The 144,179-nt window shown below is 36.3% G+C and overlaps 3 protein-coding genes across 4 annotated transcripts in view; 1 reads left to right on the top strand and 2 right to left on the bottom strand.

Annotated features, from left to right (window-relative positions):
• Positions 1-19,339, top strand: part of LOC112042890 (location of vulva defective 1) — a 24,445-nt gene extending 5,106 nt beyond the window's left edge. The window contains exons 2-7 of the mRNA XM_024078077.2: positions 767-1,104; positions 1,604-1,665; positions 2,664-2,753; positions 3,639-3,777; positions 13,580-13,733; positions 14,461-19,339. Coding sequence (XP_023933845.2) covers positions 767-1,104; positions 1,604-1,665; positions 2,664-2,753; positions 3,639-3,777; positions 13,580-13,733; positions 14,461-15,119 — 1,442 coding nt within the window. The 3' untranslated portion in view covers positions 15,120-19,339. The remainder of the gene's footprint in view (positions 1-766; positions 1,105-1,603; positions 1,666-2,663; positions 2,754-3,638; positions 3,778-13,579; positions 13,734-14,460) is intronic.
• Positions 19,340-40,744: 21,405 nt separating this feature from the next.
• Positions 40,745-134,007, bottom strand: LOC112042889 (DNA-binding protein D-ETS-3). Of its 2 annotated transcripts, none has more exons than XM_024078075.2 (9): positions 133,644-134,007; positions 130,822-131,192; positions 125,527-125,613; positions 89,037-89,105; positions 78,717-78,788; positions 50,817-50,864; positions 44,508-44,697; positions 43,953-44,161; positions 40,745-41,060 (listed from the first exon to the last, which is right to left on the bottom strand). In XM_024078075.2, the coding sequence occupies exons 1-9, from the start codon at positions 133,646-133,648 to the stop codon at positions 40,936-40,938; spliced, it is 1,176 nt and encodes a 391-aa protein (XP_023933843.1). In that variant the 5' UTR covers positions 133,649-134,007; the 3' UTR covers positions 40,745-40,935. The 2 variants fall into 2 exon arrangements, with proteins under 2 accessions (XP_023933843.1, XP_023933844.1); XM_024078076.2 differs by having other exon boundaries at positions 89,037-89,099.
• LOC112042888 (dynein regulatory complex protein 11-like) lies at positions 114,312-117,008 on the bottom strand. Its single transcript, XM_024078074.1, has one exon. The coding sequence runs from the start codon at positions 117,006-117,008 to the stop codon at positions 114,312-114,314; it is 2,697 nt and encodes an 898-aa protein (XP_023933842.1).
• Positions 134,008-144,179: the final 10,172 nt, after the last annotated feature.

Raw genomic sequence — 144,179 nt, 5'->3', positions numbered from 1 at the left:
TCAACCAAATCGGTGTGGCTGTTCTTGAGTTATAAATGAATAACTAACTAAACATTCTTTTATATATATATTATATATAAAATTAATTGTTCACAAATCCCTCAGAAACCATGAGATTTTTCTGGGGTGAAGAGTAGTAGTAACCTATTTCCATTCCAAATTTTAGCCAAATCGCTTCAGTGGCCGCAGCTTAAAGAAGGAACACACATACATACACACAAACTTTCGCCTTTAAAATATTAGTGTGATAGCGCACCCGGTCAAAGTTCGCTTTTACTTATCTGCACATCTTCCCTACCCCTACCTTACCCTACTTCCTACCTAAACTCAACCAACCCTACCGTACCCCTACTTTTCCCCTACCCTACCGCTAACCCTAACCCTAGCCTACCCCCTACCTTACCTCTACCTTACCCTAACCTACTCATACCCTATTCTACCCTACACCTACCCTACCTTATCCCTACCCTATCCATACCCTTAGTAAACCTGTGATAACTCTGCTAATATATGTGATACCAATATAAAATATAATAGCCTATAGCACTCCTCGATAACTTAGCATTCTACTGGTGAAAGAATTTTGAAATCGGATCAGTAGTTCCGAAGATTACCCCTTTCAAAGAATGTTACAAATTTACAAACTTTACCTCTTTATAATATTAGTATAGATTAGTATAGATATGGTTACCAGTACATAGTAAAATCTTTTTCTAGTTTTTAAAGGTTGTTAATCTTTTCAATATTTTTTTCTATTCATTTACAGAAGATGAAGGGCCTACATCGCAAGAAGTTGCTGCTGAAGTTTTAGTGCAGCAGCCTATTGTAGACAACTTTATGTCTTCCGTATCTTCTTCTAAAGATGAAGAAGAATTGGGGATTACAATTCAAGTCGCTGAGGATGTTATGGCCCAGCAGTCTCTTTCCGATTATTACATATCTCCTCTATCTACTGAAGATGAAGAAGATTTGGCAAGTTCATCCATAAAACCTGATGGGGTGATCGAACTGCCTATTTACGAAGAACGTGAGATTCACCCAGAACATGCTGAAGTCTCCTTGGAACCAATTATTGTATTGCCTTCAAACAATTCCAGTTCTGAGGTACCAAGAGATCTTTTTTCTTCCATTTTTTTATTCTTTACAAGTTAGCCCTTGATTACAATCTCAATATAATGAGAAGTTATAAGATGAATTATTATAGAAGTGGTACATTTTGTTTAGGTTTAGGTATTGCTTGTTAGCTTTCTTTTCAACTTTAGCAATGATTTTTCAAAAATTAACGAAAAGCAGTTTGCTTATGGCACTGCACAGTAAACAAATTCATTTACTAAAATTTTCTTAAATACATGTATGTTTTATCTCTTTAATCTAATCTAATTTTTAATCAATTTAATATTAGATTTAATTTTATTAGCTTAAACAAAATTCAAGTAGAAAACCTTTCAATTTGGTTGTCTCCCTTTAAGTTACAGATACAGAGGTTCTACTGATGTATCCATGTTTACATACAATTTTGTTTTTGATTTTAATAATTTACTTAATTTTCTTAAAAGCACAAAGTTAGTATATAGTATATACTATATGTTATTTATATTTTTAGGACAGTGAAGGCGTGTTGGTTGTGGAAACATGTTCTGATGACAGTACACATTACTCACACAGGTAATATATATTTCTCATTATATTAGAACTATGGCTTAGAACTATGGCTTAAAATACTCACATTTAAGGTTATTAAAAGTGATTGTTGTGACTCCAAAGTTTTGTCACACATGTTTTGATACCTCCTATTATGCAAGTATAGTAAATAGAGTTAGGGATCCGTAGATAATTTTTTACTAACAAGTTAATTATTCGTGAGTAGCTAGTAGCAGAGTAAAAAAAGCAGCTGGTTAGTAACAACTTTCAATAACCTCGTCATTGATATTTAAAAAGTTATCTGTTTGTTTTTTTTTTACTGATGATAATTTAATAGTTATACAACTTAACATCTACAATGTCCTACAAATTGCGTGGTTTAATATCTCGTTCCGACGCTCAGAAAAATTAATTGTCCGGTTGGAATAACTCATTTAGCTACCAGAATCGAGAATTTTCATAATAATATGCTCCTGACCGAATGTTTCAACCATGGGTGCTAATGTCATGCTATACATAATGAAACCTAACAGCAGCCTGCAGTTTCAGTCAACTAAAATTGTTACCTATATAAGTCTTAAAGCCTTCCTCATTTTGCAGCAGTTCCAGTTAAATATAATAGAGCCGTGATAGCCCAGTGGATATGATATCTGCCTGCGATTCCGGAGGGTGTGCATTCGAATCCGGTCCGGGGCATGCACCTCCAACTTCTCAGTTGTGTGCATTTTAAGAAATTAAATATCACGTGTCCCAAATGGTGAAGAAAAACATTGTGACAAAAACTGCATACCAGAGAATTTTCTTAATTCTCTGTGTGTGTGAAGTCTGCCAATCCGCATTGGCCCAGCGTGGTGGATTATTGGCCTAACCCCACTCATTCTGAGAGGAGACTCGAGCTCAGCAGTGAACCGAATATGGGTTGATAATGACGAAATAGGGCATACTTGTGTATTTTCTGTTTGTCTCTAGCAGTCTCTAAAATTGATTTTCTGCATACATTCAATTCTTCTTTGTTTGAACAGGTTTGATCAACAAGAGTCAAACAAGGTCAAGCAAGTCACATACGCCATGTGTGACTCCATCTACTATGACCCCACTTCAAATGTAGTAATGCAAGTATCAAATTTTGTAAGGTTTAGGGCTGGTTTGACTTAAAAAGTTAATATTTTACAAACTGATCCCTAAATAGAAAAGTATTAGTAGAAGACCCGTCATATCTTTCAATCCTTCCAACGATACCTCACACTTCATCCCCACTTTAAATGTAGGGGAGGTACCCTAAAAAAATTTTTTTTCAAGTTTTTATTCTACATTCACATTTTTAATCTACATATTCATGCCGATTTACAGCTTTCTAGTAGTAATAGTCTCTGCGCTAAACCGCGAACGGATGGACAGACAGACAGACATGGCGAAACTATAAGGGTTCCTTGTGGACTACAGAACCCGAAAAATGAAGGACTTTCCATATACATACATTTCCATAATTCAAATGAAACTTGGCTCAACTTGAGATCATAATGTCGCGGAAATAAAATCAAAAGGGGGTGAAATAGGGGTAGAATCCATCTAAAATAATTTGTAGATAAGAATTTTTTGTTTTGTCTGGAAATAGAGGTTGTGTAGGGTAGGAGTAGTGCAGAGGTAGGTGTATGGTAGAAGTATCGTAGGGGTATGTTAGTATTATGGAAGGGGTAGGTTATTGCTAGAGTAGGGGTATTGCGGGGTTTGGGTAGGAATAGATTACAGTATGGGGAGATTGGTGTAGGTGTATGGTAATGTTTACCGTAAATTTAGATCTTTCAGTCTTCAATCACGATTTTTTAATAACAATAAGGCATAACAATGTTTGCCAGGTCAGTTTTATTACAATAAATTTAATGTTAAATTAAATAAAATAAAAAGAAAACATATTTTTAATATCCAAACTCTGATTCAAGTTTAGCATAGTTACAATAAAAAAAGAATACCCATTTACAAAAATTGTTTTTATTTAGGATGAATGAAGAAGTGGCAGAGGAGGTAACTCTAACACAATATAATGCAGTGACACAATTTGAAGAATCAGCACCACCAGATTCAACTCAAGTAGAGTGTGATGATGAAGAAAAAGTGGTCCACGATGAAGATTCTCAGGTAAGCTATGTTGTTTTATCTAAATCCTTCTAAGTTTTGCAAAGAAATAAAGTGAAAAATTAAATTCATCCAAACACTGAGAACTCAAATCGATAAAAGTTTTTTAAAGGAAATAAAGCGCCCAATAATGATTGAGGTGATGAGTAATAATAATAAAAAATAATTATTCAGACAATTTAAAAAAATAAAATTATTATTTACTACTTTTTAGCGTTCCAAACATACATACTACAAAAACGGAACCCTTATAATATCACTCGCGTACATTTTAATGTCTGTCTGTTTTTTCTGTCTGTAATGCCCATTTTATCAATAATAATATATACTAATATTTTGATATACTAAGCGTTTCTTTGTTATTATGGTTATACGCACGAATCTCAGGAATTGGTAGTTTGGTTAGAAAAAATATTTTTGGGTAATCTGACATTAACCACACAAGGCTGCTTACTTGATGTGTACTGTTTACCAACGAACAAATTAAACATGAGGGTATAAATCGCTAGTTATTTCACACCTAATAATAATATTAACAAATACCTTCTTCTTAAATTAATAAAAAATAATTTTATTTATAAGTTTAGAACAATTAGATTAAAATATTTTGAATAACATTTTATAAGACAAGAATAATAAAGATAATTTAAAATAAATAAGTTATGAAATGACATGCGTTTTCTACCGTCATTTCTAATTTGTTTGTTCGTACACAGTGCATATAGAGTAGGGCTGCAGTATAGGTATATAATGACGCTACGCTTCAAATTCAAAATTCATTTATTTCAATTAGGCTCAGTTTACAAGCACTTTTTAAAGGTTAGGTTTATGTCATAATTTAATTTAATCTAATGGTGGTAATAATAGTCGAAAACTTAAAATTAAAGTTACGAGGGTTCCAAAAGCGCCGTGGTCCGAGAGGAGTCCACAACAAGCTCAGCCAAGGTTTATTTTTTTGTTTACCACCATTTTACAAACTTATTTAAAACTAAGCACACAGTCGTGTAATACAGTTTAACACCAAGCCTTTTTATCATTTATATAATCATTAACACATTAACACTATAATAAGACTTTCCTAAAAGCTTGCGTTTAATAAACACTTTGAACTTTTTGAGAGACATTCCAGTGGCTTCATGTGGTAGCTTATTATAAAAACGTATGCAATTGCCCTTAAAAGATTTACTATTTTTTTGTAATCTAGTGTGGTGTGCAACAATTTTATTTTTATTTCTGACATTAATGTTATTACAATCACACCTTCTTTTAAAATTGCGTATGTTTTTATGTACATATACTTAATTCTCATATATATGTATATTGACTATGCATTACTTTAATTTCTTAAATTTTACTCTTAACGATGAAAAATAATGGAAAAATCAGGAAAAAATATTACTTTTGTGCCTTTCCGTTGCTTAAAATCATCACTTATCATCAGATGAGATTGTAGTCAAGGGCAAACTTGCAAAAGAAAATAAAAAGTTTTAGTTAATAAAAAGCAACACTTTTATAATATGTGTAAATTTTAATTCAATTATCATTTTCAAAGGGATTTTTTTAAAAATTGATTTTACTAACGATTACGAACCGATAATGCTTGTATCGGCTGTCATACGTACAGATAGCAACACACACTATGTTTTTGTTTAATTTTTATTTCACAAAATTTCTTTATTCTAATTATAATAAGACGTTTGACGTTTTTGTCAATAGAGAAGTCAATACATAAACGTCACACCGACGTTGTCCCTCGCAGATCTTTTTAAAATCTTCCCAGGATAAGGGCTAATACAGTATGTAATTTTTATAACTTTTTGAGTTACAAACAAATAAACAAAAAATTAGAATCTTATCTCTTTGTAATGTTACTAGGAGACGCCATGCAGTTTTTTCCCGAATAATTTTCGTTCCCGTGGGAATACAGTAAAAGTCGCGAAGAAACTCGATGTAAACATTCAAATACCCCTACCCTACCCTACCCCGAATCTACCTCTACCCTACCCCTATCCCTTACCTACCCCTACCCCTATCCCTAACCTACCGCTAGCCTACCTCTACCCTATCCCTACCGTACCCCTAACCTACACTTACCCTACCCCACCCTAAACCTGCCTTACCCCTACCCTACCTTTACCCTACCCTATGTGATAATTCTCAAAATTTCATTTGGTGGCCTATTAAACAACGAATGTTAATTAAGCATTATAATACCTAAATATTGTCTACAATGTCGAGTTGTGTGTTTAGGAAGTGTAAAAACTATGTATACATAAATATATAATGGAAGTAAACACAAAATTGTGCATGTGTGCGCTTAGTGGAGTCACTAAATTCAGATCACTTATTGCGGTAATCTTGAAGGCACGTAATATATCTGTAGTACAAAATTTACATTTCCTTTAGAGGAAATTGGGACATTGAGAAATGCCATCTACCTACTGTATGATATCCACCAGTAGGCACCGGTGGTATTTATTACATAACATAGAATCTCAATTTTGTATATGTCAACTAGCATATGTCAAAGATAGTGAATTAGCCTGGTGGCTAAGTGAAAAGCGATCTATAAACTAGTCAACACTTCACAGGACATGCAAGAAACCTCAGACCAATTATTGTACAGGACCTGCCTCGCTAGACGTTACTTTTCTGTCAAAGTATATGATCAACGATCTAATGGGATTATAAAAACTGTCTCTATAGAACCGATGTTAAATAGTTGTAATCGTGATCGTCGGTTAAAGAGCTCCGTAAAAATACCTTTTTGTGTAATTGAATTGTGTAAAAAACGGACAAAAACTTCTAGTTTATTATAAGATATATACCAAATCTACGCTAGTTTTCCTCAGAAAATGACAGACAATTTTGTTCGTGACTATGAGTGCGATACAGGTCCTTCTATAATTGGTCTGAGCAAGAAACACATCCTAAAAAGCGCCGCCATGTGAGCAGGTAGTAGGCCTCGTGTGCCTACTGCCTGGCTACACTGGCTACCACTCCCTTCAGACCGGAACACATCGCTGCTTAGCAGAGTTAAGAATGGCGGTAATAATTCCCCTGACAAGCTCTGCTAACAATATCTCCTTGTTAGTGGAGTATAATAATACATACAACAATCATATTCAGCAAGTCCTCAAAAACAGCTCCGATTTTAATGTTTTTTTTTATGTTATTTAAAATCAGAAACGTTTTGGTGCGGCGACGAAATGATTTATATTGTTAAAAATTTGTTTGTTGTTTGTTTGATTGAACGCGCTAATCTCAGGAACTACTTGTCCGATTCAGTGATAGATAGCCTATTTATCGAGGAAGCTATAGACTATATTATATTTTCAACTTAATAAAAAAAAATACAACCGACTTCAAAACCTAAAAACGTACCCACTAAACTAAAAAGCGAAAAATAACATCATAATATGTTCTATCTGCTGATCAGTATGAAGGCGGTGCTAAGCCGGTGATGTATTAATTCAAGCCATGTGAGAATATCTTATCTATACTAATATTATAAAGCGGAAGAGTTTGTTTGTTTGTTTGTTTGATTGAACGCGCTAATCTCAGGAACTACTGGTCCGATTTGAAAAATACTTTCAGTGATAGGTAGCCCATTTATCGAGGAAGGCTATAGGCTATATTTTATTTTCAAAAAATTAAGGATCCTTCCTGAAACTCCAATAATGTAACCCAAGGTGTACATGGCGTGTGTTCGCGCCTTCCCAAAAGTCTGCTAATTCCCTCAAGCATTGTCATTGAAATTGTTTTTCCAAATAAGGGTCTATTTTAGGAATATACCCTTTCCATTAAAATAGAATTATCAAATTCGAACCACTCAATAAAAAGTTATGCTTGGTTTTACATTAAAATGAATAAGAAAACAATCAATATTATCCTGTTTTTCTACATTTAGGATTGGAATTGTTTTTCCATATATATATGGGACCTACTTCAAAATATACCCTTTACAAACTATAAAGAATTATTGAAATCGGACCACATCGTAATAAGTTACGCTTAGTTTTACAATACAATGGGAAAACAATCAGTCATCTTCTGTTTTTCTGCCCTTAGGATTGAAATTTTTTTTTTAATTTATATGGGACCATTGTTGGAATATACCCTTTATATTTAATACAGAGTTATTAAAATCGGACAACTTAATAAAAAGTTATGTTTGGTTTAACACTAAAATTAGTGGGTAAACAATCAACCATACCTTGTTTTCTTACGCTTAGAGTTGAAATTGATTTTTTTTATATGTATATAGGACCATGTACAAAATGTACGCTTTGTAATAAAAAAGAATTATCAAAATCGGACAACTTAATAAAAAGTTATGCTTGGTTTTACATTACGAAAACAGGGGACGATTGATTGTTTACCTATTAATTTTAGTGTAAAACAAAGTATAACTTTTTATTGAGTAGTCCGATTTTGATAATTCTTATTTTATTATAAAGGGTATATCCCGAAGATAGTTTCATATAAATATGAAAAAACAATTCGAAACCTAAAGCTAGGAAAACGGTAGATGACTGATTGTCGGCCCAGTAATTAGACCATTGGCACTGCCTTGACAGCGATTTATAGATAGAAAATATTATAATATTTTCTTTTGCTTATTAGTAGTTATCTGCATACGTTTGTATTTTTGAAGTGGGTAGTATTTTTAAATATTTTTTTTATATAAATAGCATAGATACTTTTTAACAATATAAATAATTTCGTCCCCTCACCAAAATATTTCTGATTTTAAATATCATAAAAACATGACTTTAAAAAAAAACATCAAAATCGGAGCTGTTTCTAAGCACTTCCTGAAAACGCTTACTTTATTTATTTGACTCCATTAAGTAGATAACTTGCACTTGTATCGCGAGCGCGCCACGGTGGGGCCTGACTTTACTTCAAAGCCAGGATTTTTTCCACAAAATAGGCAGAAAGTAAGTACTCATAGTGTTATCTTCGGTACCGCCTTTACCTATGGATATGTTAGGTCAATAACTATTAATATTAATATCAAAAAATATTAATTTTTGATTTATACTAATTTGCTCTTTAATTTGTAAATACATTTATAAATACCACTAGCGGACGCCCGCGACTTCATCCGCGTTGAATTAAGTTTTTCACAAATCCCGCGGGAACCATGGATTTTTCCGGGGTAAAAAGTGGCATATATGCTAATCCAGAGTAAAATTCATCCCCAAGGAGGTAAAATAAGGGATGATCAAAATGATCATAATTGATCAAAATCCTTTCTCAGCGGATGCCTACGTCATAACATGCCAAATTTCAGTCCGATCCGTCCAGTAGTTTGAGCTGTGCGTTGATAGATCACTATGTCAGTCAGTCTTCTTTTTAATGGAATCAATAGAGCATATTTCCTCGACCTGCTCAGAAAAATCTCCGATTTTGATATTTTTTTTTGTTCTGTTTGTTTTTATTTGTAATCAGAAACCTTTTGGAGTGGGGACGGAATGATTTATGTTATTTAAACAATACTATTTATGTAATAAATAATTAAAAAACAAAACACAACCGACTTCAAAAATACAAACTTATGCAGGAAACTAATAAGCAGAAGAAAACATCAATATATTTTCTATCTACTGTTTACTATGAAGCCGGTGCCAATGGTACAATTAATGGGTAGACAATCAATCGTACTGTCTTTTTCTACCTTTATGCCCTTTACAATCGATAAAGAATTATCACAATCGGATCACTTCGTAACAAGTTACGCATAGTTTAACAATACAATTAATGGGAAAACAATCAATCATCTTTTGTTTTCCTACCCTTAGGGTCGAATTTAAAATTTATTATGGGATCATTGTCGGAGTATACCCTTTCTATTTAAAACAGAATTATCGAAATCGGACAACTCAATAAAAAGTTATGCTTAGTTTTACATTACGAAAACAGGGGATGATTGATTGTTTACCCATTAATTTTAGAGTAAAACGAAGTATTATTTTTTATTAAATGGTCCGATTTTGATAATTCTTTTTTTTATTATAAAGGGTATATTCCGAAGATACTGTCATATAATCATGAAAATACAATTCGAATCCTAAAGCTAGAAAAACGGTAGATGACTGATTGTCGGCCCATTAATTGGACCATTGTCACAGCCATCAAAGTGATCAATAGATAGAAAGATTATAATATTTTCTTTCGCTTATAAGTTCTCTGCATACGTTTGTATTTTTGAAGTCGGTAGTATTTTTAAATTATTTATTATATAAATAGCATAGATATTTTTTAACAATATAAATCATTTCGTTCCCGCACCAATTTTAAATAACACTAGCGGACGCCCGCAACTTCGTTCGCGTGAACTTCGATGTAAACTTTCACTACCCCTATCCTACCCGCCTATATTTAATTTCGCCATGATTTCAAAACCAAACGTCCAATTTTATTCATTCAAAGACCAAATATTATCTACATAAACTGTAATTAGTGATTAAATAATTTATTTTGATAAGGATTAATAGCATGAGTAAAATAAATGCGTTTAAATATAGTCCAAAAAATCTCCATTTTTAAATTTAAAAATTGTTCCTACCCCTACCCTACCTACCCCACCCTACCCCTACCCTACCCTACCCTTGCCCTAGTCTACCCTACGCCTACCCTACGCCTACCGTACCCCTACCCTACATAGGCTATGTTTGATCCCCATATTCAAACGGGAACGGGAACTACGTAATTGAAAGAGCGGGGCGTTATAATGTAACGGAATTTCTGCGTTTTTTACTAAATAACATACTGTAAATCCATAATATCCTTGTCATTATTAAATAATTTATTTTGATAAGGATTTAAGTTTAGTAGTATAAATAATGACGTAAACCTATAATATTAATATTTTTTAAAACACTAGGGGTACTATATCTGCTAAAATATAGAAGATTATAAACTTACAAACTTTATAATCTTAATTTTAGATAAAAAAACATGACATTAAAAAAAATAGTCGAAATCGGAGCTGTTTCTGACTTCCTGCATAAGCTTGTTTTATGTATTCTTTGACTCGGGTTTTTAGTTTTATTTATTTAGATTAACTTATTTTTGCAAAATGTTTAGCGGACTAGCGGACGCCCTCGACTTCGTCCGCGTGAAATCGCTGTAAACAACCCCTACTTCAACCCCTATTTCACACCATTCTATTTATATTTTTGCAAGCTTTTTAAATTTATAATAAATAGTTCAATGATTAATTTAAAATGATTAATTTTACATTTACAAATAAACCTTGAATTCCATACAAACTTTATGCCCCTAGTTTACTCATTTCTTATTTTATTTTCGCGACAAAAAGTATCCTTATTATTGTTACTTATTCCTTCGTATTATGGTCACAAATCGTGGCAAGTTTCATTTGATTTCATTCAGTAGTTTCAGCGTGATGCCCGGTAATAAAAAAAGACGGACGGATAGACAGACAGACAAAAAATAATAAATAAGAGTTTATGACTTCAGTATCGATCATATTAATTATAATGCCCTCCAACAAAAATGTTCAAAATATATTCAATAGCGGACCCGGTCAAATTTCGCTTTTACTTATGTGCACTTCTTCCCTACCCCTACCCCTACCCCTACCCTACCCTACCCTAACCCAACCTTACCTTACCCTAAAAAAATCCTATCCTTCCCCTATCCTAACCCTACTTTACCGATACCCTACCCTACCTCAACCTTACCTTACCCTACCCTGCCCTACCGCTATCCCTAAATCTACCATTACCCTAACCCTACCTTACCCTTACCCTACCTCTACCCCTACCCTTAATCTTCCTCTACCGTTACCGATACCCTACCCTACCCCACCCTACCCCTACCATAACGTCACTCAAATGTTTTGCCTTCACGAAACCTCTTCACTAACACTTGAACTTTATGGTATGGTATTAAAGTTCAAATTGACTTTTAATTACTTATTATTACGAATCGTTTATATAGGAGTATAGAAAAGTGTTGTTATTAGACTTCTTTTTTATTTTATTTTTTAATTAGCATTATTTAAAAAAAAACCCTGTTAGCCCAGTGGATATGACCCCTGTTTCTGATTCCGTAGCATATGATTTAACTATACTACTACTACTATATCTGCTAAAATATAAAAGATAGACATATACTAAAGCTCATATACAGAAGCTCTCTCAATAGGATAAAATCCCCGATTTTGAAACATTATTCATTGGTGCTCCTCTCCTATTAGTCTTAGCGTAATAATATATAGCCTATAGCCTTTTTAAATCGGACCAGTAGTTCCTGAGATTAGCGCGTTCAATCAAACAAACAAAAATTCTCTTCAGCTTTATAATATTAGTATACATAGACATATACTGTCGCCGACTTTTTTTTAGAACTTTTAAAGGGGAACAATACTGTCATACATGATTTTTACGAAACTTTAACCTTTTACGTAGTGCACGCAACGAAAGATCTCTCAATAGAATAAAATCCCCGATTTTAAAACATTCTTCATTGGTGCTCCGCTCCTACTAGTCTTAGCGTAATAATATATAGCCTATAGCCTTCCTCGATAAATGGGTTATCTAACACTGAAAGAATTTTTCAAATCAGACCAGTAGTTCCTAAGATAAGCGCGTCCAATCAAACAAACAAACAAACTCTTCAGCTTAATAATATTCGTATAGATTAGTATATATTATGTATTCATATCATACTCACAGCAATATTCTTTTAACAATCGAGTGATATTTATAAATTTTAGTTGTTATTAATTTTATGTGAAATTCAATATACTCCTTCCGTTCCGTTCAAAATGTGTTATCACCTTAGTTATATTGTTGCTAGGCGAGACTAGGTGAAAAATAGTTATACCAACTAAGAGGTAGATATATATTATACCCAAATATAGATGTGTTGATTTAACACACAAATTAACAATGTTTTGTAAATATGACTTCATTATCATCATTATCAGCCCATATTTGGCTCACTGCTGAGTTCGAGTCTCCTCTCAGGATGAGAGGGTTAGGCCAATAGTCGATCACGATGGCCCAATGAGGATTGGCAGACTTCACACACGCAGGGAGTTCAGAAAATTCTCTGGTATGCAGGTTTCCTCACGATGTTTTCCTTCATTGTTTGAGACACGTGATATTTAATTTCTTAAAATGCACGCAACTGAAAAAGTTGGAAGTACACGCCCCGGACCGGATTAAAACCGGACAGGCTATCACAGCACAGGTGATATGACTTGATGTAAAAATAATTGGTATAATTATATAAACCCTGCACCCAGAATTAAATTATTATTTACATTATTCAGCTTCGACACAGCATAATAATAATAATAAGCCCTTTATTCTGGCATAAGAAATTAAATTGTTTTTATACATTACATTTTGTTTTTATTTTTTAAAGAATTTCTCTTAACACAGTGTGCCTTTCGGCATAGGCCTCCAGAGACTTCCACTGCTCTCTGTCTATTGCAACCCTCCTTCAGTTTTGTCCCGCTGTGAGCTTTAAGTCGTCTTTCCATGTAAGGAACTGTTTGCCCTTATTTCTTCTGCCGTCTCTAGGGTACCATTTCGTCACCAATCTGCTCCACTTCCCCATTGTGTCCCTTACCATGTGGCTTTTCTCTTCTGGCCGGCCATGCTCCTTTCCATGGATTCATAAAACATTCTCATTCTTGTATACAAAATTAATAATTTTTGGAAACATTTTTGTTACATAAACAATACACCCTGCAATACACCACCCCGCTACGGAGCCAGCTGTCTGTCTAAACATCTTCTCTAATTTTTTTTTGTTACAGCTCAAAACGGAGGAAAACGACGAGGCATCAGGTACAGCCAAACTTTCGACCACAGATGATACAAATGAGTGTCCTACAGAAAGCACTTCGGCTACCAATGATCGTTTTAGAAATTTTGAATCTAACCTCAGAGTGACAGCACAACAGAGGTCAAGTGAGTAACATTTTTTTTATTTTATACCGTACATGCAAACCTTCTTCTGTAATTAATATATCATTACAAATAGACACTTTTGGAGTTTACTCCTTAAGAATCGGTTTTTCATATATAGCGCCCGGTATGAAAAATATTAAATTCGATGAATGAATGACAGCGTTACGTTTTTGTTCGCAACCTATTGTGCGCACCTTTCAGCGTGCTCCTCGGATGCGCACCTTTCACTTTTCAGGCGTAGGTATTGAGAGGTGCATAGTGTATGCTGCGGGGCAACATACACTATTTAAACAGTCGATCCAACATACACTATTAGACACTATTTAGACAGTGCAGTGGTATGCGCGGTGGATTTACAAGACGGAGGTCCTGGGTTCGATCCCCGGCTGGGCAGATTAAGATTTTCTTAATTTGTCCAGGTCTGGCTGGTGGGAGGCTTCGGCCGTGGCTAGTTACCACCCTACCGGCAAAGACGTTCCGCCAAGCGATTTAGCGTTCCGGTACGATGCCGAGTAGAAACCGAAAGGGGTAAGGATTTTCATCCTCCTCCTAACAAGTTAGCCCGCTTCCGTCTTAGACTGCATCATCACTTACCATCAGGTGACATTGTAGTCAAGGGCTAACTTGTAAAGAATAATAAAAAAAAAATCTGAAAAAGTAAACTCCATTCGTGCGTCGGAGCTGACACACGCTTTATTTATATAGATTTTCTTGTTTTCTTCAACAGATCGTGCAGCCAAAGCGAAAGCACGTAAACAAAAACGAAAATCAAACAATTATGCCACCATTGCTGAAATAATAGTGATGCATCAACAAAGAACGAGGCGGGGACAAGAAACATCAGTTACGACTCCGCAGTTGTCCACAATGGCAAGTGCTTCTGTTATCGCGACGAATCCTTACGGAGAACCAAATACAACGTCTCGTCAGTTATCCACAGCAACCGTTACTTCTACCATAACATTAAATCCTTACAGAGAACCAAATACAACGTCTCTTCGGTTTCCCACAATGGCTACAACATCCACTATTACTACGAATCCTTACAGAGAACCAAATACAACGTCTCCCCAATTTCCCACACTTACAATAACAAGAAATCCTTACGGAGAACCAAATACAACGTCTCCCCAGTTTCCCACAATGGCTACAGCTTCTGCTATTAACAATAGGCCGATGATAGCAGAAGCTGAACCTTCAATTGATGTATCATCACCTTTGGATATATTGAGCGACGTTTGCTGCATGTTGCTTCACAAAGACGATTCCTGCCCAGCCGATGCCGAAGACAGTGATGATTCAGAAGACAATAATGAGAGTGCCAGGAGACGTGTGAAGCCAGCTAAGAGGCAACGGCTTATGTCCGTCTTCAGTACACATCAGTAATATGTTCCTTTTTTTTTTTTTAAAAAAAAAAAGAATATTTGTCATATTTTTTTTAATATGACCAATATCCCCATTCCGCTCCAATAGACCATGGGATGAGGATTGAACCATCACCCCTCGGTGATGAGTCCAACCGCTCTTACCATTGAGCTATTGAGGCTTTACATACATACAATGTAGCGTCCTTCTGGCAGATGTAAAAATGGAAAAATGAACTATAATATATATATATATATATATATATATATATATATATTTTTAACAGGCATATTGTACAATATGTTTGTTGAAACTTTAGAGGTATATATATCCTAATGTGTACATAGTCTTTTATTACAAGTTATATGTTGGAATAAACGGCTTAAAAATGCAAATATTTCGAGAAAGCTAAATTTTTGAATGATGTGGGGTGAGCCTATAATAGTACATTATGATAGAAGTGCGGTAAGTTGAAAATTACAGACGAGGCGGTAAGTAAGCAGAGCCTGTAATTATCAAAGCGCACGTATGTCATACGACGATTTATAACACATTTGCGAGGAAACACACTTTCTGAAAATGAATTTGCATCTTTGCCTGATGTCCTTATGATTACATTTTGATACGCTTGTCATTTTTGCAAAGATAACTAAGAGCACACAGCAGCGTTTGTTTTTATTTTTAGACAAATGTACCAAAAACAGCCAGTATTACTAAGTAAAATAATATTTTTGTGTTTCTGATACAGATAAATAGTTGACTTTTTAACCGACTTCCAAAAAGGAGGAGGTTCTACGTTCGACTGTATGTATGTTTTTTTTTTTTTTTTTTATTTTTTTTTTTTTATGTATGTCCAGCGATAATTCCGTCATTTATCGACCGATTTTGAAAATTCTTTTTTTGTTTTGAAGGGTTTGATTCCAGGGTGGTCCCATTTTTTTCATGTCAGGATCTGATGATGGAATCCTGGAGAAATCGAGGGCAACTTTCGAAAATCGTAAAGACGGCTAGTACGTTTGTTAGTGTTTCCATAAGGTAATTTAAACCACTACAATTTTATGAAGGTCTAGAGTTGGCCTGATGATGGAGCCGAAACACAGACGATGGAACTCGTCAATGATTTACAGCAGATACCTTATGTTTGGGCTTAATTAATTTGTATTGATGAGAACTTTCCACCTAGATGAGTTGTGACTGTATTAAGGGTCTGGTGATGGAGACGAACGACAGTTAAGGGAACTCCTCGACGGTACACAGTAGATACCTTGTGTTTGGACTTGATAAATTTGTATTGATGAGAACTTAGCACCTAGATGGGTTGTGACTGCATAGGGGGTCTGGTAATGAAGACAGTTAAGAACACTTCTCATTAGTTATGATACCTTTCACGTTTTTCTGGATATTCATATTACGTGTGGATAAAGGGGGAGTGAAATTTTTTATATGAGTTAAGGTAGTATTTTTATTTAAAATTGGTATTGTATCATAAGAAAATAACGTTTTAGCTAATTGCTTATTAATTTTTATTCACACTCAATAGGTATGCTAACACTAAAAATGAAAAAATGAAAATTTTAATAAAAAAAATTCAACCGACTTCCAACTCTAAAATTAACCTAAACTAAAAAGCAAAAAATAACATCTTACCTATGTACTACCTTCTGATCAGTTTGAAGGCGGTGCCAATCCAGTGTCATGTTTTAATTAAAGCCGTTTTTGAAAGAACCACAGAAATCTTGTAATTTAAACGACTTTAATTAAAACATGGCACTGGATTGGCACCGCCTTCGAACTGTACAGAAGGTAGCACATAGGTAAGATGTTATTTTTTGCTTTTTAGTTTAGGTTAATTTTAGAGTTGGAAGTCGGTTGAATTTTTTTTATTAAAATTTTTATTTTATTGTCAAAATTATTAAAATTAAAGAGTTAAATGGCTTTTTATTTTATTTTATCTCACAAAGTTAATTTTATTCATAAAATGTTGAACACTTTTCTGACATAAAAAAACTCTTTGCTAAGATTTAAAAAAGTACCGTTCGTTTTTAGACGGATGACAAAGGTAAAGGTCTTATATTACATTACGGCACATGTGCATTTTACTTTACATTACGGCACATGTACGTAATGAGATACATTACGATATTGAAAAGCAAATGTGTTATAAAAGCTTAAAAGTCGAATTATCGAAGTTTATCCGTCATATTTAAAATATACACCTTTCTCGATAAATTTCTAAATTTATGTCGTTCATTAAAAATAATTGAGTCAGGTAATTCCCAGTAATATTAATAAAATGAACATCAACAACAAACCAACAACTGAGATACTCTCAAGACGACTCAAGGTAAAAGAAATTTCATTTTCGATTTCTGCAAAATGGGTATCAATTGAACATTAACCACTTATTTTTAAAATAAAATAAAATAACGTTATATTATTATAATTAATTAATATCTATACAAATACACGAGACATTCGACTCAGTTTTCAGTTTTGTAAAGTGAAGTTATAAGTTATACCAAAAATAGAGTTAATAAATATTGATACTAGATTATAAAAACCAAAAACCGGATGAGTGCGAGTCGGATTTGCCCACCGGTGATTGGACGTACTTTATAAAGACGATATATTTTATGATGTAAACTGTGTCTATATTATCAATTTCTTAAAGAATGTAATATAGAATTTTTGTTCAAAAATATATTAAATTAAAAATACGAAACTATAAATAATACTAAAAATTGTGAAATAAAAAAAATAAAAAAAAAACCGACTGTATGAAATGTAAAATCTAAAAATAAATAAAGCAAGTTCTTTATAAAATAATATAATTTGGACTAAACTCATTGCATCCAATATCGGTTCAGCTTTTTACACTTCCGTTTGGAACTTGTTTAATTTATTTTCAATAAATAGTTCTAAACAGAAGGGACTTTTATATTTTATGCAGTCGGGTTCTTTTATTTTTTTTTCTATTGGTAATTTTAAGATTTTAGTGTTAAAAATATACCTATGTAATTGATCTCAGTGTAAAGTTGGTTGAGGTGAGTTAGGGTCCCGCCGCATGCCACGCCACTAAGCCCGGATACAGCGTTATACTACAATCCTACTCGTGTACTGTTTACCAACAAGCTTTCATCTACGCCTACCCTACCCTATCCTACCCTACCATACCCTATCCTACCCTACCCTACCCTACCCCTACCCTTTTTTTTTTTCGTAGCTGCCGGTCAGTACGAACCGCAGAGCATTTCTTCGTACTGACTTTCTATTTTTCATTTCTCTTTCTACCCCTACCCTACCCCTACCCTACCCTATCCTACCCTTAACATACCTCTACCCCATACACATAAAAAAAAATAGTAAAATCGGTCCAGCCTTTCACGCGCGATGGCGTGACCAAGGGATATATGGATTCATTTTTATATATAATGAATGTATTGTTTTAGTGTATAAAATGTTATTCAAAATATGTGGACTAGGTATATGTTATTGTTCTAATTATTATAAATTATAATTATTATTAGTTGTGAAATGACTAGAGATTTATACCCTCGTTTTTAATTTGTTGGTAAACAGTATACAACAAGTGAGGCTGTAGAATAATCCCGCTGGTTCGTGCGATAGATCTATACTTTAGTCCAACTAGCTATCTTGGATCAAAAGTTTTTTTTTTTTTTGTGATAACTACGAGTACCACATTTCTAGCAGTTTTTATAGTTTATGTTATTTTGCATGTCTGAATGGGACTGTGATACTTTTTTTTCTTGCAAAGTTTAATAGGTTAAGTTTTTGTATACTTATACAGTATATAACTTATATACAAATGATGTGTACAAATAATGTATACATACATACCAGTATGTATTATATACATAGTAGTCTTTAAGTGCATTTTGTTATTTTCAACGCTACGATGCAATTTTTTGACGTTTCGGAACATCGTTGCTATAAAGCTGTGCAGTGCACAATTTTGGGTATCATTGGCAACGTAGCGACGCAGCGTGCAGGGCATCACCCCGCAGTCGCCTCGCGAGTCTTGATTTTAACGTACTCTTTAAGTACTACCTGCACGTACTCTTAGTACTACCTCGTGCAGCTAATTTCCGTGACGTCATAACATTTGCATCGGCCATTACGCAATTTTAGTTTTTTATTTTGAAAAAAAAATATTTTGCTTGGCTTTTTTTTCGTTTCATTATAGTCTAAGATTAACTTGAATATAAAACTTACTCTATCTACCCTGTCGCAAAATGTTAAACCCTGCCCCCCCTCGTAAGGTGGTAGGCCTGACCCTTTAGTGGGAGATTGAATGATAAATGTAAGTATGTTATTGCATTCCGCCGAACGCTGTTAAAGCGCATCCTGGTTGTTTTATCTAATGACTAGAACTAAGGTTGACAAAATAAAAAATACCTCTTGGTTAGAAAACAAGGCATTCCCAAAAGAGCAAATGGTCATCAGTGTTAGTTGTGGTACCAGACCTCACTCTAGTATATTTGCGGACATTCAGTTTTTTCCCCACTTTGAACTTTCACCCCCCACAATTTAGACACGTTAGAACGTTCGAAATGACTACGTTAAGTCTCCTTTAATAAAAAAAAAATAACGCATACAGCCGACCGTATAACCTCCTTTTTGGAAGTAAAAAAACTAAAATTGAAACTGCTTCATCCGTTCAAACTTATAACACCCCTCTTGCGCCCGGACTTAAAAACTGGTAGTTATTAAAAATATACATATATATATATATATTTACATTATTCCAAAACCTCTTCCTATTACGAATATGAACATATGAATTGAATGATCCGAGATACATATGTTTAAAGATGTGCCATCGATTACAGTAATTTTTTTATTCTGTGGAATTCTGATGTTTCTATTTCCGTTTCCATTTGTCTGTTTGAGTTATTTATCACAAACATTTTATTAACCGAATTCAAAAAAGGAGGAGATTCTTAATTCGAGTCAATGTTTTTTTTGTATACATGTTTCTCTCGATTACTCGAAGACTGCTGCACCGATTTAATTTTTTTTTTGTTTAATAGGGTATACTCCTAAGGTGGTCCCATTGTCATGTGAGGAAGTGATGGTGGGATCTTGTGGAAATCGAGGGGTGACTATAGCGTTTGTTAATATTTCCATTCAGCCCTTTAAATCACAACAACTTCAATAAAGGTCTGGAGTCGATCTAGTGATGAAGACGAAGGACAGGTAATGGAACTCCTCAAAGGCTTACAGTAGCTATATTGTGATTGGGCTTGATTAGTTTTTATTAATGAGAACTTTCCACCCAGATTAGTTGAGACTGTCATTTGTCTTGAAACTTCTCATCGGCAACGACAAGACAATGATATTCCATCCCAGGTTTTAATACGACTCTCAGCAATTTAGTTTTGGCGAAATTTTTCTTGGCTAGATTTATGTATGATATTAGGTACATTAAAAATGTAAAAGTGAAAAAAAAAAAAAATATTAACTGACTTCAAAAATATCAACCGTATAACAAAACAAAAATTAGCTCTTCTAACGTTAATATCATACTGTGAAGTATTCACAAGTACCGATCATAGAAAAAAAATACCGCTACACAATAGCATAATAATGGAACTGCAAAAAATCAAAATCACTCTTTATCTATATTGTAAAATTGGTACCAATGATTGTTGTAACCTTAGAGTTATTAATGGTCTAAGGTTGTAACCTATGCCTAAATTTCTAATTTTCAAATTAAATAATATTTTAACTTCTACTCACGAGATTTAAGGTCGGTTTTATTATTTCGACCTGAAATTTTAATGCAAACAAGATACAAAATGGGGAATTTTCGTAAAAAAATATGTGTGACGGTGTAGCTACCTACTTTTTCTAAAAATTAAAAAATTGTTGTGTTATGAATTTTTGTATTTCTTAATTTAATCAAACAATATAAAAGGCCAATATATCTTAAGATGTTTTGTGATAAAATCACTTTTTATTTATACTTACTAAGTATAAATAAAAAGTGAGTGAAGTAAGTTTATATAAAAAGTTCTACGATTTACCTACATGACGCTCGGGCGCCCGCGCCGTAAGCAAGACAATACCGACAGACAAGCCCGCGTTTTCGCCTACGTAGTTTTCTTTTCCTTGGGAATACCTTACCTTTCTTGGTAATAGAATTTTTAAAATCGGTTCATCGATACGCAATTAAAAAACAAATATAAACATTATAATTATATAACTTTAATGGATTCGAAAGTTTTCACCTGAAAAACATTATGACGTCAGTTGAGGACGGAATCATAGCAGAACTCCTGAAAGCGGTTGGAAAACCAGTAGGTACCTACTTGGATTCCTTCAGCGATTGTTCAATTTCGTCATTCACGAGGGTACGAGGAATGATACAGGAGCGTGGTGATTCTGTTCTTCAAAAAGGCTGACAACCCCTTGCTGAAAAATTACAGGATTACCAATCCCGCTGTTGAGCGATGACTTAAAAATAAATAATAATAATTGGCGGTTAAAAAGATTCATTTGTTGTATAACATACCTACATTTATTTAATGAAAAAAAAAACACATCAATAATCTAACGTTAACTTACTCGCAATTAAGTAAATCCGTTTTGGAAGTTAAGAGGTAATAAGTAATACCTATTACATACATACAAACATACAGGATACGCGATTTAGATTTAGATGCGGTTTTCACAAATAGATTAAGCAAAGTCCTTGTTTATAGTAAGCAAGTTTTTTGTTATTTCAAGTAATAACTACTGAATGGATTTACCGTTTGCATGTAGATAGATTGTATGCTGAAATAACACATAGGTTACTTTTTACTTCGGAAAAAGCGATTTGTTTATGATGTACTCTTTTACGCAAAACTACTGAATGGATTTAGTTGATATTTGGAATGGAGGTAGATTATACCCTGAATTAACCGATAGGCTACTTTTTATTTCTGAAAAAATCCATGAAACCTGTGTGATTTGTTTATTATGGACTGTATGATTACACTTTCATGCTAAAACTACTGAATGGATTTGAATGATATTTACATTAAAGATAGTTTTAATACCCTGTATTATGTACACATCGGCTACTTTTATCCCGGAAAAATCAATGATTTATTTAGTATTACTAGTACTCACTGAAAAATATAGGCTGTATTTTATCTCTGAAAAATTATTGGTTCCTGGGGGATTTTTTATTGACTTGTTACGTAAAATGTACTGTGTGCCTAGTGGCAGTTTGATACTGTGTCTGTGACGATATCCTAATCTTATACGCGAATTTCTAAGGAATGGAAACAGCGCCATCTAGTGGCACTACTGCACAACTGTTCCAATTCCCTAAAAATTCGCGTTTACATTGACAACTCCCACTCTGAATGGGTTTAGCTGAAATTGAGAATGGAGATAGATTAAAAATAAACTTTTTTGATCACGTGGCGCAGTGGGTAGTGACCCTGCTTTCTGCAGCCGCGATAGTGGGTTCGATTCCCACAACTGGAAAATATTTGTGTAATGAGCGTGGGTATTTTCCAGTGTCTGGATGTATTTATACATTATATAAGTGTTTATATGTTGTGTATTAAATTATAATTGATGTATACCGCTTTCTGTGTACCCATAACACTAAAAAGTCAAGTGTCTATTGATAAACTTTCGTAGGATCTTCAAAGTTTCTGGTGTTAACGGGTCAAATTTGACCCAGTAATCTATGTATTTTTAGAATTGATGTGTTTAATAATTATAATTATCTAAATGTTTTCAATTTAATGAAACAAAATGTATATTTATTACAATATTTTGTGTCAATAGTATCAAGTATCAAATACTGTTAGATGTTTTACTAGCGCATGAAAAATATGGCGCTCAAAAGATTAAATTTATAATCAATTCAATGTTAGATGTTGTCACAACGAATGTTATTTAAACAAATAATAGCTAAATGTCGTCTAGAATGTCGAATTGTGTGTTCAGGAAGTGTGAAAACTATATATACATAAATATATAACGCATTAAAGACAAAATTGCGCATGTGTGCGCTCAGTGTTGTAGCCTATTATTCGGATCACTTTTTGCGGTGATTTTGTATTGACGTAACCTATCTATAGTATAAAATTATCATTGTAATTTTGTAACTTCTACATTTGTGATTCTAAAAGATGCATAACATGTCAATCCTGACATGAAGGTTTATTTAAATCTGTTATTTGACTATTTTATGGATTTTTTTTTACAGTAAATGCTGGAACAGATATAGTTTCATCCTCAGTATAGTCTGGCAAGTTCGTTGATAACACTTCCATGATATGCGGGCGACAGGGGAATGTTTTTCATTCATCGCTACACGCCCCCCGGCCCGCGCGCATCAGGAGTGTTACGAACGAAGTTGCCAAGCTATAGAGCTACTGTCTCCGATGAATCAGCTCTCACAATCTTCTTTGATCTTTCAGAACACAATTTCTTCTCATCTGATACATTCTTCGAATTCTAATTCACTATTTTATGTGTATCTTCTTAGGAAATAATTCATAGATTTAAGAGTAGGTACAGAGTACCATAATATACCTAATTAGTGTAATGTTAAATCATTAAATGTAATAGTCGTTTCGTTTAATTAATGTCTATTATCTATTATTATTAAGACTATAACAGTGCATTGAGAATTACAATGTATCTAATGATATAATACTGTAGTGAAAAACTGGATGTAAGCTATGTGTAATAAAAAAAATAAATAAACGAATATTCGTGCTACGGAGTTTCATTGATTCTATATTCAACTTCACAGTTACATTGTTTCATTCATAGATAGAATACTTGTACCGAATCATAAATCTATGGTCCCTCCTTGTAGACAGCGATCTAAGGACCACGGGGGGAATAAAGGTCCGTTTATATCTACAGACACTGCGTCACAGACAAGTAGCGTGGCAGACACCCACAGACACCGTCTATTCACTCACCGCCCAGCAGGTAGCTAGAGACACTTAAAGTTCTTTTCATGAAAGAAGTCCCCCCAGACGCTCTCTTGGCGCTCATTGTAATTGGTAATGGCGGTCTTATTATCATTTGTGTAAGGCGCTATCAATTTTAGTTCAGGGTTAATGAAAAGGAGTCTACAGACATGAAACGCACAGACAAAATATTCTTCGCAGCCCGTGTCTGTCAACGTCTACGCGGTCGCGTTACGATCATAGAAATCTATGATTGGGACAAACCCATAGAATTATTGTACCGACTCGTAAATCTATGGACAAACCAGACAGTTGCAGAGACGTAAAAAACTCATAAAAAATATAAAAAAAATAAAAAAATATAAAGACCTAGCGGACGCCCGCGACTTCATCCGCGTGAAACTCGAAGTAAACTTTCACCTACCCCTACACAACTCTACCCCTACCCTACCCCCTACCCTACCCTACCCCTACCCTACCCCTACCCTACCCCTACCCTACCCTACCCTACCCCTACCTTTTCCTGAATTTTCTTTGCTATAAACCTCACGGAGCTCGAGACCTTTCTAACGAATGCAAAACCGTGGAAATCGGTTCGTGCGTTATAGCGTCAGGAAGGAAAACCCGACTTATTTTTATATAGTAGACTAGCGGACCCCCGCGACTTCGTCCGTGTAAAAATCGACGTCAACTTTCAAACCATATTTCACATTCTATTTTGCAAGTTTTATAACTTATACCTAATAGATAGTCCACTAATAATATAATAATAATAATAATAATTGTACATTTACAAATGTACCTAGAAAAATCAAGGACTTTCCGTACAAACTTTCTACCCCTACTTCACTCTTTTCTGATTTTGTTTTCGCGACAAAAAGTATCCTATTATCCTTCTCCGTATTATGGTCTCAAATCGTCTTAAGTATCATTTGAATTCATTCTGTAGTTTCAGTGTGATGCCCAGTCAAAAAAAGGCTGACGGACAGACAAAAAATAGAAAATAGGCTTCTGTATCGGTCCCCTACCTCTACCCTGCCTAATTTTTGAAATCGGATCAGTAGTTCCGAAGATTATTATTCCATTTAAAGAATGTGACAAACTTACAAACTTTACCTCTTTATAATTTTAGTATAGATAAAAATTTTGATAAAAAAAATTCAACCGACTTCCAACTCTAAAAATACCTTTAAAGCAAAAAATAACATCCTAATTGCTACCTTCTGATCAGTTTTAAGGCGGTGCCAAGCCAGTGATGTTTTAATTAAACACGTTTAAACTACAAAATTTATGTGGTTCTTTCAGAAACAGCTTTAATTAAAACACGACACTGGCTTAGCACCGCCTTCAAACTGATCAGAAGGTAGCACATAGGATGTTATTTTTTGCTTTTTATTTAAAGTTATTTTTAGAGTTGGAAGTCGGTTGAATTTTTTTTATTAAAATTTTTATTTTTTTATTTTTAGTGTTAGCATACCTACTGTGTGTATACAGTCACAACCTATCTAAGTGGAAAGTTCTTAATAATACAAAATTATCAAGTCCAAACACAAGGTAGCTACTGTGAGCCGTCGAGGAGTTCTCTTCACTGTACTTCGTCTTCAGCACCAGACCCTTAATACAGTCACAATCCATCTAGGTGGAAAGTTCTCATCAATACAAATGTATCAAGTCCAAACAGAAGGTAGTTACTGTGAACCGTCGAGGAGTTCTCTTCACTGTCCCTCGTCTTCATCACCAGACCCTTAATACAGTCACAATCCATCTAGGTGGAAAGTTCTCATGAATACAAATTTATCAAGTCCAAACACAAGGTAGCTACTGTGAACCGTCGAGGAGTTCTCTTCACTGTCCTTCGTCTTCATCACCAGACCCTTAATACAGTCACAACACATATAGGTGCAAAGTACTCATCAATACAAATTAATCAAGCCCAAACAAAAGGTGACTGCTGTAAATCCTTGACGAGTTCCATCGTCTGTGTTTCGGCTCCATCATCAGACCAACTCCAAACCTTCATAAAATTGTAGTGGTTTAAAATACCTTATGGAAACACTAACAAACGCACTAGACGTCGCTACATTTTTCGAAAGTTCCCCTCAACTTCTCCAGGATGCCATCATCAGATCCTGACATGAAAAAAATGGGACCACCCTGGAAGTAAACCCTTCAAAACAAAAAAAGAATTTTCAAAATCGGTCCATAATTGACGGAAATATCGCTGGACATACATAAAAAAAAAAAAAAAAAAAACATACATACAGCCGAACGTAGAACCTCCTCCTTTTTGGAAGTCGGTTAATAAACTCATATCAACGCGGCCGAGCAAATCAATGTCTTTTCCGTACAAGCATATGCTCGTACACTGCTCTCTTCAATCACACTCTATTTTACCGATTTACTACAGGGCTAGGCCTCTTTCCTGATAAGAGAGGGGATATGGAGCTTAGACCCACCACATTACACCAATGTGGGTTGGGGGCTTAGAAACTTCTTAAGTATATAGTACTAGCGGAACCGGTGAAGCTTCGTTTTTACCCATTCCCTACCCCTTTTCTATTCTATTCCCACCTTACAACTACCTTACTCTACCCCTACCCTACCCCAAGATTTAGGGGTTAGAAAAATAGATAGTAGCCAACTCTCAGGCTTACTGAATAGGTATGCATAAAAATGTTTATAAGAATCGGTCAAGTGGTTTCGGAGGAGAGAGGGAACAAAGATTGTGACATGAAAATTTTATATATTAGATATTCGTTTATTATACAACCATCATTTATGTTCAACAAACGAAATTTTTCACAAAGTTTTATGAAACAAGCCCACTATCGATAAATATGAATGAGGGGAGAGGATGGGAGATATGGAGCTTAAGACGCTGCTCCAATACGGGTCGCCGGGCTTAGGGTTAGGTTGGGCTTTTTATTTACAAGTAAAACCGTACAGCGTACATTACAAGTACAGCGCGTAACCGTTCTTCGGCCGTGACTTCACCTGTCCGGGCTTCGGTCGGGTACTTTACCTAAGTACATATGTACGGCTTCTGGCTGCACGCGGCCTCCAGCCGTGATTTTTCCTGCCCGGTCTTCAGTTAAATGCATATGCGCGACCTTCGGCCGCGCGCTTATTTACCTACTCTCCATTCAAGGGTCAACGTACTTCGGCCTTCGGCCGGGAGTTTATGGTCTGGCCTCTGGTCTTGGCTTCGCCCGGCTATTTTACCCGAGTAAATATGCGAGGCCTCCGGCCGCACACGTGACCACTCAACGGCTGTGACTTAGCGTAATCAGCGGCCGCAACTTTACCTACACGGGCTTCGGTCGGGTATTTTAACTAAATACAAATGCGTGGCCTACGGCCGCGCGCATGACCGCTCTCCGGCCGTGACTTTGCCTGCCCGGGCTTTGTTTAGGTCCTAGACAAAGCCGTAGTTGGTACAATGCCTATACTTACATAAGTGAAATCGCTAGACTCATTAGGGATTTCACTTATGCAAGTATAGGTATTGTACCAACTACGTGTTCACGTACAACAATTCGGCAAAACAAAACAAACAAAAACAAAATAAAATAATTATTTTATTGAAATATATAATATTACATTGTTCTTTTGGCCATGGAGTACCATACAAGACCAAAGGGTGTCCATAGGCCCACACCAAAGAGAAATGCGAACACAAATGTCAAAGCATATCTGAAAAACAAGAAAAATAAATTTATTGAAATTTTGTATATATTTTTATGTATAGGGGTCACACTTTGAGTATTACGAGTAGGTAACCATGCCGTCTTGAAATTAAATATATACCACTAGATGCCTTATTCGATTTAAATCTCGTATCATATCTTCAGCATCAATAGAGTACTCACCTATAAATAATATTATGATACCATGCAAGTGCGGAACCACCATTATGGGCACAACTGTCGTACCCAACTGTCCGGCACTGTCTGAGTCTGAGACTATTTGGTCGTGTCGACCAAGTTGTCTGAGACAGTGCCGGATTAGCCATACGGCGGTAGGTGGCATTTGCCACAGGCTCTGCGTTCAGATAGGGGCACCGCGTCCGAGAAAAAATATTAAGGTCAATTTTGGTCGGCAATATGGACAAATATTTTTTTGTTTTGCAAACTGCATAGTGTGATTCATCAATTGATAGAGCTTCTTATGAGAATCATTTTAAGATGAATAGCTTTTGAGTTATTCAAGGATATATACTAAAACAAAACCTACAAAGCCGCTCAATCGCGGGAAGTGGGGAGAATTAGGTTAAACTAAGAAAACGAAAACATCGAGAAGCCTGTAAGACTCCACGTCCATACTTAAAGGTTAAATACTATCGTAGATTACAAACTTTTTCTTATAAGTAAGGGGCCCTTGTAGGCCGGGGGCCCCGTATCAATGGTACGGCGGTAGCTACGCCCCTGCCTTCTCGTACCTACATAAATAAAAATATTGATCTAGTTCCTACCTGCTTCTCACTTTGAAGGGTAAATTGTCGAATGGTTGAGTTGGTTCATCGTAGGAATAGTAATTTGTATTTCTTTGATGTCGTCGTAAAGCACTTCGATAATGTAAGCCGTTGAAAAGCAAAGGACGGAATCGCATCATTGTTAGTGGAGTTGTAATTTTAATAGCTTTTTACACAACTCGATAATCTTATTTGAATTTCAGTTTGGTTTCTTTAGTACGTCAGCGCGTTTATTATTTCTAATTTTGACACTAATAAATGGTTTTTCTGCTCTTATTAAATTGCGAGGTTTTCCATTTTTATCTAAGAAAAGAGGTTCGTTCAATCACGTGAATGAGATACTCGTAGCTTATCATATAACAAAAGTAACAATTCTTGTTACTAAAACCTGTCCAGTCAAATAAAACTTAAAGGTTACAATAATTCCCATAGAGCTAAAAATTGGTACGGATGCACAGAAAAATAATATGTGTAAACTGATTAATTAATTATATGAATTGTGAAAAGTCCCCATCAATTCCTTTTGTGCAAAAAAATATTTTGATGGTGAAAGTTTGCATAGGTTTTTCGCGTTTTTCAGCTAAACGGCGAGTTTTACAGCAAAAATAGTTCAGATAAAACTGTAGATCATCCGATTTTCTACAAAAAATGTATTCACACTTTTTCATTTCTATATTCAATGTAGCTACTGTGAACCGCTTAGAAGTTCCCTTAACTGTCCTTCGTCTTCATCACCAGACTCCTAATGTAGTCACACCCCATCTAGGTGGAGAGTATTCATCAAAACAAATTAATCAAGTTAAAAACAAAAAGTAATTGCTATAAATCGTTGGCGAGTTTTATCGCTCCATCATTAGACGGAGTATAGAAATATATATATACCTAACTAGCGGACGCCCGCACCTTCGTCCGCGTAAAAATCGATGTCAACTTTCAACCCCTATTTCACATCCTTCTATTTATATTTTGCAAGCTTTATAATGTATACCTAATAAATAGTTCACTAATCATTTTACATTTACAAATGTACCTAGAAAAATGAAGGACTTTCCATACAAACTTTCTACCCCTACCCTGCCCCTACCCTACCCTAACCCTACCCTACCCCTACCCTACCCAGCCCCTACTCTACCCTACCCCTACGCTACCTCTACCCTACTTCTACCCTACACCTACCTTACTGCTACCCTACCTCTACCCTACCCCTACCCTACTTCTACCCCTACACTACCCCTACCCTACCCTACCCCTACCCTACTTCTACCCCTACACTACCCCTACCCTACCCTACACGTACCCTACCCTACCCTATCCTACCCTATCCTACCCTATTCCTTCCCTACCTTACCCCAACTCTTAGCAAAATCGGTCCAGCCCTTTGGGCGTGATGCAATGACCAATGGGAAATGGAGACTTCTATGCTAATATTATAATGAGGTAAAGATTGTGTGGTTATAGGAGTAATCTCTGGATTTTCTGGTCCGATTTGGAAAAATGTTTTACCAATAGAAATCTACGTTATTTGCGAGTTTCATAGGCTATGTTTGATCGCCATATTCACACGGGAACGGGAACTACGTAATTGAAAGCGCGGGGCGTCATATAGCGGAATTTCTGCGTCTTTTAGAAATTTTGTATTATCTCCGAAACTATTTAATTGACATAATGTAAAGGGCAAATCTTATCTCCATAATATCCTTGTGATTATTAAATATTTTTTTTAATAAGGATTTAAGTTTAGTAGTATAATGACATAAACCTAAGTATATAAAATTAATATTTTTGAAAACACTAAAGGTACTATATCTGCTAAAATATAGAAGATAGATATGGGATCGCAGCCTTTTTTGTAGAACTTTTAAAGCCTCCATATATTGATTTCAATTTTATACAATGGTTAAGGCAGCGCATGCGAATAAGTCTGTTTATAAGGAATTTCGGTCCGACCTGTATGACAAAAACTGTGATAACTCTGCTAATATATATGATACCTATATAAATATAGCCTATAGCACTCGCCGATAACGTAGCATTCTACTGGTGAAAGAATTTTTGAAATCGTATTAGTAGTGTTGTTATGTAATGTTACAAACTTACAAACTTTACCTTTTTATAATATTAATATAGATAGTATAGATGAAAAAATTAACAAACGCTTTAGTAGTTTCTAAGATTTTCGAAAGTTTCCTTCGATTTCTCCAGAATACCATCGTCAGATCCTGACGTGAAGAAAATGGGACCACCCTGGAAGTGGAATGACCTTCCAAACAAATGATGAAAATATCTCTGGACATACATAAAAAAACATACAAACTGCAGAACATAAAACCTCCTTCTTTTTGGAAGTCGGTTAAAAAGACCATCTACTGCGAAGGTCGGGTGCTAACGAATAACACCATTAGACAGTGAGATTTCTGTTATCGTCAACAGATGGCGCCAAAAGATTTACGTAAACTTGTAGCCAAAGAATTTATTACTCCACAATTTATGTATCATAAAACTTATAGCTCGACCTAAGACTCAAACCAGGATTTTATCCAATTTACAGGGACTACTACTATTAACTACAATCAATGATTAAAATAAGAATCAAAGAAGATTAAAAATGAACCGATATATAATACCTTTTGATTTCGAAACCGCCATCTATAGGAAAACCACTTAACTACAAGGACAACACAAGCAAGCCCAGCGTCGAATTCCTTTTAACTTCTTTATTACGAACTAACAAGCAGGAGTTAGTGAAGTAAAGCGAGTTTGATTCGAGAGTTGGCACCACTTATCTCTTCTTGAAGTAATTTAGTTGTAGTTTCGCTGTATTTCACGCTCAGAGGAATAGTTACGCTATTGTGACTTATCACCACTTGAGACCACCTCCTTTTTTGAAGTCGGTAAATCCGTAAAGGTAATAAAAAGTCGGATCTCAAATATATTTTGTAATTTTATAATAAAACTAGAAAAAAGTAATAACTTAAATAACTTAAAAGTAATAAACTTTTGATATCTTTTGAACGGAATGTCCGAATTGAATAATTCAAAAAGTTAAATAAAGGTATTAAAGCAGTCTTGAATGTTAAGTAGTTTACTTTGATAAGAAGTAATACCAAGATACAAATAAAGAGCCTTCTCTAACGGCGACATTTTACTTTTTTTTTTAAACAAAAGAATACTTATTGTGTCATGGCTATTAGTATGATCTCGCGACATTTTTTGGAGAAAATGATGTGTTCTGCAACGTTGTAGGTAGTACATTTTATTACCTTGTGGTTGGGTTTGAATAATTTTTATTAATGAGAACATTTTACCTTGATGGGTTATAACACTCATTAAACTTCTGGTGATGAAATCGAAGAACAGTTAAGGGAACTACTTAACGGTTTACTGTAGCTACTTATAGTGACTGGGTTTGATAAATTTGTATTGGACTAAGGTCCAACCCCTCTCGTTCTGTGAGGAGACTCGTGCTCAAAAGTGAGCCGAATGTGGGTTATTTATAATGAATTTGTATTGATGAGAACTTTACATATTTTTATTCTTTACAAGTTCTTGACTGCAATATCAACTGATGGTATGTGATGATGAGATGCCAAAATGAAAGCGGGCTAACTTGTTAGCAGAAGGATGAAAATCCACACCCATTTCGGTTGCTACACGACATCGTAGGGTGGTAACTAGCCACGACCGAAGCCTCCCTCCAAGACGGTGTCTCCTTGACGGTCATACGTCCGATTTGTACCTCCCACCAGCCAGACCTGGACCAATTAAGAAACCTCAATTAGCCTAACCGGGATCAAACCCAGGATCTCCGTCTTGTTATTCCACCGCGCATATCACTGCGCCACGGAGGCCGTCAAAAACGTACATGTTATTGGAGTAGTTCTAAATCACTGTTTAACTTTATAACGAACTATCAGATCCGCACTGCGAATCAGGAATAAATTTTGGGGTGCCCTAACATCTTCCAATTTTCCTACTACCTACAACATGGGTATATTCAAGTCAAGGTTGCATAGGCATCTTCTAGGCAAACGCGTTTCACCAAGCTGCATCATCGCTTACTGTCGAGTATAATTGCAGCCGCTCGCCTATAAGGGGTGTAAGGGGGAGGCTAGTACCAGTCAGCCTCCCCTACTGCCAACCTCACCTGCTCGTGGAGCACCCTGCAGATTGACCGACGAGCCTCTGGCAGTATAACCATTCTCAACTGGCTGGATTTTTATAAATGACACAGGCCGGTGTCGGCAAACCCAGCTTTGCGAATGACCAACCCGCATGCCCAGAGTGTTCATTCTTTGGGCATTAACCTTAGTATGGATAAGTTTGGAGTTTCTCTGCGTGATCGAATCAGGAACGAGGAGATCTGCAGACGAACCAAAGTCACTGACATAGCTCAGCGAGTCGCGAAGCTGAAGTGGCAATGGGCAGGCCACATAGTTTGAAGAGCCGATGGACGTTGGGGTCCCAAGGTTCTGGACTGGCGACCCCGCACCGGAAAGCGCAGAAGGTGGACCGAGGATATCAAGCGGGTTGCAGGGAGCCGCTGGATGCTGGGGCTCGAGACCGTTGTGCTTGGAGGTCCATGCAAGAGGCTTATGTCCAGCAGTGGATGTCTATCGGCTGATAAGGTAAGGTAAGTGTCGCCTATATGCAGTGGCAGATTTTCAAACTTGCCGCCAGTAGGCTGTTGTTTTGCCTCCCAGTGTCCCAAAGGTCTTCGGTACAATAAAAAACAGTATTATCGATTTAGTTTTATTGATACAATAACATCTATACAATGGTCTACGACTTAAAATGGATTTATATTTCCTTACGATGCATAATTATTAAATCAATAATAATAATGGCTAACTAAAAATAGGTGAAACAACGTTCTGTAAATAGGTTTGGTATTTGTTATTTTTATATTTTAATAAAAACTACCTTGCTGTTTAAAAATAATCTAACATCACTTGATTTGGTAACTTCTAAGTTTCATCAGGAGAATATTATTACAGAAATATTAAAATATCAAATTAAATAAATAAATAAAATAAAAAATAAAAAACGAAATGTAAAGTCACTCTATAGTTAATATTATTTTGTAAACTTTATAATAATGTAAAATTAATTTATTTATGATTCAAAATACATACCGGTTTTAGATTTTATTGACTAAATAATTTGGACTTTGACTTTAAATTCTACGTCTAACGTCTATGTGTACCTCACTACCTGGGACTGTAGCCAAGTGGCGCGTCGATTCTCTATCTACAAACACTAACGCTCAGAAAACTAGAAAAATGTATTAGAATGACAGATCCGATCGACAACTTGATCACGTGTAATGTCGATAGCAAATATCATTCCTATACATTTTTGAATTTTCGGAGCGATTGCGATCGTAGAAAGAGAATCGACGTGCCACTTGGTTACAGGCCCTGAGTAGGTAAGAGTACATTCTTTGGAAATGGGCGGGTAGGCGCTCTCTCACATTGAGGAACTGGGATTAGATCTACGGCTGCCTCAGACTATGTGCAGCTATGTGCATTTTAAGAAATTATAATATATCACGCGTCTGAATGATATATTATAATTTCTTTAATATGAAGCGCGGTGAAGGTAATACATCGTGAGGTACGTCGTGAGGTATAGGTGGAAATAAATCGTGAGTACAAAAAAAATATGTATGCAGGTTTGCATACCTGAAGTCTGCCAATCCGCATTGGGCCAGCGTGGTGGACTATTGGCCTAACCCCTCTCATTTTGAGAGGAGACTTGTGCTCAACTGTGAGCCGAAAATGGGTTGCTAATGATGAAGATGAAGCTACTATGGGCATTGGGCACTTGAGAAACCCTAGTTAATTTCAAATCGTGTGTGTGCTCGAGAAAGACTTTGTTAGTATTACTAGGATTTGTATATAAACTGTCAATTCACGCGGTTGAAGTCGCAGACGTGAGTTAGATTGTTTTATTACTTTACTACCTACTTACCTACTAACTTGAAAATCGATCAAAAGATGGTGTACATAAGATGTTGCGCGCTGTATGAAATCGAAGATAATAAGCCCGCTTGTCAATTTGTTCCCCAATTTTTTTTTCAAGAATATTGGTCATTTCTTTTTAAATATGACCAATATTCCCACTTCCCTCCAATTAGTCAGGAAATACCGTGTTAGGAGTGGGTAAGTTAATAGACCATCGGGGCGGGGATCGAACCACCACCCCCCGTTCATGAGTGCGACCGCTTTTACCGTTGAGCTATTGAGGCTAAGAATACCATTTTCTAAATGTTATTGTAGAGGGTGTTTTTAATAGCATTAAAGAAAATGTATTGCGTAAACTGAAATTTGAGTAAATTTAAATTTATTCAGAGTGACTTCGTAAAAACGAAAATAGGTATTAATTAATTAAATAATAATAAGAAAAGACGATTAAAAGTATGAAATTATTCACATTGAGAAGTAGGTTTGCATAGGAAATACCATTTTCTAAATATGATCTACATTTTTATAGATAAGTAATATATACGATTGCACTTTAATAATAACACCTACTATTTATATACAAACCCTCGGAAACATTATATTTAGATTGATAATATTTATGCAGGTATTCGTTGATCGCACACTGCTGCAAGATCGCAAGCGGCGCACGTTGTGTGCCAATCGTGACGTTTACAGTATCTATATTACATTATAGACATGTGCTATGAAACTCTATATTGATTTGAACCGCCGCCTCCTGTCTTTAGTAGGCCAATTCGCTAGCTAAATATATTTTGAAAATAAAACTACCGAACACATTTCAGTTCAATTAATTCTCACTTGTTGAAGTTGTGCTACGAAATAATTTTCATGTATCACGTAGCAAAGCACCAATGAATGAACATATTACGCACAAAAATGTTCGGTGATTTTTTAACTCATAATTCTGGAACATATACTTCCCGAATAAACAACTGAAATGATATAAAGAACGCGTCGTATGTCCGACGTATCACTAGTTGAGTTTTCTGCGGCTTATGCGTCTATTGCGGCGCTTGAGGCGGTGTGAGATCAAATATTAATTAGACTAATTATTATTTAATTACATTTAAACTCGTTAACACATAGGCGAGTTCTACGCAGCCGACTGTGCACTGAGAAACTGACTAGCAGTTAATTTTCATCAGTCAAAAGACTGCCAAAGACAAAATTGGTTTGTACATTTTGTTCACCACATTATAAAGGAAAAGTGATAAATTTCTATTATAATACAATGATCTTTTGTATATTATCATCATTTGATATAGTTATAATGAGTAAGTGAGTTATGTATGTACATTTTAAAAATATACACACACTAGTTGATGCTCGCGTGGAACACTTCTATAAAAGGGGAATATCCCACCATTTATTATTTGGTTATGTCTCAAAAGGATTATACATGCAATATCCACAAACCAATATCAAAAATTGCAAAACCGACCCTAATAGTTTTATTTATCTATGTAATAAGCGATATAATATGTATTACATGTATGTACTTTGAGATGTATATAAAATTTAGAAAAAAAAAGGATTAATGTTTTATACGGCAAAATATTACAAATTAATTTTATTTGCAGCCTTTTTATCATATTTTATTGTATTTCAACACCCCATTTTCTTATACTAAATATTATAGATGTCAAATAATAAGACCGCTGTCCTTCGAACGTTTCGAGTGGATTATTTTTCATGAATAAATATAATTATTTGAAAAGTTTCGTTGGCGCGATAACATAGGTTTGATTTCTTTACTTTTATCTGATTATGAAATATACAAATTATGTATGTATCCCCATCCAGCTAAGAAATAAAGAATATAATTTAATATACGGGGCTGACAAATAAATAATTGCTAGATACTTAATTAAAGCAGTGGGTACACAAATTAGCTATTATTATCACTATCTCCACAACTGCTGACTTTATATGGTGGAATAACCTGGGATTTTGGTGAACGTATTAGGAAAGCAGAATAAATAATAATTTTGGTTAATCTTTTAACCGTTGGCAATATATTTGAAAAAAAAATATCATTGATTCAATTATTAGATAAATAAAGTTACCAACAGCTATCTTTGTTAATCAGTCCAAGCTTCGCAATGAAAATCTGCTTTCTAACCATGATCATTATTGTGATGACAGGATTGATGGTTACTAGGTATGTTGATTTATTGTTTTTTTTGATTATTTAATATAATGATAAAGTTCTAATAAGTTATTCAATAATATAAATGGTTTGTAAACATTACATTTTAACTTTTTATTCACCAGCTACTCATATATAAAAATGATTCCACGCTCTTATCTGTGCGCAATAAACACAATCAGCGCTCTTTTTATCTGACCTCAACTGTACAACTTATATAATTTTCTATACAAATAATACTGAAACGTCCCATTATTCTTATTTGCAGCCAAAATAACATTATAGTGTAAAATAAAATAAATATCATAAACATAATTTACATTAGTTACAAAATGGTATGCATATTGTCTTTATATTAAAAGAAATTTAATACATTTTGACCACGGTCTCTCGTTTACATGAATGTTTTCTCTTTTTGATAATCTTAAAGCTAAGGGATAAGATATTACAAACAAACTATCTTACCATCAGATATAAAATGAAATGTCTTTTATAAAAAAACGAGAGATCTTATTATTTAAATATTTTGATTACACAATGAATAAAATTTCAATATCTGATATCCGTAAATAATAATACTTAACTAATGACTATTATACACTTAATATATTTTTTTCTCAATATTTTGATATCCTAAGTAGGTAAATAATATAGTTCTACTTTTTAATGACTAATATTTACATTTTTTTTTTTGATAAAACACTCATGGCTGAAATCATGTACATTGCTAGAATGTTTCACAGCTGATTCCAACAGCGTATTTTCTCTACATAACAAAAACCTACCGATATAATAATATAGATCAGCACGGCTATTCTCTAACGATGTTTTGTATAACTCGCAAGTGCGAGTTTCGAATTTACCGCTATCTTTCTCATTCTATAGTATCGTGTTAAACAAAGAGAGATACAGGTGAATACGAAACTCGCACTTGCGAGTTATAAAAATATCTTTACAGAATACAGAAGTCAACCTCTTAGTGGGCCGATAATATCAAGCAGGTTACAGGGAGTCGTTGGATGCAGTCGAGTTCAAAACCGTGTTGTTTTGAAGTTCTTAAGACAGATATATGTTTAGCAGTCCATCGCCAGATAATGTTGATGATGAACAAAATATCTAACAATGTAAAAATATGATGATTTTAGTAATTAACTTAGAGAAACTTGTCATCACTGGTAAAGTGGAAGGAAAGAGAATCCGAGGACGTAGCCCGATGTGTTTATTAGATCAAATCGACACCACTCTCGATACAAAAGCAGACGAAGCTCTACAACTCGCGAAAAGCCAATATCGTGCTGAAAAAAGCCGTGATGAGCGATATGGGTCACAACCCTCAGCAATGAGGAACCTAACGCAAAAGAGAGTAATAAACTATCTGAAAATTTGAATTTCAATTCATAAAACAAATATTCTTATTAACTTCTTTAAAAACATTGCATTCGTAAATACTGTTTTAGGAGTGGTATACGTACCTAAATAGTCCTAAAGAGCGAGGATCGAATGATCGAATGATCGGTTTTTTAGTTCAGCTCATTAACCGTGTATTTTGCAATCAAAATGTTTTAAAATTAAACGCAACTATATCAATGCCTTGTTGGAACCTACAATACGTATTCAAGTGAACTGTGAGACTGCAAGCTAATGTTTGTAATTGCCGTAAGTCACATTTATGAGTCTTTCTAGAAATATACTATTGATTGTATAAAACTTTTAAATGTTAATAAGACGTATTTTCATAACAGAACTTCGAAACTAAACATTTTATTAAAAAAAACAGAGAATTCATATTGTAAGACTGCGAAATCATTCATTCTAGCGTTTACTGACGTAGACGGCTACGCGTCGCAAAAACAGTATGGATGGAGGATGAAGGGATAGCCAGTCTTACAACTTGCTAATACAAAGGCGTTTATATACCAAGCCAGAAAACTTCTAAATGACGATTTTATATCGTTTCATACTATATTACATGCCCATTTATGACTTTTATCTTTACCACAGACTAAACAAAAAAGGTAGATGAAAACAGTTGCAGTTGAAAACTGTCAAAAGCTGGAACACGTCCGGGAAATGATCGTCCTCGATTCACACAAAAGAAACTGACTGAACATTGAACAATACAGTCATACGTAAGTGGAACACACTAAATGCTATACATTTACACGTTGGTTCTTTCGCTTCATTTCTAACTTTTTTATAAAAATGCGGTCTATTTCTTTTCTTCCTTCTATACAACGTCGATAGAATTAAACGAAACTATTAAAAGAAACAACAGTCCTTGTGATATATGGTTTAAAGTTTAAATTAGTTGGGGTCATAAAATATACCGCCCATGGGCCACAAACAAATAGCTACAGACGCCGTCGCGAGTTTCTGTGGTAGGTAGCATACGACCTTCGACCATTAATAACAGGACCTGCCTCGCTAACCGTTACCCCTCTGGCAAAGATCAAAAATCAATGATCTAACGCGTTTATAAAAACTGTTGCTATAGATTCGATGTTTCATTGGTGTAATCGTTTTCTTCGTGTAAAGAACTCCCTAAAAATGCCAAATACTTGTAGTTTAGTAAAAGATGGAGTAACGTTTAAATTTTAAGTATTTTTACCTTAACTTTCCCAAAGTAATAAAAACAATTACTAAAAAGAATCAAGCAACAGCAAAAAATCGATCAAGTAATCGAATGTTCTATGTATATATTCTGTGGATAGTCTAAGCGATTTGTTTGTTAGGCTGTGTAAAAATTTGACTCGCTATAGTCAAATTTATAGTTGTGTGTTGGTGAATTTGGGTGCGAAACAGGTCCGTAGTCTAAATAGTCAAAGCATACGACCGATCATGGCTGGTGGTCACAATGTATGGTTAGTCGTAAAATCTCTGCGGAGTCACTTGTGGCCAAAAAAAGGAATTGTTATGGTTATATGTATGTTATGGAATTATGTGGAGTGTTAATGGTAGCCACAGAAGATTGCGACAGCGTCTTTTATTGTGGCTGTTACAATGTTTGCGTTAAACCTTACTTATACCAACAGTTTTGGTACAACACTGAAAATAAATAAGTATATGTAACGAAAATTAGAATAAGTATATTTTGTTGTAATTATTCTTAACTTAAGTTTAGATCTGTGTAAGGAAGGGTTCCGTAGTCATTACAATAATAAATATAATACACGCACCAAATTGAAAGTAAACATTCATCTTGAAAGTGAGGTAAAAAACTAAAAACACACGTGATTTTATTTTTCGAAACTACCTAAGTAGGTAATTTAGAAATTCAAACTGATAACGCTGACTTAATAATATAAAATGAGTTATTTTCAAAAAATATACATAGGTGGTAGTAATATGTAAGTGTATACCGTTTGAATTTTTGATAGTAAACAGAATATTGTACCCTAGTTCTGACAAATTCCTAAAATCACTTAGCTTGAATATTTTGTGCGTATTATGAATAACTGTGACTGAGAGAGAGACAAAAATGGACGGAAGCAAGAGAAATACGACAAAACTAGAAGGGGTTTTCATTTGACTACGGAACTATAAAAATAACGAAATTATTATTTTTAAATACACATGGAATCGACTGCTTATTAAGTTATAAATAAATAAATAAATAAATCTAATAAAACAATCACAGTGTTACATAAAACTATTTTTCAATTAAATAATAAATAATATTTTAAATTATAATGGCATAAATTAAAAATCAAACAAAGATGTTATTTTCTACTGGCACTAAAACTTTAAAGGTCTCTTTATAAATAATATTCTGACAATGATAGATATTGACTTTTACAGGTAGACACAAAGTCAAAATTATCAAAAAATTTACCTCCCCATACAAAAATTGTTCCAAATTGCAACTGCAATACTAATTTTGATAGTAGGTATCTGAAACGGAATGGGCTATTAAAACGAGATTTTTAGTTCAGGCTAAATACTATTTTTGATGATAAAAAGTATTACTTGCAATTTCAAACACTCTTATCATAAAAATTTAGTTTCTTTTTGTTGACAATTTCCAGGGGTTTTATAACGTATATTACCTACATATTTTTATTTTTTTTTGCTAATTTTCTTTTCTGATTCTTACTAGCAAAGTTTTTAAGTATGTAACTGACAAAATAAACTAAACATCTTGCGCCGAGTAAAGTAATTAATTTATTGCAATTTGCGAGTTATGACAGTTTTTGTATGACGAGTCACATAGCCGGGTTCGAGTTTTCCATTATTGTGGATACTCCGACGATCAGTAGGTCGGTCATGCGTAGTGTGGATAGGAGCCCAAATGTGATGTCACGTGGGGAGGAGCCATAGAGTGGGGGGAATAGAGGTTACCTCCACCCCCACCCCAATTACTCCATGACGGCGACGGGAATATTGATGCTGTAACAAAGTGGTTTGCTAACCTGAGTTAATAATATGAAATAACGCAATAGATATTCTTTACAAGATATGCTAGCACCAGCGCAATGTCTCATCTCACTAAGATCATTTTGTTTTCAATGTAATAATCACAGAACTTAGAGCACTTTTATTGGTAGTGCAGTGAATTTAATAGATATATTTATTAGTTATTATTTTGGTAATTAATAAACATTTTAACCTATAATAATGATAAATGTCTTAGTGAGATAGAAGGCTATTATCAAAGGAAAAGTAAAGCCATTATATCAGACCACGTATGTTAGAAATAATAAAAACATTTATAGGAAACGATATGTCTATAATATTTTTCTAAAGTTTTAATTTTGTACTATGTATAAATTTAATTAACGATTATTTAATTTTTTTTTTGTAGAATACTCGTATAAGTTTTACAAAAAATCAATAAAACGTGACAACTCATTCAAAGTTAAATAGATAGTTTTTATAGTACTTTTACCTTGGCCTGGTAAAATGGCATGACTTTTTGTGTAATAATTTACTTGTTTATAATAAAAGTAAATTTTTACTTATAATATCTACTCGTAAAAGTATTTCTCAATAAAATAATTATTAAATTCGCAAATGCGTTCCACAGCCAGTCATAAAATTATTTATTTATACGTTGTCTGTAGTGATATAACACACTATTGGTCAACCGCGGGCGGCTAAACGTGCGGCTAGCCGCTTTTCCAATTTATTATGAAACCGCTTGTGATTGTACGTAACCTTACTTAACTTAACTTAACGGTCAGAAGCATATTAAACTGCAAAAGCGGTGTGCCGCGCGGTTATCCGCCCCCACGGTTAACTGTTACGATATAGCGCGTATAGTGGTCTAATTTATAAGGTTGTTAAGTTAATACCAATTGATATTATGTGAAGATGGCGGCGAAGGTTTATGTAGGCGAGGCAAAATTTCTCATAGTGATTTTTTCAGTTGTATTAATAAAAAGATATTTTCTCATTCTTGTTTTTTTTTTAGAAACTAACACTATCTGATCCCGTTTTATATTCTAGGAATACTATGTATTTATTTCTAATTTCATAGTATTTGTTTTTGTTTATAATATAATGAAATAGATATAGGTAGCTTATAAAGACGAAACTTTGTGTGTGTGTGTTTGTGTGTGTGTGTACGTATGTTCCTCCTTTACGCTGCGGCTATTGAAGCGATTTGGCTGAAATTTTGAATGGAAATATATTATACTCTGGATTAACACACAGGCTTTTCATCCCGGAAAAATCCATGGCTCCCGCGGTATTTGCGAAAAACTTAATGCCACGCAGACGAAGTCGCGGGCGTCCGCTAGTTTCAGTATAAACCGCGATTTGCAGGCATTATCCGAGGCATTTTGCGAAAATGAATGTTTATTCCATTAAGTCAAGAGAGTGAACAAGCTTTGCCGGTGACATCCCGCTCCGAGTACTAAGTCAATGTTTGAACAGAAAGTGGATGCAGATTACACTCCGTCCTGCGAGTGAAGGGTGCATGATATTAGCTAATACTACACGTTGAGGCTGACCTCGTATTGGCTGCTTAGGCGGGTTAAGTCGCGTAAAAAAAAAACGTTTTCGTAAACTTAAGAAAAAAAGTTCGTGTCAGCTCCGTCGCACGAATGGAGTTTATTCTTTCAGATCGACTGTCTAAATAGGTGTATGTTGCCCTGCAGCATACACTATGTACGTCTCAATATTAACACCTGAAAAGTGAAAGGTGCGCAACCGAGGTGCAGCAAACCGCGGTGAAATGTGCGCAGAATAGGTTGCGCACAAAAAACGTAACGCTGTCATTCGTTCATCGAATTTTACTGCCCATATTTTTTTCTATGAAAATATTTTTAAATATGAAAAATCGATTCGTAAAGAGTAAACTCCAAATAAACCTAGTCAAGTGCGAGTCGGACGCTCACGCATTATCTGTAAAAACGGCTAAAATAACGTTTGTATATGGGAGGTCCTCAAATATTTATTTTATTATGTTTTTAGCGGCAACAGAAATACATCTTCTGTGAAAAATTTTTCTTTAATTATACGTATACAATATTGATTTCACCCCTTTTTCGGAACTCAAAGTTTTGAGTCTCTAGGAAGCTGCCCTGACTATTTTTACGAAAGTGTCTGTGTATAGGTATTTGTGTGTGTTCGTGTATGTGTGTGTCTGTATATATTTAACCCTCACATAACTTTTGAACTTTTTTTCGGATTTGAGAAAATATAGAAGATTTCAAAAATTAGTTTTTCGTTTTCGTAACTTTTAAACGGCTGTATGTAGACCTTAAAAAGACGCGTCGATCGCTGGAAGAACGTTAAAATTGGTTGATTTTCTCTAGAGATATCAAATTTTAATTAAAGTTAAATATTTTTAACCCAAGTACAAAATTAGGACATACTTAATTGTCCTATAGGATTGGACCAAATTCGGACCGTCTGAGTTAGATAAATCTCGAAAATAAATTTTAAGATAATTTTTTTTTGAAGGTTTTAGCTAATAGAGCTCAACTTCGCTATAAGCGATATTTCGAATGCCTTTTCATTCAAACTAGCGGGAATTATTTGTCAGACGTCGTCTTTTTCATATAATTTTTCTTATATGAAAAGGACAACGTCTGTTAAGTTACCTTGTAGGTTATTATTTAGTTTTAAATGTACATATTTAATTACCAAGTAAAGTGTGCTACTCTTCACACGTGTAGATGTTCGAAAGTAAAGTGTTAATTAAATAAATTCCTATAACATTTTTGAAAACATTTAAGATCTGACTTTTACTTTACATCCAGTTTAAATTACATGTTAAAATTATCGCAAAGCCAAAACATTAAAAGTAAATAAGTAATTAAAAAAAATATATACCTGTTGACGTCGGCATTGCTGCGTGTGGAGCCATGAAAGACGAGAGTTTGGCCGAATGGTGATATGAACTCATGAAGAGGTCACTCTGGTATTTATAAGCGGGGTCGCTGGCCGCCGGTTGCGTAGCCGCAGCCAGCCCTTGAAAGTCGAATTTGTAGGCGTACCTTTTCCCGTGCACCTTCGTCATTATATTTTTGTCGTAGTAATATCTGCGTCAACAAATATAAGTTAAAAAAACAATTAAAAGAAATATCCATCCTCCTTGATCGCTACTAACTTTACAAATTACAGTTTCAATAGTCATTTATTAAAACAAAATATGCAAGGAGTCAAAACTTTAATCTATCTCATAATTATTGAAAAAAAAACACTATTTAAAAAAAATATTAAAACTGAGTCTTAGTTTTAATATTTTTCCCTTGCATTATAGAATTATTAGAACACTTAAAGTAAGTAACATAGTATCAAGTTGGTCGCAAAGGCTACGCAAAGCTAATAGGGTACCCGTTAGTCGCAACGCAGTGAAGGTCAGCTTGATAGTTTGACCAAGGTTACCTCAAAGCTCTGCTGAGTTTGTCATAATTCATGTTGGGTTTGGACTTCCTTTCGCCCCAACGCCTCGCCACTTCGTCGGGGTCAGTGAGCTTGAACTCTCCGTTTGTTCCCTCCCAAGTGATGCAGCCAGCGTTGCTAGAGTCACTCAGTAACTCCAGAAGAAACTGCCACAGTTGTATTTGTCCTGAACCTGGAAGAGAAACATATTTAGCTCTTTTTACCCGATAACCATTAGATATTTAAGCACATGTAGAGTCAAGAGCGCATATAACGACATCGTCTAAAACGTACGGATCGGTTATTATAACTAAATGGTGAAGGTTCGGCTGAATGAAAACAAACTATAAAGTGACAAATCGCTTGTAACAAGGAAGTTTACTTAGCATACGACAACTTTTTTAACGAAACATTTTTTCTTATTTTTTTTAATAAATATGACGGATACTTGCCCCATCGATCAAAAAAAATAATTTTAATTAATGAGGAAAAGAGTGAAAAGAGAGAACTAAGAAAAAAGATAAAATGTAGCAAGTAGTAATAATATTTTAACGAAAAACCGTAAATAACGTAATTTTTTAAATAATAAAATCAAAAATCACTGCCACTTTATGTAAAATGACGTTAACAAGGCCATTTCGTTGAAATAACCATGTAAAAACGAAAATAAGATAAAAAAAACAATGTAGTGGCTCATGTCTGAATCGTACGCCGATATAAATAATTGACTTTTTACAAGAAAATGAATTTGCGACTTAGACCTACAACAAATTTAAGGGCTGATCTTGCAGTTTATTTGTGCCGCTTGGTTGATGCTAACTAAACTTATAATTTTTTTCTGTTTCAACGAATATACAGGGTGGCCGGGAAGTTGACGTTCAAAGCTAAAATTTGGATGCCTGTGAGGAGTATCCGAATCACTCCCATGTATATTCTACGATTTTGATTAGTTTAGGAGATTTTTTTTATGATATATTCTGCAAATTTGTCCCAACGTCCGTTTGTTTTTTTTCTCATTGTTATGAGCACTTTTCGTTAGTTTTGTAGATAATAATTCTCATACCATACTTAGGAGTACCAATTTCTTTCTTAGTCCAAAATAACAAAGTAATGGACATATTCAAACGCAACCGCCACAGGGCCATAGCGCGTTCCGCGGCCGTTGACCTTACAGCTGATCGTATTGTGACCCTTAAAAATCCATTTCAAATTAAATATCTTCGCTCATATCAATAGCTTTAGTGTTTTTAATTAATAAAAAAGAAAAAAAACACGTGTTCAAAAAAATTATGTTTCAAATATAAAAATTTGTGCACTCCAAGAACCTTCTTCCTGCAGGTATACATGTATGCAAACGTCGAAGAAAGTCGTCAAGCAAGTATATGTATTGTCTGTAGGTACTTAGCTGAGCCAAAGAAGCAGAAATAATTCAACGCCTAGCCTATGTGAGGGGTGTTACGCAAGGAATAATAGGCAGGGTCGTTCCCGCATGTTGTGATATTGGGCGGCTGTGTTACGAACACGCACGACTTGAGCCGAATGCGCACGTCTGTACCGAAGTACGGTCAGCAACACAACTACCAAATTTATACTGTATTATATTTTTAAAAAAGAGCAACTTTTTTTTTAATTCTATACAAGTTAGTCCTTGATTCGCGAACGTGATGATGCAATCTAAGATGGAAGCGGGCTAACTTGTTAGGAGGAGGATGAAAATCCACACCCCTATAGGTTTCAATACGACATCGTACCGGAACGCTAAATCGCTTGGCGGTACGTCTTTCTCGGTAGGGTGGTGGAAGCCTCCAAGACCTGGACCAATTAGGAAAACCTTAATCGACCCAGCCGGGGATCGAGCCCAGGACCTCCGTCTTGTAAATCCACCGCGCATACCACTGCACCACGGAGGCCGTCAAAAAAACTGTTGAGTTTCTTGCCGGTTTCTTCTCAGCAGAACCAGCCTTCCAAACCGGTGGTAGAATCTTTACAAATAGTCAACTGACGTGTCAAAAGTGCTTGTAAACTGAGCCTACTTGAAATAAATGATTTTTGATTTTAATTTTCATTTTTTAGTTCACAAAAATATATGTACAGTAAAATCGTTACAGATTATCAGACCTCATTTTTAGAACGAGAGTTTGTGATAGCCAAATATACACTCATTCAAGAAGGCTTTTTTAAAATATTCATTACAAGTTATCCCTCGACTACTAGTACAAATCTCACCTGATGGTAAGTGATGATGCAATAAAGATGGAATATGGCTAACTTGTTAGGAGGAGGAAAATTCACACTTCTTTCGGTTTCTACACGACATCGTATCGGAACGCTATATCGCTTGGCGGTACGTCTTAGCCGGTAGGGTGGTAATTAGCCAAAGCCTTCTACGAGCCTTCAAGCTACCCTCAGACTAATTTTAAAGATTGTCGTCCCGTCTATTGTAAATGCAATGCCTCTCATATTATTTTGCTGACCCTACTAGCGTAAGGTCTGCGCACACGAGCGTGGCATCCCGTGATTTATCCGCAATCGATTATGCTGAGTTGCGCCTGCTTTACCCTGTTGGGACGCAAGGCATTGTCTGGTATGCCTCATCGGGTTTACGACTTTTGGATAAGTCACCCATCAATGCACCTATCAGAACCCAGAAGTGTGAAACAGCTATAATAAACATTACCAAAAAAAATAAGTCTTAACTATTATTATCGATTTATAAGCAATGGTTGTTTGCATCTATATTTATCATTAACATCCCATATTCGCCTCACTATTGAGTACAAGTCTCCTCTTAGATTGAGAGGCGCTAGGCGAATAATTCACCACGCTGGTCGAATGCGGATTAGTACCTAGACGATATAGGTCGCAAGCCTTACTCTTCATTCACGTACTCACCTGTACCGCTCAGAAATGACGGCATAGTGCTCAGAGTTATTTTCCGATATAGTAACAGCCTTCTAAGCGTTATTCATGTTGGTTTATTTAACATGTAATTTTTGTTCAAGGGCTTGTAGTCTGTTACACACGTCATTTGACTCCTAAATGGACGACCGGTCGCCCATCGTATCCGTTACGTGACATGTAAAGAAATATAAAGTAAACTAACGGCAATAGGCGAGCACAGTATCATGCTCCGCGCGATAGAGGAATATAAAGATTTTTTAAATGGATCACAACGGTAGATTAAAACCGCGTTCCCTGACTGTCGGCTTCTTCAACGCAGACGGGCTTTTCGATAAAATACTCGCGAGCAGCGAATGGTTAAAAAAAATCTAAAGTATGCAGATATCAGGTGAGATTGTAATCAAGGGCTACTTGTATAGAATAATAAAGAAGATATTTTGTCTCAAATTCTGAATAATCATTAAAGTCGTATTTCGATCAGTGGGTGAATACAGTAATCATAAAAATAAGTTGGGTGTGTGAACTGAACTAGGTATACGCGTAATTACGTACGTTCAGTGCCGTGCCACGTGCCATGACTGTCCCACGAACGGCACGCGGGCACGCGCCGTGCCGTAATGTTACGTAATTATATGCTTTGATTTAAAGGTGTAACATTGGGCAAGGTGATTTATTTTAATTTGTGTAACCCCGTTTGGAATTTATAATATACATAATAAACGTTTGTTTGGCCTGCAGTTTGTTTGGTTTTCTATTTATAGTGTCGTTTGTAATGTTTATATGGTCTTGTTGACCTATTATTGTTAGTAATGCTGGATTTCAGAAGAGAGTATTTTAAGTTTCAAGTTCATGCCTCGATTTCCCCGTGTTTAAACACCCAACAAGCCAAGATCTTTTTCTTCTTTGAGCGTCTATTTGATAATTGAAGGTTGGCAGTCAGATTACCTAGTTATTGTATACGTTTTCATAATAAACAAACACATGAAACCAATCACCTTATTTATAGAACGAGTAGTTTGCGATAGCCAGACATACACTTATTTAATGAAGGCTTTTTTAAAGCTGCCTTCGACTCGCTTGATGTTGTCAGTTCACCTGGTGGGGGGTCGGCCAACACTGCGCTTACTAGTGCGGGGTCGCCATTCCAGCACTTTAGGACCCCAACGTCCATCGGCTCTTCGAACTATGTGCCCCGCCCATTGCCACTTCAGCTTCGCAACTCGTTGAGCTATGTCGGTGACTTTGGTTCTTCTGCGGATCTCCTCATTTCTAATTCGATCACGCAAAGATACTCCTAACATAGCTCGTTCCATCGCCCGCTGTGTGACTCTGAGCCTTCTTATGAGGCCCATAGTTAGCGACCAAATCTCGGAACCATAGGTCATCACTGGCAACACGCACTGTTCGAAGACTTTTGTCTTCAGGCAGTGTTATATAACCCATTTATCGAGGAAGGCTATTTATTATCCCCGTATTCCTACGGGAACGGGAACCACGGCGTCATCTAGTTATCGGTATATGCTATTAAGCCTTCAAGGTAAAGTGTTCCGACTCTTGTCTAACAGCCTCGAAAGGTGGTCATAAGAATTCAACAGCTACGAACATAATCTGGTTTGGAGATTTACGATTAGTTTAGCAATTCGAAAGCTGGTGATAGAATAAAATGGATTCATGCTACCTTTTGGATTTCTCTATCTTTGGCTTTAATTTATTTATTATTATACAAAAAATATATTTAAATTAAGCCTAACCATAGTGAAACACAAAACACAGTTGGTTTTACTGTGCACTGGTTATTATTACATTATACAATATTTAAGAAAAAAAATAATTAAGAAACAAAAAGAGAAGAAAAACAAAGAACAATCATTAGCGGGTAGTTAAATAAATATCATAACTATAGTGTGAGTGTACTGCTGCTGCGTCGCTACACAGGCTGTCCCAAAAAGTATTCCTTTAATTTCCGCTTATGTACGTTCATAATTAAACAGTTAATTTTAGTAACTGAGAATATTCCAGAAAGTGCAGTATGGTTTATAATTTATTGCTTCAGCACCGGATCGGGGTTTCTCAGGATCTTGTAACTTAGGAAATTCAACGAACATTTACTTAGTCGAGGTTACTACAACATTGATGAGTTCCTTAAAGATAAAAGCGCTTGGAGACCATTGGATCAGCTTCCACCTTCACAAAGGAAATGAAACTATAAGAAATTGTAATTGTTATCAATTGTAAATTATAATACTGTATGACTTTTTCAAAAGAGCAACTGTTGATTTTCTTGCCAGTATGTTCTCAGCAGAACCTGCCTTCCGAACCGGTGGTAGAATCTTTACAAATAGTCAACTGACGTGTTAAAACTGAGCCTACTTGAAATAAATGATTTTTGATTTTGATTTGAAAATTCTGGTTTCAAAAGATTTACAAATAAGTGAAAAGATCAATTTTACAAACGCAACCCTCAGGTGCCGTGATAAGTGAGTGGCATGACCCCATACGACCTAGCGTTGTTAGAACATTAACTTTTTGACTTACCCACCGAGGGGTTGATCAGACAGATAATAGCTACACGTAATACACCCAACCCCATGAGCTCAATCTTTCCCACGATAACATGAAGTGTTTTATCAACGCCATATATCTAGTACGCAGCAGGTATTTATCATGCTGAGTATAATTATTTTTGTGATATGACTAAATAATTTTGCCGTTGAAGAAACGGAACCCAATAAAAATTTAAAAAAAAAATTTGACTGTCTATGATTTCAAAATATCTGTGTTTTTGTGTTATCTAGACGATACAAAAACACAAGCAATTTTTTTTAATATTATTGCCTATTAGTTTGTCCGGGGTGATATGATATGAATGGCTGAACCGATTTTAATGTTATACTACTACTTCGAAAAAATCTATGTTTCCCACAGCTTCGACGTACACCGTAAGAAGCTTTCGTTTAGTTGTTGCAAACGGCAGTGATGATTAAGACGTTTCGAATTGTGAGGAGGTTCTTTGCTCTGGAGCCCTGTCATCTGGTGCTAGAGATAGCCAAGATTTCTATTTTTAACCGACCTAAAAAAAGGAGGGGGTTCTCAATTCGATACGTTTTTTTTTTAATGTTTGTTACCTTGCTTCGTCTTTTATAAACCAATTTTGAAAATTCTTTTTTTTGTCTGAAAGAGTATACTTCCAGATTTGTTCCATTTAATTTTCATGAAAATCAATTTGGTAATTTTGTGTTAAAATCAAATAAATAAAGTCGGTTCCATTTTTATGTCAAAAATATTATTAAAGTGTAAAATACTATTTATTTAATTTAATTACAAAGCTAAACTAAATGTGTACCTCGGTTTTTCCGTATGTTAATTTGCCATTTAGTGAAAAAATCTAAATTTTATAGGATATTGCAATACCTGAGTTAGCAAGACGACTGCTTGTCGGTCCAAACATCTGATATGGATCTGAAATAATACAAAACATCGTTAACATATAAAGTATATATTAAAAATTAAAAAATACAACGTATATCATCATCATCATTGACAACCCATATTCGGCTCACTGTGGAGCACGAGTCTCCTGTTACAATTAGAGGTTTTAGGCTAAAACCCACCCACCATACTAGCCCGATGCGGATTGGCAGACTTCGCAGATGAGAATTTATAAAATTCTCAGGTTTCCTCACGGTGTTTTTCCTTCACCGTTTGAGACAACTTATATTTAATTTCTTAAAATCCGAATCGAAGGCTAAGATCTTATCAACTGGGCTATCACGGCTTATATTATTTATAAATATATTAAATTAGTAGTAATATCTGATAAGGCTATGTGCCAGCTTCCATTCCCATTCAAAGTTACATTTGTTTCATTGGAATAACCCAATTCTTTTGAGGAAAATATAAATCTATCTATTTAAATCGGTTCAGCCCTTTTAGAGATTTTTTCAAATAGATCCATAAAGTTAAATAGACTATGGTGGCTTTAGATCATGAGGTCTTGGCAAGGTCCCCGATATTTGACGTTACCTGGACGTGGGCTTTTCAACTCATAACCTCGGGGACGCCTGGACACTTAGACACTCAGGGCAATTCACCAGGACGGCCCTCTAATCCGAGGTTCGAATCTCAGCGGAGGCGCCCTTAAAGAGTGACTCCTCCTCTGAGGTCACATATAGGAGCAGCAAGTCAGGAAAGCTGAATAGCACACAGTCACCGATGGATGTCAGGGTCCCAAGGTGCTGGAATGGTGAAACTGGAAAGCGCAGTGTTGGTCGACCCCCCACTAGATGGACTAAAGATATCAAGAGGGTTGCATGGAACCGCTGATACTGACGTGAGAACATGCAATAGGCCTATGTTCAGCAGTGGGCGTCCATCGGCTGATAATGATGATGACCATTATAGATTATAGAATACTATAGGACTCGTCACTCCTGCGATATATGATTATGCAAGACGGTTTGGTTATTAAGCAAGTTTTATTTGGTAAACTGGTTTCGATGTCACACGTCTTCTTCTGTTCCACTAAACAGGCGTTTCTACAAGCGTTAGCTTTAGCGTTTTCTGTTCTATGGTGTCTACGGACTGAATGAAAAACGCCTTCTGTATACACACAAAGGCGTTTGTGCCATCTTACTAGTACATCGAAAGCAAAGCAGTTTTCGATGTCAAACGCCTTGTTCTGTACCACTAAACAGGCGTTTCTACAAGCGTTAGCTTTAGCGTTTTCTGTTCCGTAGTTTCTACGGATAGCTGACATTCATTCTGTATACACACAAAGGTGTTTGTGCTGCTATCTATCTAGTACATCGAAAGCCAAGCAGTTTTCGATGTCAAACGCCTTGTTCCGTACCACTAAACAGGCGTTTCTACAAGCGTTAGCTTTAGCGTTTTCTATTCCGTAGTTTCTACGGATAGCTGACATTCCTTCTGTATACACACAAAGGTGTTTGTGCCATCTAACTAGTACATCGAAAGCCAAGCAGTTTTCCAAAAGTAGAACAACTATACCTTGTATACATAATATGTATATAGTGTGTATATTGTATTAAAGGCACGCCTAGACTGTAAAGATAGTTGTATCCATGACGACAGGTCAACAACAATACCGAAAAAATCTGATCCAGTGCATAGATTGCATTTAAAGCAGCCGTAATGAGGCCGACGTGCACCTTTCTGAATTAGCATAGATAGATAACTGGCTACCCTTACTAGTTTGCCGATGACCGTGAGCGCCTAAAGCTGTGTCCACACTAGAGCGCTTTCACCTTGTTGCTCAAAATTGGAATCATTTATTTTTTGACTAAATGCGTAATCTTTTATAGCATCAATACTCAGACCAATTATAGAAGGACCTGTATCGCACTCATAGTCACGAACAAAAATGTCTGTCATTTTCTGAGGAAAACGAGCTTAGATTTGGTATATATCTTATACCAAATAAACTAGAAGTTTTTGCCCGTTTTTTACACAAAAAGGTATTTTTACGGAGCTCTTTAACCGACGAACACGATTACAACTATTGAACATCGATTCTATAGAGGCAGTTTTTATAATCTCATTAGATCGTTGATCATATACTTTGACAGAAAATTAACGTCTAGCGAGGCAGGTCCTATACAATAATTGGTCTGAGCATCAATAGCTTAACGGTAAGAGCGGTCGGACTCATCACCGAGGGGTGGTGGTTCGATCCGCGCCCCATTGGTCTACTGTCGTACCCACTCCTAACACAGTCTTTCCCAATAAATAAAATATATAAAATAATAAAAAATATGGCAAATATTCTTAAAAAAAAAAAATTGGTTGCCTGTAAAGTCGGTATACGGGCGAAAGTTTTACGTGACAACGACTTTGAGTGGTAAAATAATTTTAATGTGAATATTCATTCGTATAGTAGGAAGAAGGATGAAATAATAGTAACAATTTAAAACATTTATTTATACAAAGAATTATATTTAAAACATTAATTTATACAAATCTCGCACTGAATTTCATATTAACAAAATTTTATTCACTCGCTCTCATTGTGAGCGCATAAGGTGGCGGAGCGTAACGCAGTTTCTTGAAGTGTCACCCGGCAAACCAATTTATAAGACGTTGTCACGTCAAAAAAATCTATGAATTTGGAAATTACAAAATATTAGTCATACAGTTTTGGATAAATATATTTATTAGAATAGTAGCTCAAAAGAACTCTCACAGAACGTCGTGATCCGCCACATAAGGCACGAGAGTTAAAAAAGCGATACGTTAAAACCCAGTGTTATCATGAAGTTGAATAAAGGTCTATCTGAAACGCCTAAAATTGAAAATGCAACTATGCTCGATAAAAAGCGTAGTGTTTTAAAAACGCTGTCGTATGAATATAAACTTGGGAATGCATTAGCTGTATTTGAACGTCCGTTAAAAAACTCTCGTGCGAATGATGGCTTAGGCTGTTATAGCGTGTTATTATTATTATATGCTTTATGAAAGACGCCGACGACGACGGTTTCACCCGCGTATTTAAAATATAACCTATGACACTCGTAAATATTTATATTGATAAAAAAAATTATAATTGGTTTAGTAGATCCAAAGATTACCTAGATTCCCCTACAACCTTACAAACCAACCAAAGATTCCCCTACAACCTTACAAACTGTACTTCTCATATGATATAAATGCCATATGATATATATGATATTTGAAGTCCCTACAAAAGGTATATGTCCTGCAATGGACGTCCATCGGCTGATATGATGATGATGATAATGATATGATTTATCCTAACATAGATAGCTTACGATTTTAAGGTAAAACCTTTCTGAAAAATAAATAATATATTAATGATGAAAAAAAAACCTCATATGATTTATGATATCAAAAGCTTAGAATTCCTTTTGGAGAAACACACCACAAAATGGCAGATGTAAGAAAGTATAGTATGTTATTACTCGTAACACAGGCAAGTACAGATTTTCACACTCGGCAGTGTACTTTTACTTCTTTATACATAGTTAGTGAGCTCTAGGGCCGTATTTCAACAATAAAATTACACGTACCCTCCAGTTTGTTACTTGTTCATGAGACCCATTCCACGGCATCGACAGTGGCTATGCAAATTATCGTAATAACTCTCAAGTGCGTCACTACAAAAATCATGAAAACATTGCAAGCTAAATTAGCCAATCGGCTGTGGAGTTAAATGTCACATTCCCATGTCCGAAAATTACAAAACTCTTTACGATAGTCGCCACATGGATATTGAAACAAAAGCGCCCCTTTTCCCCGGCTTTGTTAATATTATAATCAAGTAATAATTGTTAATGATACTCGAGTTATGACGGGTTATAAAGCAGGGAGCTGTGACAAATCTACCCCATGACTAATAGATGGGAATATGCCATAAATGGTCCAGCCGTTCCCGTAACTGACGACCGCAATATCGCCTTTGTGAAAAAGAATTTGTTATTTTTCTATTTTTAATAAATAAATACTAGTATGTATAATATGGCGCAGTGGGTAGTGACCCTGCTTTCTGCATCCACGGCCGTGGGTTCGATTCCCACAACTAGAAAATATTTGTGTGATGAGCATGGGTGTTTTCCAGTGTCTGTGTGTATTTATACATTATATAAGTATTTATATGTAGTATATAATTGTATATTAATATTATAATATCAACTATCTTAGCACTCATAACACAAGCTACTCTGTATGCTTACTTTGGGTCTAGATAGTGATGTGTATTGTTTAAGTATATTTATTTATTTTTATGTATGCATTATATTATGAATGCTACTAAAGTTAGGTAAGTTACTTTTTTTTGAAGAAATATATTCACGTATTTTATTTAATGAAACTATTTTCAAGTAAGTAATAAATTCTTTATTAATCATTACAAGATGTAAGTATTCTTTTAATTATAACTCCAGTAGGTACATCATATTTTGTCTATCTACTTGTAAACGGTTTTTAATGCTATTTTCACAGTACGGGTACAATAAGCATCGTTTGAGATATATATTGTAATGTACCCTATATAGACTCTGCACCATAAAAGTAGTCCCGCGGCTTAAACCTGAACTAAAATTGAAGGCGCCTTACACAAATATTGACGGCCCCCGTGGCGCAGTGTTATGCGCGGTGGATTTATAAAACGGAGGTCCTGGTTTCGATCCCCGGCTGGGCCGATAGAGATTTTCTTAATTGGTCCAGTTTTAACTAGTGGGAGGCTTCAGCCGTGGCTAGTTACCACCCTACCGACAAAGACGTACCGCCAAGAGATTTAGCATTCCGAAACGATATCGTGTAGAAACCGAAAAGGGGTGTAGATTTTCATCCTCCTCCTAACAAGTTAGCCCACTTCCATCTTAGACTACATCATCACTTACCATCAGGTGAGATTGTAGTCAAGGGCTGCTAACTTGTAAATAATAAAAAAAAATGACAAGGAGTGCCATGCGGCATGGGTGCTGCCGTTTGCTCTGCACGCTTGTGGGCCATATTAATGGTCTATGGCTGACTTAAGACATTAGCGCCGCGTCTACGGGACTTGTTTCATGGCGCGGAATATAGTTACTAGCCTCAGACCAATTATAGAAGAACCTGTATCGCACTCATAGTCACGAAAAAAATTGTCTGTCATTTTCTGAGGAAAACGAGCTTAAATTTGGTATATATCTTATACTAAACTAGAAGTTTATGCCCGTTTTTTACACCATTCAATTACACAAAAGTAACCTCTTTAACCAACGAACATGATTGCAACTATGAAACATCGATTATATAAATACAGTTTTTATAATCTCATTAGATCGTTGATCATATACTTTGACAGAAAAGTAACGTCTAACGAGGCAGGTCCTATACAATAATTGGTCTGAGTTACTAGCACATCACTGTTTTGCAATGTCATCTTTAGTCCCAAACGACACTTTTCGGACCAAAGAAGTAAATATCCCAGTTCATGCCGCCAAACATATCCTCTGGTATATACCACTCGTAGTAGAAATATTTGTATCTCCGTTGTGAATGACAATAAGTTATCCGAGGCACGCATATTTGGAACCCATACGCTGTGTTGCGAAACGTGTCTACTTCATACGAAGTTGCTCTTAGCACGATGCAAGTTGGGATTCTAGGTATTTTTAACCAACCCTGAAAAGGTGTTTTCGAATGGGTTAACTTATACGATACTTATTTTACATTAACATATTTAAATTAAGCCTAACCAACCAACCACAGTTGGTTTTACTGTGCACTGGTTATTTTTACATTAAAAAAATAATTAACAAACAAAAAGAGAAGAAAAACAAAGAACAATCATTAGCGGGTAGTTAAATAAATATCATAATTATAGTGTGAGTGAACTGCGACGCTACACAGGCTGTCCCAAAAAATATTCCTTTAGTTTCCGCTATATATGTACGATCGTAAATATATTCATATCTTTTAAAAGATTTGACGTCAGTAAGTAGATATGTATGACCTTAAAAAGTATGTCAGAGATTTTAAAAATTAATATACAGAGTACTCGGAAGTATTTCCCATAACTTTGGGGTTATATTCTTAAACAAAAATTAATTAAAAATGTTCAAGGAACACGTCTTTTCAAATTAATATTTTCGGGGTAGGTAAATAATATTTTTTTTTGTAAATATATCTAAAATGTGCCCCTTTTAAACGCATCTTTATAATTATGACGTAGCCAAGTTTTACGTGTATTAAAATGCAGAGATAGATAAAGGCGTGTGTTAGATGGATAGTCGGAATTATTTGAAAAACTTTGTATGAGAACTGAAAAGTTTTTAATTTTTAGTTAAAAAGTATTAGTTATGCAATTCGGCTTCTATAAGTGGACTCGTCAACACCTTGAGATTATGGGAAATACCCCCGAGCACCCTGTATATTAATTTTTAAAATTTCGGTGGTGTACATCCTGTATAATATAACAACTGTTTACAGGATACCCATAAAAAAACCATACCAGTCTAATAAATTAGTTTTTTTTTAATAATTGGCCATAACTGTGCTTGGAGTGGATCAATAGCCTAATGGAAAAGATAGTAAGTCAGATGCGGATAGGAGCCCGGGATGCTAAATTTGCAGTTACTAAAGCGTCATAGGGACCGATTAGATTAGGTAGATTAGATGATAGGTTTTATACCTTTTTCGCTTTCAGCGGTGGGAAAAAAAGTACAGATTTTAAAGGCAATTGTTATTACTTAGGCTTACTCGCTGACAATGTAGCTGGTGAAATATTTTTTAAAATCGGTCAAGTCGTTTCAGAGCGTCTTCCAAACACACAGTCAAATCAAAAACACACATTCATTCAAATCTCATGTACATTTTTAGGTACAGTTCATTCCAGCGCATAAAAATACTTTGTTCTAAAAATAAAACTTACTCTAATTATCAGTTTTCCAAGAACTTCCATATGATCCAAGTGGACGTGTGTATAGAATACTGTACCACGCTTTATTGGGTTACAATACCCATACCTGTACTCGCTGTGTACTACTTCTAAAATGTGTAAAGGAATGTCTATAAAAAATCCTTTATTAACTACAATAATATACCCAACAGAATTGAAAACTTAAAGGTTATTAACATTTAGAAAACAGCAAGTAATTGTATAAGGAGATTATATTTTTGAAACGTATAAAAATAACACAATATATTAAAATCCCTCATATAGTATGTCATATAGTATAGTAATTGCCCCCTCTAAGTAAAGTTCAGAGAATAAGTCATTTATTCATACCTGGATCCTTTCCAGTGCCATATAAAACAACATCACTAAGACGAGTAAAATATTGCCAAGAATATACATCTGTAACTAAAAAAGTTTCATCATCATCATCATCATCATATCAACCGATGGACAGCCACTGCAGGACATAAGACACACTGTAATTTTTTTCAAGATTAGTATTAGCCTTATTTTTTAACTATGACCAATTTTCCCGCTCTCCAATAAGTGGGAAAATACTGTGTTAATGTTAGAGGGTACGATAATGAAACCGCGGGCGGGGATCGAACCCACAACCTTTCGGTGTTGAATCCGACCATGGAGCTAGCGAGGCTTTTAATAGAAATATTTTAAAGATATGCTCAAGTTACAATAGACAGAAGAAGACAAGCTACACTACTTGTTAGATGTTCAAGTCTTAATCAAAGATATTTCATACTATAGATATGTTACGTGCCTACAAAATCATCAAGTGATCCGAATTTAGCGACTCCACTGAGCGCACACATGCACAATTTTGTGTTTACTTATATTATATATTTATGTATATATAGTTTTTACACTTCCTGAACACACAACTCGACATTGTAGACAATACTTATTTAAGTATCATTTGTTAAATGAGATTAAGACATTCACATTTGTCCGCTTCTGTTTTGATGCCCTATTGCCCTATCTCCAGTAAAAAATATCATTGGTCTTAATATAATATACATGGATAATATAATATGGATATGAATTATATTAAAAATATTTACCCCGTATTATAAATATGAACACCATTATTCGCATATGAAAATTCATTTTTATTTGAATATTAAAATATTTATTTTATTTTTAACTAACGCAGGCGTTGCTTACGAATGTAAAACTATTAAGCCGTATTTCGTATTGCCTCATATTTATAATCAATTAGCTGTTGTATAATATAAAAGTTTAAATACAAATGCTGATTCAGAAAATACTATGAATAATGATCGATTGAACAACAGTCTTATTATGGAATGCCTCTAGAACAAGTAAAGGTCCGTTTATATCTACAGACATTGAGCGTGCCAGACACGTGCCGTGGCAGACAAAATAATATTCTTCTATACAGTGTTTATTAACGTATTTATGTCTATCATAACGCGGCCGCGCAGACGTTGACAGACACGAGCCGGCCAGTAGGTATTCGCGGAATGAATATTTTGTATATGCGGTTCGTGTCTTTTTCATGAAACCTGAAATTGACAGCGCCTTACACAAATGACAATAAGACCGCCATTACCAAATGATAATGAGCGCCCTTAAGACATAATCGCCGCGTCTGGGGGGACTTCTTTCATGAAAAGGATTTAAATATCTCTAGCTACTTGCTGGGCAGTATGAATAGACGGCGTCTGTGGGTGTCTGCCACGCTACTTGTCTGTGACGCACTGTGTCTGTAGATATAAACGGACCTTAATTCGAGCTGCTGATATACTAATACACTTGACGCTGTGAGTAATTTATTCTATCAGTTAGAACATATATAATAATTTTACTATATTAAACTAGCCCCACACCCTCCGAAATCGGAGACAGAGGTCATATCCACTAGGCTATCATGGGTTCGAATCCGGTCCGGAGCATGCAAGTCCAACTTTTCAGTTATGTACATTTTAAAAAATTAAATATCAGGTGTCTCAAACGGTGAAGGAAAAACGTACCATGCCAGAGTATTATCTAAATTATCTGCGTGTGTCAAGTCTGTCAATCCGCATTGGGCCAACGTGGTTGACTATTAGCCTAATTCCTCTCATTCTGAGAGGAGACTCGAGCTCAGCAGTGAGCCGAATGTGGGATGATAATGATGAAACCAGCAGACTGCCCGCGGTTTCGCCCGTTTCCCGTTCACGTGAAAATACATAGATAAAATATAGCCTCATACTCACAATTAACGTAGATTTCTAGTGAGTGCAAATAGAATTTTTTAAAATCGGTTCATACTTCAGTAGATCAAGAGATTATTCCCTACAATACCACCTACTTTACAATATTTGAATATTGGTATAGCTAATACAACATTATTTTAACATAAGTTAATGATAGTGACCATAATGTACTCTCAAATCTCAATTCACACAAAACAAGACAATTAGTTAAATACAAGCTTTTATAATAGATTTGATCTGATGATTATTTATTTATTTCTAAATATATTAGATAAGTTACAGTTAATACCACCCACTTACAAAAGTGGATGTTCAAAAACTAATTGTACTAAGTATGGACTTAAATCTAAATACATTACTGTTAGCAGCATGTCTTCTGCTTAATGTATGATTGGAGAAATACAATTGCAAGCGCGAGCTAACCGACTAGTAGCGCCATCTAGTGTACGATGAACGAACTTTGAAAGAATGATTTATCGATGATCATCATTATCATTAACAACCCATATTTGGCTTACTATTGAGCACGAGAGACCTCTCAGAATGAGACGGGTTAGGCTAATAGTCCAACAAGTTGGCCCAATACGGATTGGCAGATTTAACTCACGTGGATAACTTACGATGTTTTTCCTTCACCGTTTGAGACACTTGATATTTAATTTCTTAAAATATTAAATTGAAAAGTTGGAGGTGATGCCCCGGGCCGGATTGGAACCTACGCCTTCGGAATCGAAGGCAGAAGTCGTATCCACTAGGTTATCTCAGCTCCTCTTGATTTTACTAGAACTTGAAATTAAGAATATTTATATATTTTCTTCTTTTTCCCATATACTAAGAAAATAGTGGGTACTATAATATTTTAACGTCGTCGATAACAACGAGTTATCAACCCATATACGACTCACTGCTGAGCTCGAGTCTCCTCTCAGAATGAGAGGGGTTAGGCCAATAGTCCACCACGCTGGCCCAATGCGGATTGACAGACTTCACACACGCAGAAAATTAAGAAATTCTCTGGTGTGCAGGTTTTCTCACAATGTTTTTCCTTCACTGATTGAGACACGTGATATTTTATTTCTTAAAATGCACACAACTGAATAGGTGCATGCCCCGGTCCGGATTCGAACCCACACCCCCGAAATCGGAGGCAGAGGTTATATCCACTGGGCTATCACGGCTCAATATTTTAACGTACTGAGATCGATTCCAAGATCTTTCCAATTTGAGTTTGGCGTCATTTTTGGGAGCTAGTAAGACTTCAATTAATAATATAGTACAGGTATTAGTGGTCTGTGAGATTGAATTGAACTTTGATAACAATTAATGAACCTACCCCCATTTTACACGACGACACGACAATAGTCAACGGAGCGGGAACCAATACCCATCGGCGAAGAGTCCGACCACTTAATCATTGAGCTATTGAGGTTTAAATCCGTTGTTATTATGCCTTTTTGGAATGCTATTTACAGTATACAGGATATTACGAACAAAACAAACACTCATGTGTTATTGCGATTCGACAAACAATTGGACAGAACGGCTCCCGAAATATTTTCGCCGCAGTTGAAATTTTAATTACTATTTCAGTGTTAATTAACAACATGCAATGATATTTCGTTAAATAAAATGGTTCATTGCTCAAAGTTTAACTCGATTGTGGTATTTTATGGTAACTATAATTCAATAAAACTCATTGCTAAATTATATGTTGCAAAATCTATTAAAAGGTACACCAATCTGGTAGATTTTTCGAAAGAAAGAAAAATGCTTGCTTAATATAAATCGGAGAGTGACTTAACCTGTAGGACAGGAAAAAATATAGCTTTTTTTAAATTATGTCATTTTTGAATTGAAACTCTATAGGCAGTTTTTTTATGATTTTTTTTCCGGGAAGCCAGACTAACCAGATTAAGTGAAATTGTGGATTATATTTTACAAATCTATGCTTACAAGTAAGGGGCCCCTGTAAGCCGGGGGCCCCGTATCAATAATATTTTAAAGAGAAAACATTTAGACATCTAAATTCGTCCAAATAGATGTTCATTGGTAAAGTGCCCAGTATGGCAGTATTGCTGTCTGGTCACGTGAAGTCTTTCATCATCATCATCATCATATCAGCCGATGGACGTCCACTGCAGGACATAGGCCTTTTGTAGGGACTTCCAAACATCACGATACTGAGCCACCTGCATCCAGCGAATCCCTGCGACTCGCTTGATGTCATCAGTCCACCTGGTGGGGGGTCAGCCATACTGCGCTTACTAGTGCGGGGTCGCCGAAGTGAAGTATTTAATTTAATTAATTAGTTATTTTAAGCTATTTTAGTTGTTACGTGTGATGGATGGAAAGCCATTCCCGCTAACCAAGCTGCATATTCCCTGAGGTCTTCGGATGCAGATTCAGAGGAATTAGCTGATGCAGAGTTGCCTCGAGGTAATCAACAATGACAACAATCACGTAATTTTTCCCATTTAGTAAGTGATACAAAATAAGATGTGTGTGTGTGTAGAGAGTCGTGATATCCCAGTGGGTATGACCTCTGCCTTCGATTTGGGGGACGTCGGTTCGAATCCGGTCCAGAGCGTGCACCTCCGACTTTACAGTCATGTGCATTTTAAGAAATTAAATATCACATGTGTCAAACGGTTAAGAAAAAACATCGTGAGGAAATCCACATACCTGAGAATTATCTTAATTCTCTAGGTACGTGTGTGAAGTCTGCCAATCCGCATTGGGCCAGCGTGGTGGGTCTAAGTTCCTGTTTAAAATCAGCTGATAATGAAAACTAAGACTTTTTGATATATGTAGTTGTTTTAATTTGTTGTATTTCAGATGTGCTGAATTTTATTTATAAATTCGGATACTGCGAGCCTGATATCATAATGCCGCATTATTTGCGCAAGACAATCGATGTAGTATTGTCCACGTGGCAGTCACACCAAATACATTATCTTTATGTAAGTATAATAAGGCAAAACAGTTTGAGGCATGTAAGTCAATCTCGTTTCTCGTATAACTTGTTCGCTACTACTACGGGCCTCATAAGAAGGCTCAGAGTCACACAGCTGGCGATGGAACGAGCTATGTTAGGAGTAGATATCTCTGCGTGATCGAATCAGACATGAGAAGATCCGCAGGAGAACCAAATTCACCGACATAGCTCTACGAGTTGAGAAGCTGTAGTTCGAAGAGCCGATTGACGTTGGGGTCCCAAAGTGCTGGAATGGCGACCCGCACTAGCAAGCGCAGTTTGGTCAACCCCCCACCAGGTGGGGTCATCAAGCGAGTCGCGGGGAATCTCTTGATGCAAGTGGCTCAGTATCGTGATGTTTGGAAGTCCCTACAAAAGGTCTATGTCCTGCAGTGGACGTCCATTGGCTGATAAGATGAAGTTATAATAAGGGTGCTTTATGGAGCTGCAAGCGCGTGCGTGACTGCGTTATTTTTATGAGACAACTTGCAAGACTTTCATCAATGCTAAAATAATTGTTTTATTCCGTTACAGTTGATAGCAAAAAGAGACACAATTAACAAGCAAATGCAGTGTATTGTGATGAAAAGTTACGTGCCAAAGAAGTATATGTTCAGGAAAACCCGTCTACCACTCTATTACTGTCAAGGATATGTGTATATAATGATGCTCAACACCGTTAGCAGACACGAGATCCACGAGTTCTACTTCCATCACAAATTGAATATGCCTGTTGACTTTACCTTTGAATTTTATCACCCTCCCGCCGTTCCTTAAACTTCGAATCAAAGCTATTGGAAAAACTGACATAGTAATTGTTTTTTAAAAATATATCTTTTTATTTAAAAAAAAAAATTAAGTGTAGTAACATAATGTATATTATTTTAACCCATTACGTACCTACCAACTTTTTTCTGTATTGTTCGACATATTTATTAGAATATATATGGGCGTTGGAACGAGCTATGCTCAGAGTGTCTCTGCGTGATCGAATCAAAAAAAAAACCTTGGCTGAGTTTATTGTGGGCTCTTCTCGGAACAAGGCGCGTTTGGAACCCTTGTAACTTTAGTTTTAAGTTTTCGACTATTATTACCACCATTAAATTAAATTAAATTATGACATAATCTTGACCTTTCAAAAGTGCTTGTAAACTAAGTCTAATTGAAATAAACGAATTTTGACTTTGACTTTGACTTTGACAAAAATGAGAAGATCCCTAGAAGAACCAAAGTCCCCGACATAGCTCAACGAGTCGCGAAGCTGAAATAAAGATAGAGAGAGTATATATGAAATTTGGAATGGAAATGGATTTCAGTCTGAATTAACACATAGGGTACTTTTTATCCCTGAATAATCCATGTTTTTAAAAATTTAATGATGTGAATGTTTGTTACTCTTTCACTACGCGACTACAGAACCGAATTAACTCAAATTTAAAATAGATATATATTATATCCTGCATAACAAATAGACTACTTTTTATCCCGAAAAAAATCATACGTTCCCGCGGGATTTGTGAAAAACTGAATTCCACGCGGACGAAGTCGCGGGCCTCCGCTAGTTAACCTATAAAATACACATCAAATCAATCGAGAAAATATCACCTACCTACTGTATGGTATCCATTAGTAGTCGCCGGATGACATTTGTTGCATAGAATCTCAATTTCGTATATGTCAACTAGCATACGTCAAATATAGTGATTTAGCCTGCTGAAGTAATGCAAGCAAACGCCATCTTCACACGTCATTTTCGTGCGTTAGCAATGCGCTGTAATACTGTGTATGTTTATAAGTGTTGTTACACGAAGCTATACAAGAAGTAACAAAAGGTCTACTATAATTTGACGTAAAAACCTTTGAAACCTTTGACCTTTGAGTCTAGAAAGCCTGCTATGCTCAAAGGGTGTGCAATCTGGTACAATCAAGCTACGAGTATGTAGTGTTTGCACGAGGTTCCCAAGAAACGATTATAGCACGCGCGATGTTTTATAGAGTGTCTTGTTCGTTTTTTTAGTATTTCTTAGTAAGGATCAAGGGATCTAGTACAGAAGCGACTATTGATTTATAGCGTGCTATGCTTGTCACCGATATACAATGATGTTAGAAGAAATAACTTTAAATAGTTAAAAAAACTAAAAAACACGCTTTTAGCACGCACTAAAAATATTGGATTTTAGTCTCGTAACTATTCTTTCCGTATTCTTGACAGCAAACCCTTTTATTTGATATCCATATCATGGGGGTGGATATCAAACAACCAGCCCGCCATCTTGGCGAGGCCACCATATTGGATTTATAATGACGTTTCTTAGCTAGTCATGTATTGTCATCAGAACTCAGAGCGTGTGCAAAATTTCATCCCAATCGAAGACCGAGTGAGTCAAATTAAGATTCCAAGATCTGATTTTCTTACATACATAGTTACAAGTGTAGCCAATATAAGCGTATTAAAAAGAGGTAGATAAGTTATATGTGGACAGCAAGTGGAACGTAAAAACTATGCTAATTAGCAAACCTGAGCCTGATTTGAACGCCACTGTGTGTCACACAATTTTAGTGTGCCAGTTGTAAACATCGAATGTAGTTTAAGTAACCTATCTATCTCTTTTTTCTTCTAACATCATTGCTGATATAGATCAGCGAGTCGCGATGCTGGGCAATGGCAATGGTGTGGGTTCGAATCCAGTCCGGGGCATGCACCTCCACCTTTTCAGTTGTGTGCATTTTAAGAAATTAAATATCACGTGTCTCAAACGGTGACGGAAAACATCGTGAGGAAATCAGCATACCAGAGAATTTTCTGCGTGTGTGAAGCCTGGCAATCCGTATCGGGCCAGCGTGATGGACTATACTCTTAGGCCTAGCCCCTCTCATTCTGAGAGGAGACTTGAGCTCAGCAGTAAGACGAATATGGGTTGATAACGTAGGCCAAATATTATAATTTATATAAATATTAATAACAAAGATATACTGATATAATTTAAGCTTAAATGTTTTTTTACCTAACTTGAACTTGTCGGGCATAAATCCTACATTTATTCGCTTGCAGTTTTTCTATATTACATACATATTCCATATCTACTTTCTATAGCAATGCATTTAAAATTCTGCAAACATCGCACATACGACTCGTTACAATTCTAAACGGAGCCTCTTTAAGCAAATTATACCTGTCAGCAAATAGATTCAAATTACAGTTTTGAGGACTTCATCGAAAATAAAATTACATGTATTTCATTTTACAGAGGGAAACTCTGTATTTGTTTGTAAAAACCTTTTTCAAATTCATATTCATATTAAAGATAATTTCATAAATATTGTTATCTATTACATGCAGAATCAGTTCTGCATGAATGATGCATAATTAATTGGTTTATCTGTTGTCATTCGTTGTGGGAAGTTTCCATTTTTATAAAATGAAAATTAAACAAACAAAACACCAGACCCCTAATGCAGTTACAACCCATATAGATGGAGAGTATTCATCAATACGAATTTATAAAGCACAAACACAATGTAGCTACTGTGAACCGTCGTGGAGTGAATGCTGAGAGGAAATTCGTGCTCAACAGTGAGCAGTGGGTTGCTAATGATGAAAAAAATCATCAACTTATCTTTACTATTGAACTTGTCATCGAAAAAAATATCAGAGAATTAAAAGAGATGAATGAATCACGGCTCGCAGTCAACGTAGGTGACTAAGCAATAACAAAAGCCACGTTCCGAATGAAAAACGTTGAAAATAACTGTTAAATGGAGGGTAGTTAAACGCCCCTTGTAGGGCGAGGCGCGATATAATCGAGATGATTATGATAAATGACTACTTGTGTTGCGGGTCGATAGTCGATTTTTTTCAGTCTCTGTGACGATGTAGTCGGGTTGCATCTATCTCCGCGTGTTTCGCGGAAGACCGAGGTTATACCAGAGTAAGAAAAACGTTGGATAGAAGCAGGCGTTACTTTGCGAAAGTTCAACATGAATATAATGATATATTTATTTTGCTATCCTTTGCGAAAAGCCGACGAACCCATGCGACAACGTCACTCAGGTCCGACAAAGTACTCTCTACGTACGTTTCACCGCGAAACCGCATTGCAAAGTCATTTTTGCAATTGCACGTTGTAGAGTCAACATCTCCTCAGGATGCTCCAGTTACGGGGTGAAACGTACGAAGAGAGTATTTAGTCGTGCGTGCGTGTCGTACGCGCTGTTAGCGGGCGCGTACGGTGAAAGGTGCGCAGAAAAAACGTTTATCGTATAATTTTAGTGCCCATATTTTTTTCATACCGGGGGCTATATATAAAAGATCGATTCATAAGGAGTAAACTCCAATAAACTAAAAAAAATACTCAATACTTCATGCTAGATCTGAAGTATTCTTTCCAAGAAGTATTCTATTATTATATACCTACTCATGATTCGAACTCGAACACGACATGAATCGCAATCCAAATTCGCATAGGCTTAACACGTTCGTTGCGGTACGAGGTCAATTGACCTCGTACGTCTAGCGTCTTCAAGGGATACGAGGTTGATGGACCTCGTACCACATCACAAAGTTCAAAGTATGAGATCAAAAATCCTCGTACCGCACCAGAGGAAAAAAAAACACTGGACACACGAAGTAGTTACTATTATACGTACTTTCGTAGACGCTATATACTGAGTGCAATGAAGACCATTTCTTTTTGTGAATAAATGCAGCATCTAGATTGCAAGTGGTACTCGTAGTTTCGGATTGGTTAGACATGCGACAGACTGAAACGCATTGGCGTGAATTGGCAAAGCCGGACGGCAGGAACAAATTAAAATACGAATCGAGTCAATCGGAACACCGACCTTACCCTGAATAGTAAACTAGCTGGAAGCTAGAACGTACTCGTATCAGATATAAAATCAACTGTGCGAACGGGATTTCGCCTCTAGTAGTAGTATAAATTGCAAAGAATTTAGAGTATTGAAATTGCTGAGAAAATACAAAAGTTCATATAATCAATTTCGCTATTAACCCATAATCGGCTTATTGCAGAGCTCAAGTCACCTCTCAGAATGCAAGCTTCTAAGACTTTCCTAGAAGCTTGCGTTTAATAAATACATATAAAAGTTAAAAAATCTTTTGTAGGTATGGGTGTACTCTTCTATAACAAGATCCCCAAGACTGTGATGGACTTGCCAATACACAACTGTAAGCAATGTGTTAAAAACATTTACTTAGTCGAGGTTACTACACTATTGATGAGTTCCTTAACGATAAAGGTGCTTGGAGGCCATCGGATTAGCTTCCACCTTCACACAGGAAGTAAAACTATAAGAAATTGTAATTGTTATCATCAATTGTAAATTATAATACTGTGTGACTTTTTCATTTCAAAAGAGCAACAGTTGAGTTTCTTGCCGGTATCTTCTCAGCAGAACCTGCTTTCCGAACCAGTGGTAGAATCTTTACAAATAGTCGACTGACGTGTCAAAAGTGCTTGTAAACTGAGCCTTTGAGAAATTTTGAAACATAGTAGCATCATTGTATCGTATTTTGTAATAATTTTGATCAAATCATCAGCGTTGTTGTTTTCAGTAACCAAACATTTCTCACCTGCAGCTAAACGAAGTTACGCATCAAATAGAATTGTCAAATGCGATTACATTTTCCATTTGCGACGAATCGGTGGGACGACCTCAGTCCCGGATTGTTGCGAGATTGTCTAGTTATACGATTTGATATTTGCTTGATTGGAAATCGAATGCGGGAGCGGCGGTACCCTTGATGGTTTATTTGTTAAATATGTTTTTTTTTGTTTGTTTTGGCTGACTCGCTGGCAGTGGCGTGCATATGGTTGACGATCAGGGTATGCACTAGTAAGAAAAATTAACCAAACTGGGAAAATCTTCATTTAATAAGCATTTCAACTTTGTAAGTCAAGCGGTTTTCGATACTTCGTCGGTACTCGTACTTCGTGGTTTCGATACTCCTATGGTTCCGAGACTTGGTCGCTAACTATGGGCCTCATAAGAAGGCTCAGAGTCACTCAGCGGGCGATGGAACAAGCTATGTTAGGAGTGTCTCTGCGTGATCGAATCAGAAATGAGGAGATCCGCAGAAGAACCAAAGCCACCGACATAGCTCAACAAGTTGCGAAGCTGAAGTGGCAATGAGCGGGGCACATAGTTCGAAGAGCCGATGGACGTTGGGGTCAAAAGTGTTGAAATGGCGACCCCGCACTAGTAAGCGTAGTGTTGGCCGACCCCCCACCAGGTGGACTGAAGACATTAATCGAGTCGCAGGGATTCGCTGGATGCAGGTGGCTCAGAATCGTGACGTTTGGAAGTCCCTACAAAAGGCCTATGTCCTGCAGTGGACGTCCATCGGCTAACATGATGATGATGATGATGATGACATATAATTAAAAAAAAATTCAAAATTCATTTATTTCAAGTAGCCTCAGTTTACAAGCACTTTAGATACGTCAGTTGACTATTTGTAAAGATTCTACCACTATATAAAAATTTACGCACTCCAAAAACTTCATCATGTGTAGATTTTGGATGTAAGTAACATATTTTTTTATAAGCTCACAAGCTTGCATTTGGCGATAAAATGGGACAAGATTGTGAGAAGCTTTTCATTGCTAAGGGACAATATGTGTCCCCTGCGGTGTTGACAGCCGCTCCGACGCTCTCCCGCGACGGTCAACAACACATTCCTAGAGCAAACAAGCCGTCCCCTATATGAAATTTATTGAGCCACTGCAGAGAAATGGAGAGATTTTTGCCGTAAGATATATAATTTAGATTCCTGTGGGTCTAGCATCTGCCGATGTAATATCTCGTGGCGTGCAGGGGCTCCTGTTGAGTATGCCTTGCTATCAACCCATATTCGGCTCACCGCTGAGCTCGAGTCTCCTCTCAGAATGAAAGGGGTTAGGCCAATAGTCCACCACGCAGGCCCAATGCGGATTGGCAGACTACACACACGCAGAGAATTAAGGAAATTCTCTGGTATGCAGGTTTCCTCACGATGTTTTCCTTCACCGTTTGAGACACGTGATATTTCATTTCTTAAAATGCACACAACTGAAAAGTTGGAGGTGCATGCCCCGGACCGGATTCCACATCTTCTAGAATCGGAGGCAGAGGTCTTATCCACTAGGCTATCACGTCCCGTATGACGAGTATGCCTATGATAAAGATGTCACACTAAAGCGTTTTTCAGATAGCATGGGTACGGTGACAGTCGCCTGTATGATGTTCCTAATACGTACTGTTATCGTGAATCGCGGCAAACATTCAAGAGTGAAATGAACTGTCACCCGCACCATCCTATATGAAATTAACTGTAATGTTATAAAGGCGAAAGTTTGCGTGTAAGTATGTTTGTTCCTCCTTTATGCTGGGCTACAGCTACTAGGCTACTTTTCATCCCAGAAAAATTCATGCTTCCCGTAGGATTTGTGAAAAAGTGAAATCCATACGGACGAAGCCGCGGGCTTCCGCTGGTTACAAATAATAGAGAGGACTGTGCTGCTGATAGCAGCTGAAAATGTTATCGCCGCGTTGCATCGACGAAAAAAGAAGCGGCTAAAATAGAAAAGCTTTTCAAGAGACTTTTGAAAAACGGTCAAATATTAATTGTTTACCACATCAATAGAAATGAATAGGTTTCAATAACGTTGGAAAATTTGGACCAGTTTTGAGTACGATCTCACCAAGATGATTTTGAGGAATGAAAGATCATTTAAAGAAGATAGATATCGATTGTATGTGCCCAAAAACCCGTCGTTAAATAAGTCAGATGAAGTTAGCTGTCTTAATTGCTTGGAATCGCCGACAAGTGCTTCTGGAAGAGTACCTCTAGTGTCACGTCCGTACGATGTTTGCAGTTTAATGAAATCAGTGCGAGGCTAATTCCCAAAGCACTCGGAACCCCTTCGAACGATCGCTGCTCGCCAAATGAACCTCGTAATGTCCGCTTTTCTACTGTAATTACGCTCCCATTACCAACACTAATCTTTTCACCACCGTGCATCATGATTAATCAAAATTCGACCTTAACCGAACGCAACAACTACCATTTTTATACATTGGCACGAGATTTGTGAGTGTTGAATGTATTTTTTTACAACCTACAAAACAGTTCTTATTCCTTTAGCAGTAAAACTAAAATCGTTGATCATGCGTGATGGTGAAGCGTTATGAACCGTGGGCATAATGAAATAAGGTGTATATTTTAGTGGCATACGCTGCATGGTGTAGGGTGTAGCTAGAGGCTCGAAGGAGTTAATGCGTGACGCACAAAAGACCAAATCACGACCCTCCCGACGTGGCCGCGGCGTCAAAGAAGAAATTTGTATTCCAATTATGACGCCACAGACACCCGTCGATCAATATTGCTGGCCATTTTAAGGCTATATGAATTTGTGTTATTATCTTGGGAGTATTATTCGAAGTTAATAAGCAATTATTCTTATTTAAACGATAAATTTTTGAAGACAAGTATTATTAACTTTTCCTCGTAGTATGTGATTTCATTGGTCATTATTAACAACCCATATTCGGCCCACTACTGAGGTCGAGTCTCCTCTCAGAGTGAGAGGGGTTAGGCCAATAGTCCACTACGCTGGCCCAACGCGGATGGGCAGATTTTACACAGATAATTAAGAAAATTCTCTGGTATGCAGGTTTCCTCACGACGTTTTTCCTTAACCGTTTTCCGGCACGTGATATTTAATCTTCTTAAATGCACACAACTCAAAAGTTGGAGGTCCATGCCCCGGATCGGATTCAAACCCACACCCTCGGGAATCGGAGGCTGAGGTCATATTCACTGAGCTATCACGACTCTTAATTTCAACGGATTTCAAGATAATCTTTTGAAATTTACAGAATAGACGTCCTAGTAAATCAAACTAACAATGGAAGTCCATAGGATTTAAATACGATGGTGATAAAATATTTTTTAATTTTATTTGATTAACTTTTAATAATGTAAACAAGCAAGCTAATACAAAGAACAAACAGCGTATGTAGATACAAACTTTAAATTTTATTTCTGCTTCTGTGCTCTGTATTTAAATGTACCTATTTAAAATATGCTATATTTTCTTGCAGTGAATACATTTCTATTTGAATAATAATCATTTTTAAACATCGTATGTGATGGCGACCCTGCACTACAAAACGCAGTGTTGGTAGACCCTCCACCAGGTGGACTGACGACATCAAGCGAGTCGCAGGGATTCGCTGGATGCAGGCGGCTCAGTATCGTGATGTTTGGAAGTCCCTACAAAAGGCCTACGTCCTGCAGTGGACGTCCATTGGCTGACATGATGATGATGTGATAAAAATAAAAGAATACCAGTAGCTGTATTTCGCAGAGTAGTTTTCCTTTTAATCGATATGTTGGTAAGAATAAAATATGTGATCTTAGACAATAGAAGAGCATCCCCGCAACGGCAATAAAATAATAATATATCGATAATTACTCCATTTCACTGCATTACCGCGCACTAGGAAATAGGGTAGATGCCATACTGCGAAGTGCACGTTGCTTTATTATAGGCAGAGAGCCAGCGACAACCAGACCTTCGTCATTTAATAAAAGCTGAAAGTTTGTCAGCTCATGCTCCTATCATGGGACCGTGGTTATTGAGGTAGCAGCTTTCAAGGATCCAGACCCTCAACTGTTTATGTATAAAGTGTAATTTTTTTTTTCGGTATAATGAAATTATATAACTATTCAGCAGACACATGGCTTCATGGCCACCCTTCGCTAGAGACCCTTAAAGCTGCCGCGAAGCTAAGTGACAAAATGGAGATATAATATCATTATGTTATGAAAAAAAAAATATAAAAAAAATTTAAACATTACCTCCCAAAGTAACCACGATCCTAACTACATAGTTAGTTACCGTACTTACCTATGGTAGTAGAATGAGCTGAAAAACTATCATCTTTTATTAAAAGACGAAGGCCTGGTTGTCGCTTGCTCTTAGTCTATTATGCTCCTTATAGTTGGTAGCTAAAAGTACAAAAGGCAAGCTTGTATTGCGTCCAGTAAAAGGCCCCTCTACTATTAGCTGTTTGATTGCAATTCCAGCCCCAATCTCGGATTCAATAAAGCTCGCCCTGCAGATAAATTTTGACATTTCTATTTGTTAAGACATCGCCGATTATTGGTTGGTAATTGTTTTGGATCATCTTGGGGATAATTTAACATCAAACGGTTTTTTCGCCAAAATGAATTATCATTTTTTTTATTGACTTCGGTTGTTCTTATTTCATAAAATGTAGCTTATTATGTACCTTATTAGCTTTCTCCCCGTTGCTCTATTTTTAATCTGTTAAGAATATATTATTATACTTGTTGACGACGTTCGGCTTCACCTGCGTGGTTCCCGTTCCCGTAGGAATACGGGGATAATATATAGCCTTCCTCGACAAATGGGCAATCCAACTAAGAAAGAATTTTTCAAATCGGACCAGTAGTTCCTGAGATTAGCGCGTTCAAGCAAACAAACAAACAAACTCTTTGGCTTTACAATATTAGTAAATGAAATTGAAGTGTCTGTGATTTCTTAGTAGTTATTTGCACCATTTCAAAACACAAAAAAGCATTTTGAAATTCCTGTCTGTCTGATTCATATTTATTTCATTTGAGCAAAATATAGGCTAATTTTGTTCCGAAAAAATCGTTGGTTCCCGCGGGTTTTCTAAAAACTGAATTCCACGCAAACGAAGTCGCGGGCATCTGCTAGTTTATAGTCAAATTTTAAAACTTTACTGTATTCTACTTCTATTAATGTTTAGACTCAAAGTTTACGGAACCATAAGGTTATTACGTCACAACTAGTTTTAAAACGGTTTGAAATAAAATTAATTTTCTATTTCTAGATACTTCACCAAGAAAAAACTAAGAAAGCTGCTTTACTCGCGACAGTCTCTTTAGTAGAAGTAGAACTAGCCAAGTTTTATATTTGCCCGACTTTTTTATAAGTTTACCCCCTGTTTATACAGCGTGTTTGAGTAACGCGGTTTGTCTTTGGGTGGGACCGATCAAACGTCGAATAAACACCCTGTAATAACATTGTTTTATTGGGGCAAAATTAAACGCATGTCAGGGAATACATCTCGCGTGACGCCTGACGTCACTGATTGTACGTCAATTTAATGGAGTGTACATTTATTGTATGAAAAATTACCTTAAAATATCAGTAAAATAGCATATACAGTAGATAATAAATGATATGTATGTCGAAGCCATCGGGTTGAAATAGTCAGCTGATGACTGATATCACTTAAAGTACAAACAACTTTTATTATTTATTTATTTTTACACATACTTTTTGTGGGTACCCACATATTATTGTGATTTTGTTTTCTTCTCGTATTTTCATGCACTATTCCGCATTTAGAGTCGTGATAGCCCAGTGGGTATGACCTCTGCCTCCGATTCTGGAGGGTGTGGGTTCGAATCAAGTCCGGGGCATGCACCTCCAACTCTACAGTTGTGTGCATTTTGAGAAATTAAATATCACGTATATCAAACGGTGAAGGAAAAACATCGTGAGGAAACCTGCATACCACACAAATAATAAATCCAAGTTGGGCCAGCGTGGTGGACTATTGGCCTCATCCTGAGAGGAGACTCGAGCTTAGCAGTGAGCCGAATATGTGTTGATAATGATGATTCCGCATTTTAAAGCATTAATTCCTTTATCCAGAGGTAGTCTGGAAGAAATAGCTAAACCATTAAATTATCAACATCGAACCTCTCACTAAAAAGTTATGCGTGTTCATACATTTAAAAAAATATACGCGTCCAATTGTTAACCTTCACAATTTCGTCGGTTGAAAAGTGTGAAAATCTCAAAAAATATTATACGTATTCCGATCCCTTGGAAAAATGCATTTGCGTGACAAAATGTCGCGTGGTTGATATAGTCTTGTGAACAGAATTCCTAGGCGCCTTGGTTTCATGTTTATTCCCGGTCATGAATATTTATGCCAAATATTATTGATTTGTCTCACGGCTCATTTTAATATCTACGGGTAAACGTGGTTTTGTATCTCTCAAGTCATTTCCTGTACAATATTTTAACTTATGAATGATGATTTAACTGGTATTCAAGTAGTTGATTCCTAAATGTCATCATATCATCATCATATCAGCCGATGGACGTCCACTGCAGGACATAGGCCTTTTGTAGGGACTTCCAAACAACACAATATTGAGCCACCTGTTTCCAGCGAATCCCTACGAATCGCTTGAGTCCACCTGGTGGGTGGTCGACCAACACTACGCTTTCTAGTGCAGGATCGCCATTCTAGTACTTTGGGACCTCAACATCTATCGGCTCTTCGAACTATATGCCCCACTCAATGCCACTTCAGCTTCGCAACTCATTGAGCTACGTCAGTGACATTGGTTATTCTGCGGATCTCTTTATTTCTGATTCGATGACGATACTCCTAACATAGCTCGTTCCATCGCCCGCTGTGTGACTCTGAGCCTTTTTATGAGGCCCATAGTTAGCAACCTAGGCTCGGAACCATAGGTCATCACTGGCAACACGCACTGTTTGAAGACTTTTGTCTTTAGGCACTGAGGAAAATGTATCCTACATGTTAGTTATCTAACTCGTGATTTTTCTATATTTCATACCGAAACACTAAGCTGAGTCGGCAAAACAATGTTTTCTGGGTCAGCTAGTGGTGTACAATTCAGGTATTTACAATGAATTATTTAGTATTTGCGTGACCGAGTTTCCGCTAGATGTTTTCTTTAAAAATATACTTTTATCTCCTGGTCTTATAACGATGTAAATTTAAAATATCGTGGGTGTTATTCATAATAATTGATTATAAAACACAGCTCAAACTCACGTGATATATGGTCGGAGAATTCCCGACTATTTTCGAACCCAATCGGGTCCCTTAGTCATGAGCTGTTTCTTGCATCGCGGAACTATCTAAACTGCAAAGGGGCGACGCGGCGCGTAGCCGCTCGCATCGCGCTTTGGGAAAGGGGTTGAGTGGTGGAATTATATATGTATGTGTTTGAAACTAGTCGGGCATACTCCGACCTTATATCACGTGAGTTTAAGCCGTGTTTCATAATTAATTAATGACGATGTAACTGTTTATTTTTAAAGCATTACAATTTTTTGCGGGTAGATGATACCAAATTTGATTTGTTTTCGGACTATACCGCTAGTAAAAGCCAAAAAACGATTGTTTTTTTCTTGGTTTTGTTGTTTAATGTTTTGCGGTGTTTGTGTTCCTGTGACCTCTGTGTCAGGGTAAATGTAAAAGCGGGCACCCCAAAATTCAGGCCGCATGTAACGCGACTCCGGTGTCAAAAGTCACGCGGCTGACACGCGCAAACAGAGCTTTGTGACGAAATGGCGACCGTCAATGTTCACTATCAAAACTGTAATGGTATCCCGCAAGTAATATGTAGCTTTAATAAAACATTTGATTTTTTTCAAGTAGGCTATACAAGCACTTTTGAAACGTCACGTTTGACTATATGTAAAGACTCAAAATCGGACCAGTAGTCGCTGAGATTAGCGCGTTATAGCAAACAAACTAACTCTTCAATCAATCAATCAATCAATCGAAAATCATTTATTTCAAGTAGGCTCAGTTTACAAGCACTTTTTAAACGTCAAGTTTGACTATATGTAAAGACTCTACCACCGGTTAAAAAGCAGGTTTTGCTGAAAAGAGATGACAAGAAACTCAATAGTTTGTCTTTTGAAAAAGAAATCATAGAATATTTGAATAATTTACAATTGTTAACACTATTTAATATTTGCCGTATCTTTTGTATGCGGTATGACAGGAGAAGCATAAAAATAAAATAAATGTAGCACCTATAGCTTGGCAAGTTCGTTGATATGCGGGTGACGGGAGGAAAGCACTGCGCGGGTGTGAAGTCGTGCGCGCGGGCAGAGGGAAGGACTGCGCGGATATTATCGAGAGCGCGATCGCTCTAAAAATAATATAAAATGTGGTACGCAGAGTTCTAAATCTAAATATAAATATAAATACAACATTATGTGTATTTATACTAGCGGACCCAGCCAAGCTTTGCTACAGTTACGCAAGCAACCAATCGCAAGAAAGTTATCGGCGATAGAGTTCTTAGTTGCTAATTTATAAGAATAAAAATCGTCTCCAACGACTTCAAGAAATTTAGTATGCAGGGAGCAATAAACCTAGCTAGAACTAGGTTTTATTCTTAGTAAACTGTTAAAAAAAATCCACCCAGATAATACGAGTATCTACACTAATATTATAAAGCTGAAGAGTTAGTTTGTTTGCTATAACGCGCTAATCTCAGCAACTACTGGTCCGATTTGAAAAATTCTTTCAGTGTTAGATAGCCTATTTATCGAGGAAGGCTAAAGGCTATATATTATCCCCGTATTTGTACGGGAACAGGAACCATGCAGGTAAAACCGCGCGGCATCAACTAGTTGTTAAATAAATTTTCATTATAAATAATAAATGATAAATAAAAATAAAAAGCCTTTATTGCTGTGTTTTGTTTACAGCGTACATTTGAAAACGTGCCAAATTAGTTATTAATATACAAATCTTTAAATAAAATAACAATTTTTTTTTTTGTAAATAATAATAACAATTACTATCGGCAAACGGTCGTTAGTCTGCAGCTTGTCTTTAAATGACGAAGAAGACAGAATTTTCATTATACCTACTCATAAAAAGTAAATATGTAGAACGTGGGTATTTTCTAGAGAGCAGATTTGATTTAAATTGCCCATTCTATACGTTACCCTCCAAAGAATATGTTTGGACATACACGAGCCCGGGGAACAAATAAATGTCCTCCCAGGGTAACTGACCGTGGACGATAAACAGTCAGAGTGTTTGCTGGGGACTTTTGCAAATGTATGAAAGAAAATATTGTAGTTCGTTAGACAATTCCTTTATTCCTTCTCCCTTTACTGGCGACGTCTGAAATAGATTCGACGAAAAATATAAGCTATAGATAATTTTTATCCCCCCCCATGTAAAAAGTACAGTACAGTGTCTTTTTATGTCTTTTTGTAGTATTCTACAAAAAATACATTTCAATTAAGCCTAACCATAGTGCAACACAAACCACAGTTGGTTTTACTGTGCACTGGTTATTATTACATATTACAATATTTTAATACAAAAATAATTAACAAACAAAACCCATTATTGGGTAGTTAAATAAAGTAATTTGTTTAATTTCAGTAAGTATGTGTTTTTTAATTAGTACGCATGTTTGAGATTTGTGTAATTGTGTAACAGTAAAAATATTCATTCTTTTTATAGTTATTATTTACAAAGATCTTGAGTCTGCTTTGTAAAGAACGGATAAGTTAATCCATAGATAGCATTACTTTTCTTTAACGCTTGTCATGAAAGATAGTCGGCATTTGATTATAACAGGATTTTTGTTTAAATAATTAATTTTTCGTAAAGCTAATTATTGAAAAAAAAACTAATTATTAAATTAGTTTTGTTTAAATAATTTAATAAAGTTAAATCACATGTACTCGTAGCTAGCAAAAACATTTTATTATTCTATATAATTAAAGGAAAGCTCATTTTTAACCCACGAAGGTACGGAATTTGTAATATGCAATTGTTAAAAGCTTTTTTATTAACTTATTAAATAAAAACGCACTTACCCGGTTGCCTGAGATGTGTGTGCGCTTCTAAAGGCGATTTCGGCATCGCTGACAAATTGTTCCCGCCATAGCCTGAAAGAGATTCATATCTTAAAATTCAATATTTTAATCTATACTAATATTATATAGCAGAAGAGTTTGTTTGTTTGCTTGATATCTTAGAAACTACTAGTTCGATTTGTAAAATTGTTTCAGTGTTAGATAGCCCATTTATCGAGGTAGGCTATAAACTATATATTATCCTTGTATTCATACGGAAACGGGAACCACGCGGGTGAAACCGCGCGGCGTCAGCTAGTATTTAATAATATGAAAGCCCATAAATGCACATCACACATGCCCATTAACAACGGTGGTAAGCTCCAAGTGTCTGCCTTATAAAGAGAGAGAAATTAGAACGAATTATGCTATTGATATTGTCTGAAAAGTTGTGGTCTTTTGATATTTCTGTACGCTTACTATTCTTTATTATTTTTTTATTCTTCACATGTTAGCCCTTGACTACAATCTCACCTGAGGGTAAGTGATGATGCAATGTAAGATGTAAGCGGGCTAACTTGTTAGGACGAGGATGAAAATCCTCACCCCTTTCGGTTACACGACATCGTACTGGAAGGATAAATCACTTGGCGGTAGGGTACGTCTTTGCCGGTAGGGTGGTAACTAGCCACGGCCGAATCCTCCTACCAGCCAGACTGGACCAATTAAGAAAACTTCAATCGACCCTGCCGGGGGTCCAACCCAGGATTTCCGGCTTGTGAGTCCACGTTATCTATGTGATCTTTTCATTGTTATAAATATAGATATGAAAGGGCACTAAACTGCTTTTAAAATATCTTGCGGCCAGTGGAGCAGCTGAGTTTGGACTTTATGCAGTGATTTTGCAGGCATGTAACATATCTAATAGTGTAAATCATTGCATTTAACACAATCCACACCCCTATATTCTTAACATGCATTATGCAAACAACTGTCGAAATTAGAGCAGAAAATATATTACGCAGATTTTTGATCCTTCATCAACGACAAAAGCTTTGCACCAAATTGTTGTGTAATTAGAGCCAGCACCTCATCAGCAAGCCTGAGGCTATCAAATCTGTGCAGATGATATTGCCTATTTTCTTCACGAGGGCTACTATGGATGTGCGCTGTGCATTTGAGAATGTGCAATTCATTTTCCACCCTACTCCTCATACAATAGATTCCATTTTCACGTGAATGCGACGGATCAAGGATTATAGTCTCTTTGAAGCTCTCAATAGGATTTCACGCGTTGTTAGTGTTAGAGCAACATTGTGGAAACTCCTTTTGATTTTGGGTATATTTTTGATTCCATGTTCTACGGGTCTTTGATTTTTGGGGCGCTGATAGTGACATTGTTAGGGGATGTTTTATTGAAGCACGGGCGGCATCTACGTAAAATAGTGGTGATTTTTCCTATTCGAGTTTAAGACTATTTTGGTTTCATCTTATTCAAATTTTTCATTACAAAATTCAAAATTTTGAATTTTGGTAGGTAATAATAACCTATAAACATGGTTAAAGCATGGTTAATATAACAGCTATAAATATGGTTGTGAGTGTGTTCTATTGTTCATTAGGTTATTGTAAATAAATTGTTAAGCTATAATCATTATCTACTAAGCATTCACCATGACAGAGGTAAAGAAAAGGATGTACGATAACTAAATCATTATCATTAACAGCCAAGGATGGACGTCCACAGCTGGACATAGGACTCTAGCATGGACTTCCAAACAAAACGGTCTCGTACCGCGAGTATCCAGCGGTTCCCTGCAACCCGCTTGATATCCACCTAGTGAGGGGTCGACCAACACTGCACTTTCCGATGCGGGGTCGTTATTCCATCACCTTGGGACCCCAACGTATATCGGTTCTTTGAACTGTGTGGCTTGCCCATTTCCATTGCAACTTCGCGACTCGCTGAGCTATATGACTTTGGTTCTTCTGCGGATGTCCTCATTTTTTGATTCGATCACGCAGAGAAACCCATCGCCCGCTCGTTAGCTCCATCGCCCGCTGAGTGACTTTGTGCCACTTTATGAGCGACCACGCACTGTTCGAAGACTTTTGTAAATACATTGAAATACAAACACAAGTATGAAATGGATCTAAAAGAATATTAAAACTTACAGTGATTCCTTGACAAAGTTGAGTACAATAGAGTTGACAAACTCTATTGTAACTATTGTACTTTTTTTAATGTTTGTTACCTTATAACTTTGTCATTTTGAACCAATTTGGAAAATTCTTTTTTTTTTTTGAAAGAGTATACTTCCAGATAGGTCCCATTTAATTTTCATAAAAATCGGTTTAGTAATTTGTGTTAAAATCTATTTTTATGTTAAAAAGATTATTTGATATCGTATTAATATTATGTGCACACACAATTATTTCTATATGCCTATCTATTATTATTATATATATAGTTTTAATGTCTATTAATTCTTTATGATTGTTAAAATAATTTTATTCTAAGCAGGAAGTGCGAGAATCTTGAGATACAGGTTTTTGAAACTTAATTCAAATTGTCCTTAACACATTTGTAAAATGACTTACTTTAAAAATTTTAAATATAAATAATATTTAAAATTGTTATTGTGTAATTTTATTGTGTATAATTTGACAAAAAATTGATCTTTAAAATCTTAAACAGCACCTACAGCTATTGACAAAACTGATTCAAAATATGAAAAATTCGAAAAAAACATACCTAACTTGGTCACCCTAGTGATTTTTCAAAACTATTCGGTTTTTCAAGCAATATTTATTTGTATTATCAAAGTTCTTATTCTTTTTTTATGAACTAGTGTTATAAGTTATAATATATCGGGATATATTGAAGGTCTGTCCCTTGTTTGTACGCGCACTATCGCCGTCGGCATCAATCACAGGAAACACGATATGTCTATCGTTTCTTAAGCCACTATCCCGATATACCAGTGTGACCAAACACGGGGTTTTGGGGACACATTACACAAATATAGCCGAGTGGATATGACCTCAGCCTTCGATTTCGAAGACATAGGTTTGAATCATGGGCATGCACCTCCAATTTTTCAGGTGCATTTTATATTAAACTAACGAACGCCCGCGACTTCGTCCGCGTGAACGTTAGTTTTTCATAAATCCCTCGGGAACCATGGATTTTCCGGGATAAAAAGTATTGTATGTGTTAATCCAGGCTATAATATATCTCAATACCAAATTTCAGCTAATTCGGTTCAGTAGTCGAGGCGTAAAATAGTAACAAACATTCAGATCATCAAAATCGTCAGTTTTTGCAAATCTCGGGAGACCATTGGATATTTTCGGGATAAAAAGTAGCCTATGTGTTAATCTAGAGTAAAATCTATTTCCATTCCAAATTTTAGCCAAATCACTTCAGTAGTAGCGGCGTTAAAGAGTAACAAACATCGGAACATACATCCAAACATCCATAAAAATTTTCGCGTTTATAGTTTTAGTAGGATAACACGTGTCTCAAACGGCGAGGGAATAACATCGAGAGGAAACCTGCATACCTTTTTTTAATTCTCTACGTGTGTGAAGTCTGTCGATCCGTATTGGGCCCGCGTTTTGGACTATTAGTCTACTCCGTGAATTTATTTCTTATGAATTTATTACATTACTAGCGGACCCGGTCAAGCTTCGCTTTGACTTTTGTGCACATCTTCCATAGCTTTACCTACCCTACTCCAACCCTACACCTACCCTAAACCTACCCTACGTCTACCCTATGTCTACCCTTCCCCTACCCTACCCTACGTCTTCCCTATGTCTACCCTTCCCCTACCCTACCCCTACCCCTACCCTACTACTACCCTACTCCTACCCTACTCCTACTACCCTATACATATTAAAATTCAAATTATTACGAATCGTTTGTATGGGAATATGATTTTTTTTAAATTTTTCTCGCCATCAAAACCATCCTAGAACTTCAACGAACATTTTAAAAAAATAATTGGCCAAATTAGTTCAGGCGTTGTTGAGTTATTCGCTTACCAACGCATTTTGCGATTAATTTTTATATATTTTATGTATAATTTATTTGCTACATTTTATCTGTGGGCAAGTTTTGTGGTCTGAAATGGCGAAAATTGTCGGCGTTATAAGAAACGGAAACATTACTATATCCGCGCGGGCCGGGGGGCGTGCAAACGATGAATGAAAAACCCACAACTGATGCACCTCACTTCCCCGCACGCACGATTTCTCACCCGCGCAGTCTTTCCCCCGTCGCCCGCATATCATGGGAGTGTCATCAACGAATTCGCCAGACTATATAAAGGTATATAAACAAGTCACAATTTTGAATATTTATTTAAAAGTGACAAAAGGTATTACGATTTTCATTTTAAATTTCAATCATCCGTCTTAATATTATACACGTAGTATACGTATAGCGCTCGTTCTCGCTTCATGGCACGCAAAACAATAGGGCGCTTGGTTTCCCTCGCCCGAAGCGAGTTTTCCTTTATGCCCCGTCCCTCTCACACCCAATGAGCTCCGTCAAACGGAGACGAGAGGCAAATACCACTCTGAGTTAATTTTCGGAGCCGCCGCTAGCTTCGTCTCCTTTCAGCGCACTCCGCTTTAAAGTATCGGTTTATTTTTAAAATCTCGCCTCCAATCTTTTGCTCTGCGCGTAAAGGAATCTTATTAATCCGACGTTTTTTCATTGAATTTGTTGGAAAGAAATATATATTTTTTAATAAAGTATGCACAGCTTTGACTTGTACACGACATACGATTGAATGAAATTATACAGCTCGTGCCGTGAAAGCCCAGTGGATATGATGACCTCTGCTTCCGACCACCGGAGGGTATGGGTTCGAATCAAGTCCGGGGCATGCATCTCCAATTTTTCGAGAAATCAAATATTACGTGTCTCAAACGGTGAAGGAAAACATCGTGAGGATACCTGCATACCTGAGAATTTTCTTAATTTTCTGTAAAGTCTGCCAATCCGCATTGGACCAGCGTGGTGGACTAATGGCCTAACTGCTCATTCTGAGAGGAGAATCAAGCTCAGCAGATACGTGATAATAATGATACTCTGTAATGATCATAATAGTCACCGGAATGGCAGACTACGTGATAATGATGATACGCTGTTATGATCATAATGGTCACCGGATTGGCAGACATCGTGATAATGATGATACGCTGTAATGTTCATAATGGTCACCGGATTGGCAGACTACATGATAATGATGAATAATGGTCACCAGAATGGCAGACTACGTGATAATAATGATACTATAGAGCATAATGGTCACCGAGACCTTTCGATTGATGTCATCACTAATGATTTGTTATACCACTTTCCAACTTGCCATGCTTCATGTTTTAAAAAGAAAACCTAATATCTCATAACCTGAACAGGGAAACCTAGGACCTCATGATACATGACAACGCAGGCCAACTACTGGACCAACGAGCCATGCAAGTAAAATACGGATAATTATTGAACGACAAAAGGTATTATAACTTTAAAATAATATTTCCATTTACGCCCGTCGGATAAATCGACTTATAAACTATGCAAATGAGTGCTATTAATAAGCATTACAAATTAAGGGTGCCATTAGGGGCGTCACCTCACAAATCTCGTCCGGTTTAAATAGAGTTGTAGTGAAGTCATATAGTTCATTTGGAAATGGTCACAAGGAAAGTAAGGGTCACGGGGGATATTGAATACAATCCGATAAAATTACAAGCAGGCTTATTCTGAGGTCAAATTCGGTCGTATTTCATGTCTCATGTCATATTGCATCATTTTAGCAAAAAAAAAGAATTTTCAAAATCAGTCTATAATCGGTCCTCCTTTTTGGAAGACGGTTAAAAAATACAGGCCATGTGGAATGCTGAGTCAACTATATTCCGATAGTTGTTTCAGTCAATGGTCGTATGGCGAAAAGCTTCGACCAACAAAGAAGAAGAATTGTTGAAGAAGAATGAAAGAAGCTTGCGCTTAACTGGATGGATCAAGGGTCTGACGGAGCGTATTGTGAGGAGGTTAGCTAGCGGATGCTGGCGACTTCGTCCGCGTGGAATTCAGTTTTTCACAAATCCCGCGGGAACCATACATTTTTCCGAGAAAAGTAATCCAGAGCATAAATATATTTCCATTCAAAATTTCAACCAAATCACTTTAGTAGCTACAGCGTAAGAGAGGAACCAACATACTTACACACTTTCACACTTACACACTTACACACAAACTTTCGCATTTATAATATTAGTGTGATTATCATTTCACAAGGACAAGAAACAAATGTGTTGACGTAATAATTTATACTAAATTAGACACAGAGTCAATAGGATCACGGTTTCGATCATCGCCCTTTAGAGTATTGTTAGATGTCTTTGTCTACACCTTAAATAAATTTACTTCCTTTCTTTCGTAATAGACAAATGTATATATATTATAATATTATATCATCATCATCTTTATCATCATCATTTACAGCCACAGGATGGACGTCCATTGCCTGACATTTGCTCCGAGAACTTCTTGGGTTTCTAGTACGGTTTTTACGTACGTACGCGACGTCAGCTAGTGTTAATGTCTGTACTGGTTTTGTTTAGAGAATAATTTTGATCAGTGAAATCGTTACTCAAATTGTAATTGTTTAGTAACTCTTATATACGGTTATTATTACCAAGTATATTTAAACGTAATAAATTTTAAATAGATTTAATAAATATTAATATTACGAATAATTAATTTCATTTTTGAATATTTCTAACGGGCCTGTTATCATAGGGTGGTGTAATAATGGGGCGACTATAGCTCCCTGGGGAGAGTTTAAATCGTTTGTAACTATTGTCCTGGGGCATTAAGTCGTCATGGGCCACAGCGCAGTTGTATGCGTCTTTTCGTTAAGTGTTAGCCCGTGAAGCTTTAGATCACTTATACATTAAACAATAGTTTTATTTGTAAGAATATCATCATTAGCAAACCCATGTTCGGCTCACTGTTGAGCACGAGTCTCTTCTCAGAATGAGAGGGGTTAGGCCAATAGTCCACTACGCTTGCCCAATGCGGATTAACACACCTAGATAATCAAGAAAATTCTCTGGTATGCAGGTTTCCTCACGATGTTTGCCTTCACCGTTTGAGACACGTGATATTTAATTTCTTAAAATGCACATAACTGAAAAGTTGGAGGTATATGCCCTCGGACCGGATTCGAACCTACGCCCTCCGAATCGAAGGAAGAGGTAATTCCACTGGGCTATCACGGCTATCCGGCTATTCAGAGTAATATAGTGAGACTGACTCATCATTAGATATATTAAAAATTTTAAATGAACCTACAAATTGTATAAAGAATGGATTTTTGGAAATTTTACATTAAGGGTGTTATATAGGAGGATATAAATATTAAACTGTGATTTAAAGTTACTGAATCTAAATGATTAATATGTATCAGGTTTTAGGATTCTCATATAGCAGTTATTTTCTGAATTCTGTATGGTGACTCGATTAAAAAAGGGAAATCAAAATTAAATTGTACCTACTCGTATAAATCAATTAAATATATTTGTTCATTATTAAAGAAGAAAATCGAGTTGATATAAATTATAAGAAAAGAGCTTTTAAAATGTAGGTAATATTTAAATTTTTACGGAGAAATATAAATAAAATAAAAATTAAAAAGTCATTTATAAATCTATGAATTGTGAGGAGACTCGAGCTCAGCAGTGAGCCGAATATGGGTTGATAACGAAATCTATTCATAAATGAATTAATGTTATTTGTCAAAATAATTACGGACATTCAATCATACATGCATAAATACAAATCAAAAAATCTTTTTTGAAGTCAGTAAATAAAGGAATCATTCATTGTTTACGTTCGCCCTGCCAATCGGCCGTCTAGTTCAAAATTATTTTACATGAGCACGTCGAGAGATTGGCTTCGTAACAGGGACGAGCAGTGAAGCGTGCCAATGATAATAATCCCCCGATCCCCAGCTTCTCGCTGCGTAACGGCGTAACGGCGTAACGATAATCATCACAATATTGCATCACTTACCGAAATATTGTAAGTGTCAATCAAAGAATTAAGTTTGCATTGTCGGTCGGCTCGTGGCGCGTGGCGAACGCGCGTCGCGATCCCTTCCATTTCACAATAATTCGCGACATGCTAGGTAGCTTTTATTTTTGGGGGCGCCGATTTTGAAGCGTAAAAAATGTACGCAACGCAATACAGTGCGGCAAATATTAGCACGCGATCGAATTCCCAAGTAGAAACGTAATGTTTACATGTTAATTGAAATTGTTCTCGAAATAGGTTAATTAACTTATTATAAGCACGTAAGTGTTGTGGAGAAAGCTCTCTGTTTCTGTATAAACTTTGTTGTTTCATGGTATAGTTACGTATATTACACCCTGTTTGCCGTTATAACCCCAATATTTGTTACGCAATGTAATGTTTTACGTGATTTTGTTGTAAAGCAATTTCGAAACTGTACTTATTATTTACGTTGTACCAAAAAAGTTATTATTTAATTTAATTAAAGTCATAGGAAATTCATAAGAAGATAATACAAATGTCTTAAAAATTTTTAATATATTTACTTACTTTCTCTGTATATTGTACTCGTAGAAAATGTAACTTTGTTGACATTTTTCTTTAAAAAAATAAAATTGGGACGTCACAAAATATATCAACCAATATCAATTGTTAAAATCTTTATAGGCACAACACTATAGATAGATATAGGTGGAGTGGATAAATCAATATTAAGTATATTTGTGATATAGATATTTAAACTAATCGTTTACGATTTTCGGATTTTTCCCTATTTGTGCCACAAAGCATTGTTCATTGTTTTTTATTATAGGTGTATGTTAACTCCGCCATTGCCGGTCCCAAGCCCGGATGCAAAAGGAGGAGGGTTGGTCAGGAGAGACCATATCAACCGTAAAAGGTCAACGCCGTCTCAGGCGGCGGGAAATACCCTGACAACACCATGCCCACCTAGCCCATGACGCGGTAACCAGTGACCGAGAGAAGTAAATGACCACTAAAAGACTGATGCGGAAGGACGAGGAAACCCACCGTGATTATATTTTCAAGAAAACCATCACATCAACAATGAAAGTGAGAGATTTATTGGACAATCTGACTAATTAATACTCGGCGCCATTCGGTACCCGGGCTGGATGGTGTGAAATATGCAACCGAAGCTCCGTACGGAGAAGCAGCAAGCGTATCAATCACCTCTAAACATACGCGAACACCAGCGTATATGGAATGTTAGAGGATTTCTCAAACCAGGCAAGCTATGCATAGGTGGAAAAAGAAACGGTCAGCCACAAAATTAACATGAGACGTGGACCCTAAAATCTGCAGACCGCAAAAGGATTGACGGAGACGAAGGAGAATGTGGTGTTGGGGGAAAATGCTCCGGATTCCATGGACTGCATTTCTGACTTACGCCAAATACTTGCCAAACTCAAAGTAAAAATAAGACTCTACCATATATCTCAAGCGTATTTTAGAGTACTTCGGACACATTGCCAGGAAAGACGGAGATAATCTGGGAAAATTGGTTATTACTGGCAAGGTGGAAGGAAAAGCCCGTGGGGGCGCAGCCTGATGCGTTGGTCCGACCAGCACGGCTATTCTCTAACGATGTTTTGTATAACTCGCAAGTGCGAGTTTCAAATTCACTGCTATCTTGCTCATTCTATTATATCGTGTTAAACAGAGAGAGATAGTGGTGAATTCGAAACTCGCACTAGCGAGTTATAAAAATATCGTTACAGAATAGCCTAGCAGGTCCGCACTACACTTGAGTCCACTGTTTACGATGCTCTTCGCGTAGCCGGAGATAGAAAAAGATGGAATAACAACCTAAGGACAAAGACCAGAGATGGAGGTGGTCGCAACCCTCATACATGAGGATTATGACTCACGCAGGAGGTGTAGGTTAACTGAAAGTATTTTATAGATTTTAAATCAAGTGACAATATAATAGGAAAAACAACTTTTACGTAGTTTGATTTTTTTCACAGCTTTATCGGTTCACAGGCGTGATTCGGTAATTGTTATGTTTTTACTTATAAAATACGTAATATTAAATGCAACCAAGCGGTTGATTTCATAGGTATAAAGTGATGGTCAAGCGAGTCGCAGGGATTCGCTGGATGCAAGTGGCTCAGTATAGTGATGTTTGGAAGTCCCTACAAAAGGCCTATGTCTTGCAGTGGACGTTCATCGGCGGATATGATGATGATGATGAAAGTGATGGTTACAAAGTGGTACAAATATCTCACCTGAGGCACCTGGTCCGGATGTGCTTGGTGAAGACCACGACGCCGTTGACTTGTATGATGCATCTGGAACTTGAAAAAGAAATTATTTTCTTTGAGATAGTTTTTCCAACATCATTATTTTGATAGACAGGGGGATCTGGACTATGACAGTGATGTATTGATCACTGTCAGAGACAAACAAGTCTCAACATCAACTCAGTTACAGCCAATTTCTTCATGTAAAGCTAAAGTAACAGTAGAAGTAGTAAGTAGTAAAGAAGACTATTATTCCGTGATTAAGACCGTCCCTTTTGCTTTACGACGTTACTTTGACTGTTACTTACGATGAAGAAACTGGCCGTTAGTGATCAATACATCACTATCAGTTGTTAATAATAATAATAATAGACGACGGAAGTGTAAAACCATTAATTTTACAACTCCGAACCGAAAATAAGATTCTTTTGGACGAGACAGAAGCTTCAAATAGATAATTGGCTCATGTTTTGCGCAAAGGATCAGCATGGCTGTCCAGGAAATGCAGCCAGTATTCTTGCTACCATTCCACGTGGGCATGATTTGTTTAGTTATTAGGATAAGTTAGCTTAAGTTCCTTATTGTATTCTTTCTCAATAAAAATAGATATTTCATATCCATCATGCGAGACCGCAGTCAATTACTCGTACTCGTAATAGCCAATTTTTGTTTTTATAACTGAAATTGTAAATTGTTTATATTTTATTTAATTGCTATTGTAGCATTGAAAATGGGTAAGATACTGCCTGCTGTAACACAGTAATAACTAATACAGGAGGCAGGGCTTAAAACTCGATTGCGATTTCGATTTGTAAGACCTAAGAGCTTTTTCATAAACATTCCTATTAGAGACAGTTTTGTAAACGCAAGCTTGTGATGATGATGACAACTGCCTCATTGGTCCCGTGTTAGCTGGTTCAGCTACTGACAATGAGGTCTAAGGTTGGAATCCCGGGTCAGGTCAAAAAAAAAAATGTGTGTGTCGTTCCGACGCATGAATGGAGTTTACTATTTCAGATCGACTGTCTAAATAGGTGTATGTTGCCTCGCAGCTTAGTTTTATAGTAGACTAGTACTCGTAACAGACAAAAATTAAAAAAAAACAATTACTTTGGCTCATAGAGTCTGAATTTGTTTATCTCCGCTGTGGAGTGGTAATATGGCAATGTTTTTGAGCAAAAGTAGTGAAAAAGTTATTTGTTGTAATAATTATTAATATTAACTCTGAAAACGGTAAGTTGAAAATTACAGCCGAGGCGATATTGCAGCTCGAGCTAAAGGCGAGAGCTATAGTAAGGAAGCAGAGGCTGTAATTATCAAAGCGCACGTATGTCATAGGACGTTTTATAACACATTTGCGAGGAAACACACTTTGAACACACTTTCTGAAAATTAATTTGCATCTACGTCTGTTTTCCATTTGATGACATTTTGTAACGCTGCCATTTTTACAAATTTACACAGATAGCGAAGTGCGAGCACCAGCGTTTTTTAGGCAAATGCACCAAAACAGCCAGTATTACTAAGAAAGTAAATTAATATAATTATTAAAATTAAATAATTAAATGTTTATTTAATATATTTTATCTTACAAAGTTAATTTTATTCATAAAATGTTGAGCACTTTTCTGACATAAAAACTTTTTGCTAAGGTTCAGAAAAGTACCGTTCGTTTTTAGACGGATGATAAAGTTTTTATATTACATTACAGAACATGTGCATTTTATTTTACATTGCAGCACATGTGCGTAATGATACATTACAATATTAAAATTGTTGAAATAACAGATACATTACGAGAAAATGTGTTATAAATAGCTTATAACAATAGCTAGTCACGGTGAAAACACCCTACAAGTGTATAAGAGTCGTCAAGAGAGAGTGATTAAAGGATGAAGCTATAACAGAATCATTACGCTCTCTAAAGCCGTTATAAGCTGTGAAGATGGTGAGGGTGTCACTTTGTGGAAGCGTTCTGTGTTTTTTGCAAGTATAACGCGTGTCTGAGGTTCGTCCCTTGCCATTTTAACCAACTAAAAAAGGGAAAGTTCTTGATTTCTTTGAGTATATATAGTATCATTTTATTTACTTCATTTATTCATTTACTAGCGGACGCCCGCGACTTCGTCTGCGTGAAACTCTTCTTGATTTCTTTGAGTTTTATTTTATTTACTTCATTTATTCATTTACTAGCGGACGCCCGCGACTTCGTCTGCGTGAAACTCTACTACTACGCCTACCCCTACCCTACCCTACCCCTACCTTACCCCTACCCTACCCCTATCCTACTACCCCTATCCTACTACCCCTATGGTAGGGACAATGCGACGGCGACGGAAGCTTAAAAAATGGAGTAACTTCTCCCGTTTTCTCAACATTTCCCTTCACTGCTCTGCTCCTATTGACGGTAGCGTAATGAAAAGTATACTATAACCTGCCCAGGAGTATGAAGAATAATTGTACCAAGTTTCGTTTAAATCTGTCGAGTAGTTTTTGTTTCTATAAAGAACATACAGACAGACAGACAGACAGACAGACAAAAATTTTACTGATTGCATTTTTCGCATCAGTATCGACCACTAATCACCCCTTGATGGTTATTTTGGAAATATATTTCATGTACAGAATTGACCTCTCTACAGATTTATTATAAGTATAGATAGATGTTACATTTCTTTTATTTCATTTTTTTTTTCTTTACAAGTTAACCTTTGACTACAATCTCTCCTCTTAGATTGCATCATCACTTACCATCAGGTGAGTTTGCTGTCTGGGGCTAACGTGAAGATTAAAAAAAAGATTATCCCCAACAATTTCATAAACTCGCAAATTTTACCTATATAAAATAGTATATCATAGTATAGTATGAAGTGACTCATCGGCCCAGTGATTACCATATGTGACTTCGGATCAAGGTCAAGGTAAAATATCAAGCAAAAAAATATAAATAGTAAAACAAAAGATAGTTTAGATCAGAGCAACTATTTTAAGTCAATTCATCAACTATTTTAAGTAGATATTTTATAGTATAAGTATGATTGCAAAGTTTAATAGCTTATTCTTAGTCGTCGTTATCAACCCATATTCGGCTCACTGCTGAGTCTCCTCTCTGAATGAGAGGGATTAGGCCAATAGTCCACCACGCTGGCCCAATGCGGATTGGCAGACTTCGCACAGGCAGAGAATTAAGAAAATTCTCTGGTATGCAGGTTTCCTCACGATGTTTTAATTCACCGTTATTCTTAGTAGTCGGGCCAAACTTACATAACTAATTACTCATGTGACAAAGTTCTATAAAATAGTATAAATAAAAGTTGCTCATTATGTTTAAACCATAGGCCTAAGTTTCATGGATTTTACCCACTGAAGCGTAGTATTTCCGATACCGTAGCATGTGCTACGAGCATTTCGTAGCGCATACTGCATAGGCCTAAGACCACTGGCCTACCCTAGCCACGCGGCAATTTACTTATACCTAAAAACTTGATAATTCTACTATAATAATGAAATCATTATTTATCAAAAAAAGTTTGCTTGCTACATTTACAACATTTTAATTCATCTTTAATTTGTCGCCAACGAGGAAAAGCAATGACCTTTGATCATACAGCTTGATTTTTATGACATTTTTTGAAGACTTATGATTGGTTTGTTTGTCCGTTTTCTTGTTTGTTATGCTTGTTCGTAAAAGAAAAATTAATACAGCTTTAAATGTTTATACTGACCAGCGAAGTTTTTGAGCAAAAGAGTGATAAAAAAAATGTTTTCTTCAACAACAATAAAAATAACTACTTTTATTAAACCAATTAGTTAACCAGATTCTTATTTGTACATACTTATCATCTCCATATAATTATAAGAATAGAGGAAGCAGGAGATTTTATAGAGATAATTTGATATAATGAATTAAAAAAAGACCCAAGCTTTACCAAAGAATCGCTCTGATGTGAGCTTGAACATTTCTCCTATTGATAAAGAATCAAGAGAAATTTTACTTCCGTTCTAAAAGCAATTGTAATATTTATAAGCAAATTGTATTTATTCTTATTAAAGCTCTTGTGTTTAATTCAAATACCGATAATTACGAGTAACTAGTTAATTAGTTCCAAGCAATCGACCGTTTGTTTGGATAGTGTGCGTACCAACAACCATCAGACAGTTTAATTGAGTCAGTGTGTGAACAGCTAAATCCGAGCGAACTATCGGCAAATAGGTATCGGATGCATCGCGTCGTATGCGGAATATATCAAGATTATATAAAACGGATGTAGCATACGTATACATATTTTTTGACGTGACGTCTTATAATTCGATGGAGCTGCAAATTCGAAAAAAGATGACGTCATGCGTCGTTCCTTCGCTCTAGGGTTGCTTTTTTTACAAGAAATAAAGTATATTCTGGTCTATGAAGATTATTAAACAGTACTTTAAACGAACGTTTTCTTTTGAAAAATGCAACCATTCCATCAATATTTTCATATCACGTTGTCACGTTCTATCTAAGTAACTATCGTCAGTAAACCGACTTTACAGACAACCGATTTTTTAATACAACCGACTTTAAAGCATCAAGCGTACCCGTGAAACTAAAAAATTTACTCCGACTCCAAAGTGATCAATAGGTAGAAAATATTATATATTATGTTATTTTTCCTGGGTACGTTAATGTTTTGAAGTCTGTTATATTTTTGTTTTTTTAATAATTATTTTGGATTTTTAGTGTACCTATTCAATTAATTCTTTCTTGTTTGTATTAATGCTACTCAGCAATCATCATCCGACTTTGTGAATCTATACTTCTTTAAACTAAAACTACACAAGTGAAATCGCGGGGCGTCTGCTAAGGTATTATAAAAAGGTAAAGTTTGTGGTATTGCATGGGGTAAACTCTGGATCTAGTAAACCAAGTTAAAAATTCTTTTAACACTAGAAAGCCACGTTATGTGTTAGTGTCATAGGTTATATTTTAACCCCATATTCTCAGGGGTAAAACCACGGGGCGTCTTTTAAAATATAGTAAAGTAGGTAAAGTTTGTGGTAGTTATTGTATGTAATCTCTGGATCTACTAAATTGATTTTGAAAATTCTTGTTAAATGAATTTTCAAAATCAATTTAGTAGATCCCCGATAGAAAGCCCCGTAATTTGTGTGATAGGCTATATTTTATCCTCGAATTCTCACGGAAAGCGCGTGAAACTGCAAGGCGTCGGCTAGTGATGAATATAACCCTTATTTTCCCACCCTCAGGGTAGAAACTTCTTTTTTAAACTATTATGGTACTTTAGAAGTCCTATCTAACAAAAAAAGAATTATCAAAATTGGACTACACTATAAAAAGTTATGTGTGGTTTTATTTTACAATTAATGGGTTAAGAATTAATTATCCCCCGTTTTATTACTGGATTATTAATATATAATGTATATGGTACCAAATTCGAAATGTACCTGTTCTAATTTAAAAAAAAATATCAAAGTTTGACCAGACAGTGAAAAGTAACACGTGTTCATGAAATAAAAATATACACGTTGAATTAACCTTCTCTCTGTCTTTCGTCAGTTGAAAACACGAACCGCTTGACGGTAATATCGTAGGTGTACGGTCTAAAACATTTAAAAACTTTGTCCAAGTTATCTTCCACCAAAGCTCGCAGTTATGTGAAATGTATTTTGTGTAACTTACAGCACTGGTAGAATGTAATACAACACCGACACCTCGTTACAAGAACATTGGCTATTGACATAGGGCTGTACTTACGGCACACGGGTCGACTTAAATAATAAACATAATAATTGCATGAAAATCGGACCGTAGTCACTAAAGCGGCACTGCACACCACAATCACACGAAAAATATGCATATGCAAATATTCACCGGCGAAAAGCATCGAGAAGTTGGTAAACGTGCCCGTCCGACTGAGGTAGTCGGCGGAGCCTTTGATGTCGAGCATGGCGCGGTTAGAACGGATGCATGGCACGGATACACATGGTCCTACCGACACCCTCGGAGACCAGAGAACGACTCGAAGTCTCCCAGCAGAGGCGGGGCCCGCGCGTCCGCCCACGGACCGCCTCTCGCACCCTCGCTACACGCCTCGCCAATAGGGAAACACTCCGGCTAATCTTTATCAGAGAAAAATAAACAGGGTGGGAGATAATGACGAGGTGCTTCGACGGCGCTGGTAATCACTGCGCTTTGTGGCCCGCGACAGCCTGTTAGCGAGCTTATCCGACGATGGTTTGCCGAAAATTGAAAGCTTTGTGTCGCTTTCAGTTCTTTTTGTTGCGATTATTACGCCGAGGAGAATCGAAGTTGGCTTGCCTTTATGACTCTAAAGCTTGGAACTCGGTGCGCTTGCAACGACGTCGGAACACAGCGTTCCATATTTGTGCGCTTTCGTCTTGCGTTTTTATAATGAAATCTGTCACCTACACGTTTTTAGCTGACGATGTTTAGGTCCAATTCACACTTATCTTATTTTTTTTTTAATTTTGAATATTCTTCATTCGCTTATGAGTTCGTACATGAAACAGATTTATGTGGGAATAGATTGTAATCTCGTTAAGTTGTAATATGCATGTTATAGTGTATATTACAACTTGACACGCTCAGCATCGCTTTGAATAGGGTAGCGTGTTTATTGTTTCTAGGTTTAGGAATCTCAACGATACACTCGCAATACAAGAAGTTATTCAATGAAAGACAATTTATGCATGTTTATTATTTATGATAGTATAAAAATGTTTGTTCAACTATTCATTTTAAATATTTTTTTAATAACTTACGATTATTTCAGCTAGGTTCACAATGACTTTTGAAATTTCTAGGTTGAGCTAAATCATCATTTTATACAATTTAAAACAATATTTTTAAATATCCCGTAGGTTCAAATCCTTTTTACACGCTTTATATTAGCTTCACTTGTAACCATGTGTGTAAGAAAATCTTGGAATCTTAATTTGACCCACTTCCCGGTTTTCGATTAGCATGAAATTTTGCACACGCTCTGATTTCTGATGACAATATATGACTAGCTAAGAAACGTCATTACAAATCCAATATGGCGGCATCCCCAAGATGGCGGACTGGCTGTTTGAAATTCACCCCCATGATATGGATATCAAATGAAAGAGTTTGCTGTCAGGAATACAAAAATGCTATAAGCGTATTATTTTAGTTTTTTAAGCTATTTAAAGTTATTTCGTTTCTATATATGTTTGTTTTTATCGGAATGTTAATTTGGATTATAATCATTGATGACGTTCGTTTTAGATCAATTCTTTGTAGATAGATTATTTATTGCAAATACAAAAATACTAAGAAAAAGCTGTTAGTTATTCTTTTTAAAAAATAATATATGGAAATAAACTATGTGCTCATTGTTTATATGTATTTTCATACAAGCGCGACACAGTGTTTTTAAAAAATATGGTTCAAACTATATTTATTGCCGAATCAATTGCTCTATTTCATTGAAATGCTTCTTATTATCCTAATAGCTCCATATTGAGCTATACTTGTTGTTATGCAATAATTGCACCATACATATCCTAGATAACCATACCATAATGGAACTAAATTAAAGGATTTCATTAATTAGAATGTCCAAAATAATTTTGGAGAACCATGTTTGTCATTAAGCAATACGGTCCAGTCGTTATGTTTGGACAAAAACATAATTTTAACCAAATCCAAGTGAATTTTCATTTCAAATACGTGGCGTGAAACGGTGAATACGAACAATACGTCTAAAATTCAACCAATTATATGGACAATCATCAAGATAGGGGCCACAGTGGCGCAATTTTATATAAAATGAAACCTATTCAACACGGCCCGCTTTTTTTTGTTTCAATGTACCGAATACGAAAAATTAAAGAGAACAAAAGCAATGTTACCGGGCGTTGGAACTGTGAGTCCATAGTCAATATTGAAATACGGGGCAATATCGAAAGGTTATCTCATAACTGGGGCATTTTTCACTAGAAGAATTCGCCGTCGATTTATTTCCTGAAGGAAAAATTGTATAGAATGAAGACGTCATTGATAATTCTGTAAATTTATAATTTTGTTACAAGGAGAATAAAAGTGACATAAATAAACTGAACTCTTGTGAATTTGTTTTATATCGAATACCCACGATGCTTTGATGATGGTTGGAAGATTGAGGGTGAGAATGTTTGTCTTTATCGTTTTATACGGAGTACTAGCTAACTTCGTCCGCGTAGAATGCGGGTGTTTATACTTTTTTTTAGGGTTCTGTAGTCAAATCAAATCAAATCAAAATTTATTTATTGCAAATTCAGTTTACAGTCAGATCTTATTGAAATAGACACCAAATTCCGCCTTACAGCTTGCAATATCATTATAAAAAACATTGTAATTTACAATAATCAATTCACACACTTATTTGTACAGTGATTAATTAATTGGATTTGACATTGACATTGAATATTTTAAAGAATAAACCATAATTCTAATGATGCCATTACGTCAATATAATGTAGTTCACAAGGAACCCTTATAGTTTCGCCATGTCCGTCTGTCTGTCTGTCTGTAGATTAGTTCAAAGACTACAAAGCTGTATTTTAGCTCGAGTAGGTATGTAGATTAAAAAAGCCAACAAAGCCGTAAAATGAATTTTTGAAAAAATATTTTTAGGACCCTTCCCCTACATGTAAAGTGGGGATATATTTTTTTTTCATTTCAATCTCAGTGTCGGGTAACTTTAAACAGTTTTGTGGATCTGGACACACTATATTTCGATTTAGGGATCCGTTTGTAAAATATTAACGTTTTGTATGTGTATATATTTATTTATCACGTCTATGAAATGGTAAAAAATTAAAAAGATAAATACTTTGGGGTTCCTTCCCTACATGTAAAGTGAGGCAATTTTTCTCGCGTGTGTAATGTGTATCACCATCGGTATTTTTGCAATAAAAGGATTTAAAGTACTCATTTAATCTACGGAACCCTACACTGCGCATGGCCCGGTACCCACTTGGCAGGATTTTATATAAGTATTTATATCAGTATAGATTTATAGTGGTGAAGTTGACGTCCAATATTGATCTGCCACTGAGAATTTTTAGAAACAAATACCTAATTTTTCATAGCCCAGTAGGACTCGAACCGAGGACCGATCCACAGTCTCACAAGCTCTAGGTCAGCGAGGTATCTATAAGTATTATTTTATGTAACAACACCAAAACCATTTTCAGAATACGGTAAAAATTGTGAAATTCTAAAGTTTTGTCACGTAGCAGAAAGACGAGATGACACTCCGAAAATCTTGTAAAGTTGAAGCGACCCCTTACAGTGTTTGCATGGTGTTAATACGAAACACCATTACATCGCCATCCATCCCCCCTTGACACCCTTTATAGACATCAACAGACCAATCTAAGCATACTAATGCCCTACTAACGCTAATAAAATAGGGTTCAGAATGCCTTGAGATATAAAACATTATTACAGCAAGTTTAGATCAAAGGCGTTAAAACTACTAATTTGTGTGTGGTGTTATAGTTGTAGTATACAGATTTGATCCGAAGCTTGGCCGCTAACTATGGGCTTTATTAGAACGCTTAAAATCACTCAGCGGGCGATGGAGCGAGCTATGCTTAGAGTTTGTCTGCGTGATCGAATCAGAAATGAGGAGATCCGCAGACGAACCAAAGTCACTGACATAGCTCAGCAAGTCGCGAAGCTGAAGTGGTAATGGGCAGGCCACATAGTTCGAAGAGCCGATGGACGTTGGGGCCCCAAGGTGCTGGAATGGCGACCCCGCACCGGAAAGCGCGGTGTTGGTCGGTTGGTGCGTTCAAATTGTTTGAAATAGACGCCAAATCCGGCCTACAATTTGGAATGGAAATTTATATTTTATATTGTAATTTTATTTAAAATTTTAATTTTAAATAAAAATTTAATTTTATATTGTATTTCAGATATTACCATTAATATAAACAAATTTTGCTGTGTTTAAGATTGAGTAAGGTTTACATTTTGAAATTTGACTTGAGCTTTTACGAAATTAATTTACCTTTTATTATGTAGTAAATCTATTTTGAGATAATATAGTTACGGATTAGCTTCATTTATGTTAAAGCTTTAAATATAATTTTTATTATTATTAGGAGCACCTTGCATCGTACAAGTAAGTGCCTTGTTATTTATTTATTAGATTGAATAAGATAAGATTTTTCGAAGACTTTTAGCCATCAGTAAAATGAAAGTTAGGCTGGTGGGAGGCTTTGGCCGTGGCTAGTTATCACCGACAAAGACGTACCGCCAAGCGATTTAGCGTTCCGGTACGACGTCGTGTACAAACCGATAGGGGTGTGGATTTCATCCTCCCCCTAAAAAGTTAGCCCGATTCCATCTTAGATTGCATCATCACTTGCCATCAGGTCAGATTGTAGTCAAGGCCTAACTTGTAAAGAATAAAAAAAATATTGTTCTCAGATCTGAGAGGTTTATTTGATAAACTTTCAAATGAAAAAAAACTCATACACGAAAAAGGTACAAATAATTAATATAAAACAACTTTGTTGGTGTCGAAATTGGATTTCTTATTTAAACATCGGTCTCAAATAAAGCTTAACTGTTTCAGCTTGGGAATCGATAGGTTGCAATGAAATTCCACTGCAAATGAAACTGGAATGAAAAACCGGCCTTAATGAAAATACTCTTTGACAGCAGCTTTCAAAGGAAAATTTTTAAAACTCTTCCATACGCAAACATAATATATTCGAAGTTACTGTTAACAAATTAAATGTCCAATACTTCTGCTTATGTTTAATAAATTTCTCACAAAATTTTAATTCTGGTTCTTATTATGTGAAATCGAAATACTCACTGCTGAGCTCGAGTATGAGAGGGGTAAGGCCAATAGTCCACCACGCTGGCCCAATGCAGATTGGCAGACTTCACACACGCGAAGAATTAAGAAAATTCTCTGGTATGCAGGTTTCCTCACGATGTTTTCTTTCACCGTTTGAGACACGTGATATTTAATTTCTTAAAATGCTTACATTTGAAAAGTTTGTGGTGCATGCCCCGGACTGGATTTGAACCCACAGCTTTCGGAATCGGAGGCAGATGTCATATCCACTGGGCTATCACGGCTCTCCATTGTGATTCCATTGTAATTCACACAACTTTAATAAAGAATGCCTACGTAGGCAATATCCGTCGATACGGACAGTGTGAAATCGATATCCGGATTCGTAGCAAGTTTTTTTTTATTCCGAATCGTCTCATATTCGGATCGGATGCAGGACGGAAAGAGTCTACGATCTTTCTCTAAGCCCTACTACTCGTTGTATAGGTAAATACCTACACGTTTATATGCAACTAGCGGATGGTCGCCACTTCTTCCTCCCTTAGACTTAGGGCTTATGGTATCGCCATATGTTTGATATTGTAACGATCACTTTCAAATCATTAACATTGCTTATGGTTAAACGTACGTAGGAGTCATGATAGCCCAGTGGATATTACTTCTACCTCCGATTCCGGAGGGTGTGGGTTCAAATCCAGTCCGGGGCATGCACCTCCAACTTTTCAGTTGTGTGCATTTTAAGAAATTATTAAAATATCACGTGTCTCAAACGGTGAAGGAAAACATCGTGAGGAAACCTGCATATCAGAGATTTTTCTTAATTCTCTGCGTGTGTGAAGTCTGTCAATCCGCATTGGGCCAGCGTGGTGGACTATTGGCCTAACCCCTCTCATTCTGAGAGGAGACTCGAGCTCAGCAGTGAGCCGAATATGGGTTGATCATGATGTTGTTGATGATGATGAAACGTACTCACCGAAGTACAGAGATGTAACAGTTCAAACTCTGCAGGCTAATTCACTATCTATGACGTAAGCTAGTTGATATGTACGTAAGCTAGATTCTATGTAACAAATGTCATCCGGTGCTTACTGGTGGATATCACACAGTATGTAGATGACAGTCTGTCAATTGATTTAATGTTCATTTTAATAGATTGATAATAAAAACCAAAATAGTGAATAAGCTGAACTGAAAATCGCTGACAGGAGAAAGAAAATCTTAATATTTCATATCTCAAAGCCGAAAACCACATAGGCTGAAAGAAAACCACTGAACTACGAGTAAGAAGGCAACTTTTATATACTCCATCAGCTAATAAAATCGTTTACATTTATACCACATACTAGCTGACGCAGCGCGGTTTCACTCGCGTGGTTCCCATTCCCGTAGAAATATGGGGATAATATATAGCCTATAGCCTTCCTCGATAAATGGTTCAAGCAAACAAACAAACTCTTCAGCTTCTTAATATTATTATACATTACAATTCATAATAAGTCCAGTGATACACCATCAAAGGTCAGTATAATGAACATGACCTGACTAGAAGTACCTCAAGGCGTGATGGAATGGGTTTACGTGTGTTCGTATATGTATACGCGTGACGTATAAACGCTTGCGTGTGTGAGTGCTGAAATGATCGATGCAGAAGCGACGTTGCCGCGCCGTGTTTCCGCGCCGACTGTGCTTGATGTAAGGGTGAGTGTACACTGATAGACTACTAACTGTACCGGTGAACTTCGTACCTTATAAAACAACGCCATCTAGTGAAGTTAATTTACTCTTACCTGCTCTAAAGGTAGCTGACCTTTAGAGCTAGAAAGAGTTGAGAAAAGTTGCCGATTTTAAATACTCGTATATGGATATTATTTTAACCTCTTTGTCAGAGCAATTGTGAAAAAATATTCAAATAATTCAAGCTATTTTACAATTGTAGCAAAATCTTAAAACTAGTATGAGTTAAATAAGCAATATTTTGACGTGACAACGTCTTATAATTCGATGGAGCCGGCTGCACACTCGAAAAAAGATGACGTCATGTTTCGTTCCCTCGCTCTAGGGTTCTAGTATATTCTGGTCTATGAAGATTATTAAGCAGTATTTAAGAAAAAATAACATTTTCTCTTGAAAAATGCAACCATTCCATCTGTATTTTCTTATGACGTTGTTACGTTCAACTATCGTCAGTAAACCGACTTTACAGACGATTTTTTATAGAATAATTTTGGAGTACTAATTAATCATCACCTACTAGTCCCTACTGATATAGGCGATTGGAGACAGGAAATTACTAACACGTACGCATAAGGTCCACGGTCCACTATCCTTGGCAGCGCTATTAGCGTCAATCCTATGCCCACGTGCATAAACTGAGCTTCCGCAGAGTGACCTTGAATACGCATTTATTGTTGCAGTAATTATATTCGCGTGCAGCGTGCCTGAATGAAATACATTGTGTATTACGTTTTACTTAACTCCACAAAAGACCTTGGCCTCTCTAGAAGTGCAGCTAGTTCTATATTAGAACGAGTATCCAAAGCTGCTGTAATAGGATCTTACCAAATTTGGCTAGGCAGGGAAAACAACACGAGCAGAGAACGGGGAGTTGATCGATCGCCAAGGAATTCCTTAAACCTACATCCTGTAGTCACAAGTTCAGGACTCTGCTTGGAGTCTTTCTCTCTACCACGCGATGGATCCGGCACCCGCACGGTGAATCCATGGAATGCTAAGATATTCGTCTCTTATAATAACAATGTTCATACTTGGTCGCTAACTAAGGGCCTTATTAGAAGGCTCAAAGACACTCAGGCGATGGAGCGAGCTATGCTTCGAGTTTCTCTGCGTGATCGAATCATAAAAGAGGAGATCCGCAGACGAACCAAAGTTACTGACATAACTCAGTAAGTTGCGAAGCTGAAGTGGCAATGGGCACGAAGAGCCGATGGACGTTGGGGTCCCAAGGTGCTAGAATGGCGACCCCGCACCGGAAAGCGCAGTGTTGGTCGACCTCCTACTTGGTGGACAGAGGATATCAAACGGTTTGCTGGTGGCTCTAGACTATTGTGCATGGAAGTTCATGCAAAAGACCTATGCCGTGTAAATAACTACTCGTATAAACACTTTTGATTTGAAATCACAGTCTTATAATACTTTATGATGTATTAATTATGGACAATTGGCATCCTTTTGTTGTCGATATCCAGTCGACTCGCACAAAACGTTTCGCATCGACGTTCCTGATAAGAACAGCGCAGATGTGGAATGCCCTTCCGGCTTCAGTGTTTCCTAACACTCATAATTTGTGCACCTTCAAGACAAGAGTGAATAGGCATGTTCATGCCAAGCGCGCTCCAACATAGACCTCATCATTGCTTTCTACCAGGCATGGTTGTAGTCAAGTCTATTTAGAATAAAATAAAAACACATGTTATCCTAAACGTACGGGTCCAATTTTGAAACAAACAAATTAGTTATCGCATTTTGTATCGCGTTTTTCCTTATCCTGCGTTAAACGCTCTGAACGAATGGAGACCGTAAAAAGCGCAATAAGACTTTATTCCGACACTTGCCGCACACAACTCTGCTGCTGCTTTTAGATTATTTAATGTAAGTATGAAAAATGGACATGGATAAAGTCAAATTTCAAATTAATTACGAGTATGTATAAAATTAAAAAAAAAGTGAATACGTGTTTATCTGTTGTGTACCAACCCTTATAGGAGCCGATTCTTTACGGTGAAAGTTATTTTGATTAAAACTTGATTAAAATTATATTGATACTCGCCATAGAAATGGCAAAATTTGTTTAAACGGTAAGATTTGGCGTCTTTTAGGATTCCGTAGTCCGTAGTTATTGTATTTTCTCTCAATAAAAAAAAAACTTGCTGCAGTTCTAGAGAGGCCAAAGTCTTTAAGCAAATTACAGAGAGATTTTGCTGGTAATCCTCTCGCACCTACGTCTACGGCGTACAGACTAACCACATAGCCATTTTAAGTTATTTATTTCATAAATCATAGCACGTTAAGCCGTCTTTCAATGGCATTATCATTAACATCAGATTATTATCATCACCATTATCAACCAATATTTGGTTCATTGCTGAGCTCGAATCTCCTCTCAGAATGATAGGGGTTAGGTCTTACTCCACCACATTGGCCTAATGCGGATTGGCAGATTTCACACACGTAGAGAATTAAGAAAATTCTCTGGTATCTATGCATGTTTCCTCACGATGATTTCCTTCACCGTTTGAGACACGTGATATTCAATAAGCGAAAAGTTGGAGGTGCTTGCCCAGTAGAGGTCCTATACACTGGGCTATCAGAGCTCATCAGATAGTGGCCGTTAATTTAACATGTTTAAATTTAATATCGCCTAATATCTAATATCAATCTAATATCGCCAACCCACATTGAAGCCTTGTGGCGGTTTAAAAGCTATCTTTTTTTAACCGATTTCAAAAAAAGGAGGAGGTTCTCAATTTGTCTGTATGTTTTTTTTTCTAATGGAGTATAGGCTCCCGTAGGGAGCCGTTGGCTCCCTGCGGGATCACGACGACGACACCGGGGGGTTGGGCGAGCGCAGAAGCATCGCCTGTCCAGCTATCATATGCCCTTGTCTATATGGAGGGAGGCCTGGCCTAGTAACAGCCCATATTCGGCGCACTGTTGAGTACGAGTGTCTTCTCAGAATGAGAGCGGTTAGACCTTAGTCCACCACGATGGCCCAATGCGGATTGACAGACTTCACATACGTAGAGAATTAAGAAAATAATCAGGTATGTAGGCCTAGTACTGGGCTGTTAAAATAATATTTACACGGCCTCCATGGATTTACAAGAGGTCCTGGGTTCGATCTCCGGCTAGGCCGATTGAGGTTTCCTTAATTGGTCCAGGACTGGCTGGTGCGGCTTTCGGCCGTGGCTAGTTACCACCCTACCGACAAAGACGTACCGCCAAGCGATTTAGCGATCCGGTACGATGTCGTGTAGAAACCGAAAGGGTTGTGGATTTTCATCCACCCCCTAACAAGTTAGCTTCCATCTTAGATTGCATCATCACTTGCCAGGTGAGATTGCAGTCAAGGGCTAACTTGTAAAGAATAAAAAAAGGCTACTAATGATGATGGTGATGAAACTTTAAAGGTATTTCAAGGAACCATAAAATGAAATTCCATATTTGTGTTTATTTACTAACTTCGACAGCTAGGAGCTTTATCCGCACTTAATTTAAAATTAATTCAGGCAGGCGGCGCACAGGAAATGAGCTTAGAGCGAGGGGTAAAGGGTGAGGGGCGGGGCCGGCCCGTTTTGAATTAGTCCCGATTTATCCAGGGGCCTGCAGTACGCCTGCTGGATGTTCGCGTATTCCTTTTATTATCTAATATTTTCTTCCTTTTGAAATATCTACGTGATGATGAAATTAATGACAAATCGATGTATCCTATATCACACTTCACACTAATATTATAAAGGCGAAAGTTTGTATATAAGGGTATGTGTGTAAATGTGTATGTTTGTTTCTCCTTTACGCTGCGGCTACTGAACCGATTATCAATTTTTTTTATTCTTTACAAGTAAGCCCTCTTGATTGGAATCTCACCTGATGGTAAGTGATGATGCAATCTAAGATGGAAGCGGGTTAAATTGTTAGGAGGAGGATAAACCTCCATAACCCTTTCGGTTTCTACGACATCGTACCGGAACACTAAATCACTTGGCGGTACGTCTTTGTCGATAGGGTGGTAACTAGCACGGCCGAAGCCTCCCACCAGACAGAAATAGACGAATTAAGAATATCTCAATCGGTCCAGCCGGGGATCGAACCTAGGACCTCCGTCTTGTAAATCCACCGCTTATAATGTAATTAAAACAAAACTACAAGCACAAACTACCTCCCTGCCAAATTTCATTTTTGTACGTGAAGCTGTTTTCGATATTTCGTGACGAGAGAACTTTCGCTTTATAAATGTACTAGCGGACGCCCGCGACTTCGTCCGCGTGGAGTTCAGTTTTTCACAAATCCCGCGGGAACCGTGGATTTTTCCGGGATGAAAAGTGTGTGATGTATTAATCCAGAGTAAAATCTATTCCCATTCCAAATTTCAGCCAAATCGCTTCAGTAGCCGCAGTGTAAAACAAAAGAAACAAACATACTTACACACACACTTTCACACTTACACACAAACTTTCGCCTGTAAAATATTAGTAGGATAGGATATTCTAGCAACACATTGAGAAGCTCTCGGTTGTCAGTTGGAGCGGAAAAGCTCGCCTTAAAGGCTATAGTGACAACAGCTTCATTATATTATCAGAAACTCTGTCTAGTGGATAGAAACTTGTCTTCGTGCCTCGAAGGCTATGTTAGTGTACAAAGCGTAGCACACTATACGTAATAGACGTGCTATACGAGTGTGTCAATGATGTCTGAATAACCCTGGATATACAGTCTAAGCTACAATAGCATTATGCTCTCTGAGTAAAGTTTTTGAGAAAAAAACCAGGATCATATAGTTGGGAAGCAATGCAGATTTGAGAACTCGTATTATTGGGCTTTCTTTCTTCCAAGAAATTCTCAATTGGGTTTTTTATGTTGGTGATTTGTGTGTTCTCCAAAAAAGCCTTCGGTTAATGTTCATATTGTAATATCGGATAGTGATTATTACAGAGTCATACAATATTAGGAGAAACGCGTTTTTTTATTACGATAAAGAGGCTTGAGCGTGACTACAACGAGAAAGAGTTGGCAGGAGAGCCAGAGGATGTGAGGTCTAATAGAGCGAGGAACAGTTTGCGTGGGCAAAAGTTGTACAATATTTGTACTTATCCCATCATTGCCTAGAAAATGCTTTATCACCCTGGCCTTGAATGTGTTTAAACTGTAGGTGGCAGGAAACACAGACACCGGAAGAGAAGGACGCCATACTTTAATTTACGAAACGGTTATTGCCAGGTGCCTGAATGAAAATCACGTGAAGATGCCACCGTTTCCCGTATCTTGCAGCTTTGTGGTAGAAGTATGAAGAGTTTCCTTCTCCGTTTGTGTTTTTCTACCTGCCTAGGAAAATGTGGTAAATTTGATCATCGATATAAATCGTTAGATAGGCCCCTCCATATTAAAGAACGCTCAATGTTATGTCATTACTCAAAGAAGTGCACGCACATCTTATCTTAGTACGCAACAAGCGCATGCTGTGAGTCGACTTAGACCTAAAAAAAAATACTGTTTTTTCTTGTTTAATCCCTTAACAAATTATGCCTTTGTGTTCATTTTGGAAATGTAAAAACACAAGCTGCAACACAAATACAGAGAAAGAGAAAGATGTTACTTTTCATGCGTAAGTGTTTGCGAAACCAACGAGCGACGCTTCGGGGCCCATCTAACGATCTACGATCGATGCATTTGATAATATATAATATTAGAGAAATTATGAAAGAATATATTAGGTTAAATTCGACAAACAAGCGACATTACAGTGGTGTTTTGAATCTAAGCTTCCTATAAGGACTGGCCTTGTGGGGTATTAATGTTTAGGCTGATTATGATGAATGATGAGGAGGGTTATCAGAAATGAGGAGATCCGCAGAAGAACCAAAGTCAAGCTCAAGCTTAAGTGGCTCAAGCTGAAGTAGCAATGGGCAGGACCCATAGTTCGAAGAGCCGATGGACGTAGGGGTCCTAACATGCTGGAATGGCGACCCCGTACTAGAAAACGCAGTATTGGTCGACCCACCAGAAAGATTGACTTGTCGTAAACGAGTCGCAGTGATTCACTGGATGCAGGCGGTTCAGGATCATGATGTTTCGAAGTACCTACCTACAAAAGGCCCATGTCCTGCGTTGGACGTCTACTGATATGATGATGATGATGATTATGATGACAACATTCGATGAAAATTATGCTATGTGCGCTGTAGCAAGGTGCGGGTGACAGTTCGTTTTATTCTTAAAGTTTGTTGCGATTCACGATAACAGTACGTATTATGAACGCCATAGGCAACTGTCACTCGCACCGTGCTACAGCGCACATAGTTTAGGGATGTAACCACCTTTTTTTTATTCTCTACAAGTTAGCCCTTGACTACAACCCCACCTGATGGTAAGTTATGATGCAATCTAAGATGGAAGCGGGCTAACTTGTTAAGAGTAGGATGAAATCCACACTCCTTTTGGTATTTATACGACATCGTACCGGAACGCTAAATCGCTTGGCGGTACGTCTTTGTCGGTAGGGTGGTAACTAGCCACGGCCGAAGCCACCAGCCAGACCTGGACCAATTAAGAAAACCTCAATCGGCCCAGCCGGGGATCGAACCCAGGACCTCCGTCTTGTAAATCTACCGCTTATACCACTGTGCCACGGAGGATGTCTAGTTTAGGTTTAGACACCAGTGTGCCTAGTGGGAGTTTTCAATATTTTCATACTGTTACTATCACGTTGACGTAATGGTATTTATATGGAATTTAAACAGTTGTGCAGTAATGCCACTAGATGGCGCACTTTCAATTCCTTAGAAATTCGCGTTTACGTTACGTGACAGTAACAGAGGGCCTAGTGGCAGTTTTATACTGTTGCTGTCACGTAACGTAAACACGAATTTATAAGGAATTGAAACAGCGCCATCTAGTGGCACTACTGCACAACTGTCAACGTGATAGTAACAGTATGAAAATATTGAAAACTCCCACTAGGCACACTGTATCAAACTGCCACTAGAAGCGAGTTCGAAAAAAGAATTGGGTCGGATCACATTAGGTCGATTTGCTAGTCTTTCGTTTCGTAGATCGTTGCCCGGACAATAGTCTCTGTTGCACCTACTACCGCTAACTTCACCTCCGGAAGTCACTGTCTCCGCTCCCCGCCGCCATTTCCGCGCCGGCGGGCGGGGAGGGGGGAGGTGCTTCCGAGCGTGCCCGCAACTACAATGGCCCCTTTATATCTTCCTACCGCTAATCTAACTGCTGATAATATGATTAAAACTACCTTTGTACCTTTAAAAGTTCCATTTCGTCTGTAAGTGGTCTAAGTAGGTACCTACAGTGTACATTAGAGCTAATGACAAGGATGTGTAGCCATGTTACATATGCTTCTCTTTCTACAACCACTGACGCTTCTAAATAGATTGTCAGCTGAAAATCAGCGCCAATATTTCCTTGATACATGCAGCTTCGTGATAGCCCAGTCTCAGACCAATTATTGTATAGGACCTGCCTCGCTAGACGTTACTTTTCTGTCAAAGTTTATGATCAACGATCTAATGCGATTATAAAAACTGTCTCCATAGAATCGACGTTAAATAGTTGTAATCGTATTCGTCGGTTAAAGAGCTCCGTAAAAATTCCTTTTTGTGTAATTGAATTGTGTAATAATAAAAATTTTAATAAAAAAAATACAACCGACTTCAAAACCTAAAAACGTACCCACTAAACTAAAAAGTGAAAAATAACATCATAATATGTTCTACCTGCTGATCAGTATGAAGGCGGTGCTAAGCCGGTGATGTATTAATTCAAGCCATGTAAGAATATCTTATAGATTTAGATTTTGCAGACAGTGTCGTTTCGTGTGATCCTGTCAGAAATGGCTTAAATTAAGACAACACCGGCTAAGCACCGCCTTCATACTGATCAGCAGGTAGAACATATTATGATGTTATTTTTCACTTTTTAGTTTAGTGGGTACGTTTTTAGGTTTTGAAGTCGGTTGTATTTTTTTTATTAAAATTTTTATTATTTTTCCATTTTTAGTGTAAAATTTCATCTCAAACGAATACATCAGACCCCTAATGACAGTCACAACCCATCTTGGTACAAAATTCTCAGCAATACAAATTAATCAAGCCCAAGCACAATGTAGCTACCGTAAACCGTTAAGGAGTTCCCTTAATTGACCTTGGTCTTCATCATCAGACCCCTAATAACAGATACAACTCATCTAGGTAGAAAGTTCTCAGCAATACGAATTAATCAAGGCCAAACACAAGGTAGTTACTGTAAACTGTTAAGGAGTTCCCTTAATTGTCCTTGGTCTTCATCACCAACCCCCTAAATGACAGGCACAACCTATTTATGTGGAAAGTTCTCATTAATACAAATCAATCAAGCCCAAACACAAGGTAACTGCTGTAAATCGCCGAGGAGTTCCCTCGTCTGTTTTATGGCTCCATCATCAGATCGATTTTAAACCTTCATAAATTTGTAGTGCTTAAAAGTTGTAAATGGAAAAGTATACGAACATACTAAACACCCATATAATTTTCGAAAGTTCCCCTCAATTTCTCCAGGATTCCATCATCAAATCTTGACATGATGGCAATGGGACCAAATGGGGACTATACAGTTTCAAACAAAAAAAGAATTTTTGAAATCGGTCCAGGCGTCTTTGAGTAATCGGTGTACATACATAAAAAAAAAAAAAAAATACCGACCGAATTGAGAACCTCCTCCTTTTTGAAGTCGGTTAAAAAACGGGCAAAAACTTCTAGTTTAGTATAAGATAATATATACAAAATCTATGCTCGTTTTCCTCACAAAATGACAGACAATTTTGTTCGTGACTATGAGTGCGATACAGGTCTGGAATTGGTCTGAGTAGCCCAGTGGATCTCTGCCTCCGTTTCCGGAAGGCGTGGGTTCAAATCCGGTCCGGGGCATGCCTCCAACTTTTCAGTTGTGTGCATTTTAAGAAATTAAACATCACGTGTCTCAAACGTTGAAGGAAAACATCGTGAGGAAACCTGCATACCAGAGAATTTTCTTAATGCTCTGCGTGTGTGAAGTCCGCCAATCCGCACTGGGCCAGCGTGGCGGACTATTGGCCTAACCCCTCTCATTCTGAGAGGAGACTTGAGCTCAGCAGTGAGCCGAATATGGGTTGATAAAATGATAACGAACGAAGTGGTTTGAGTATCAAGCACTACAGTAGTGTAATAGATTAATAAAATTTTTTGAAATAAATGTTTTTTCTTTCTAAAAACTATTTCAGAATACGGATCAGTATAAAAATAATGAAATTCGCTTGTTTTCCCTTTTGGTCAATATTATTTCGTCAATAATTCAAGTCTAGTAAAATAGATCACAGATCCGATCAACAACTAAAAGAAACAAATAATTTATTTTTAAATACAAAATTTAAAAAAAATCTTTAGCCCGTGACCTGTCGATAGATAATGTCATTTCCATATCTTTTTTTTAATTTGGAAACGTTTTAAAGAAAGATAGGTAATCGATGTGCGAAGTAGGTATTCGTAGGTATATGACTACAAAATAACTGTGTTTTCATAATATGCTTACAATTATATAACCAAGTGTTTACACGATGCTAAAACACAAACAACCATTTTTTAAATTATTGTCTGCCTGTCTGTCTGTTTGTTTTGGGTGATCTCTGGTACAGTCAAACCAATTTTAGTGAGACTTTCTCTAAAGTATAGAGGAGGTTATTGAGCAACATAATATAGGATTTTACTACTTTTTATCCCCATAAAATCAAACCCAATAAATAAAAATAACAAAAGGCTTTAATTTTCTCCGTAGAAACGAATTCATCTTTGACAAATAATAAAGCGCCATCTAGTTAGGGTACATTGTACTACGTTAGCTACCGTCATTCAGTGCCATCTATGATTATCAAGATGAACTAGGTTGCAAAAAAATGGTTCGTATAAATAAAAAATAATATCGTACGTAAACCATAATGTAATGAAAGCATCCGACCGACCGCTTATTTTAACTTGACATTCCTACGAATATGTTTAATTAATTTTATTTAAATCTGTTTGCTTACTTAAACTGCCTCGTTGGTCCAGTGGATAGCCTATGCGGTTTTAGATCTTAAGGTCCTGAGTTCGATTCCTGGGTCGGGCTATATGAGATACTAAATTTTTCTTTCATCTAAAAAAAAATCAGTTAGTCACAGCTTGGGAAGCTGTTACACCATCGTGCCTCAGAGATGGTCGATAATAAATTTAACATTATCAGCCATAGCCAGCTAACCCACATTGGAGCGTGGTGGGTCTAAGCTGCATATCCCCTCTCTAATCTTAAAAAGTGATGTTTGCTTAAAATTATTGTATTTATTGCCGCTCATATTGCCTTAGCTAACCGTTTATATATATTTATTATTTTACAGTATAAATATTTATCCAGGCAGGAGGACTGTTTTTATAGAAGAATGCCCACCTGGCAATCCAACGTCGGCCCCGAGAACCCAGGTATACCTTCGTATACAGTATAAAAGTATATGGAGATGATAATATTATGATGTATAAATAAGGATCTGGTTAAATAATTGGCATAATTAAAGTATGTTTCTTGAAGAAAAATATATTTTTTTTAAAACTCGTCGCAGGGGTAACCAATCGGCGAAGTAACATTTGGAGTAACATTTATCTGGTAACAACAAGCTTAACAAACAAAAAACGAACAAACAAACCAATCATAAGTTTTCAAAAAAATATACATATATACACTTAAGTATCCTATACCCGTCTCCTAGTTCTAAGCTCGGTTCAAATCGGTTCAGCCGTTCTTCAGTTGAGCGGCAACTATGCAACTTTTGTTTAGTACTTCATTTTTAAACTTTTGATATCTTTCGAATGAAATAAAAAAAATGACAGACTTTTACTCTTGTACCGAATCGTAAATCTATGCTTTTACTCTTTATTTCCAATTGACACTTGAATGTGATTGAATGATCATTAAGAGTGACCGCTCACTAACAATTTTTAGTTGGCCGATTATCGGACAACTAAAAATTGGAAACGTTTACAATTTAGTTGGACAACTTTATTGTAAATAATAGCAGCCGTCGACTTTCAGACGCGGTGTTGCTAGCGCGGTGCGTGTACATGAAAATGCGAAAAAAAGCACTCTAATTGCTCTTTTGATGAAAAATAAAAAAAACAAAAGAAATCTTTTTGGGTGCTATAGTTTAGTAGTTTATAAGTTACTAACACATTAATAATCTATTTTTTACTAACATAACTATGAGCCTATTGAAGCTTGAAATAAAGTATTATTATTATTATTATACATGATTTTGTACAGCTCAAGGACCCTCAAGAGCCACGAATGAGGCACCGAGTCGAATGCCTTTTTATTGTTAATCCAGGCTACGGCAAAATCTTGAGATACAGGTTTATCTAACTTAAATCAGTGTCCTCAGCACCATTGTAAAAGGTCTTATTTTAACAATAAATTTCATTTCATAAGGTACTCTTTAATTTTTGGCGAGTTGGTGTTTTTCAGTTGTTTGAGGTTGGCAACACTGAACCGTACTAACGACCGTCGAGCAGTCGGCCCTATACCACAGTAGATATAACAAGCCTATACTATGAGTCGGCCTCGGCCGATAGTTGGACCACTTTTTAATTGTGCGTCCAATTTATTAGTTGGACGATTTAGTTGGACAGATGTGCCGGCTCCCAACAACGCTATACCTGTTGTATACTCGTCCGAATTAGTGGGCCAACTAAAAGTTGTAAGTCAGCGGGGGCTCTAACGTGTTTATGCCATGCTAAAAATAAAATTAAAAAATGTAGGAATTGGATCATTCAGAAAGATAAAGGTATTCAAGCAGTCTTGAATCTGAAGTAATTCATTTTAATGAGATATAATACCAAGATACAAATAAAGAGGCTTTTCTAACGACTGCATTCCATTATGAATCAATAATTATTTCAGCGCACGCGATTATACAATATTTAGGTGAATTTTTACAACTTGGGTTACATTATTGGAGTCTTAAGATGGATCCCTAATTTTTTAAAAAATATAATATAGCCTATAGCATTCGGGGATGTGTAGCTTCCCAAGTGATTTTCAAATCGTTTTAGTAATTTCGGAGCCTATTCAATACATCATCATTATCAACCTATATTCGTAAAATGCACACAACTGAAAAGTTGGAGGTGCATGCCCCGGACCGGATACGAACCCACACCCTCCGGAATCGGAGGCAGAGGTCACATCCACTGGGCTATCACAGCTCTTAATTCAATACATACAAACAAACAAACAGTCGAATCTTTCCTCTATAAATATAGTATAGATTAAGGATACATACATGATCATAAAACATTCCTTACGTTATTAAATAAATTATTTACTAGTTATAAGGAAATTAAATTTCTTAATTATTGAAAAATGGAATAAACCCATAAAACCTAGTCTGAAGTATCTGTCTGTAGTCTGAAGTATATAGTAATACGTTTACTAAGGTATTAAAATAGAATAATAAATAGTAATTTGGATTGTGATACTATTTAATTCATACGAGATAAACCTCTGCCACACAAATTAAATAAACATTTAATAAAAAATTCTCCCATCATAATTATCTAGATAGGTAGGTACATATTTAAAAATGGGAAGTTTTTAATGAAAATACACAAGTAAAGATACTAATAGACGATTATTTCTTTTTCTCTTTTAATTTGTAATTTAGTTGAGATTCTAACATAGTTAGATAATCTAAGTACTTGCTGCCCCATGGCGAGTAGGATTCATACCACTCTTTGTACATGTCATAGTCTTCAGTTTTGGTGAACAATGTATTCGGATTTTCTAAAACCGCGTTGATTACTTCCTTTGGCTCTAGAGGCTTGTATGGTAATTGCGCTATGCGGTTGCCATTCAATAGAGATTGTATAGATTCCTTGATACTATTTATGTCATAGCCTCTTAAAACCTGAGCCAAACTGTGAACGTTGAAGTCACGATCCACACCGTGATATTGCATTAGCATTTTTGTCAGAGTGTACGATATACTACCGTAGTCAGTTCTAGGCATAAGTATCAAGGAAGGGAATACTTTGTACATTAGAGGACCTTTCGCCAACCACGGCTCTGCTGCTGTACCCAATACCAAAATTTTATCTTTACTCGGGTTTATAGGTTTAATTATTTCCTTGAAAAAATCTTTCTGAAGTCGCTTTGGATCGAACGCCTTTTCTTCTTTTGGAACTGTTTTACAAAATATTTTATCGGCGTCCTCAACGAAAATTATAGTTGGTTGCATCATTCTACTTATTTTATTGATGTAGGCAAACATAGTTTTTAAATTTTTAGGCCCCGGAAATTTATTGTACACATTCATCGGAGATAAGTCGATGAGAATGGAGTTTGTTTCAGTTGCGATGGCATATACTAATGTACTTTTGCCAGAGTTTTTTGGTCCAACAATAAGTTGATTTCTTACAGCATCTGGGCAGGAAGAACCCAGAGTTAGAAGACACCGAATTCTTACCTGTTCTTTTACATCCCCCAAGCAATGTGGAGGAAACTTTGGTGTCCAAAGTATTCCACGTGTGTCAGCGGCTGCATAATTTCGGTCTCCCCAGAAATCATCAAGAGTTGTGCGGGGATATTTTCTTATAATACCTTCATCTACTAAAGCTTGAAACATTACAGCAGGTGGTATTTTCTCAGGCTTAGGAGGCTTAACTTTTTTTGGTTTCTTTCTTTTCTTTACTAAGGGTGGTTTTGTCTGAGTTACCTCACAATCCATTTTAAGAGCATTCTTTAGCATATTATATTCAATTCTCATTAGTTCATCCACAATTGGACGAAGTTTGGATTGTAGTTCTTGATATGCATTTTCAGTGATGATATTCATTATATGTCCTTTTATTACATCTAACGATGCATCCTTAATGTCTATATATTTCCATTGATTTTCATAATTATTCCACATTTCTCGAACAGGCATAATATTTTTACCGATTTTAAAATATATGCCAGGATCATTGTCAGGATTAAGCCTTTGTTTTTTATAATCAAGTAAACGTTTTTCTTCTCTTAGTTTAGCTTCGAGTTTTAATCTCTTTTCTTCTTCACGAGCAGCTAGTCTTTCAGCTTTTATTTCTTCTTTAGATTTTTGTTGCCCCTCCATTGCTTTAAGCCTTTTTTCTTCTGCTAAACGCCACTCAATATACTCTTCTATTGTAAAGGTTTCTCCTTTAACTATTAATATAGAGCCTCCTTCTTCGGGGTAAGGGAATTCATCAAAAACACGTACTTCTGCATACCAGGTTTGTAGCCAGTCTCTAATTTCTGCAGATATATCTTCCATGACGTCTCCTTCTCTTAATTTAAAAACACGACTTTGTTCTTTTAAATTCTGTTTTAACCATGCTTTATAGTACTTTTGTCTAAAGTTTCGACGTGCTTCTTTCACTTTTTCTAACTGAGTTTTCGCAGATGGTTCTGGACAAGATGGTATTATCATATCAAGTTTATATTTTATTTTGTTTTCTTTCATATGTTCGCGCTTAATTTCTAGAAATCGGCGATATATTTTCTGTATTAGAGCTGCTGCTTTTTTTCTAAGGTATTCACTTGCTGGTGGTGCTTTTAGTCCAGCAAGTTCAAGATATAAATCAGTATTTTTGTTAAATATATGCGTTTTTTCTCTAACAGTACATCTAGACCGCTCCATTCGTTGAATGTTCCATATATGACTGTTATATTCGTGTTCTAATCTAATTTTTTCTAACTCTTGGGGTGACAGTTCGACAGATTCTGCTGAATCAGAAATCTCTTCACCCATAGCCAATTTTCTTTTAACTTCAGCTTCTTTTTCAGCGCGTATTCTTTCTTCCTCTTCTAGTTTTTCTTGTTCACGACGTTCAATTTCGGACGGCGAGGGCGTTGGATCTCCTAATCGGTTACCCGCAAAAACTTGGTCTACAATGTACTGCATTTCTTCTTGTCTTATTTCGAATGGATAATGAAATGGGCAAAGTATTTGAATATCCTGAGGAACCATAAGCATTTGTTGTAGAGCATTGTCAGGATACGTGTATTCAAAAACTTCTACTTCTTCCAAAGTGCTTTTCAATTCGATGATCCGGCACGTTATTGCATTTATTAAATTGCATATAAACGGTCTCCTTTGAACTTGTACCATTTGATCGTAACACTCACACAATTTATTGTATAATTCACAATATTGACAATAAGCTCTAGCCACTATTTCGACAGCGGTACTTTGTGGCTTTACTCCTACAAATCCAACTGCTAACTCTTGTATTCGCTCATCTTCATGCAAGGTTGCTTCTAACTGTTTCTTTATTTGAAGCCATTGTTTGTAATAACATTTGTTGGACATTAAAAATTTTTAATAACGAAATATTTGTTATCAAATTTGTTTTATATGCGATTTGATACAATAAAATACTTTAAAATAAAATACACAACAAAATAAATAAAAATAAATAAATGTCAACGTATGCATATAGAATAAAACACTTATATTTATCTGTTTTCATATTTATAGAATTGTGTCAGCACAATGCTGCCAGTTTTAAGTTTTCAAAAAGTTCATTCATATCTTCTATAACATGTTCTATAATAAATGTGAATGTGTTTTTTATCTGTACGTTTTCACGCCTAATCTTACTAAACCTATATTAAAAGTACTTTTACCAATGAAAAGCTGCTTTATCAGCGAGTTACTATATTTTATCCCCATGTTACCATGAACGTACAACTCGTTCTAAAACGCATGTACAGTTCTCTGGCGGTCATACTAACGGCTGATTATCTTTCATTTTCAGTGTTTACTGACTGACTGAATGACTGATTTCCCGCTGGAAGGATGGCGTTATAGAACGCTTCACGTGATGCAGTTTATGAAACAGGTTGATGAGGATAATTTTTAAGATTAATGAGACAGGTTTAGGTCGATACCTAAACCTGTAATTTTCCCGAATTTCAGACCGCCTGTTTATCAAGATTTGTAGTTTTGAGTATTTTTCATAAAAAATAAATGGGACTAATCTGGACTATATCAAACAAAAAAAGAATTTTAAAAATTGGTTAATAAATGACAAAGTTATTTAATCAAACATTAAAAAAAACATACGCGTCGAATTGAGAACCTACTCCTCCTCCTCCTTTTTCTGAAGTCGGTTGAAAATATATATAAAAGTCAGCTATATACATCTAACTTATATGACTCTTATTTGTAGTTACCTTTCTCAGCTTTCTACCCAGCCCCCTAGCTAAGTGGCACGCCGATTCTCTTTCTACAATCGCAAACGATTCGAAAACTAGAAATATGTGTGGGGATGACCGATCTCTTTTACATGACCTGTCGATAACAAATGTCATTCCCATACATTTTTTTAGTTTTCGAACCGTTAGCGATCGGAGAAAGAGAATCGACGTGCCACTTTTCTACAGAGGCAGGTGTCACAAAGCGAGCTCTCCAAACACGCAGGTGTTTAAAGTACATGAGTCGCTATTGTAAACCTTTGGTTTCATCTTTGTGAAGAGATAAGTAAGATATGTCAAATCTTGGACTAAAGAACTTCGTTCCAAAAGTTAGGCTTTAATTAAATATAGGTACTATACCATAGAGCACGTATAGACGGTAGTCTCTCGAACAATTTATTCCTTAGATCTTGTTCTTTAAAACGTGGGGGGACTAACAATGCCGGTGTGGCCCTCGGCGCTGGTTACAATAAAAATGTTTGAAGTGTGCCTCCGTACGTTCCATTGAACATTAGAATCGGTGCACGCGCTCGTCTCCTGCTTCCGGACTATGACGCGTGCCACTTTTCCACTTTAGTCCAACTTATAAGCGGTAGCGATTTTTAACACGCTTATATTAGCTTCACTTGTAACTATGTATGTAAGAAAAACTTGGAATCTTATTTTGACCCACTCTCCGGACTGCGATTAGGATGAAATTTTGCACACGCTCTGAGTTCTGATGACAATACATGACTAGTTAAGAAACGTCATTACAAATCCAATATGGCGGCCTCTCCAATCACTTGTAACTATTTATGTAAGAAAATCTTGGAATCTTAATTTGACTCACTTCCTGGTATTCGATTAGGATGAAATTTCGAACACGCTCGGAGTTCTTATGAGCTAAGAAACGTCATTACAAATCCAATATGACCCCCAAGATGGCAGACTTGCTGTCCACCCCCATGATATGGATATCAAATGCCAAGCCAAGTGTGGACTCTAAGTATTGTAAGACGTCAATATGCGATTTTATAAGACATTTTAGACAAGTTTTAGAATTCAAGACCAAAGTTGTGCTCTTAAATGATCTCTGATTTCGGAGTTAAATTCCATTAGTACTTAAATACGAGTAATAGGACTAGACTAATACCTAAGAACTTTAGGATCTTAATTTTTTTTTCTAAAATTAAAATATGGTGTTATCACTTAAAAGTATAATTATATTAAAAATTACAAGTTATATTTATAAGTACATAAAAAAACTTCAAATTAAAAAGATAACAATAACAAAAATGTCGTAAACAAAAACATAAAAACTTCATATCCGTTCCTGTTACCCTGGTACTTTAAAATTGTATGTTTAACGCTTTTTTTTAAATAAATTAAATTAGTAAGTATATAATCCTCCTAATACTCTATGTTACTCTGGTACTTTGTTTGGTGCTTTTGCTCTGCGTGACGATTCCTGCCACTCTACTGTATAATGCATAAAATAACTTAGTTCCAATAATCTCGTAAGCTTTTTATTAAGGCAAACAGATCAAAACAGCAACGTCCGAAATGCAACGTAACAATGATTTATTCAGTATCCCTACGATGTATTCATTTCGGGTGTAGAAAATTTAGCCATTAATTTTGTTAACTCAGTCTCGGGCAATAAAGCTGGTATGGGGAGGGTTAAAAGGGATCATGCTACAAACATTAGTTTGTAAACTTAATGTTCGGTGGTGATTGCCTGATCTATCTTATTCATAACAAATATTATGAGAACAAACAGAGAATACTTTACTTCGGTTTAGACAAAGAATCCTATTTTGAGCTAAAAGAGCTTTGTAGCTGATTTAAAAGGGTCCCTATTTTTTTTTAATTATCTACTTATCATTTTATTACACTTGTAATTTTAACTGATTATCTTATAATTAATTCTCAGGATTCAATATAAATTATTTTGTGATTCAAGTGACAGGAGCCAATTTTAATAAGTAACGATTTTTACAAAATCAATCCCTTTCGGAGTGAAAATAGCCATTGTGACAAAGTTTTTGAAAATAATGTACTAATGTCTAACATTTTTGGAATCCTTGTTAAATGAACATATTTTTAAGCTAGCGGTACAACTTTGCGTAGTAAACTTTTTTACTGGCTGAGTTTGTTGTGGGCTCTTATCGGACCAAGGCGCGTTTGGCACCCTCGTAACTTTAATTTTAAGTTTTCGTATAATTATTATCACCATTATCTTAAGTTTAATAATATTATTACCTGACGTTTCAAAAGAGCTTGTAAACTAAGCGTATTTGAAATAAATGAATTTTGACTTCATCATCAGACATTGATTTGACTTTGATTTGACTTTACTATGGCCACTAATAGTACATGCAAAAAAACGTTTAACATAAAAAAATAAATCCAGCTTTTTTTTTGAAATAGCAATACTTTGACACAACTATTCAGTAACAATTACCACTTTAGTAACTTTTCAGCTAATGGCACGACTAATTTGCACTGAAGATAGATAGATTTAAGTACTTTGTAGAAAAATCAATATAACTATAAATTCGTAAAACTTCGGCTAACATATATTTCGTTAGTACCTAGTTTCGTAGGCCTTAACGTCAGCTATCATCCTGTAGAGTATGTCATACTATTTACGGGACACTCTGTATAAACACTATTTACGTATAGGTAATAAGCTATCGGCGACAAACAGTTTTTAATCGCTTACATAGTGATTATAAACACAGCCATGCTGCTCTGAGCTGGTACATACACGATGAAGTAGTTCTTCATAACAAAATAACAGAATATTAGAGCAATTAAAATCACATTGTCCCACTGCATTGTTGGGCAGATTCACACGCGTTGAGTGCATGTAACCCCGGCGTGGATAATCAGGCCTCGTGACACATTAGCCACGACTCCACCCATCCAGTTACAGCTTGGAGTAGCGGAACTGAGCGACTGAATGATTGACTGAACAATGCCACCGAGATTTTTTTTTTATTATTTACAAGTTAGCCCTTGACTACAATCTCACCTGATGGTAACTGATGATGCAGTCTAAGATGGAAGCGGGCTAACTTAGGAGGAGGGTGAAAACCACACCCCTTTTCGGTTTTTACACGACATCGTACCGGAACGCTAAATCGCTTGACGGTACGTCTTTGTCGGTAGGGTGGTAACTAGCCACGGCCGAAGCCTCCCACCAGCCAGACCTGGACCAAATAAGAAAATCTCAATCGGCCGAGCCGGGGATCGAACCCGGGACCTCCGTTTTGTAAATTCACCGCGCATACCACTGCGCCACGTCGTAAATTCATCGTCAGAATTCTAGAGTTAAGATTGACTAGAGTTTGACTAATTAAAGTAGAGACTGAAATCGACCAGCTGGAGTTTAAAACAAAATGGAGGGCATTCCCAAACCAATAGTGCAAATATTTCAATAACTCAAGTTTGATAATTGCAATTTTTTTAGTATGTAGTACCTAATGTTTTAACATATATACGTTTTTTAGATGATATTTTTCTGGATGATGATACGTCCAGCTTGGAGTAGCGGAACTGAGCGACTGAATGACTGACTGAACAATGCCGCCGAGATTGACTAAAAATGTATTTAATGTAGGTATTTATATTGAATATGTATTTATATGTAAATATGTATTTGTATGTAAATGTAAAAAATGTATTTATATAAATATATTTAAGTACACTTTGGTTATAACGCATTAATGGCTAAATGAACAGACTGATTTTAAAAATTATTTCACCATTCAAACAAACTACATTATCATATATTATGTGATATTTTATCTCTGTATACTCACGAGAACGAAAACTTGCAACTTAAGTAAAACTAGGTAAAAAGCGCGTCCTAGCGCGCTAGTAACACAATATCTTAATTGCATAATATAATAAGTAAAACTTACATTAAAACAAAACTAAAGTTCCCGCCGACTCGTCTCTCGTAACTATGTAGTATTCTTTATTAACTGTTGGCTAAAGGCTTGTTAAATATGAATATTAGTTTCTACATCACGAACTCTATGGATATAGAACTACACTTGACTAACAAAATTAAATAATTAGTATCATTAGTAGGTTTAGTCAGTTTAGCTTTGAAAGCAAAAAGAAAAATCTAAAAAATCCATACATTTCAATTGACTTAGTACTAACAAATAAGGTAGATTCAATAACTTAAAAATACCATTCTATCCAAGAGATAAGATAAAAAAATAATGAGGTAGATTTTATAACAATTACTGAATTAAGTCAACCCTAAAATATTTGCGTGTGCCTTTTGTACCGCGCATGCTGAGAAAAAATCTGAACGATGCACGCTTGTCACCGTAAATTTGCGATATGCGAACACGCGTCGCATTCGATATGCGTGGTGGGGCCCATTAGACCCCACTTCGTAATGTGTAGATAGAAAAGTGATTGTGATCTTGAATATTTGTTATTTAATACAGCAACATTGGTATGATTATTAATATAAAGTTCGTATACATTAATGACGTAAAAAGCACAAATTACCATCATTTTTCAAACTTTGAAGTCGACTCCATAATATGGTCGAGATCTTATAAAAATCTCAAAAAAATATGAAGTTCCAAAATGCTTGACAGAAAATCTCCCTTTACAAGTATGTTATAAAATTATAATGATGTTTAAAAAAGCAAAAATATATAGTGTTTATTATATATATCAAAATATTTGTGAATGTTGTGCGAACCTGTAAAACATAGAGCTATCGATAAAGCTCACAAAATACAACAATTCGACTGAATAAAAAGAAAGTGTTAGTTCTCCTTAATAATGAATCTCTTAAAATATCTTGATTTGAAAAATATAATTCCCAAGCTCGTGTAGATTTGAACGCAATTTTCCCAACAAAAAAAGTTCAACAGCGTATCGAATGTTATAACGAAGCACTCATAACTGGAGAGCTCTTAATTACTAAGCATCATGACGGAACGACGCGTGTCACTGTTTAGTTACGGGTTTAACACGGACCAACTAAAACTTACAACCAAGGGGTCTAAAGGACCGGCGGGTGAAATGGAAAATATTTAGAAAACTAATCATACATGATACATTTTCTACAAAAACGACAAATGAATACGATAGTGAACTTGAAAATTTCATGCCTACGGAATGTTTATAACTGAGTGATATACTCCGGAAGGTGCTTGCATCGATTGGATTTAAAGTCAATAAATATAGAGAATGCTGGCACTGCTTAAAAGAAGAGGTATATTCCATAGTGGATGGAGAGGATTTGTGGCAGATGATGATGATGATCTATTAATGTGGTTTTATAGCTTGGCAAGTTCGTTGATGACACTCCCATGATATGCGGGCGACGGGGGGAAAGAAAGTGAGGTGCATCAGTCGTGGGTTTTTCATTCATCGCTACACGCCCTTCGGCCCGCACGGACCATCGGGAGTGTTACGAACGAACTTGCCAAGCTATAAATACATTGTAGTAATAGTCGTTGACCAGTTGTTGAAAGTGTATCAGTTCGCGCCACTAAATGACTGCAAAGATGACATTGAAATAACCAGCTAGGCAGTCTAATTTATTATTTGTGAACTAATGGTCACCATAAGCAAACTTTTTAGTTCATCAATACCCACGGATTAATCAGATCAGACAGCCTATTCACTATTTTGGTCTTTATTTGTTATCAGCCTATTAAAATAAACAACAAATTAATTTACAAAATGTAATACCTACATATTATCTACTATAAGATATCCACCAGTAGGCACCGAATGACATTTGTTACATAGAATCTCTTGTTTATCAACTAGCATACCTCAAAGATTGTGAAATAGCCTGCAGATCGGATCATAGTATATGTCATCACAAAAATTATTAACTATTGATTATTATGGAGCTATTTTGCGATTAATTACTTGACTAGTTGTTTTTAGCAATTACAATGAATGCCGGTACTTGATACATGGGCTAGGCATTCTATAAGCTAGCCATTTCAACCCAATGGTTGCAACATATATAAGCAACATTTACTTATCTGAAGTGCGTTCCTTAACGAATTGTTTATTGTTACAACCATATAATTTTGATCTATTTTCTGGTACAGTAAAGATCGTAATATATCATTCATAATAACTCTGTGACGTCAGAATAAGAGAACAGACAGACAAAAGATGAAAGACCTCTTGAAGTGTCTCTATGCGAAGATGGATGCTATTTAACCGTGCCATCAACCGAACTAACACCCGCTTTGAATGAGCTCTGGTAACTTTTAATTGTCATACTCGCTTTGAATTTACGCTCGGGTTACTACTTTGGCATGTCATCTAATAATTGTGGCAATTTGTTTTGCGTAATTTCATATCTCAAATTCAAAATTGATAGAACTTTGAACTTTTGGTTAACTGTGACGTTTTTTGAGCTACTGGAAAAAAGCTTACTCGGCAAATATTCATCATTATCAACCCATATTCGACTCACTGCTGAGCTCGAGTCTCCTCTTGGAATGAGAGGGACAGAGAGAGCACAGCTTTACATATGGCTATATTTCTGTCAGTGCTAAAAATGGCGTATGGTTAAATATTTATGCAATTCCTCGAATTTTGGTTACAATTTTGGGCCAATTTCTAATTTAATTTCGATCTTCTTTAGTAAAATGTTAAACATCATATAATATTATGTTGTTAATGGCCAAATCCACATCCATAAATGCAATAACAGTAAGAAAAATTTTTAAAAAGACATTATTCGTAGACCGATACAAATGAAGGATGATCATAAAGACATGGTGTCACTATTTTGAAAACCGAGTTCGGTGGGGCGTGACATCATTAATAAGGGTGCGTTGACGTCACCAAGGCGAGATAACTAACGGGGAGGGGTATTTACATAGAAGATGTCACTGTAGGTAGAAAAGCTATCCCACTGGATTATGGTCTGTAACCTAATCGCGATAAGGTAGGGTTTGGCCCGTATGAGCTACACTCTGTAACATAGAAATAAATTACGCGATAAAGAGATAACTTTGGCACTCGCAACGTTTTATGGGAAAGAGCGCCATAAAGGTATTACAGATGAATATTTTACATTTATTATTTATGGCACAATATCAAAACTAAATATCATATTTATCATTCTGTTTGGAATCTGGGCTAAATGGTGGAATATTCGTTTTATTAAATGAAACTACTTACATGAAATACAAAGCATCAAATAGAAATATTCACGTATAATCATAACTTTAGAACATCTATAACTACTTAGGCTATACGTAACTTCTTGTACTTGAATCCTACAAACTTTTAATCAAAACGAAGCGAAAAATAGTTTATTAATAGATAGTTTTATTGTAAAACAAAATAAAAATCAAATAAGTATTTTTAAATTCATTGAAGCATATTATTTTTTAATTGGCAAAATACTTAACAAATGATTTATTTGTTAAGTATTTTGCCAATCCAAGACTTCAAGACACTGAATTTAAGTTTTTATGTTCGATGACTGCAAAGTAGAGTACAAAATCTAATAAAATTTATTGTCTTTTTTTCGGAAATTATGAATTCATAACTTTTAGAAATATGCTTTCGCCCTTTATAATTTACGGGAACGTTTTAAATCGTTACAATAGAATTTAACCTTTACTGACCTGCACATTTTGTAGACCGTAGGGTGTCAGACAAAGCCGAAGATGAAGAGTATCCTTTCGACAGTCCACTTGATAGTTTTTCTGAACCTGTAATTTAATTGTTCTGTTAAAATTAATAAATAAAAGATGCAAGAGATTCAAGATGAGTTCAAGATTTTGTAGCGGTAAACCAAGTCAAATTAACCTTCAAAAGGAGAGGGCACTAAAAGAAGAGTAATAGTGACAGTTAGATAATAGTGACCTAAACATGAAAAAAAAGAATCATAAATCTAAATAACTACTTGTCCAAATGTTTTTTTGTGGTATAACTAAGGAACTAGAGTCAATATCTTGAGAGTATGGCTTAAGAGTGTGAATCCGCCTACTAGACCAAAAGCACTTACTATGTGCTATGGTGTGCTAGAAAAGATATGGCTCATAACAAAATAATAAGAAATTTTTAGGTGCGAGAAGAGTTTAAAAAACTCAAAAACATACATAAATAAAAGGAAGACAATTATGTTTTATCTAAAAACTATCCATTACAATCAAAACTGAAACTGTTTATATAAAGCTAATTCTATTACGGAACCAAGTGGTTTGCAAATAAACAAGTCATTATTTTTAAACACGAAGTCAAATGCAACTCTCCCACGCGTATAAAAAGTTAATGCATCATCCCCGAATCGGAATCACTCGGCGCAATATGTTTTGGAACTATTTATTTATTGTATAAATATGCTGAGGCACTTCGTGGGTCGAGCAGAACGCATAAATCTTCGCCGAAGGGGGACAGGGAATCATTACTGGTGTTTCTTTCGCGCAATTAAGTGCTCATTGTCCTCGCCACGGTTCCCATGAAATGGCTGACATAACAAACGCGGTGCGCGCGCGCATCCCGGCCGCGCGCCATCTATTGTCACGATTTGAAACTAAAAATGATGTCACTCAATCTGACCCATTATCGTTCCTGATTTATACTTCACGCGCGAGTGGCTATTGATTGTGCAATAATTGTTTGTTTGTAGGGATAATCCGGGGGATGCTTGGGAGAGTTTCGTTTGCGGATCGTTTTATTATATTGGCTTAGTGGTGTTACGATTTTGCGGTTCGATTTTTAGGATCTATTGTTCGTTATTAAATGTTATAACCCACTCGTGACTTTACTGATTATAATAATATACTAGCGGACGCTCGCGACTTCGTCCGCGTGCAATTCAATTTTTCACAATGCCCGCGGAAACCAAGGATTTTTTCGGGATGAAAAGTAGCCTATGCGTTAATCCAGAGTAAAATCTATTTCCAATCCAAATTTCAGCTTCAGTAGCCGCAGCGTAAAGGAGGAACAAACATACTTACACACTTTCACACTTACACACAAACTTTCGCCTTTATAATATTAGTGTGAAGTATGATGACCAGTTTTTAATTACCCTCAATAAATCCACGGTAAAGGGGTTGGAATAAAATTCATGATCTAGATTCATGTCTAGGGTTCGGTTTTCGACCGTCGAACTGGTGTCTTATCTGCAAGCTTCTCGATTTATTATAAAGGGACGGAGATTATACTTTTCATATGTAAAACTCATAACCAATGTTTTTTAAATAAGCCACTAAAATTTACGTAATATCTACTCGGTATTATATTGTAGTTAATTCGGTCGACTTGATTAGGTATAGTTAGGATCATCCGAAGTCTCACATTATCCTTCAATGATCCAGTGAATACAATAATGCTGATTGCAGCATTTTGTTACACAAGAACGATGATTACCTACGAGTAATTTGATATTTTACCTGCTACATGAATCATCTTTAAGATCTGAATGATCCTACATTTAGATGTTAATTGTTTAAACCTAGACATGTACCTACAGTCCTACCCATCCAGATATTTTACTTGTTTTAAATAATTTAGTTGTTTTTACCAAATATTCATTGCGACAATCATTATAGACACTAACCGTAGACCGGACGTCCGCTTTAAAATAGTGAAATATGAGAGACGAATATCTTAGCATTCCATGGATTCACCGTGCGGGAGCAGAGTCCTGAACTTGTGACTACAGGGTGTAGGGTTAAGGAATTCCTTGATGATCGATCAACACTCCCCGTTCTCTGCTCGTGTTGTTCTCCCTGCCTAGCCAAATTTGGTAAGATCCTATTAGAGCAGCTTATCTTTAATCAAATAATATGTAAATAATCCGTAAATTGTTATAAATAGCCAAGTACATATTATCTCTAATCAAATAAGTAATCCATTTTTGAAGTAATATCAGAGAAACGATTTCAATCAGTATCGGATATGTGAGCGTCCACGTAGGTAGCTGACGACCAAGCCCAAACCCAGCTCACTAATGAATATAAATTACAAAACAACGAACCGGCCCCAGCCCTTTACGCCATAAACATTAAAAAAATCAATATACGCGTATCAGAGCAGTTGCACCGTGATTTATTGAAATATATTTTATCACGATACCGATCTAAAGTACTGCGTCATAATTGATGACGATTGTACGAGATTACGGATCGAGAGCGTACGTACAGTTGGCGAGCGAATGAGGGCGTGCCGTAATCATTTTCGTGTTAACAACTCTTTAGCTTAGCCCCGCGGGGCTTATAAATTTTAATATGTTGCTCTTAATGACTATAAGATTAGGGTCGGACACGACAGTGGCGTGGGGATTTTTGCACTTATTTGAATATTATGTAAATAAGTTTCAAGCGGTTTGCTTACTTGTTTGTTATTTCTCGAATCGTGTTTATCATACCGTAAAAAGAAGCTCGGAATGGAATAAAATTACTACGACAGTACCTATGTTGTTGTTATGTTCTTTGATACCATTGAGAATACTGTCATAATTTTTTTTTTGATTCTTTGTATTTTTATTCAAACTACAACAAATACATATTAATAATGAAATTAAAACAAATTAAAAATAAGAATTGAACATTATAATTTATATATTTATTTTAATTAATATTCAGTTTCAAGTAATAATTTTTTTTTTGTTGTTTTATTTTTAAAGCATTAAGACAGATAACCAAATCATCCTACTTTCAACTCTTAACTGCTTAATTTCCTCCAGTTTTGTGTTAAAATCCCCCATCACAACATTGTAATAGGAGTTTGAGGCATGTATGGCTTTAGAACTATCAACATACAATATCTCTACCTCCTCCTCGGGATGTGTCGAGGTCGGTGCGTAAACCCATACAACCTTAAACGAATACCGTTTAGTAATTCGGAGGACAAGGAACCCTACCCTGCTCGACACACTCTCGACCTTTACATTGTTCAAGAGACAGTACCTTATACAACTTCAAAAACTCAGAAGCTTTACCTCTTTATAATATTAGTATAGATAATAGAGTAAAAAGCACAATGACCTCTTTACTAATGCAAAATAACCAAGGAAAGTTCTGCAAGTTTTTCACAAACCCTGCAGAAAGTTAGATTCAGTATGAGCATGTGAAGACTTTAACTCTACCGGCAAGTTGAACCAATCAAGATGAAATACACCAGTAACCCTTCCAAAATAATGTTTAAACCAACATCGGTAATATCAGTTACACTAAAAACAAAACCTATAAATTTAAATTAAAAAATAAGTTACTACAAAACAGCGAAAGAGATAAATGAAAATGTGGCAAAATTTTTCACAATCAACTTTGCTAGCGACGAAAATGTCTTCTGAAAAATTATATAAAAATAATATTTTTTCGTATAAAAAAGTTCTTTGTTTTATTCCTTCGGAGTTTTATTCTTTACCAACCCTTTTGTCACCTGGACCTTTTAATTTAGTATAAATATTTTCCTCTCCATCATTACGATATTTTTAAAAAAATATGGATATATTTTTAATTGAGTATGAGAAGAAAAAACTTTCGGTTTTTAGAAAAATTTGAAAAAATAAATTATATTATATCTATAATGAGATCGAACTAAATATCTTAAATAACCAGAATAACAGTATAATAACCAGAATAACAGTTCAGTAACAGGACATAACAGTACAATTTCACGAAGTCATAGGGAGTGTAGTACCTTAGAGTAGCGAAGACTGAATTTGTCTAGTAGGTAACCCGTTCATGTGGTTTATTATTCTGTATGTGTTTTTGACTGGGTACGTTAAATTATTTGAGTCCGTTAAACTCATGGATTTTTAAGGTAACCCGGTAGGAATCTGGTTGTTAGGAACCATCACCCCTGGCACCTCATAAAATTAAAGATTCGAAATTAATATTCAAATATAATTTTTTTAAAGTAGAAATTGTTGTGCATATTGAATGAAATAGGGCTTTGTAAATTTTCTAATTTTCTAAACCCTACCCTAACCTTCAAACTACTCATTTGAAATGCACCGACGAAAGTTGGGTTCTTAAACCATATCCCTCGTTATCGTTAAGGCTCGAAAACGAGCCCCCGTCGATAAGTTTCGAAATAATGAACTGAATGAAGATAATAAAATTTTATTTTCGCAAATAGTATTTACAAGCGATGATCCAGGACGATGGGCGGGCGCGTCGCCATGGCAACCATAGGGTAAATCCCGCACGCCCCCTCACTTCCTTAAGAGTGATTGTTATCTGAACAAGAAACTCCCCACCTTGCCTCCTGTACCTACAGCCTCCCCGGGATTAATCTGAAAGAGTTTAACCACCCACTGTGGGAAACGCAACTCTATCAAGTTGTTATAAAGTCTCTTTTACCGTAAGCAAACGAACAATCGATTCAATTCAGTGTGATATGAACAAATATCTCTGTCAGGAGAGACATTCATTGTCACATAAATATAACTTTATACATTTTGGATTACAATTTACTGATTAAAAAATATTTAATGTTTATATCTAAAACTGACTGAGATTTCGTGTAAGTATAATTTTTTTAATTTCTTCATGAAATAAAAACCCCATTTATATGACTATCTTAGTCATGATACAATGATAGTTATTAAGGATTATGTTTAACTATTAAGTCCTGTGCAAATCGAAATTCAACAAAATTACATAAGTTTAGTCTAGAATAACTGTAACTTATACAAGGAAAATTGAGGATTTAGACCCTTGAAACCTACTCTCTTCCTTGAAACCACGGTCCTAATTCCATAATTGGCAAGCGTACTTTCCTATGGTATGTACGGTATTTTTACTTTTTATATACAAAATTTGTTGTATTTAAAATAACTTGATTCCCTTTTTCTGAAATAATATGTACCGAATTCATAAATGCTCTTAGCCTGTTACCACTGTTTATTGAACTGATCATCTCATACAACGCATTTTCATTAATAAAGAATTGTATCTCACCTAATCCTTTGATTTTATCCACAGATCCTATCATTGAGTCATCTTTCCTTGTACGTATGAAGCCTAAGTTTGTACCGGTCGTATCTTGACCTAACTGTCCCCCGTAGAAGTCACCGAACGCTGTCGCTGTGCCCAAAAGTCCTGATCTGTCTTGTAATGCTGCCTTCGCCTTCTCTACACTCTGTTTCAGTTGCTCGAATGTTGATTGAGGTAGACAATAGGGTGGCCATTCTGCTGTGGGCCAAGGGTCTTCCTTTAGTGCACTTCGTTTGAGTTCTAGACCTCCCCCATATGAGCAGCTGCTTTCATACATAGCTGCTTTGACTCCGTTGCGGAGTGCAGTCGCTAGCTTTACACCCCGAATGTCGATCCTGAAACAAACACTTGAATAAGTCACAGCCTCAAAAGTGATCAATGAAATGCAAAGATTTACTTGTGAAAGATCACAAATGTATGGAATGCTGTACCAAATTGATAAAATCTAAAAAAAAAATATATAGATCTACGCAAATGTATCCCATATTAACTACTACAACTATTTGTTCTGTTGATGGATATTGTTAATCAAGCTGTGATTTATAATTTTCTATTCGTGTGTAATGTGTCCATATATTTGTTTTTGTTAATAATATACAAATTAAGATATAAGAGCTAATCGTCAACCCTTTGTTTTGTTCTTTTATTCCTTATTTACTTAAGTTTATTTATATTTTATCCACTTTTTTTAAGAAAGAGAATGGACAGAACAAAAATCCTTATACGTAGGCCTGCCTATTGTTTGGCTTTTGTCAAGTTATCTGCAAGAGACCGCCGATATTTGTAAAAAAAATATTTAGGTAGGTAGCTCCCTCCTCCTTGAGTCGTATTCCTTATTTCTGAGGGACGTGACCACTAAAACAAGCTTGCTTTTTGACGATGTCGCGCCATGTGACTCAGCTTTTCGCGATTTGCAGAGCCTCATATACCTTGGTGACTAGAGAGGCGAGGATTTGGTCTGATCGCATCGGGGTACGCCCTCGTCTCTTTCCTTATCATAATCATCATTATCAACCCATATTCGGCTCACTGCTGAGCTCGAGTCTCCTCTCTGAATGAGAGAGGTTAGGCCAATACCACCACGCAGCAAAATGCGGATTGGCAGACTTCACACACGCAGAGAATTATGAAAATTCTCTGGTATACAGGTTTCTTCAAGATGTTTTTCCTTCACCGTTTGAGACACGTGATTTCTTACACGTAATTTCTTAAAATGCACACAACTGAAAAGTTGGAGGTACATGCCCCGGACCGGATTCGAACCCCCACCCTCCGGAATCGGAGGTAAAGGTCATATCCACTGGCTATCACGGCTGTCATTTGTCAAAGATGCTTGGTCAAAATTAAATTAGTCTATATCATCATACAGGAAATAACGAAGATAAGGTAATGATCATTAATTAATATTCAAAGTGATGATTATTATTTTAAAAGCAGCTTGGGATAATAATGATCAAAAGTTAATACAAATCTGTAAAACTGTTTTGATGGATATTTTATTTTGGCAAAACCGTTTAGATTTTGTAACATAATTGGCGTGATTATGAGTGTTAAAGCAGGAATACGATTATATAAATTATCATCTGTCCGTGGTTGCAAAGCAACAGTTTTTTAGTAAACGGGTTTCGATGTCAATTCGAATCTCACTGTATCGCTCTAATTGGTCATTAATTATCAAGGCGTTCTGAGGTCACTTAGTTTACACACGCATTTGACCTTAGTAATACATCCAAAGCCAAATTGATTTTCCAAAATAATTATACCTATACCAATTGATGTAAACAAACATTGAGTTAAAATAGAAGAGGATGCGATAGTCAGACATACCTCATTTTATGAAGTCTTCAAAAAATCAAAATTAAAAAATATTGGCGGTGGCCAAGAAGCTCTATTTTGTGATTTTTGAGGTTTTTTATGAGAAATTTAAAGGTCTCTAGCTAAGAGTTGTCACGAATCCAAGTGGCGACTAGTGGCAATTTGGCAACTAGAAGAAAGATTCCTCATGGTATCCGCAAGAAAATCTATAACTATACGGTTTATACTATGCTCATTGGGTATCTACCCTTGGAACTTGTTACCTTCCAATGCCAAACACTCTGATTGACTACCGTACTTACATGAAGTAGCACCATACGATAACAAACTTTCAGTTTTCCTAAAATGGGGTAAGTCTGGCCATTGCAGGCTATCAGTCCATACATGGACAAAAGCGCAAATTTAGGAAGGTTAGCTATTAGTGTTATTTGTACTGTAGGTACAAGCTTATGCCCAAGAATGACAGGCATAGGGCGGTGCATTGTAAAACGTATTCGAGCTTGGTCCCTGCGTGTTGATGTTCCTTTATAGGCGACAGTTATTCAATTTAGATCAGGTGGACCATTTTGTTTGTTCCGTTCACTAATCCTATCATATGAATTCGTCATTATCATCCTGTTTTAAAGGCCCACTATACGGCTAGGGGTCCCTCTTTAAAGGGTAGGGTATATAGAGCTTAGACCCACGAATCTGCTGCTTAGAGTGACGATGTTTTGGCTTTTAACGATCGTTATTGTTAATTATAGTGATCAAGACCGACTTCTTAACGTACTTTTCAAAGCACGGGGTTACACTAACAACGGGATGAGGTTTTTTACTGGAGATTTCTTAGAAGAAAGAAAAGATCAGTACGTCGAACCCAGGACTTCGTGATATGAAGTTACATAGACTAACCACTGAAAGGATAAGTAAATATTACGGTAAAAGTTCAAATGTGTACAATTGGAAATATGTGCTTATTGAGGTCTTACCTCATGTCGGAGATTCTTTTACGTTTGGGTCGCTTTTCGTCTTTCTTATTCTTTTCCGTGGTGACGTTTACAATGTGGTATCACATAGTGATACCACATGCGTACACAAATACAACACAGTCTATAACAGTGCCACTTAGCGTTTGTTCTGTTCAAAACCGTTTAAATCGAATGGTAACAAATGATTGTACACGCACAAAATCAGAGGAATTTCTAAAAATGTTTTCACCAATCACAGAGGCACTCTACAAACCACTACATTTCGCTGCGTTTACTTTTGGTAGTTCTGTATTGCGCGGATGAAAGATTATATTTTTTTCATTTTTTTCGTATTTCTAGAAAAGGATATGATGATATCGTTATGATGTCCTTCCGACGACTGTACAGCGCTTGCGTCGCGCGCCGTAGCATTCAAATTGATTGCATCCGGCGTAAGGGAAATGTGTCGGATAACCAATTTATATTTGCCGCTCAGTTTGACCACAGAGTTGCGGATACTTTCCAAACTGTACTATAATATGTCAGTACGCGCGGTTATCTAAGTACTCCTATGTTCCAATACGACTTCCCTCAGCAACGGGTGTATTCCGGTGGACGACAATTACGCTCCTCGCGAATCTTGTCGCAAAGGAGTCGTAGCCCGTTATTTTGAAATGGCGTCACGCATAAAATATCAAAAGTGCATGTATTGGCATGTTTCAGCGATATGTGAGTCCAAACTATAAATAATAATTTAATTGACAGTGTAACGCACAAAACAAAACATTTACAAGTAACGTATACAATTGCGTCGCTTATACGACTTGATATAGGAATATTTCCGATCGACGTTTCTATAAGTAATCTAAGATATGGAAACCCGGCTTCTGTGTTTTGATTGGCATGATTGGTGCTTCTTCAAGAGTGAATGGGCATCTTCTAGGCAAGCGTACTTTAGATCTTATCATGGCTATCCACCATGCATGATTACAGTCAAACACAGGTCTATTTAGCTTAAAAAATAGGTCGCGACTTATATCTATTCTTTGCTCTCTGCACTGCCTTTACTTGCTGGCGGTGCAGTTATATGTCTTTACTAAATCATGTGATCTTTCTAGCTCTCAAGAAGTATATACGTGTTTAAATAATTAAGTGAAACCTTTTTTCTCTGAATACCAAAATAAAAGTGATCACTAAAATATTCTACAAGTTAATATTTTTCACTTCAAATTAATTGAGATGCTTATATGGTACTCATTTAGTGACTTCAATATAGAACGTCAGTTCTCCCCCCAAATTGAGCTATGAGGTTATAAGACATTAGGTTTGTTTTATTCAATACAAACTATGCGTCACAGATCTGTTGACTTCGAAATCAATCTCTGCTTATCCATTAGTTTCTATAATGTAAAATAGCATTTACGTATTGGTTATATTGTGTTAATGAAAGTATTACAAACTTCCTGCTCTAAAGCATACAACGTTTGAGGAATACCCACAAGGAATTTCAGAATAAGTGGATAAACTTTTCTTTTCCGAATTTGCTGATGCACTGCAGTATGTATATAGTATGGATGTTGATGTAAAATTTGTAGAATGGCCAATGCTCATGTCCAATCAGATCCTGCTTGCAACCTACTTACCTAGATATGTCTAATTATTATTGAAGTCCAGGATCTATCTATAAAAACATTATAACTGTATCTCTATCTTTTAAAAAATCCATGTGACAGCACGGAAATGCGCGTTCTTATAGCATTTCTGTGCCTCGGTGAGCAAGTTCAGACATCGGTATTGGTCATGTTTGATACCACCCACATTGTTTCAACCCACTGGCATTGTAATTAGTTTAAGGGGTATTGTAGTGGATCTAAGTTTTAAATCTCTATCTCCTGTGTGTTTGCTATTGGAAATAAGCTGGTGATGATGATAGACGTTCCCTCTAGGTGCCGGGTGGAAAGAGCAGCACTAAGCGTCCTTAGCATTATCAAAAGTCAATTTAGTACAAGAGGTATGGAGTGGTCGGTAGTGCACAATTCGGTACGGGCTCGACGTGTGGGCGCTTGGCCACTTTAGCACAGGAAGTCGGCACATTACCTTATTATATCCGACAAAACGTCATCCGCTAGCTGCCATGCACTGTGCCGTCTCGCCTAGTTCTGGCCTTCACCTTACTCTTGACTTGATTGGACGATACTATATTGGACTATTCTGCACTATTTAGTTGCCAAGTGTCAAGTATTTAATTTAAATACGCTACATTGTGTTTTGACCTCTCTAACGAAGTCAATGTATGCACTTCCTCCTGCTTCTCAGAACATGTTGGACTCTCGGTCACAGTGGTTGACTTTTAATACCTAGCGATCGTCTCGATGTCCTCTGTGACCGATAGAACTAATAGCTCGACGAGGTGATGAACTTTGGGGTCCCATGGTGGAGATACCAACCATGCACGGGAAAGCGCAGTGATGGTCGACTCTCCACTAGACGACGTTATTAAGCGGGTTATAAGGAGCTACTTGTTAAGATCGACGAAGACAGTGGTCTTTTGAAGTTCTTACAATAGGTTTATATTCAGCTGTGAAGATCTATTTGCTAATAATGTTGATAACAATGAGTGATCGTTTGGAGTTAAAACATTAACACTCTAGGTGCTACGGGACCAACACGTATTAATGCAGCGTGGTAGCCTGGTAGGTGTAAGCTACCAATCCTCCTTTTTTACATAAATAAAAAAAAATAGTTCGTGTTCCTCAAAATGGACCATGATTAATAATGACAATGATAATGATGTATCCACTGGTAACACAGTAAATTACGTCGCCCAAAATTTTCTTATTTTATCACCAATAGTATCGAATGGTTTTTGGTGGTGCTTTGCTTGAAGAAGTTTACCAAGTATTTGATAAAAGCTTGTTTATTTAAAAAATAAACTAAATGGGCATACTCCGACGTTGTATAACGTGATTTTTAGGCGTGTTTCTTATTAAGTTATTAAGACATAATAATTATTATATTTTGGGAGTATATATATATTTTCTTACATTAAATAGACGAGCTTTCGGCTGCAATCATGCTTGACAGTAAGCGATGATGCAGCCTATGCTATTCACTTTTGACTTGAATATACCCATGTTGTAGGTGGTAGAGGAAAAGGAAAATAAATATTTATGTATATACACTAATACAGATAATAATAAAATCAGCAGACTCATCAGTCCCTGAATTTCTCCTCAGTTCAAATATAAGTGAAATAAGAAAAGAAATCGGCCGGTCACTTATCACATGCCAAATGGAGAGTGAAATCGACGTTGGACTGGCAAGGGGCTGAAACTTTGCAACGCTACAAAAAGACGTTCCATGCTCCAGTAAATATAGCATTTTTCACTGATGTTCTAGGAAGGACGGTCTTTACTTTACGGTTTGTAAGTAGATACATTACTTTTGTGGACATACTTATATATTTTTTTGTATTGGTTGAAAGATGCCACCTACATCTACAGTGGTTGATAATCCACATGAAAAATGACTTAAATGAAAGAGTTTGTAAAAAAATATACAGATAAGATATTGCATTTAGAATTTATAGATAGATTTTCAGAAAAGCCGACAATAAAATAATCCCACCATAAACTTGATTTTTTTAAAGACACCTTTATCCATGCTATTATTATAAATGCGAAAGTAAGTCTGCCTGTCCGTCTGTCTGTCTGTTACCTTTTCACGGCAAAACTGCTAAACCGATCAAGATGAATTTTGGTATTCTAATAAATTCTTAGGATAAGAACATAGGCTTTACTTTCCCCATGAAAATAAAAAGCGAAGGGGGTGAAATAGGGGTTGAAAGTATGTATGAAAAGTCCTTCATTTATAGTTACAATTATAAAAAAAATGTGAATATATCTTGAAAGAAATACTAAGTGTTATGTGATTCAAGAATTTTTAACCCTTAAAGGGCTGAAAAGGGATGATGAAAGCTTATACTAATTATTTGTAGATGAAATCGCGGGCGTCCGCTAGTTACTAATAATTGTTTTATTATAAAAAGAGCTTGCACTAACAAATGTTATAATACTCGTAGCTACCGGGCCCGACGGCTCGGCGTACTTTTCGATCCATAGCGGAGTTACAAGGAAGAAAAGCTCAGTTATACATATTCCGACCCAACCTCGAACCCAGGCCCTTGGTCAGTAACCTTATAGGCCTGATCTGAACTAAACTAAAGAGTCCATTTTTTTCTTATAGTGTCTTAGGCTCCAGGCTCCATAATGGAACCTCAGCAGCAACAGCGGTGGCTTAGAGCGAGCTCAGAAGCAGAAGAGATTTGTGGAACGACTCTCTAAGGGCGTCTTTTCCGAGACTCGGACCTCGGCTTAGGGGGTCGTTATGAAAGGGTGTTTTGGCCTCAGTGTATCAATCCGGGCACCCCCGATTGCTTATACCCACGTCCAGGTGACGTCAGATATCGGGGACCTCGTCTTCGCCGGCGAAGATGCTGTGTGTGCCTGGGAATTGGGATAATCCCAACAATACTAACGGTCAGTTTCTTCGTCGCAAGTAACAGTCAAAGTAACGTCATAAATCAAAAGTGACGGTCTTATTCACTGAAAAATAAAGTCTTCTTTACTACTTCCTACTTTTACTGTTACTTTACATGAAGAAACTGTCTGTAAGCACGTGAAAGTGGCAGTTATTATTACTCAGAATACAGAAAACCACCAGAAGCCACGTTTAGATGTCATTCTATAGTGCGCAGTGTGTCCAAAAATTGTACACAACAGCCTGCACTCGTCGCAATTCTCACCCGCGTAATGTTGCTAGTACATGAGGCTGTTAAATTTTTCCCTATTTTGTGGTAAAAATTTATAATGTTAAAAGGAAAACAATAAGTGTACAGTTCATCACATTAAATGTTAACTTGTATGGTAAATAATAAAAACAGTGGGACCAGTTTTCTAGTGATTGCTAAGAGTCAGCAAGAAAATGAACTCTAAAAAATTTAAGACAAGGACAAATAAATAATAGATATAATAAGACGGTTATTATAAAACTTATCAACTAACAAACTAAAGAAATACATATTTACAATAATAATTTTATATATTCCATATAATTATATTATATTATTATTATAAATATGTATTTCAATCGTGTGCACAGTTATTATTATCTCGTCTTATTTCTCTAATTTTTATGTCTCTTAAAATTCAAGTATAAATAAGGCCATTGAATTGGTTTAATATCTTTTAAGAATGTGTTTTGAAGATAAAAATATTTTATTTAATCCTCTTGCTCAAACAAACAAGCAAACAAGTAGGTACACAAACAAACAAAAGACCAAACAAGCACACGAAAACAAACAAATGTGCAAACAAACACACAAACAGACAAGAACGAACGAACTTATTATAATATAGCACGCCATTGTTATTTGTAAAATTTTAAAGCTTTAAGATTATTTTACACTTTCTTTATCTGCGCTGATTACCACAATTTTATTTCAACTTAATTGCCGGAACCTATGCCTACCTATTTAGTTGATTAATATTTTACATAAATAATAAATCCTTGAATTGAAATTAAAAGTAGGGAAAATCAAAACAATTACATTGGCAATACTTGAAATGAAGTCATCGGTTTCTATGACAACTAAATTCACGTAAAAATTATTCATTATTTTAACATAAGAATATTTATTTGTGCTACTTACACGTGAAATGTGATCCTATTCAGTTTCTTTTTTTTACCAACGGCATTTTTACACGAAGGAATAGCACAAGACGGCTTAATTTAATTAAATTTGTCACCTGTATAGCACGTCAAACAACACGACAAACACAGAGTGAGTAATCGTAAAATGTGTAGTTTAAATGGCTTCACTTCTTTGCGCTATCATTCCTTCTGGTGGTTTTCTGTATTCTGAGTATTATTATATGATTGGATTCAAACGTAAAAAAATATTGAGACTTTTTTTTTTATTCTTTACAAGTTAGCCCTTGATTACTATCTCACCTGATGGTAAGTGATGCAATCTAAGATGGAAGCGGGCTAACTTGATAGGAGGAGGATGAAAGTCCACACCCACTTTAGCAGTACCCAAACAATCAAGACCAGGCTCATTCTCCTTCAGTTTTACACATCAACACACCTGTCTAACACAAGTGTATGTACATAGTACATTCCAAGCCGAACCGCTTTCCGAAAGTAGAAAGACGACATACCTACGACAGAATATTAAAGTAACGAAAACAATTTGCGGGAATCGTAACAAATGCCCGTACTATTTCACGTTAATGTCAGCAAAATGCATCAACGCTGTATAAACAACCGCTGATGCACCCATTTGGCACACGCACATAAAAAGCATTCATCAACAATAAATAATTATTGTTTGTAATATAATTTTGGTCTGTACATGTTTAAATATTAATTAACCGAAGACTTAGAGCCCATGATAGCCAGATATATACCTCATTTTATGATAATATTATTCTTAATTCTCTGCGTGTGTGAAGTCTGCCAATCCGCGTTGGGCCAGCGTGGTGGACTATTGGCCTCACCCCTCTCATTCTGAGAGGAGACTCGAGCTTAGCAGTGAGCCGAATATGGGTTGATGACGTAATATGAGACACTATGTAATGAATAAGCTTATCGGGCTCTTCTATGTAATGGAGAGTAGCACCGAACTTCGTAGTCATTCTGGAATTTTAAATCTAGTATGGAAAAAGTTCCTCATCTATACTTATAATAAATCTGTAGAGAGGTCAATTCTGTACATTAAATATATTTCCAAAATAACTATCAGGGGGTGATTAGTGATCGATACTGATGCCAAAATTGCAATCAATAAAATTTTTGTCTGTCTGTCTGTCTGTCTGTCTGTCTGTCTGTCTGTCTGTCTGTCTGTCTGTCTGTATGTTCTTTATAGAAACGAAAACTACTGGACGGATTTTAACGAAACTTGGTACAATTATTCTACATACTCCTGGGCAGGTTATAGTATACTTTTCATTACGCTACGATCAATAGGAGCAGAGCAGTGAAGAGAAATGTTGAGAAAACGGGAGAAGTTACTCCATTTTTTAAGCTTCCGTCGCGTGTACATCCTCAATGGTTAAGGCTACATAGGAATCATGTATGACGGAAATGTTCTCCTTAAAATTATATAAAAAAACACAACAGCATATATATGTCTATCTTTTATGGTTGACGCACAATAACACGTGTAACTCCCGATAGCTTAGCAGTTCGAAGTTTTCTAATAATATTTGTCTACTCTTATGTTTATAGGGGGTTTCTAGGGTAGGGGTAGGGTAGAGGTAGGATAGAGGTAGTTGAAAGTTTACATCGACTTTCACGCGGACTAAGTCGCGGGCGTCCGCTAGTTATTAATAACATTGTACCATCATAAAAATGTCCAAACAGTGTATTTAAAACAGCAGACTAGAGAGATAGCGCCGTGTCCCACGTTAATGCCATATTAAGTATTTCTACAAACCGAATTTAGACTCTATGATTATGTGCGATAAGAGTGAAAGTTCAGTTTTGTGGATTCCACGTGAATATATTGTAGTTGGTATCAAGTTTCATTAACATAGAGGCATAAATCCAACCGTGCTTCAAGTCAGCGCTGTTGTATGGTAGTTGAATAATAATCAAATAAATCACACACGAATTAATTATTGTTGCCAACTGTCTTACATATGTAATAATGTTTGCATGCATTACTGTTATGACATGTATGGTTGGTTATTGTGGTTCGTTTCGAAAAAGTTGATCTGATTTACTTCGCATGGCGGCTTGACAACCAAAACCTATATCTAACTTTAGTACAACATCCAAGATTTATAAAACTTTTCCTATAAAGGTGCTTTTTATACTTTACAAGTTAGCCCTTGACTACAATCTCACCTGATTATAAGTGATGATGTAATCTAAGATGGAAGCGGGCTAACTATTTAGGAGGTTGAAAATCCACACCCCTTTCGGTTTCTACACGACATCATACCGGAACGCTAAATCGCTTGGCGGTACGTCTTTGTCGGTAGGGTGGTAACAAGCCACGGCCGAAGCCTCCCACCAGCTAGACCTGGACCAATTAAGAAAAACTCAATCGGCCCAGCCGGGGATCGAACCCAGGACCTCCGTCTTGTAAATCCACCGCGCATACCACTGCGCCACGGAGGCCGTCGTGCTGATAGACTTGAGCATTCACTTGTAACAGAACATCGAGCATTCGCCATTTTCCTATTTGTCGAACTGAACGTAGCCGAGCTAAGCGTAGAGCGAAATATTGCTACGAACATCTTGCGAACGTTCGATTCGATCAAGCTAATCTGCTCGCTAGAAATCTCGAAAGAGCCGAGCTAAGCGTAGAACCATTGCTACGAACTTCTTGAGAATTCTTGCGAACGTTTGGTTCCATCAAGCAAATGCTCGCTAAAATGTTTTCCTATTTTTCTGTGATGTAAGTGTACGATTTTTTTTAAAAAGTGTTCAAATACAACAAATGTATACCCAAGCATAATGTTTACATGACAGCATTTTTAAACACGACGCCTTTTTTCGGAAAAAGTTGTATTTTCAATTATGGGCGTTGAAAATAGACCTTCAGTTAACTACTATATTCAAAACGCTCGTGCGAATGGGGGCTGACATTCGCACGAACGCTCATTACAAGTGAATGCTGTCTATCAGCATCTTATTAACACATTTATATGGCAACTACCTTAATGGTACTCGCAAGTGGAGGAATACTGTTATTACCAGGATAACCTCGAAAAGCGATCAAGATCCTTATTATGTATCTCAGTGTACCATTCAAACAATGAGTCACTACATCGATTTTCGTCGTATTTTCGTTTTTGTGATCATCTAATGTAGTTATTTCTAAGAAATTACCTTGACTACGCCATTTTAAATCAAGTGGCATTGATGTTTTGTTTTAACAATCATCTAACATTAATATTTTAACCAAACAACGTAAATATCAGTTTTCCGTTAAATTACCGTTACTACCTGCTACTACCACTTCTAGACTAATATTACTTTAAGTAAAATGACGATTACTGAGACATTTCGTTGAAAATACAATGTTAGATGATTACAAAATCGAAAATACGATGAAAAATGATGTAGTGACTGATTACTTGAATGGTACACCGACTTACATAATAACCCTGCTGATCAATATAGCGTATATCCAGCATGACAACTGGACGATCTCGGTTTAATAGACACTTCAATAAATTGAAAATGTATGTGATGAAGAGGATACCGACTATCACATGCTCATAGCGCTGAGCTACGAGTATGTTGCTAATAAAAAAAAAACAAATCTATAATATTAATCACCAGAATTAAAGTAGTGCAGGCTTTTGAGGACCCTCATTGTAGCCACAGCAATATATATTTAGTTTAAGAATATTTGCCATACCTTCTTTTTAATATGACCAATATTCCCATTCCCCTCCAACTAGTCGGGAGAGACTGTGCTAGGAGTGGGTACGACAATAGTCCAACGGGGCGGGGATCGAACCACCACCCCTCGGTGATGAGTCCGACCGCTTTTACCGTTGAGCTATTGAGGCTATACGTAGAAGCGTTTTTAAATTGAAGAAGCGTCGATTTCAGTCGTCAGTGAATAAATAGAGCCACCTCAGGATTGGGGTTGGCGACAAAGTAATGTGAACCACAGCCAAACAAACTCGCTAATTTTTTTGGACTTTTTTGATCGATATCTCAATAACGATGAACGATAGGTAAGAAATGCAAGAGACCTTTATTGTAGAGCGTACCATGAACAACAAAATAGAATTGAATCAAAGTGTTCGTATCTCAACGGAAAACGGAGTTATTAAAAAAAATCGAATTCAACCCTTTTTTCAAGTTGGCAGAAAAATGCCGATGGGAAAATTTGGTACAAAATTTCAAGTTAAGCTCTAGGCTCTCGTCACGTCATATCCAAATTCAGCTTTCTCGGTTAATTTGCATTCCAAATATAGGAGTATTGTAACTGGACTTATACCAAAATCTAGGCAACCTATCAGTTTTAAGTTTTATTTGGTATTTTATTTTAAGTAGTGTACGATTTTTTTTAAATAACAGAGAACTTGAGCAAGAAAATAAATTATCATGATGGGTTCAAGCTCCAAAATTCAAATGCGTCCTCTGACCTATAAGAGATATTGTACAAATTTGATATAGCCTCCATTTGACCGGCAAAACGTACCGTTTTAGTTTATTTTTATTCTTTGAAAGTTAGCCCTTGGCTACAATCTCACCTGATGGTAAGTATTGAAGCACTTTAACTTTAACTTTCACACTTTTAGGATGAAAATCCACAACCCTTTCAGTTTCTACACGACATCGTACCGGAACCTAAATCGCTTGGCGGTACGTCTTTGCTGGTATGGTGGTAACTAGCCACGGCCGAAGCCTCCCACCGTATACCGTATTTAAGATGTTTGATCACCGAATAATCAGTCTCGCCTAATTTCTTGCATCGAGGAAGTTGATGATGATGATTAAGCTACTAAAACTTTAAAGGATTATAAA

This window comes from Bicyclus anynana, chromosome Z (assembly GCF_947172395.1).
Source record: "Bicyclus anynana chromosome Z, ilBicAnyn1.1, whole genome shotgun sequence".
In the NCBI taxonomy this organism is placed as follows: Eukaryota; Metazoa; Arthropoda; class Insecta; order Lepidoptera; family Nymphalidae; genus Bicyclus; species Bicyclus anynana.
This window is presented reverse-complemented; position numbering and strand designations above follow the sequence as displayed.

Coding starts and splice junctions, on each gene's coding strand:
- LOC112042888 (XM_024078074.1), bottom strand. CDS start 117,008: ATGTCCAACAAATGTTATTACAAACAATGGCTTCAAATAAAGAAACAG.
- LOC112042889 (XM_024078075.2), bottom strand. Junction 125,614..130,821: donor GGATAAAATCAAAGGATTAG/GTGAGATACAAT, acceptor ATTAAATTACAG/GTTCAGAAAAACTATCAAGT. Junction 41,061..43,952: donor AGCAATGCCGACGTCAACAG/GTATATATTTTT, acceptor ACTTTGTTACAG/CATCAATATTCCCGTCGCCG.